Source organism: Brachyhypopomus gauderio, chromosome 5 (genome assembly GCF_052324685.1).
Source record: "Brachyhypopomus gauderio isolate BG-103 chromosome 5, BGAUD_0.2, whole genome shotgun sequence".
NCBI lineage: Eukaryota > Metazoa > Chordata > Actinopteri > Gymnotiformes > Hypopomidae > Brachyhypopomus > Brachyhypopomus gauderio.
Window position 1 is genome coordinate 27,049,986 of NC_135215.1, and position 137,661 is coordinate 27,187,646.

Consider the following 137,661-nt stretch of genomic DNA (forward strand, 5'->3'; position numbering starts at 1 on the left):
TAATTAGACCTGAAATCCCAGTTTTTATCTTAACAGTTTAAGTCAAGGTTCCAAGCAAATATTCACTATAATTACTTTTTGAAAGTAATATACTGTAGCTCCATAATAATATGATTATGTATGAATATTAAAATGAATATAAATAAACCTAACAAACAGATAAACATGTCATAGTGTAAGCATGTGAAATGAATTTGACTTCATGCAGGGGTCTCTAAATAATGACATTAATCAGGATTTTCAGGATGCTATTGATGTAATGCAGCGTCACTCTGAGCACTTGGAGACATTATATTGTGATGCAGGTAAGAAACTTTCTATGTTTTAATCACATATATATGATCTATCTATCTATCTATCTATCTATCTATCTATCTATCTATCTATCTATCTATCTATCTATCTATCTATCTATCTATCTATCTATCTATCTATCTATCTATATTTGTTGTTCCTAGCTAATCGCTGTGCCCTTTCCTCTCCAATAGAGAGTAAGTACTATGAGACTCTCAGGTGTTGTCAGGAATCTTCTGTGCAACACACAACTTCCTGCTACCACCACTACCCCCACAGTGCCGGCCCAGCAGCCATGTATGACTGGAGTGACACAGCAGTAAGTCTGCCGTTGAGATTTCCCCACAGGTTTGCTCTCCCAAACGTGGCCCTATTAGGCCCTTCACTACGTGTGAGTGCTTTGTGACTGAGCTCCCTTTCCTTGTCTCTCTGAGTCATGGCCTCATGTTGTGCCAGAGGCGTCTCCGTGGGCCGTGGCCCAGCCCCCCGTGATTTTCCCGCTCCTCCCGGAGCGTCTCCGGAAAGGTGAGCAGCGCCTACCTCTTTGAGTGTAGACCACAACCGTTCCTCCTGCACGGTGTAGCCAATGGAGTTTCGCAATCCAGAAACCATCCCAAAAAGGATGAGAATGAATACCTGCGAAGAAGCAGGCGGGCACGTGTCTGGTTTGTCGCGGCGGTCACCGGCCCATCCTGTGTCTCGCCCGCTTAGGCCGCAAGAAGCTGCGTCTGTACGAGTACCTACACGAAGCGCTGCACGACGCCAGCATGGCCGACTCTATCCAGTGGACGGACCGCGGGAGCGGCACCTTCCACTTCATCTCCAAAAACAAAGAGAAGCTGGCCGAGTGCTGGGGCCAGCGCAAGGGCAACCGCAAGGCCATGACCTACCAGAAGATGGCGCGCGCCCTACGAAACTACAGCCGCACGGGCGAAATCGTCAAGGTGCGCCGCAAGCTCACGTACCAGTTTAACCCGCTGATCCTACAGAGACTGGAAGCCGTGGTTACGGCCTCCGTGGGGCCCTCGGTCCAGGAGCTGCTCCCTGCCCAGCAGGGCCCCGCCGACCCCGGCTTCTACTGCCCCGCTGCCTCAGACTGGCACGGCTGGTGCGGACAGTACCCTTACCAGGGAGAGTGTGATCTCACTGCTGTGCTCACATCCCTCGGCAGCCTCAAAACACACGTTTCGTCTCAGTGAGAGTTAGAAAAGAAACATGAGCCAATCTTTGCCTGTCCATTCTTCTCTATATATGTGCGTGGACTTTTACAGAGCAATTGGTAAGATAAAATAGACCTCACTGTAAAAATGTGTTATATAGTCCTCTAGAAGTAATGTACATAGTCAGAGCAGTACGTGTTGTGTGGTTTCAATGTGGAATAAAGCAATGCAATTGTTTCTTGTCTTTTCTTGTCTTTTAATGAAAGTACCAATACATATTTCCCATTATGATAAAGCATAAATAAATATGTAAACATAATCTAGCATTTACCATTACTTCAGTTAACATTTTTTCAAATTTCTTTCAAGCTTTTAAAATAAAATTAAAAATAGTTTTATGTGGTTACTTATCAAATGGTAAGATAAATTTGGTCTGTGTTCACTTACGTCAAACCTTCCCTCATTCAAACTTTATTTCTTTTTCAGTTTTTTTCAGTCCCTAACACTCAATAACTGGTACTTATAGCACAATTTTGGAAACCACTATCTCATGTAGCCTATCTATTTACCTCATGAACTAAACCTTAAGCACATTCTCTGCCTTACACTCTGCAATTCTAAAACAGTCTAAAACAGCAAAACAAAACACAATTCTCTACATCAGCTACATCACTCAAAACTGAAAACCATGTTTCCTTTGGAAAACATTGCCACGCAAATGCCACACCCATCTAACAATTATCCAAACCCAGTTCTCAACGGGAAAAACACTTCTAGTTCATTTTGACAAATCATCCCTCCTCCAGGTGATGGATGAAGCGTATGGAGACACTGATGGGGGAGTGAATAGTGTCTGGCCAGAGATGACAGTGTTGATGTAAGATCCAAATATGAGACGATTTGGACCAAGATGGACCATAAATTTGTATGTTGATGTTACAAGCCATTTTTTTGGTTGTATTTATGTATTTATTACAGTATATACAGCATGTGTTACAGAAATGTTAAAAAAAGAAAATAAACAATCCCCTTGTAATTGTGTTTTTCTTTATCATGTATATGTATTGAATATGCATAAATAACCTAAAGCTATTCATCTGATATTTTTGTGTAGAGTTTGAATGCAAAAATTGCTTTTTCTGAAGGTGAGATATTTTGCATGTTGTGTGTGTCGCTTTGGCTGCTGTATGTTACATTTAGACAAAAGGAGACATAGTTCCAGAAATTGGGTCTTAGCGACTGCAAAAATGACTGATATTACTGCCGGCACATGCCGGTGCATGCCGGTTTGAGTGTTACTGCATGTTATTTGTGAAGAATGGCCATTTAGAATCTTTCAGACTGGTGGCTATGTGAAGTGTGTGTGCCACGGGAAATGAGAATGAGGGTGTGTGGTGTGTGTTATTGTGTGGTGTCTGCCACTCTCCTTATCTTACTCAGTTGGAAGAGGATGTGGTCAAAGGACAACATAATGGCCTAGAAAGCCAAAGAGGTGTGTGAGCAGCAGATCAGGAGCTGGTTGTGGTGTGTGTGTGTGTGTGTGTGTGTGTGTGTGTGTGTGTGTGTGTGTGTGTTTACGTGTGTGTGTGTGTGTGTGTGTGTGTGTGTGTGTGTGTGTGTGTGTGTGTGTGTTGCATGTATGCAAGCATTTTGGGATCCCTGAGAGGCCGCTCCTGTCATGCAGGTCGTAGATTATGTGAGGGAGGCCTGTCCACGTCCCGGCAGGGAGGTTCATAAGAATCCGTCAGACTCAGTGCAGGCAAACGCCACACAGCTCTCACAGCCAGCATCCACCTCTGGGCCTTTTTATTAGCAAGCACCTTTTAGGTCTTAAATGATCCTTTCTGGTGATTCAAGGTTGATGGTGATTTTTTTTTCTGATTAGAAGAAAAGTACAAATACGTCACTTGAAGACTAGACCTGCGGCAGAACAAGATGGTAAATGATCTTTTAAAATTCCAAAACATTATAATGCCAGAATTCTGTGCCTAAATGATAAAGGTGTATGTATCTTGAATAGAGTGTCTCACAGTCCCATCAGACTGACCTGGAAGTAATCTTGGAATTTCTTGAAGACCACTGCAGGCAAGAGTCTAGACGAAAGGAATTATGGGAAAACAGTGAGGAACAGCATTTCAAAACGTCTCCACTGTCTCCTCTTCTAAGATTTCTATAATTACATCAAAATGTGATATGTAATTTTAGTTTATCATTGTACCTTATCAACAGATAATTTCCATTTAAATGAGGACATTGTTGGAGAGGGTTGCAGCCATACATCCAACCATTTGGATTCTGTACGACTGTTTTCTGCACCGAAGACTCAACAGGTAAACCAAGTCCAGTCAACCTAAATGTTCATATCTGTTACCTTTTTCCTCAAGTCTTCTTAATTGCTCACTAAACTGTGTTAATTGCGTTGGATTGCTCTGTAAAGCACACAGAACCACAGCTGAAGATGAATGGCTTTGATTCTCCTGTGGCATTTGGAAGAAGGGACTCTGTAATCCAGAGTGTTTACACTGAGCAAGCTATAGACCCCTTCGTTGGCCCGGAGAGCACCTTGATCCAGCATGTGTCACGTGCGAACAGAGCTGAATCATTGCCTAGCTCTACACCTGCAGGCAGAGGTGAGTTCTGCTTTTGTGGTTTGCTAGATAATATCAGTGCAGCTAAGCATTGCCTTAGGGAACAATAGCTGAGGAGTGGCCAGTCCTACCCATAACCGCCACACTAAATCTCTATTCTCTCTTATCTCTCCCACTGCCACAACATAGTCGGGCTGTAATGCGGTTTGCAGGGGATAATCAGCTTAATAATTTCTCCACAATGACCCATCTCACTGCACCTTTTAAGATAAATGCTTTGCCTATTCCAACAAATGTACATCCCCTCGCATGAACAGACACAAGCACACGCACCACGTCGTGGTTTTTTTGCAGGGAAAAAGGTACGCCTCTTCCACTTCCTGTTCGAGATGCTGGAGGACCCCGGCATGGCGCACTGCGTCTCGTGGGTGCCTGCGTCAGCGGGGGTCTTCCGCTTCTCCTCTGCGCACAAGGAGCACGTGGCCGAGCTGTGGGGCAGACGCAAGGGCAACAGGAGGCCCATGACCTACCAGAAGATGTCCCGCGCACTGAGAAACTACACCCGCTCAGGCGAGATCATCAAGGTGAGGAAAAAACTCACCTACCAGTTCAGCGGCACCACCCTGACCTCGCTACGGAGTCAGCAGTGGAGGAACAGCTGCCCACACTGAGAGGAGAGCTGTGTGCCTCTTCTGCTACCATGTAGGACACTGTGTCCATCTCTGGTTGGTCATTGTAACTATAGTCAAGTGAGGACACGGCTGGTCAACAGTTCTGTGTGACGAACATAAAAAAATGCTGCTTCTTCTATTACAGTGAACCCTTATGTTCATTTTTCAAACAAAAATAAACTTGTTTGTACTTTTTGTGTCAGATTAACTCTTTGCTCTTGCTAGTTATTAACATGATATTGTTATATATCATGTTATCGGCAGAAATCATTTAATCAGTTATCAGATTCCATGTTCACACAGCTGACATAAATATGTACGAGTATATAGGCCTATGAGTATATACATGAGTATGTACATGATATACATGAGTGTATGAGTATAAACATGAGTGTGTACATCAGTACATACATAAGTATATGAGTATATACATGAGCATGTACATGAGTATATCCAGAGATGGGCACTCGAGTGAGTGACTCGAGTCGAAGTCGCACTTATATCGCCTACAAAGACACTTTAGACTTGACTTGAAACTCGTCCCCAATGACTCGTCCAAAATAACTCGTGAACAATAAGAGACGCAGCCCCTTTTCTCGTGACGTTTCACAACAAGCTTTATCACGAGCGGGAAATCGGAGATAAAGCGTCAAATGTAAATAAACGAGGTTGCCATGACTATGGCTGAAGTAGCGCACGTGGAGCCTGCAGGGAGTTTAAATCCTTGAACAAAACCGAAGGACGCAACGTGTAAAGAATGTGGAGAACAAATTAAAGACTCTGAAACACCACATCAAACTTCATAAACACCTAAAACACACCCGGATATGTTCGCTTAGTTTACGTTAGTAGCTCCAAATAGCGTAGTGGGCACTTGTGAACAAACATCAAATATCACAATTTTAAGTTAACTGTATATAAATTGAAGTGTTTTACTCGCCATAATAATCGTTCTGGAGAGATAAATTAATGTGTAAATTAATTACGTGTGTAAATTAATGTTCAAGACTCTTTTGACATGATGGGAACCTTTTCCCATAATATTTTTCTTTACTTTGACGCTCTCTAACAGATGTTTGTCCTCCAATATCGCCACCATGTTAAGATCGTTTTACACCGAAAACAAAAAACCGTCGCGGAGCGAAAATGAGTGATGCTTTCTGTACGGGTTTTCAGCACGCAAAATAACACCGTTGTTAGTGATATTTACATATTTTTCATATGGGATTTTTGCTGAAATATAGTTTAAATGTCATTCTAAGACGGGAGCTTACATGTTTTTTGGAAATGCTCTACGGTATTGGCAATAAGAGAAAGTACACAACATGGAAGTGGCCAATAATGGGGGCGGCCGACAGGAGCTGTAATATATAAAATAGGTATTTTCCATCTCCTGTCCCTAAGCTTATTCTGGTGTTGACTTGAAGCTTGACATAGACTCCAGCCTAAAGATTCGTGACTTGACTTGGACTTGTATTTGTTACTGACTTTTGAACATCTCTGGTATTTACATGAGTATATTTACATATGTATGAGTATACATGAGTATATACAATGTATAATACATGAATATGTACATGAGTATATAAATATGTACATGAGTATATACATGAGCGTATCCATGTGTATATGAGTATATGAGTATACACATGTGTACATGAGTATACATGAGTTCTATGAGTATATAGCTTAAATGATATATGAGTGAGTATATGAGTATATACATGAGTATATGAGTACATATAATATAGCGTCTGCAGTGCTGATCATAACAGCTATTGATTTTATTTACTTTTTATTTCTTTCTACAAACATAAATATTATAAAATATATTCATGGATCATATTAGTTAAACACAATGATCCCAAAATAAGTGAGTTTGGATTGCAGTAAGGATTATGTGTAAAAGTATAAAACAAATAATATAGTACATGCATAATATGGTAAAGATCAGATATAGTAAAGAAGTAAAATTTATTTAAGAAAATGTAATAAATAAAATAGAAAACATTATTTATTAATTATATTAATTAAAGCAATAGCAATTACATCTTTTATAATAGGGATTTAATGATCATATATTTTCAGACTGAAACGTTTGTCACAGGTGACATCTTGCCATGACAAAAACCAGATCCAGAAATGGCTTGGTTTTCAGATCATCTAACCTCTGACATCTGGTTACAAAGTAAAGACAATATGTCGGTATACCAAGACTGACACTCAGGTAGGGTGAAGATGAAGCCTAAAGAAACACAGATGAATCTGAAAGAATGTAATCAAGTAAACAGTGATGCCTCTATGTGGAGCTGTCCTACTGAACCTGGAGCCCTCCCTCACGCTCCCTCACGCTCCCTCACACTCCCTCACGTGTCTCCACTTTTGTCTCCACTTTAAAACGCAGAGAACAGAGGTGCTTTGTATTTTCATGTTTTGTTGTCTAATGTTTTACTCTCTGAAATGTATCGAGGCAGTGGTGCTGCTCTCTGGGTGCACTATGGATACGCCCACCTGTTCGTTTTTCCCAGAAGTCCCTTCAGCTCTGGGTGTTTGGGATTCCTCCCCCTCAGGTGTTTTCAATTCAAAGCAGGAAGTAAGGGGACTGGTAGGGGAGTTTCCATCATACGGGGCTGCACAGCTACGCTGCTGGCCGCTCTGCCATTTGCTTTGCCTGCTGAACGGCAAACGAAGTGTGGAGGATGTATGGGGTGTATGGGGATGTGTGGGGGGTATGGGGATGTGTGGGGTATGTGTAGGGGTGGGTTGGGGTATGGGGATGTGTGGGGTGTATGAGGATGTGTGGGGTGTATGGGGGTGTATGGGGATGTGTAGGGGTGGGTTGGGGTATGGGGATGTGTGGGGTGTATGGGGATGTGTGGGGGATGTGTAGGGGTGGGTTGGGGTATGGGGATGTGTGGGGTGTATGGGGATGTGTGGGGGATGTGTAGGGGTGGGTTGGGGTATGTTTGGAGATGTGTGGGGTGTATGGGGATGTGTGGGGTGTATGGGGATGTATGGGGTGTATGGGGATGTGTGGGGTGTATGGGGATGTGTGGTGGATGTGTAGGGGTGGGTTGGGGTATGTTTGGAGATGTGTGGGGGTTGTGTAGGGGATGTGTAGGGAATGCTTGGGGGTTGTGTGTTGGGGTGTGTTGTGATCTTGAATATGAGTGGCAACAAAAGTCTGCAAAAGCAAATCTAATTATGGTCATGTTTTCATTAATAAAATTACAAATGTAAATGTTAATAACTGAAAGGCAAACTGTTCTAACAGAAAATGTTATTTAAAAAATTTTTTTTTTCATTAATATGAAAAAATATTTAAACTTTTGCAGTTTTCACCATTTCCTTGAACAATCTTGAAGAATATAGAAGTGAATGTAAAAGTAAATGTTTTACAGTATGAAAAGCAAATATAATTATTATTTAAATGTAATAATAAGAGTTTCTTGTTTAGATAACATATAGATTCATATTCAATAATTAAAACAGTTTCACTGTATGTTTACAAAGAAACAAAAGCAGAAGTTCTCTGTTGCATAGCTAATTTAATCCCAGCAGGTGGCGACATTTCTAAAGTTATTTTCCCCATCAGATACTTTTCCCATACGCTTTAGTGTGCCTGGGTGTCTGTGCATGTATGAGTCTGAGAGTATGCATGTGGATGGGCTTTCTTTGGGCGTGTGTTGATTAAATGTGTGTGTGTGTGTGTGTGTGTGTGTGTGTGTGTGTGTGTGTGTGTGTGTGTGTGTGTGTGTGTGTGTGTGTGTGTGTGTGTGTGTGTGTGTGCGCATGTGTAATCTGGTTTGTGTGTAATCTTGTTTGTACTTTTCAGTGCTTGGTTCTGTTTTGCTCAGTAATCATTGGTCCATGCTGGTTCAAACATGGCCCTTAGACATTGGTGTTTTATGGAGCAGTAGCCGGTAACTCATGGAGAGACATTCTGTAAATGAACCATTTCATTATCGTTCTTTGCCATATGTCCAACCACTAAGCAGAAACAGACCCAGGTGTAAGCGACTTTTCTAATCCTCTTTGAGTATATACACTCACCGAGTACTTTTTTTAGGAACAACTCCTTGTAGCTAGACTCAAAGTCCATTTCCCACAAACAGACTGTAGTCCATCTGTTTATATGCATAGTTTGTTGGACACCTTTAACCCTGTCCTTCAATGGTGAGGCCACACACAGGACCCCCACAGAGCAGGTTATGGGTGGTGGATCATTCTTAGCACTGCAGTGACACTGATGTACTGATGATGTGTTCCTACAAGTAGATCAGACATAGCAGACCTGCTTGGATTTTTGAACAGCATTGCTACTTCACTGAGAATAGTCCACCACCCAAAAACATCCTTCCTGCAGTGTCCAGCAGGCATCTGACTGCTAATGAGCATGAGCAACATAAAACTGCTCAGCAGTAGATGTTTGTCCATCTACAAGATGGACAAACAAGGAAGGAGTGTCTAATGAGTGGACAGAGAGTGGACAGTATTGAAAGTATTGGAGCAAGGCCCCTAACCCCCAGCTGCTCCCCAGACTCTGCTGCCGGCAGCTGCCCAATGTGTTCACTCCCGATGGGTTAAACACAGAGGAGAATCTTCCTAAGTGGATGAATAAAGGTTCTTCTTCTTTGTCTTCTAAAAGGTCCAGCAGCACTACTGTGTCTGATCTACTTGCACCGGTACAACAAACATTAGCGCACCATTTTCACCATGTCAGTGTCACAGCAGTGCTACTATCCAACACCACCTGCTCTGTGGGCGTCCTGTGGGTGGCCTGACCTTTGAAGCACAGGGTGTCTACCAAAGTATGCAGAGAAACAGCTGGACTAGAAACTGTGTTTGTAGAACTATACAGTGCTTCTTTATGGTAAGTGGGGCTGATAAAGAGCTCAGTGAGTGCAGAGTAAGACTTCACTATCTTTGCTAGGTGCCTTCTAGGGAGCATCATTAGCACGATATGACATTCGTGCCTTGAGGAGCCTTGCATACTGTGGATATAAACACTTCATAAACAGCTGCCCAGTTACCCCAGGGAGCAGCACAGTAATGTGACTTCACTCCTATATCTTAGGACTAGACATCTTCTTCTTGTTCAACTGATTTTGTTGATCATGATAATGGAAGGTTTGTCAATTTATGATAAAGGTTTTGATCCCTTATGGCTTTAGGTGAGGGATTGGGGTCAGTGGGCCATTAAAACCGGCCCCCCTATTCCCTGAGTCACTCAGAAAAGATCTCCACACAGGTGCCCGACAAGGCCCAACCAAGCTGGGGCCGCTCCTTCTGTCCTGCAGGGGGGAGGGGTCTCTATTTATATACGTATTGTCCATACCCTCAACGTTTGGTCACAAAGTTCCAATGTGACCGCTGCTTCCACAAGAGATTCTTTTTGTTATTTCTTTTATAATCAATTTCTGTGCTCTCATTCCTTGTGTGTATGTATACTTCTGTGTACCTGCATGCACATGCTTAAATGCTTGCCAGCAGAGGGCGCCAATGCCACCCATTCCATTCCAAGCAGGTGAGCTCATAGCTAAATCACCAGCGGGACATGGGTGCTCACCAGGCCTCCAGTCATCCCAGTGGTTTTGTTTGCTCTTTGTAGCATAGCCACGTGATACGGGCCCCATGCCCAGCTCCCAGCCTGGAGCCTGCTTTGGGTTATAAATGGTCCAGCTAACAGGAGCGCCTGTCACCAATAAAGGCCACATAGCTTAAAGTTGACCAGTCACCCAACACTGGACTGGTGCGCTGCCAAGATCGGTTCTGTCAGCAGGTCATGTGTCAGCTCAGTAAAAACATCCCTGTCAATGAGGCAATATCTCACGATGCAGCAAACGGAACCATCTGAGATCATCACAGTGCCCCATTTACTGGCTTTGCTGTCCTCTTTACAGTGGGCTTTCCTTTTTATAGCATCCTTTATTGCCAAACACAGATTTGTTGTCCTGGATAGAATGGCATTTACCATTTGGTTTAAATTCCTTTGCACTTCCCATCTGCCTTGAAGAGTCTATTTAAGGAGAAATGTGTGAAAATGTGATACACCAGTTGTCTTCACTGACAGGAGCCTGTACTCTGTTGTTACACCTGAATGTTCAGCAAACAGCCACATGATCAGACATCAGACATTCCAAAGCAACTCACATGAAACTTCCTCAGATGATAATCATGTGGTCATTTTCCTTCTCCAAGAAGATAGGGGGATGAGCACAGCGTAGAGGATCGTTCTTATTGGGCCGCAAAGGAGAAATTGACAAAAGAGATCCTGTAAATATTTTTATTAAATGTACAGTTTAATGGACATTCCCCCTACTAATATTTGAACTGACATTAGCTACACACAATACACGTTTCAAAGATTTTGGCTTTCTGTTTAAGCAACCTTGTCATTGAGTATTTAGTACTGAGTACTGTGGCTGTCATTTTGTATTTAGTACTGAGTACTGCTGTCATTATGTATTTAGGTCTGAGTACTGTGGCTGTCAGTTGACTGTTTCTTGGCCACCTTTAAGTGTTATGGTGGCTTTTGTTCTCAGCACCTCACAGCCTCAAGCTGAGTGAATCTTCACTGCACCTATTAGAAACTGGGAACAATGGTGTTAACAGCATAATTAACACACCCAGAAACAACAGCAAGGTTTCCTTATCATTAACCTCTTTCTGTGAAAGATATGTCAAATGTCAAGGCGTTCTATGTTTAAACTGTGAAAACATTGCACAGGCATTTACTGCCAGAATTGTTTGGTTAACCACACTTGATCTCTATCCAGCTGGGATTACATGGTGATCTTGGCAGATTCTTGGCAGGTCTGTAGAGAGAAGGTTTCCTTTGGTGCACACTGTGTCCTAAAAACACCCCAAAGCGTTTGAGTGAAAGGGCTTAGGCTTAGACTCTGAGAACCCTGGAGATCCGCCATGCCAAATACTGTCCGACGAGTGTCATTCACAGCTCTGTTGTCTTATCACATGTTGATCCCCCCCTAATACAACCCCTCGCATCTGTTCAGGTAAATTATGATGTCTCTTTCGTTAGAAGGTAGACACAGGGCGTTGAAGGTAAATGTGTTCTCAGTCCTCAGACATGTTCACTGATACCCATGAACTTTCTGCCCATGCCTTTACATGTATGATGTTTCCCACGTGTTAGTGAGCCTGGAAACTGGATGTTCATCTCTTCATGTCCCACTCAACCCCCCCCCCCCCCCCCCCCCAAATTCCCTTTTTTGACGAGGCTTGGGACACTTGTACCATCTGCAGAGCTCTCGTGCCTCCTCTGCAAGAGCCCATCTGTCCACCACAGGCCGTAGCACGTCTGAGACAGGAGAGAGCCGCCCCCTAATTCCCTGCACAGTGGGTGGGTGTTGTGAGTGGGGGCTGCTAGGGTGATGAGAGAGAGAAAGATAGAGATAGAGATAGAGAGAGAGGGGGGGGGGGGGTTCATGGATGCTTTCAGCCGCTGCACTCAGAGGGACGTAGGAGTGGCCCCAGCTGAAACTATATAAGCCCTTTTAGTCCATCCACCCTAGTTCTGTCCCTTCTTCACTGCTGTCCCCCTCAACGAGGGACCCTCGCATGCAGGCCGTCTCACCAACGCATCATCAGCTCCACCACCTTCCTCCCTACGCACCCCCGGCCGAAGACCCAGACACAGACCCGCCATCTCACCTCTTACCCCAACGCTGAGGCAGGACAGAGGGCCCCCAACTCCTGTAACCCTCACCTGGAGACCCACACAGAGGAGCACAGCTCGAGATGCCAGAGCCAACTAAGAAAGGTATGCAGCATTCACGCATGCTGTTCCTGCACCAGCTCAGAAACATGATGTCAACGTGTAAAAAAAATGTGTATCGCATGAAGAAATCAATTAATACAGTTACGTCTATATGAAGTGGTGATATAACCTGTCTGCTTTCTGGATTACTAAAATATTTCATCACATTTGATCGGATTTCTAACTTCTCTCCACAAAGAGTTGTGATTAGGTCATTAATAATCAGTGATGCTCAGGACACATAAGTCAGCAGCAGTCCGTTATAGTAAATAGTTATAGTAAAGAAACATTTAGACTTTTTTCAGTTTTGACTATAGACCTCCCTGTGTGTGCAGTCATTTTGCTGCAGTTCTGTGCAACTGGTGCTACTCAGAGGCAGGTGATCAGGTAGAGGGGTGAGAGAAGGGGGAAAAGGTGGTGTTGCTAACCGCACGGGGCAGGCGTGGTGTGGACGGCCTGCGTCTGCAGGTGGGGGCTTGAGGGTGGAGGCTTGCCCCACAAACAGTGCCCTGCACCCCGGATCATCGGGATGACGCAATCCGACAGGGCTGTGCAGGACTGGGCAGCTGCTCGGGAAGACACTCATATGTCAGGGGTGACGCTGCTGTCAGGTGTCATCAGCTGCTGGGGTCTGATGGGTAACCGGACACACCGTCGTGGCATTATGTGGAGCAGTCGGGGGGAGACCCGCCTTTCTCCCCACTGCCTCCTGTGTGACATTCCTGCGGGACCCTGTAACGGGGTACGTGCTATTATCAGTGCACCCTTTCCTCTAGACCTGTCACTCGCTAACCAGTAGGTTGTGTATTTGTCCTTGACGGGTGAGGTCGCTTCACAAAATAACATGAAGTTGTCACCAGTGAGTGACCCAGGAGGAATGAAGCATTTTATTCACCGTCTGGTCGTCTGCTCTTCTGCTGCATATGCTGACATGATCCCCTTCAGCTCGGGATATTTTCACCAAAGACGTCCCCGTGGATCGGGACAATGGGGATTACGTGGTGGAATGGGGGGGATTAGCAGGACCGCCAGTGTGATATCTAGTTATTTTGATGATGCACAAACGCAGCCAAACCCAACGGCATTGTGTGGGGACCAGTTCTGTATATGCAATAGGCATACATGGGTGTAGGAGTGGGTGGTGGAGCAGTGGGTGGGGCGTTGGGTGGAGGAGTGAGTGATGTCCCATGAAGGGTAACTTCATAATGACTAATGATGGGTGATGTGGCTGGGCTGGAAGGAGAGGTCAAGGAAGAGAGGGAGAGAGAGAGAGATGGAGAAAGGGAGCGAGAAATGGAGAGGTAGAAAAGGAGAGGGAGAGAGAGATGAGAGAGGGAGAAAGGGAAAGAGAGAGAGGGAGAGATGCTTTCTGGACACGGCTGTTGGATTTCTCTGTCATTACTTTAGTGTGCGGTTAAAGTGTGGGTGGAGTTTAGGTCGCCCCAAGATGAAGATGCCAGGGTTGATCACAGGCAGGATGAGCAGTGTGTGAAGACTGAGGCCCTGGGGAACTGGACCCCGAGGCCTGGGAATAGTTCAGAATGAGCAGACTTTTAATCCCCATTCCTCTGTCTATCTCTCTTTCACTCTCTCTGTCTCTCTCTCTGTGACACACACATGCATATAATCTGGCTTGCTCTCTCTAGCTCTTTCTCTCTCCTCCAGTTACTCTACATCTCTGACACGTTAGGAATCCTGGGCTCGTTTGTTTGACCTTCTGCTCTTGTGCTATTCGATTCCCTGTCGAAATCAGTGGCGCAGGTCCTAAAAAGATCCAGAAATATAGATCCATGCAGAGAAGCAAACAGAAAACGATACCAAAACATAGGTATCGTTTTCCATAAACGTCATGTGTGAGGACACGCGCCCTGGACATCAGTACGCTCACCAGGGGCATTGTTTCAGCTGCGAGACCCCGGTCTTCCTTTGGGAGGCGCTGATTAGGGAAAGCCCCTGTCAACACTGCCTCTATTTACAGGCATCACTCTCACTCTTTCCGCTGCTACCGACGCCGTCGTCTTCTCAGGCCAAGCTGGCTCTCGTAAATAATTCGCTCCAAACATAATCAACACTTCAACACCCATGACTCCATTGCCGAGCTTCTGCTTGTCCTCTCTGGCTCCACTTATCTTCAGCATTGTCTGCTGTTAGATAAACGTTATCCTTAGACATCTAATCCCTCTTACACTGATCAAGACACAGTGACCAGTCACGGTCCATTGAGCTGTAATGGAATGACATCAGCATGGAGCTGAACACCGTTCATCAGTAAACAGGCTTTGCATTTATAAAAAAAAGTCTATATTAAGCGTTTGGGACATGGACAGCCATGTGGCTCAGGAGACTGAATGAGCTGTCTCTCCTCACAGCGGCAGCAGGGACAGCTGAACATACCTGCAGCCAGCCTGGCTTGGCCCACATGTAAAACAATCCTTTCATCTGCTTGCCACATAGAGACAAAGGGAATTGTGGGTAGCACTCTACAACGGAGCACTCTGGGCTGACATCTTTTTTGGCAAAAGGGTCACAACCAAATGTGAATAAAGTGATTCCAAGCAATGCTACTCACTACTGCCTTCTAAGGGGGTGAAGTGCTGGGGGAGGGGGGGGGGGGGGGGAGTGGAATCCCAAGAAGGCTTGGGCCTGAATGAAGGTCTGAAACTCTTAGCATCAAATATAACATCACTTGAGCAACCATGATTCATCTCATCTTGGTTGGCCAGCATGCCAGCAGTGATTTTGAAAGCAGATTCCACTTTTGTTAAGAAAAAACACACAAAACCACAGAGAAAAGATTAGAGGGAAGACGAGGAAGATAGATGGTGAGGTAGAGAGACAGTGAGCGAGAAAGACAGGGAACAAGAGAGACAGGGAATGAGAGAGACAGAGAATGAGAAAGACAGGGAATGAGAGACACAGGGAACAAGAAAGACAGGGAACGAAAGAGACATGAAGCGAGAGAGACAGGGAACGAGAGAGACAGGGAATGAGAGAGACAGGGAACGAGAGAGACATAGAGCGAGAGAGATGGGAACGAGAGAGATGGGGAAAGAGAGAGACAGGAAGTATATGGCTTGAAATCTGAGAGATGTCAAAAATACCCACTGGCTAAAGGAGGACATATCACAGGTGTTCCTGGCTCTAACTCCACCATGTTCTTTGCCCAGCTGAGGGGCGTGGGAGTGGCACAGCCGTGCTGCATATCTCGCCGGACGCTCAACAAAAGGAACCGGTGTGCTTGGCAATGGCCACGGCTGGCGCCATCCCAGACATCACAGGGGGCCGGGCCAGAGGTGGGGTGGGGGGATGCCTGGTGTTGGTCAATACTGACATCATGTAGCATGTCTTTAATACCATAATGCCGCCTGACCTGTAAGCAAACAACCGCGTCTCTAGGGTGGTGTCGTCACTGCTGGCCTCAAGAGGGTCATGTGGAATGTTTTAGATTGACCGTGCCCCTATTCTACGCCATCATTTACAGCATGATGTAAAATTCTCAGTTTACAAATCTAATGGTTAAGGATGACTAGAACTATCAGAAATGACTTTTAGATAATCTGCAATAATCATTGATAAAACATCATGCTCCAAATCATGAGTAGTTTCAGTTGATGAATGTGATTGGTGATGTGGTTGGCCACCTACTTTATACCTTATTTCCTAATGCAGGCTCACACAATACATAGCTTCATGAGCATACTATGGTACAGTCTAAAATCATGTTTCAAAGCTAAATTATCTAATGGTTACTGGTTATTTTAATATATTTTCTGTGTGTAGGGTAGAACAGTTCACAATCAAGGATTTAAAACAACATAACACAACATTAAAGAGTTAGGTTCTTTCTCAGAACCACACTCTGCTGTCTCTAAATAATGCATCAGGACTCATAATATGACTTCACCATCCTGAGATATGTCTGGGTTCTCTGGTGCAGTACTACCAGTCTCTGTGGGTTCTCTGGTGCAGTACTACCAGTCTCTGTGGGTTCTCTGGTGCAGTACTACCAGTCTCTGTGGGTTCTCTGGTGCAGTACTGCCAGTCTCTGTGGGTTCTCTGGTGCAGTACTATCAGTCTCTGTGGGTTCTCTGGTGCAGTACTGCCAGTCTCTGTGGGTTCTCTGGGTTCTCTGGTGCAATACTGCCAGTCTCTGTGGGTTCTCTGGTGCAATACTGCCAGTCTCTGTGGGTTCTCTGGTGCAATACTGCCAGTCTCTGTGGGTTCTCTGGTGCAATACTGCCAGTCTCTAAGCCCTCACATCGATTGGGGTTCTGCCGACTCTGCTCCCTTCATCGCAACACTTGCGATGACTGTAATGCTGTGTGAATGGTGCCCTCTACAGGCAGCTGAGATATACTGGGAGTCCAGGTCTATGCGGCAGTGCTGGGCTCAGTTAATCACCTTACCTCACGCTGGCAACGAGACTCATGAGACACTCCTGGCCTTACTCGGCATAAAAGCTTTGTCGTGATAACCAACAGAGTCAGGTTTATTGCTTTGACTGTATTTGATTTGTTGCTGTGGTAATAACAACATAAAAGCTTAAATCTAAATAGCTGAGCCCTCCCATGCTATTTTGATAAGCCATTGAGATGCGCTAATAGTTAGATTAGCAACCCTATGAAAAATATTTTAAGGGTGCCCCCCCACCACATCTCATATGTTGGAAATTTCTGACCTTGAATGCCTGAGTGTTTTTTTTAACATGTTGACCTACCGCCTCTTGTTCTAGCATTAGATATTTCTTAGAAATAAGCGGTGTGGTGCCAGACAGTGCTGAGAGAACTGAAAACCTAAACTGACTCCAGCTAAAGGTTAGTTACTGAGAGTGAACTGACAGAAAAGGTGTTGAAAAATGAGCGGTTTGTTGTTTGTCAGCCCATCAACTTCATGGCATTACTAGCTTATGTGTGCTCGTCTGCAGTCTTATGGTATTGATGGTGTTCAGGTGCTGTTTTGTGTACCAGATGTATGGAGTTGAGACTGCTGTAATACTACACTACTACATTTACATTTACATTTATGGCATTTAGCAGACGCTCTTATCCAGAGCGACTTACAAAAGTGCTACGTAGTTGCTTGGAATCTCCAAAGTAGTATAGATTGCACTGAACACAAGGTACTCTAAGCTGGAAAAACCACTAGACGATAGTCATATAATACCTAACAATTATGCCAAGTCATTATTATACCTGAATATACACATCACCTGAGGAAAAAGACAGTAAGCAATTCCTACTACTACAGATGGGAAATATGTCTATACCATATACACTTGTGTGTTTATGTTGACATTATTCCTTACGTTTGTTTCGGTGATTTGGGACCATACTATGGCGTCAAAATGGACCTAAAATTGGTCCGCCCACCCATCAAATCAGGTCCAAAATCAAAAGAGAAAAACTTTCATTTACATTTACATTTACGGAATTTAGCACACGCTCTTATCCAGAGCGACTTACAAAAGTGCTAAGTGTTTAGTCAGAATATGCATCTCTATCTAGTATAAACAGGTTTAAGTCCAAACTACTCGAGCTCAAGCACTGCCATAAACAGTTGCCAGTGCTGATACCTAGAAAGAAGACAACAAAATATAAGATTAGACACAAAGAGCAATACCTAGTAAGACTAAAATACCTACAAGACTACATGCAGTATGAGTGCAATAATTAGCAAGTGTTCCCAGAGATAAAGTGCAATTATGATTTATACCAATGCTTTAGTAGATTAGTGCTTATAAGTGCTTTACAAAGAGATGGGTCTTCAGTCTGCGTTTGAAAACAGAGAGAGAGTTCGCTGTTCGGATAGCCAGTGGAAGTTTGTTCTACCATCTGGGAGCCAGGACAGAGAAGCATCTTGTCGCGTGTCTTCCATGAATTTTGAGGGATGGCGGGTCAAGCCGCGCCGTACTTGAAGCGCGAAGGGCTCGAGGTGCGGATTGACTCTTGATCATTGCCATAAGGTATGAAGGAGCTGGTCCATTTTTGGCTTTGTAGGCAAGCATCAGAATTTTAAACTGCGAGCAGCCACGGGAAGCCAGTGAAGGGAGCGCAGCAGTGGAGTGACATGAGTGAACTTGGGTAGATTGAAGACAAGCCTTGCTGCTGCATTCTGGATCAGTTGCAAGGGCCTGATGGCCTGCAGAGGAAGACCAGCCAGGAGCGAGTTGCAGTAGTCGAGCCTTGAAATGACAAGAGACTGGACAAGAGACTGGACAAGCACCTGGGAGGCCTCCTGAGTGAGGAAGGGTCGGATACGTCGGATGTTGTAGAGAAAGTATCTGCATGACCAAGTCAGGTTTGTAATATGGGCAGAGAACGACAAGATAATGGGTGTGGAGTGAAAAGAGGAGAGGACCTAACACTGAGCCTTGAGGGACACCAATAAGGAGCCTGTAAGGAGCAGATGTAGACCCTCTCCATGTTACCTGGTAAGAACACCTCTCTAGAAAGGACTCAAAGCACTTCCATGCAGAGCCCACGATTCCCAAGTCAGCGAGGACAGATAGGAGGATCTTGTGGTTCACCATGTCGAAAGCTTCTGGAGGCGAGAGTGAGACTGAGAGAAGCGCGAGCGAGAAAAGGTGCAACGAAAACGAAAACGCGTGCCAGTTTGCTCAGCTAGTTGCTCGCTGTGTGCGGGGGGCATTAGGACCTATTTTGACGCCATACGCAGTGACGTATCACACAATATCTGAGCGGGAAATCGGAGAGAAGCGTCAAATGTACACAAACAATGATTCCATGGCTACAACTGGAGTACCGTCCTTTGGAGCTTTTGGCTATATGGAGTTTAAGTCCTTGGACATAACAGAAGGACTGCAATGTGTAAAGAATGTGGGAAACAAATTAACGACACTGGAATACCACATTAAACTTCATAAACACCTAAAACAGGCTCGGATATGTTTGTTTAGTTTACATTAAACACAGCGTCTGTACAGATATATAAAATACAGGTATTTTCCATCTTCTACCCCTAAACGTTAACTTATCCTGTATTAACTTCAGACTTGACTTGAACTTGTATTTTGTGACTTTTGAACATCTCAGGGTTTGTTTCCATTAAAAAACTAATTTAAGCATGCATGAACTTCAAATATAAGTCTACACTTTAAACCTTTCTCTCTCTCTCTCTCTCTCTCTCTCTCTCTCTCTCTCTCTCTCTCTCTCTCTCTCTCTCTCTTCTGCAGATGAGAGTCAACCTGAAGGTGAGTAATAAAATGGTTGCTACACTACCTTTTTCCTGAGGAAGGAAGTTGACATGTGAGTCTGTTAGTTAAAGTAGATTTGTAAATGAGCAAGCAGGTACCATTCAGCTGACCACACCTCAGTTATGATGTCCTCAGTTACGATGTCTCCAGTTATGATGTCTTCAGTATTCTGCTTCCTGGTTAAAAACTGTCTGCTTTGAAAACAGCCAGACAGGTAATTTCTGTCTTCACCAGGATTTTGTTAGTGTGGCAGTTTTTTTATGGAAATATTTTGCATTAATTTTCTAATTGTAAAAAACTGAGAAAACCTGAGAAATCAGAGAAGGGCCAGACTACTATAGACCAAGATACCCACAACAAGATTCTCTAAACTCCTCAAAACAGTTCCAGAACAAGAATAATAGTAACCACTTGGAGTGACTCTATATGCATTTAAATATGATGGTCATAACTGGTTGGTGTAAATGCACAAATATGGCCTTGCAATCCTGCCATTCAAGCCAGCCACGAGTGTAAATGAGTTTGTCTTGTGATGGAGAGACGTAGAGGCGCTGTGATGATGGTCAGGTACCACCAGCTGATTCTGGACTACTCATTCAGCTGATACTTGGAGATCATGTGACCACAGAACTGGTACTCAAGGCCCAATTCCAACACAAGGGCCAGAAGGCAGCAGTACTGGCTCACTGGAGCCACTACTCCCGTAGATGACACTGCCAATAGGACTAGTTCAGATGACACATTGCCCAATCTTTAAAAGGGTCAGTATGAATGAGTACAATTACAAACATGGTCACCAACTTTCAGGTACTCTATATGTCATTTGACCTCACTGACCTTTTCCCACATGCTAAACCCCTTCTTTCTGATTCTGAGATCACACTGTGGTCATCGAGGGTAGACGAAGGTTTTGGTAAAGTTCTTCCCTTGGGCAGAACTTCTAATTCCTCTTGAACTGGTTTAGTGTTTGTGTGTATGTGCGTGTTCACACTGTACCAAATGCAGTCGTGTCTTGTGTACATGTGTAATACGTAAACATATAATATGCATACGTAATACACTAAATCCAGTGTGTAAATGTATTTATGTGAGTATGTCCTTTGTGTGGTCATTGTTGAAAGTGTGTGTGTGTGTGTGTGTGAGAGAGAGAGACAGAGAGAAAGATGTATGTCTGTATGCTGACGCTTCACATGCTGTGAATCCGGCGCTTGCATTCCCGCTGTGTTTGTCACACACTCAGAGAATGTTGCACCAGGCACTGGTGAGGCTCCGCCCCCACCTGAGATTGCCCTTGAGGTGTCTCCAGCAGGTAGGTGTGGCTCCTCCCCTATTCCTCCCTTTCATGGCTCCTCCCTCACTCACCCACAGCACCTCTCCTTCACGTGTGCAAAGGGTGTCCTGGATCTTCACGCTGATGGCCCACCAAACTTGATCACCGTGTGCTCAACATGATCTGACCACAGGCATAGTCTTGCTCTCACTAAACACAATACATGCATAAACTTACAAAGACACACACACATGCATGCACATCAACACACACACACACACACACACATACACACACACACACATGCACGGATGCAGAAGCAAAGCCACGCCCGTTCCACTGGCACTAAACCCCACCTGAGCATTATGATTTCATGCTTTGCTTTATGGATGTGGAATTACACTGAGTTGGAAATGAGAAATCACCTCACACACAAGGTACAGTATAAACCAGTAAGCAGAGCACCTCCAAACTCAGTCCCTGGCCTGCGTGGTTGTCCTTTGAAGATCACATTGGCATATATGTAAAAGTGTCAGTTGTAGTTAAAGCTAAGGTTTCTTTATTTACAATTTCACCCCACCAAGCTTTCTGAGTTTGAGTTATTTTGCTTATTGGGATTTGATGTATCATAGATGTGTAGTACAATGAGTAGATTTGCAGTGATTTGCAGAAATTGTTTCACATTTGAATAAAAACTTCTTATATCTCAAAACTAATCAAATTTCATGTTTTCCTAAAATGGCAAGACATTTTGTCTGCATTTCAAATACAATTTAGAAAATCTAATCTTTTAGAAGTAATCTAAAAACTCTGAATCTAAATCTGCTCTAAATCTGCTCTGGTTCCATCTATGGCACAGAGAGATGTTTGCCTGTATATACAGCTGTACACAGCTGTCTTGTCAGACTGCTGGTGTGCTGGTGTGTGTGTATATACAAGTGTGTGCAGTAGGGCTATAAGCTTTCTGCTCTAGCTGGCTGTGTTTGCTATGCCTGTGCAGAGGCTGCAGCGGAGGTCAAACACCCAGAGCCCATAGTGACTCTACCAGAACAAGAGCCAATAGCACCTGAGGTCCTAGAGCTACAACCAATAGTAACTGAGGTTACTGAACAACAACCAATAGTGGCAGAGATCACTGAGCCACAGCCAATAGTGACAGAGCCAGTAGAACATGGACAGGCGGAGCCCGAGGCCACAGGAGGTGTTAAGGTGTTACAGGTGTGTGAGGTTGAGGACACTGCCCCGAAGCCCTCTGTCCCTGGTGAGTACTGTTAGTCTCTGATCTAACACATTCAAAGCATGATTCATAACATTGCTGTCCCATATATTATTTATATATACATTATATTTATATATATATATATATATATATATATATATATATATATATATATATATAATGCATGTTTATTTATTTATAATATAATACATTTGATTATATATATTTGATATTATATATGAAATTATGTATATGAAATTATATATATATAAATTTTTATCCTCTAGACAGCAATGATAAGTCTTTTTTCATGCACACCTGGAATGTCAGCAGGGCATGGATCAGAGACATATACACTTATAAACCTTTTGTCATTAAAGTAATTTAAACAGCAAAGTAAAGATCACTTGAAGAGAAAAAACCTTTCTAACTTTGCTTTGCTAACCTAATTTGTTATTTACATTTCCAAATACTACTAATTCCAGCAGATACAAAGGTCTGATGTACTGTTGAATATTGGACTATGAAAACCCCCCCATAGACCTCATACTGTATATGTGAACTCAGACTCCAGCAGCACCAATGAGCCCCCCCTGGAATTTCTCTCTTTTCTGGATCCTGGACTTGAAGGACATACTAAGCATCTTATGCTTTGCTTGCAGCTAAGATTGTGGTGTAAAAACAGAATCATGGATTAAACTTGTTTTTAAACCATGTTCATATACATATGTTTTGCATTTTGACTTACCAAAACTGTTCAAATATTTATCTGTATTATCAAGCCATTTTTACATAAACACACAAACACACATGCATGCACACACACGCATTCACACACACACACACACACACACACACACACACACACACACACACACACACACACACACACACACATATATAAGTGGCTATATTTGAAGAAGATCTCAGGGAGTAACTCAGGGAGTGGTGTGCTGGTGTTAAGAATTGCATTGTAGAACACAAGGTCTCTGTCATCCATCCATTTACAGGTCTCAGGTCTGTTAATCATGTCTTGTCACTCCAAATGAGAACACATGAAGTAGTGGGATGTGTAAACTATGATGTTTATATTGACTAATATTGATGTTTAAGTTACATAAAGGTTCAAATCAGCACAAAGGTATTGTATTACAGTATTTTGCATGAGAGATGGAGAGAAAGAGTGATGAGTGATGGAGATGAGGAAAGAGCATGAGAGAGAGAACGAAAGAGTGAGTGAGTGAGAGAGAGAGAGAGAGAGAGAGAGAGAGAGAGAGAGAGAGAGAGAGAGTGCTAACGTCCCCTAGCCTTGTCCCACTCAGCAGCACCTGTGGGTGAAGCAGTGATGTCTGCTGATGCAGTGCCGGTAGTCTTGGTGATTCCCCCTCCTTCCCCTCCCCTCCAAGGTCTGGCACTGCGTGAGACCCCCCCCCCCCCCCCCGTATATGTATGGCCATCCTCCGCCTGCTTGAACGTCTGTGTCCGCGTTTGTCTGGATTTACGCGAATCAGCGTATTCTGCGTTTCTGCGCTTCCATGTTTGGTGTGTGTCCAGCGAAGACCTTTCCACCCTAAAGAGAGCACTGCGCGTTCCCCTCACGCTGCATACATGTTTGTGCATAAGCTGGATTTGTTACGGCCAGTCCTGTGTGTGGCACCACGCGTGGCACAAGGGGCTGTGTGCAGGGCAGCGTTCGGGTTCACATGGTAGTGAAGTCTGCTGTTCTTAACATCGCTTCATCCCGTCTTATATTTGGGCTGTAGTCTGCATTGCTAATGGTTCCCTCTGGCCAGCTACATCTTATTCCCCAGCACTGTCCAAGCCCCCACACGGACTGCCATCTGCTCTGGCATTTGCTCATAGGCAAGCATGTGTTTGTAGACACAGAATCGCTGGCTATGCACACGCTCCCTCTCATTTCATACTGGACGCACACATACGTGTGACTCATATTTCCATTCAGCTCCGTATAAATGTGTCCATAAAAATTTTTTCTTGCTAATTTCACTGCCACTGTGCGACCAGTGTGTGACCTCACCAGCTCTCTCTTCCATCCGAGTGAGGTCACATCTGATGTGGCATCGCCCATTTCATCTGCTTGTGCATGCTGCGCTGGTGTAGTGATGGATATGGAGCTCAGTGACACGTAGATCTCCATTACACCTTTATTGCAGATAAAGATGACGATATCACTGCCAGCACTCCATCACCTCCTCCCCCATCAGGTTGGTAACCATAGAAACCCATCCACATTACCATGGATACAGATAGTGTACCTGTATTATATCTGGTATGACAGAGAGAACCAGTGAAGAGCTTATAAAGAATGAGAGATGGGAATGTTGTGATGGGTGTTAGTGAGGATGTCACCAGCTAGGGAACAGTTTTGGTAGGAGATTCAGAGTTAATCCCCATTAATAACAGTTTGTTTCCTTTCCAGAAGATGGCAAGAAACTTTCTGTTGACCTATCTAGTAAGACAGTCTTGATGGACCTTCTGATCACACTCTTAACTAAATTAATGCCTGGGTCTGGAAACCTACACAAATGATTATGACTGTGTGATTTTACATGTAAATAAAAAGTAGATGCCATCGGCGTGTAATGTAGATTAATACCAAAAGACCTAAATTCACCCACCACCCGCTAATTATAACACGAACACTGTACCTAACACAAGAGCTATTTCATAATATATCTAAATCTTATAGGTACACATCACAGACTATAGCAGCTGTTATCACAGTTTGTTAGCCGCCCTCCGTCTCCCTCATCACTGGTCAGTATCTGACAGCAGATCCAGTGTCAGTGCAGGATTGGACAGATCCACCACCCAAAACCAGGGAGCCAAAACCTGACCACTGATGAAGAACTAAGGATAGACTAACTACACACCTGCAATCTAGTGTTGTTTAAGTGGTGTTTCTAATAAAGTGCTTCTGGGTCGCGTCATTGTCCCACTAGTCTTGCCTGCTCTAGCATGTACGTTCAGGAGCACGTCACTGCACGTCTGCCAAGACCCTTTAGCAGATCCAACCTGTAAGGCCTTCTGCTTGTCTCCAAAGCTCCCTAATACACAGAGTGAGAGGACGGATGAGGACCGCATGTCTTGCATGCGAGTGTGTCCTGTGAGCTTGGCCAATTATGCTGTAAAAATGTCTTTCTGTCTCCATTTAGATGATAGCGTCCCTGAGTCAACCACGGGGAGAAAAGACTCAGGTAATCCCTTAGCCATGACGGGAGATGTGAATTGTTCTTATGAGACCGTTTGCTGTAGTGAGTTTGGGGGCAATGGTCAGAGGTTAAAGCTACATTGATAGGGTCATTTTTCTAGAACAGCTAGTTGAGTGGAATTTGACTAATTTCATTTGGCCTAAAAAAAAGGTTTTGGAGAGCTTCCCCAAGCCTGATCAGAGGAGACCAGAGGTTTCTAAAACCATAGTGCCAATAGTGCCCAACCTCCCCTTTGTTTGTAGGACGCCGTGGCATTTTTGCACACCCTCTGCTTTGCACAAGCTATGTGGAAATGATCTGGATTTACTTGTGTTGTAATTCCAGCATTAAATGTCAAATGCAGCTAAAGAAGCTGGGTTACTATGGCTAAGCTAGTACAATCTTTGCTAAGGATTACCTCAGCGTTACCTCAAGTCTATAAGAAGGTTAACACTTTGTCCTGTGGTCTTTTGCCTCTCTGCAGGGTTCACAGTGCACCATTGCTGACTATGTTAACCATGTCCATCTTCTCTCCGTTTACAGGTTCTTGATTGTTGCTTGGACCTTTGCGCTTTCCATGTTGCTCAATGCTGTGTTCTCAGCTGGCAGCTGTGCGTGTGTGTGCGCGTGTGTATGTGTGTGTGTGTGTGTATGGGAATATATTTGTCTATGCAAGATTGTTTGATGACCTGATGAGTGTTATATATGTATGTGAGTGTGTGTGTGTGTGTTTCCTTTAACCAGCTGTTTACTGGCTAGCATGTTATTCTGCTCTGTGTGTAGTGTGGTCCCTGGGGGACGGTCCAGGTCCTGAAGACATTGACAAGCAGATAGAGAATCCTCCCCTGTCCACTTTACTTATTGAGAGCCCCCAAAGCGGTTCCATTTCTGTAGGTTGGTAAACACATTTTCAGTATTAACCTCACTGCTGCTTGCCATTGTTAAGCAGCCCTTTATTACAGACTACAGACCATATAGTCACATTAGCTTTAAAAATGACTGACAAAGTTCCAAGCTGCCCTAAAAGATCATTCCCAGCTCACCCACAGATACACAAAAGCCTTTTGGAGATTTTATTATAAAGCAGTAGCTGAACCATTACGTGTGTTTCAAAGGCGGAGATATCACCTTCATCGCCAAGGTAGAGGCCAAGGATCTCCTCCGTAAACCCACTATCAAGTGGTTCAAGGGGAAATGGATGGACCTAGCCAGCAAGACAGGGAAGCATCTTCAGCTGAAGGAGAGCTTTGACCGCATCTCGAAGGTGATTACCCAGTGTCCCATCAGTCAGCGTGTCTGCTGTCAAAGACCTCTGGACAGCCCAATTATTTTTTATCTTTGCAGGTTCACACATTCGAGATGCACATAATCAAGGCTAAAGAGAACTATGCTGGAAATTACAGATGTGAGGTCACCTACAAGGATAAATTTGACAGCTGCTCTTTTGACCTGGAGGTCAAAGGTGTGTGTTCTCCTTCACTTTGCTTTGTGTTGCACAGGTTTGTCAGGGGCACATTTTCAAACAAGCATATATTACTGATATATTTACATATATTTACATATATTTACAGATGCTCCAGATGCTTCTCAGAGTATTGACATTCGGTCAGCCTTCAAAAGAAGGTATCGAGAGACCCTTCACCTTACTTTTTAAAGTACCTTCTAATAAAATTAATAAATAAGATAAATCCTGGTGCTTAATCCTATGGCTTGCAATGAATAATATTACTATTTATATAAGTTATAAGTTATTTAGATGCAATTATTTTTGTATCTTTTGCATAATGCATTCATCTGCATACCAGCCATGTCTAAATCAATACTGCTGTGATTGCCATGGCAAAACGTCAAGGTCAACACTTTGAAAACGGTGTGTCAGCAAACCATCCAGACTCATACAATTGTCCATATTGTGGCAGTTGCCTGAGAATGCTGTCATGGTTCTTCTGGGACGCCCTTACCAAAGGCCTGTGCACAAACCAGTTGGCCCAAAGCCATCAACGTTTCTGGCGATGGAGCGAAAGGCTTTACGCGAGCGCCTCAATCGCAGGCCTTTGTTTTTGGTTCTTGCATTTGTGGCCACCCATCTAATGAATTCTCCATTAATGTCTCCTTGTGAACAGCACTGAAGGTCAGGAGGATGCAGGAGAGCTCGACTTTAGTGGGCTTCTAAAGCATAGGTGAGAAACCACAGTGTCGTATTGTCACTTTCTTGCCTTTTTTCAAAGCCATGACTTACAGCTTTGTTCAGCAGTACAGATGCAGTAATCTTTTTTCTGATGAGCAATGTTTATTTTTACATACATTTTTTGATGCACTACAATGATAAATGAAATGAATACTTTAATAAATATAATGTGCAAATTGAGTGATGTATAGCAAACATTTTATTTGATCCAAGGCATATAATAAGGGAAACAAGATCTTTCCCACCAAGATTTAATTTCTTGCAGGTTATGCTTTTATCCTTCTGTTTAATTAATACCACAAAGGTAACTCCATTAGTTAAATTCCACATTTATTTTGGCTTGTCTCTTCTTCTTCCCCTACACATTCAGAAACACCAGGTTAGTGCAGAAAATAGGTCATTAAATTAGAACTTACAGCCGGTAAGTATCGTAATCCTGGAGCTCACCCAGCATGGATTGTAGCTGTCAGAACTGGACAAACGAGAGTGTTGTCCTCTGGTAGTCTGGTAGTAGTCTTCATGAGCAAGAGTGTTGTCCTACAGTAGACTGGTAACACTTTATTTAAAGGCAGCATTCATGGATGTTCCAGAATTACTCAGAAATCATGGAAACTGCCCTTTGTGATTCAGATACGGAGCTTTAAAATTCAAACCAGGACATGCACAGTTCGTCAGACACAACAGGATTTGGACTACCAAGACTTAAAGAATAAATACATACGAGTAAGCAGATTGGTGCTTATAGGATCACAGTAGCAAGAAAAATACTATACACAATCAAAATAAAAGTCCTGTAAAGGAGAAATTAATAGGCCTATTGAAGCCTTGCTTCACCTTGGCAAGCTTAGTAACTGATTGGAGAGCTTACCAAGGAGAATGCTGGCCAGGTTATGTTACTGATACAAAGGGCACACTTTTCCAGTCATTTATGAGTAGCTGGTAGACCACCTGCAAATGAAGCTGCGAAATAGTGTTATCGCTACATTTTAATGTATTACTAGTGTTTAAATTCAGATGCAGCTTCATAAAACAACTGCAAACGTGATATTAATGCCTGCCTCAATATATGCAGATCTGAAAACGCTTTAGAGGAAATGAGAATAATCATTTCAAATGGTTTGACTCAGATCATCCAGACATTCAGGAAAATGTCTGTGAAAGAAAGGTCTGATTGACTGGTTATGACTAACCTCTCACATCCTAACAAAACACTATTAATAACCACGTTTTAACACCTCTAAGCATATTTTACTAAACCATCACCTCAAATTCCAAGAAATCACTTGCTTATGAGAATAAGGACACCTGCAAAGAGATGGGCCTTCATAAACTATATAACACCACAACTACTGATCTTCTCATGCAGCTGTTCAGAAACTGTAGATCCTCATCCTTCCCCATCATCCTGAAATGGCTTCATATCCCCATGGTAATATTTTTCACTACAGAAATGATCCAAATTTCCTTCCAGTGTTTACTCAACATGAGTATTCAGATAATGCTTAACCCTACCAAACTCCCAGTGACCTCATCATTCGGAACTGACTTGCTAAATGAGAAAAAGTCATGTAGAGCCTCATAACAAACCCTGCTCCTTGTCATCTCCACCCCCTCTCCCACCCCCACCCTTCCAGTTCCATACATGATAGAGCTTCCCTCACCAGTAGCTGAAACCAGTGTCACCAGTGTCACTTGTGTCCTTCCCTTAAAACCCCCATTCTCATAACATTTTATCAGCACCGTCTGCAGAACCGAGGGAAAGTAGAGAGACAGGAGGAGCCCATCTCTTTGTGTGACATGTGCAAAGGAATTACAGGTGAAAAAGGTAGTGAAACTAGTATCAGAACCAGAGCCAGCAGACATGCTGACCCTAGCATATGTTCAGCCGTAAGTAAAAGGGGGCTAAAGTCCTGTGTTTAATCCCGGGCTTTGCCATTAGCCTCTACGCTAGCTAGCTAGCCGCCTGGTTCCTCAGCACATGTTGCTCAGGCCCACCACTACGCGCTGTCCTGACACTCTCTTCCTGCTCTGTGGTGCCAGAGAGGTCAAGCAAGAGGAGGCGCCAGAGGTAGACGTGTGGGAGATCCTGAAAAACGCCCGGCCGGACGAGTATGAGAAGATTGCCTTCATGTACGGCATCACTGACCTCCGCGGTCTGCTGAGGAGGCTGAAGAAGACCAAAAAAGAGGAGAAGAAGAGTGAAGGTGCTGTGTGCATGTGTCTCGCCCACCTCACAGCGTTCGGCAGCATTTATGAAGCTCCTTGCTGGACTTTCCTAAAGTAAAACTGTTCATTTTTTTATTATTGAATGTTTCCTGTAGCTTTTGCCAAGAAATTAGAACCTGCGTATCAGGTGGACAAAGGTGGGAAGATACGATTAGTAGTGGAACTCGCTGACCCGACGGTTGAACTTAAATGGTACAAGAATGGGCAGGAAATCCGTCCCACTCCTAAGTAGGTCACTTCCTTCAGCCAACTTCTTTTCCTGTGTTTTACTGCATTCCCTTCATTTTTCACAAATAAAAGGCATTTTTGGGGTATTCTTTCTCTGGATCCTGTGATGGACCCAGGACCCAGACATAATTGTTCATGTCAGTAGGTCACTGTAGCAAAGGCAAGTACTAGCAGTATATGAGAAATCTGTCCAACTATTGTATTTTAAGAAGTTGCATTTGTGATCAATTAAGATATTCAAGATCAATCAAGATCAATTAAAACTCCAGTCCACTTTGACACAGAGTCTCTCCATCAACGTTGTCCTTAAGTAGATGCCACAATATTCATTACCTTCTTATGAATCATTCATTTACAGCCTTGTGTCTGGGTCCTGAGCTACATTTGAAATGAAAATGTGGTGGATCGTGAGATCAACAGTCCTTCATTATTAACTTCATTATTAAGTCCTTCATTGTGCTGGAAAAGGCATCACCTCCTTCACAGGACTTTAATGGAGTCTGGCTTTGTACCAACTACTATTATTGTTTCTGCATTTCTGAAAAGATTTGATTGGTGTTTAGCCTGTATTTTATGTAAATTGTAGCTTCTAGTAAGTTGTAAAATTGTATCTCTCTGTGTCCCTGATCATTTGTAAACTGTTTTAAAATACAGAATCAAATTCTTCCGTTATATTCTTTGAACAGCTATAATAGAGAAGCCCTGTGATGGGCCCCAAACCAGCTTTCAGAAGCAGGTTGCTCAAAGCCATTCTACACTAAAGCCATCTGGGGGGTTACTGCAGTTTTCTGTTCCCTTTATTTCAGATGTCACTTGTCCCAGGATTCCTTGTTTTTCAAGGAGACTCTCTCTCTCTCTCTCTCTCTCTCTCTCTCTCTCTCTTTCTCTCTCTTTCTCTCTCAGCCTTGTTCTTGCTCATCCTGACATTTGTACCTTTATAACAATGGCCTGAGCTGAACCAGGTGTGATGTCTTCTGTCTTCCTGTCCTGTCCTGTCCCGTTGTACCTGTTGTGCTGTGCTGTTTTCTCCCGTGCACCATAACTTCCACCTCAACCATCCTGCTCTTCGGTTCCATTCTGGCTCCTCTTACGGCTTAAGTAATAGGAAGTAAGTCTGCAAGTCTATCAGTCTCTGTTTGAGAAGTCTGACCTCCTGTCTGCATGACAGGGTTGGTCCTGGAATGTGGTGTCCTTGTGGGATCAATGCATGCTGGAATCTGTAGATATTGGTATATATTGGTAGATCTGTGCTGATAGTTAGCCATTTAATTCTAGACAGGTCTAGTTTTTTAAGCACTTCTAAGCAATGTCAGCACTGACACACAATGTATAACAAATAGTTGTGATTTATAAGCTATAATAAACCCTGCTGTTTATTTGTGTGCTGCACAAAATAAAATACACATTTGGGTACATTTGAACAGTACACATTTGGGTACTGTTCTAAATCATAACCCCCTTATTATAGCTTCCAGACTAAAGAGAAAGTTGTAACAGTCTATGTAACATTCTCCCCCTGAATACAAGATGTCAAATGATTTACCAGGTACATATAAATGAAATGATGAATTCATTGTACAGATTTATCTTTGAGCACAAGGGCACCCAGAGGATCATGACCATTAACAACTGTCAGCTGAATGATGACGCTGCCTACTCCGTAGTAGCGGGAGATGAGAAATCTGCCACTGAACTGTTTGTGAAAGGTAATATTTAAAGCTTTAATTACCAATAAACTACACATTCGCATTATTTACACATTCTTTTTGTGGTTTGCAGTGATTGAACATATCTGAATATAAAACTGGATAACTGATAAATAGAGATTTTAAAAAACATTATTTAGTCCTTTAATTTCATCATTTAGGGGAAAATTTCAAATTAGACAGATAGTGTTTTTATTATATTTCTGTACTTAAGTCCTCCTACATCAGCAGTAAGATGGTGTTTATGGCTCTCCTACAGTGCTGCCTGTGAATATTGTCAAAGAGCTGGAGCCAGTGAAGACGACTGTCAATGAAAGGATTGAGCTGGAGTGTGAGGTGTCAGAGGAGGGGGCACAGGTTAAATGGTACGCCTTTGTTTGTGCGGGTATGTGTGTGTTTTGTGTGTATGTGTGAGTGGTGTGTGCATGGTGTGTGTATGTATGTGTGCTGTGAGCATGTGTATGTGGTGTGAGTATGCGAGCAAGGCGTATGTGTGTGTGGTGTGGGTGTGTGCGCATGATGTGGGTATGTGTGTGTGTGTGTGTGTGTGGTCTATGATATGTATTAAAGAGTAAGAGAGAAACAGCAAGGAAAATTATATCTCTCTATTTTTGTTGGATCTTGAGATGTCTGTTTTATGTATTATAATATGTCTCTGGTAACAGGATGAAGAATGGGGTGGAGGTTCCCACTGGGGTGCGTTCAAGATATCGTGTGAAATCTGAGGGCACCAAACACTGGCTGATTATAGATGATGCCACGAAAGAGGATACAGGCACCTATTCCATCATGGCTACTGGAGGCACCTCTGAGGCCCGTGTCCAAGTGGACTGTGAGTACCGTTTGCCTGGTTGTTAATAGAAGACCAAGTTCAGAAAGGAACAATTATTCCTTGAAGATTAATAACCAGTCCATATTTGATAATGTTACAGTTTCAGCAATCATGTTATGCTACAAAGAATTCTATTTAGCTTCCGTTTTTCTTTTATTGCTTTTTCTTACTCTCTCTCTCTCACTCCCTCTCTCTCTCTTTCCCTCTCTTTCTCACTCCCTCTCCCATTTCTTCTGTGTCCCACACTCTTGGCTGGTTCAGTGAAACCTCTGAAGATTCTTCAAGATCTTCAGGACATGAAGGTACTGTTGGGCAAACCCCTGAAGCTGCATTGTGAGATCTTGCCTATAAACGTCCCCGGCCGCTGGTACAGGAACGGACAGCTCATCCAGCCCAACGATCGCATCAGCATTCTACACAGAGCCAAGTAACGTCACGGCAACCCCGCTGTTACCATGCACTACCATACATTCTCACATTTTACAATGTTCCACAAGTAAATACAAACAAATGTTTGTTTACATCTCTTTTACATCTTTTTTACATCTGCACACATGTTGTTGTTGCTGTGTAATCATAAATGGTAACGCTCGCCACGCTCACCACATGTGTCGACCAGACAAATTACTGCACTCTCTTTTTAATCCTTGTCTTCGACAGGACCCACAAGATGGAACTCGAGAGTTCCATTCTCCATGATGGCGGAGACTACACTTTCGTGCCTGAGGGATACTCACAGAGCCTCTGTGCCAAAGTCCAAATCATAGGTACCAACCCTTTTGTCCTCAAGGAAACACATTGTTGTGAACTTGAATGTAGTTTCATATGAAGCGCTGGAACAGACTTAGCCATATTGGGCAACCTCACAAATTTAGCAGAACTGCACTGGTCTCGCTAGCCCACACTGGCACAAACACCGCTACTTCTTGCAAACTTGTTTTTCAGATCCCCCAAAAGTGCACTTGGAGGCCCTGAACGCGCCAGACAATACAGTCACCATTGTGGCGGGAAACAAGCTGCGTGTGGAGGTCCCCATCAGTGGAGAACCTGCACCCAAGGTGTTGTGGATGAAGGGGGAGAGGGTGAGTATGCTGGCCTGGGCAGAAGGGTCTCTGAAGACACACCAGACACCATCTCTGACAGCTGTGAACTCCAGGAAAGACCGAAACAGTTCACTTACATAGGTTCATATATTGTGGCCCCAAATATCTATAAATGTAAGGGTGTAACAGTGTAGCATTTGTAAATAAAAGCTGAGGAGGTTTCCTGCTTTAACTGTGTTTGTGTTGCAACAGGTCGTTCACGACACAGGGAATCGAGTTCATGCTGAAACATTTTCAGACCACACCTGCCTCACCATTGACATTGCAGAGAGAGAAGATAGTGGAAACTACAAGATCGTCCTGCAGAACGAGGCAGGAGAGGACACAGCAAACATAAAGATCAAGGTCGTGGGTAAGCCTGTCACATGCAAACACTATTCCACAGTGCCGAGATGACCTAAGAGACAGGGACAAGCCACGCATATTTGTTATCGGCCTTGAAAGTGAAGATTCTGTTACAGGTAGAAAGAATGTTGTAGCCTGATTTGTGAACGTTTGCCCCTTGCTGTCTAGATATCCCTGATGCTCCTGGGCCTCCCCTGGTTCCTGAGGTTGGTGGTGACTGGTGTTCAATGACCTGGGATCCTCCCCATTATGACGGTAGTTCTCCAATCCTAGGTAAGGACAAGTAAAAGTTCTCATGTGTTTTATGTACAGTGAGGAAAGTAAGTATTTGAACACCCTGCGACTTTGCAAGTTCTCCTACTGAGTAATTATAGAGTCTTACTGAGTGTGTGGGGTGGACTTTATGCAGCTAACCACCTCATACAGGGACCTCAAATTTAGAGTAATAAGTGGAGTGGAGGTCTTTGATCATACATTGTGATTTCTGGATTATGTCTCTCACAGTGGACATGCACCTAAGATGAAAATTTCAGTCCCCCCCCCCCCCCCCCCCATGATTTCTAACTTGCAAAGTCACAGCGTGTTCAAATACTTATTTTCTTCACTGTCTATATATATTTCCACTGTATGACCAGCTGCACTTTAGTGCCTCATTTCCAAATAATAGTGTTAAGCATTAAGACAGAAGAACTGGTGTCTGGTCACCATGTGATAAGCAGCTTTTTCAATGCCAAGTCCTCTACCACCTTTTGGAAGCTTATGCTCTGGTTCTCAGGGTACTTCATTGAGCGGAAGAAGAAGCAGAGCTCCAGGTGGATGAGACTGAACTTTGAGCTCTGCAAAGAAACTGCATTTGAGCCTAAAAAGATGATTGAGGGAGTGCCTTATGAGGTGCGGGTCTTTGCCGTTAATGCCATTGGCGTTTCCAAACCCAGTGAACCCTCCAAACCCTTCATTCCCCTGGGTGAGTACCTCTATCACACCTCTGCCTTGCAATTTTTTGTTATCTGTCCACTCTCCATGCATCAGACTACTCAACACATACTCAATGATTCCCTGCGAATCTCTGCCCATGGGGATCTGCCAGTCCCCCCCGCCCCCCCACCGACCTCATGGTGTTCCCGGAGTACTCTGATGGAGGCGGACTCTCCTCTTCCCCCTTGTAGTACTCCCTGCCCTCCGAGTACTCTGACGGAGGGGAGCTGGCTCCGTAGTTCATTGTGTTCTTTGAGAACTGGGGGGGGGGACTTCCCTCCTCCCCGACTCCTCACATAATATATATATATATATATTACAATAGTGCTGATACATGTGCTGCACCCAGTCTGCACCTAGAAAATATTCATGTAAACACAATTATATCTACCCACTAAATCGGCCAACTCATAAAATACTGACTGTGCACTTCCCCATACTTACTTTTGTGCTTTGTGTCTTCCTTCTGTCCTGGGGCATCTGTCAGTCATGGGTTGTTTATGGCTTATATTTAGAATTTCACTTCTAAAAATAAAAATTAAAGAACTCTTAACAGAACATAAATAGGAAAAAAACCTATAGATTCTCTGACACCTGTTATTTTTCTAAGCTTTGAGAAACACATTAATAATAAAAACATTGCTGATAAATGTATGCATTTTCCTTTCATTTTTTCTTTATTGACACATGAACTATAGAAAACAGCCATTTGTTGCACGCCTAGTTATGTCATAATTGCTCCACCTCACTATGTACAGTAATAGCACACCGTCCCAGCAGGTCACGTGGAGGGAGACAGGGAGACTGTTACCCTTGGATGTCTCCGTTTGCAGCTGTTGCTTTTGCAGACTCCAGCATCCAAAGTATTCTGACTCTGACCTCCATAGTGCAGGCCTGAGATTTAGAGAACATTAAACATGACTTTATAATAGCTGCCAAATCTGGACCAGAGGTGGAAGAGATCAGCTCCTCTCATGGGAGCAGTCCTACGTTTAGCATGAGGAGCAGCGGAAGAACAGAGAAAGCCCACAAAAATAAGATCAAACCGTCTGCTGACAAATGTTGTTTACATTAGCCAACATCAAGCCATCGACAGCGTTAGCCATCCTCAAGCCCTTCATAAATGATCAGTTTATGTTAGCAATCTTCAAGGTCTCGATCAAAGATCAGTTTGTGTTAGCAATCTTCAAGGTCTCGATCAATGATCAGTTTGTGTTAGCCATTCTATAACCCTTCATTGATTAACAGTTTCGAACCACAGAACCACTGCTGGCTGGGTATTTTTGGGTGGCAGTGTCAAAACCACAGTAACAGTGCTGTGACTGACACACTTGCACAGATTCAACACCCACGACCATCACATGATTTGCTCATCTATATGATGTCAATTTTTGTTAGAAATTTCTTGCCTTTTCATGTCTATGGACACTACATAAAGAAAACCATTGTTATAGTTTGTGTATTGTGTAGAGCAATGAAAACCAGGTTTGTGTAGAAACTAAAGAGTTGCATTTGTACTGCTATACTAATGTGGCCTCACTATTTCTCTCTGTCAAGCTGTCACCAGTGAGCCCACGATGCTTGTGGTGGATGATGTAACCGACACAACCGTGACAATAAAGTGGCGGCCACCAGAAACCATTGGCGCCGCTGGGTTAGATGGCTACCGAGTGGAGTACTGCATAGAAGGATGTGAGACAGCTCTATGGATCCGTGTACTTCTTACCCCATAGAACCTGAGAACTGAACTCAGTTTAATAGCCTATAAATAAATGTATATCTGCCTCATTAAATCTCCCACAGAACTGTTACCATCAAACCTGAGCACTTAGGATTAGTGATTCCCATCTCAGCAATATAATGGGAAATGTTGATTTAATTATGTTTAAAGTATTAATGCAACAAAATGTTTTAACAGTTTGGAAATTTTCTAAGCCTACAGTATGTAATCATTAATTTTGTGAAAGCTGAGCATATTTATCTCCTACAGCGGATGAGTGGATAGTTGCCAACAATGAGCTAACAGAGAAAACCAGGTACACCATCACTGGGCTCACTATGGAGAACAAGATACTGGTGCGTGTGAAGGCCATTAACGCAGCTGGAGAAAGCCTACCCCGCGCCACCCAGCACTCTATCCTGGTCAAAGAGGTCATTGGTGAGCCACACTGACTCCTGGATCAGTGATTGGAGCAAAATAATCACATCACCTGCCAAATGAAATATGAAATTCTATTATTTGAAAATAGTTCATCTGAAAAATGAGGTTGATAGAATGATGGCTATGGAGTAAAATAATATTATCATGGCTAGAGTCATTTTAAAATATACAGAAGCACTTGTTGTTAGAGTGGGTTGGAATTTTTGCAATTTTTTTAAGTCCCGGCAAGACACTTTGGTGGACGCCGTTAAATGAGAACTTTGAGGTACAGTCTCACAGATGCAGAGTAATGCAGTTGATGGTGAACTGATGGTTCCTTACAGAGGCTCCTAAGATTCGCATCCCACGTCACTTGAAGCAGACATACGTGCGTAAGGTCGGAGAGGTGGTCAACCTGGTCGTGCCATTTGTGGTAAGACAAAAGTCACTGATCACTTAAATCAGTTTTAGTTTGAGTAAATTGATCACAGTTTCTAATATTTTTCGTTACGGTTTTAACATCGCAAACACACAGCACACGTATGCACACACACTGATGCGTGTCTGGTGCACAGGGCAAGCCCAGGCCGAAGGTCAACTGGCTGAAAGACGGCGAGCCCATTGAAACCTTGCAGGTGAATGTCCGCAACTCTGATTGCGATAGCATCATCTTCATACGCAAGGCCGAGCGCAAGCACTCTGGGAAATACAAACTGACAGTGCAGGTGGAGAACCATGTCGACACTGCAGTCCTGGACATCCAGATAGTGGGTGAGCTACGCAGAATTTTTAAAATGTCCATTTATGACTGGATGAATCTCAGTTTATTCACATATAACAGCTACACACACACAAAAATGATTGCAGTATTTTATATTTAGGAATATGTATTTATATCCAGTTAATGAAAACATCATTAAGTACTGTGTATTGTGAATTTTGTGGATATAATTTTGTAAGCTCCCCAATTATCTCCCCCTGCCATTCTGTCCCCAGACCTGCCTGGTCCTCCCCAGTGTGTGAGAATTGACGAGGTATGGGGAGTGAACGTAGCTCTGGACTGGACACCACCCAAGGACAGCGGCAATGCCCCCATAACAGGGTACACCATCCAGAAGGCAGATAAAAAGACCATGGTAGAAATTCTTCCTACCACACTCACCCCAGAAATGTATTATATTGCATTATATATATATATGTTTTACAGTATGTAACCACATGCACTTTATTTGTGTGTGTGTGTGTGTGTGTGTGTGTGTGTGTGTGTGTGTGTGTGTGTGTGTGTATGCGTGTCATGGCATGGAACAGGAATGGTACACCTGTGTGGAACACTACCACCGTACCTGCATCACCATCAGTGATCTGGTGGTGGGGAATGAATATTTCTTCAGGGTTTTCTCTGAGAATATGGTGGGCCTTAGTGAGAGTGCTACCACCACTAAGGACACCGCAGTTATCATGAAGGAAGGTACATTCTGACTCTGTGGCAGCACGTTGGTGTTGTTGTTTCATTGCTCTATATGTTAAATGTTGGTTTAAACTCTGTCTTGGTTGAATTACGTTTGAGTACAGATTTGTAGAAGCTCTAAAACTCCAAAAGAAAACAAATGTTTAACAGGGAATGCATTTTTCCATCAAGAAATTCTGATTTCCTTCAGGCTTTCTTTCCTTTCTGTCACCTTTCTAGCTGAATATAGTTAACAGATCTCTCACAGTGTAATGACAGCCATTGTTGCTTCAAGGGTGACTGTAAATGAACCCAGCGTTGTCTCTTCCTTATCACATAAGGGAAACACCCCCCCACCCCATAATATAGCGTTCGATCCGTATCATACACAGTCCTGCTCTCCCTTTCCCCTGTCTTCCTCCTCCTCTTCCTCATCCTCCTTCTCCTCTCGCTTAGGCCTGGACCTGAAGATTCCAGAGTACAATGACTATGACTTCACAGAGCCACCCAAGTTCACCCAGCCACTCATCAACATCACTGCTATCGCCGGCTACAACACATCGCTCAACTGCAGTGTCCGCGCCAACCCTCGGGTAGGTGGAGCACAGGCCCCGCCCATTCCTCATGGCTGGTCCTTGTATATAAGCACTCGCTATGGAACAGACACACCTGGGGTAGGAACTGCCAAACAATCTGTTTGAAGTGCATAATGGTTGTACTCTTCTACAGACAGGGCTAGAGCAGCTAAGGAGGGTTAATATAAACCTCTAAAACTGCAGGTCATGAGAATGAGGATCAAATACAGCAGACATACCTCAGCACCTGTTTGATTTGATTTAATTGGTTTAGTGACATTTTGTTTAGCTTTGCTTGTGATCAAGAACACAGAACCTGTGTGGATATGCCAAGTTAATGGAAATTGGTTTACAGTTGGTTGTTAACTGATTTTCTCTTGTTTCACACCAATGTTAAAATACACTTACAATTTGTTAGAATTTATAATACATTATTATAAATACATAAATACACTATCTGGTGTTACAGTATACCTATAGTGTAAATACCTATAGTGTTAAAACACGTCATGTTTTTATAGTTAAAGCCATTTTATATAATGGTACTCAGTACAGTGTATATAATAGCACTCAGTACCGTGTATGTAACGGCACTAATCACATTGAGTGTATTAAGACTAAATAGTGTATATAATAGCACTCAGTACCGTGTATGTAACGGCACTAATCACATTGAGTGTATTAAGACTAAATAGTGTATATAATGGCACTTGGAACAGTGATGCTAACCATTCTGCCCTGAGTGAGTAATCACAGGCCACTCTTTAATGTGCTCTGAGACATCTGTGGTTTGATCATCTTCTGTAATGTCACTGTCATTCAGCCCAAAGTGATCTGGATGAAGAACAAGATCATTATCTTGGATGACCCACGGTACCGCATGTTCAGCAACCAGGGTGTGTGCACACTGGAGATCCGTAAGCCCAGCCCATTCGACGGAGGCGTGTACACTTGTAAGGCCATCAACGACCTGGGTGAGGCACATGTGGAGTGCAAGCTGGAGGTGAAAGGTCAGTCTGGGATATAAGCTGTAAAACTGGGCTGCAGTATGTTTGAGATGACATGCGCCCTGTAGCATGAAAGTTTTGTTTCAAGTGCGGCATTAAGGGCAAATGTATTTAAACATATTCACACAAATGTATACACACATATTCACACAAATGTATTTAAACACATATTCACACAAATGCATACACACATATTCACACAAATGTTTTAAACACATATTCACACAAATGCATACACACATATTCACACAAATGCATACACACATATTCACACAAATGTATGCACACATATTCACACAAATGTATTTAAACTAGGGGTGGGCATAGATTCATTTTTTAATCTAGATTAATCTCACTGAAATCTTGAAATTAATCTAGATTAATCTATATTAAAATGGCTCATATACGTGCTACCCAAGTAATGACTAAAAGTCAGTTTTTGAGATAGGGTTTCTTAATACAGAGGGTGCATTAGACCAGGGGCTCATCTCCTGTTTCCAAAATGCATCAATGACTGCTTGAGAAAGTTGTTCTACTTTGATACTTGAAGAAAAAAAACATGCTCAATAAAATGTAGGCTACTCGTGTTCAATGGTTTATTCAGTTAAACATGAATTTGTAAGCCTACATACTGTACATTAAAAGGGGTTGATAACATGTTTATTCAGCTAAACATGATATTTGAAATGTAAGCCAACATTTAGTATCTAACCTCACGGACGTAATTTGGGGGGGACTTTTTCAAAAGCCGGTTTTGGTCCTCTGCAGTTTTAATGGTTAAAAAGAAATATTTAAATAGCGACGAATCTAGCGCTAGGAACATGCAGAAAACGACCGCTCCGAGCTCCGGTAACACTTTACGTTCCTAAAAATGAATTTTCCATGAAGCAAACCTGGCGACTTCGTGGCTGCATCCATGTAAACACACGTCCGATTTGTAATTCACATGTTTAAAAACTCGTTCTCGCCCATACTGTGCAATTTGGTTAGGAATACAGCCGAGCTAAACTATCAAGTTGAAAGTCATCATAGTTTGCTTACCCATTTTGACCCAGTTCCCAACCCAACTTTAAGAATAGATTAACGGCGATAATTTTTATATCGCCCGATAAGAGTATCAAATTAACGAACGCCGTTAACGGCCCACCACTAATTTAAACACATATTCACACAAATGCATACACACATTTTCACACAAATGTATACACAAATATTCACACAAATGTATACACACATATTCACAAAAATGTATATAAACACATATTCACACAAATGTATACACAAATATTCACACAAATGTATACACACATTCACACAAATGTATACACACATATTCACACACTATCACAACCACATGTCTGGGCAAGTTTCAGTTATGTAACTTTAGATCCAAAAATGTTGCAGCTCAATAGTTCCAACTCACAGGAGCCAAAGCAAATGTTCTCTGACCATCACCAGGGGCGCAGATGGCACTGGGGACGGGGGGGACATGTCCCCCACAGATTTATATTGATCCCATCCGAAATCTAGCATCTAGATTTCTTGTCCCCCCCAGATAAATATTGAGGTCATCAACAGGCGGACCGCGGTCCAGATCCGAACCCGAATGCAGTCCTGTCCGGACCCAATCTCATTCCTGATTAACTGCATACGCCAGGTCGGAGCTATCTGCCAAATTTGGCGTGCGGAAAAATATAGTTGATTACCCCTGATCAGAGGTGGAAAGAGTACTGAAAAATTGTAATTGAGTAAAAGTATCATTACTTTGCCTAAAATCTACTCAGAGTAAAAGTAAAATTACCCATCTCAAAATTTACTCGAGTAAAATTACAAAATTACTTCATTTAAAATGTAATTTGAGTAAAAGTTACTTAGTTACTTTCAGTTATTTAATGCATGGATGAATCATGAACCAAATTCAGCACAAGTTGTTTTAATCGATTTCAAAGTGTATTTAAGTGCACATCCACACTTGCAAAAAGATCAGCTGGGCTCAGGAACATACTTCCTCACAGCACAAAGACAGTCACAAACTGTACCATAAAGTGTAAACAATTTTCAGTCCTATTGTCCAACGGATAACACTATGATAAGAATAAAGAAATGTAAATTACAAATTAATCAAAAAACAAAATGCACACAAAATTAAGTTCCCACAAGATGCCACAAATCAAACTAAAATGCAACAGGATTCCACTACTCACAATAAAATGCCCACAGGATCCCACATCAAAAATTTAAAAATGCTCATAGGATCCCACAATTTAAAAGTAAGTGCTCACAGGATTCAACTATTCAAAATACAGTGCCTACCGGATCCCACTATTCACAATAAAATGCCCACAGGTTGCCACAACTCAAAATAATATATAAAATGACCACAGGATCCCACATCTCAAAATAAAACAAAATGCGCACAGGATTCCACTATTCAAAATACAGTGCCCACACGATTCCACAGAACCTGATAAATAGAAGATTTAAAGATAGAACAATCTAAAAAAAGTGCACCAGATTATGACCTGATTATGAGACAATGGAAAGGGCGCGCGCAAGGCAAGGCCATGCATTTGGCCTTCAGTTCTGGGACTCAGAAGTTTACATTTCTGCCCGCATTTAATTTTTCACCATCAATATTTTTTTACTCAGTAATGTGAGGGCGTTCAAATGTAGTGAAGTAAACCTACTTGGGTCAAAATGTACTCAAGTAAAAATTACATATTTCAAAAACTACTCAGAAAATTACAAATTACTCATAAAAAGTACTCAATTACAGTAATGTGAGTAAATGTAATTAGTTACTTTCCACCCTTGCCCCTGATCTACAAGCATAAACGCATATATTGTACAGCTTGGTCCCCCTCACTTCAGAATTTCCATCTGCGCCCATGACCATCACCATGGTCTTTAGTCACTTTCTAGATTATCTTTTGCTGAGTCTAGTTACTTCTGATTGGCAGTATCATTAACACAACACCTATTACCCATGGTACATAACGCCAGTACATATTGTTTCTTCTTTAAAAATTGACCAAGTCCCCAATCTGCATTCACAAAATGACATAATCATGTTTCAGCACCCACCTTAACTGTACTACAATCCCTTTGTGAAATATGAAGAAAAAAATTTTCTATTATTATTGTCCAACCCACATGAAGTGTTTTTTTTTTTTTTTTTTGCTCTGCCATACATTCTCACCGTACTTTGTTTCCTCTCAGCAGATGGAGATATCCCCGGCAGTCTGTGTTTTAATCCTCCATGTTAAATCTGTAATGACTAAGTCAGCAATGTGGCCTGACACACATATAACTCCCTCATGTAAACACTGAGCTTAACCCCTGATTCTCTTTTTTCCCCCAGTCACCACTCAGGAATAGTGAATGTGTTGTTCTCATCTAAGGTAAGCTTTCATATGGTTTCAGCATATGAAGCTTATTTATGTCATTCATTCTGCACCACTCCAATGTCCTGCCCCGTTTTGTCATGACTTTGAAGCCTAACATGTCGTTAGTGACCTTTGAATGTTGTGTTAGGATCTCTTCCTGTTCGTCTCTGTTGAGTGTATTTGTGGGTTCTGTGCGAGTCAATCAGTGTACTCTAAAATGTTCGGGTGTGCCTCCCCTGCATGTTCACGTAGCAACGCTCGGACAGGTGTAGGTTGCCATGAGTCTGAAGACTCTGTCGCTAACCAACTGGAAACCGTGGTACATCCTCGTTAGTGTCTCTGGGGACCGTGCTGTCTGTGTGATTCCTGTTTCCATAGTAACTGTGCCTTCTGCCTTGGGTAACATGTCCCACACAGTGGGTGGATAACCTCCTCCCGGCAAGACTCTTTAGAGAGTCAGGACTGTCACCAAGAGATCAGACATCTCTTTTGGGATTTTTTTTTTTTTGCCATTTGTTATTAAATGCAAGCTGATAGCGTGGAATGGTATTTAAGCCAAGATTCTCAGAGTTGAAGGTTAGCTGAGGAGAGGATGTTTAACAATGTTCTGGGCAGCTTGAGCCTTTGCAACAAACACAGGTGACTGAATGGCAAAATATGCCAGTCTCGTCTACACTAAACCGAAACACTTCCATGAATGTTGAGCTTTGCTGACGAATGTGCAGGTGTGAGCTGATGTGATAGTGTGACAGTAGATGTGACAGAACTCATGATTTCAGTGCTTGCACAGTCCTCTACTGATGTCTCTCTGTCCCCATCCTGCATCTTCCTCTGTCTATTTCTCTCTCTCTCTCTCTCTTTTATGAAGCAACTTCTCTTCTCTCTGTCTATCATTCATTCTTTCACAAACTTGTGATTTTACATTTTGGACACTGACTGTCTGGCCTGCCAAACACTGCTAAGTGTATTTTCTCTGTCCCAGTCTCTCTTTTCTTCTTACTTTCTTTCCATCCTTTCCTCATGTACCTGGTGATTCCTCCTGTTGACTCTCTTCATCTCTCCCTTAGGTGGCTTTACTTTCTTTGAGCTGATGAAGCGTGGAGTTCCCATGCATCTTATTGAAAAGTACACAAAGGAAACCAAGCCCTCAGAGTCTGAGAAGAACGGCTCTGACTGACGGCCGATTGACCCAGAGCTTCTCCACTGATCACTGTTGCTAAGCCCTATCAGTGACCGTAGCCGCCCATTCTTTAACAATGGCATGCCGCGTTTCTCATTGCGGACCTGTAGTTCCCATTGCAAAACACAGCCAGTTATACCCATCAGTCGAGCTGACGTAAAACACTGCTTTTCCCAAACCCCACTGAAGCTCAGATGCATGTCTTCAGTTGAATTGGACAGTAGCTTTAAAATGTGTAAGACATTGTAGCATAGAAGATAATTAAGACATTCATTGACAAATATGGTGTGGTGTTCAAACTTTCGTTTTGTTCCAAGTTCAGGAGTTATGCCTACAGGTTGCCACATGACTGAATATCTAGTTTGATGGATGAAAGGGATTTTGTTGCTGTTGTTGTTTTATTGATATTTTTTGCTGTTTTATGTTTGTTTTTCCCTTCGTCCTCTAGTAAATTGCTGCAAATGTAATGAAATAATTATCTGTGCAATGTAATAACAGCATAAATTTAAAGTCTGATGGTCAACACATCTCATCAGCCTGTATTTTTAACTAAAGTTGTGCAGAAGATGAAAATATTTGTCTATGTCAAAGAACAATTTTCTTTTAGTGTGGAAAAGTTGAATAAACATCAAAGTATGACATCTACATGTTCGTATTCTTTTTTTTTAAGTATAAATCCACTTCTTGTGTTTGTTAAGGTGTGCAGTAAAAGTCAGTGTGTGACCTTGTTTCAAATCTCTCTCCGTGTAATTTAGCCAGACAACATTCACACCAACAGAAAATGACATCTGAAACAGAAACACGGGTCTAAGTGAGGGGCTTCACGCCAAGATGAGGGAACAGATATAAATATTTACAAACCATTAATGGTTAATATAGTTCAGAACACGCCTATTTGTTCCCAAAAATATACTATATACGTGCTTAAATGATGTACACTGGCCTATACATTTTCATATAAAATCAATGTGCCTTTCAAAGTTGGGAAGGTGGCATCACCTCACACCTCTGGACTGCTGGTCATGTAACGGCATTGCACTGTGTTTAAACTTGCCGCCATGTTGCCTTCCGGCCCGCAGCTTCCTGCTCACTCCGGTCTACGACGGGTCTGGAGTAGCGGGAGGAGGACTGGCGTAAGTGTTGGTTCCGCTATTCAAAATGAATTTCTACACATAGCTAACCCTCACAACGCCTAGGTGGACTCTTCGAATCCGGACAGCTTTAACAGCGAGAACAGCCGGTATTTCGCTGGGGGTCCGTTCCCCGGCCCGACACCGACCACCATGCCGCTCTGCCTGCATTCACAGCCGCTCTCGGCTGCCCAGCTCCGGCGACTCGAAGAGCACAAGTACAGCGCCTCCGGGCGCTCTCTGCTTGAGCCACCGTGCCAGATATTTTGGAACTGGTTAGTAGAGAAGATCCCGACGTGGGTCGCCCCGAACACGTTAACCATCACTGGACTAATAGTGAATGTGTTCACAACTATCGTGCTGGTGTGTTACTGCCCCACGGGCACGGAGGAGGTGAGTCGGGCTTCGTTAAGGGTCGTTAAGCGCTGCGGGTTTGTGATCGCTCCTTTTTGTCTGTAAATCAAGTTAGGATACACGACTACGACAGCTTTGCGCTTTCAGCATCACCGAATGGCCGAAACGCAGACCAACCAGTAAGCCCATTAAGCGGTGACTGGTCTGTGTTTACGCTTCAGATGAACGTGGACACCGTTGTGCACTAAACCCAAACCAGCAGCTTTTAGGTTAAGGAAAAGTGTCTATGGACAGACCACCTAAAACGAAACACGAAAGTTAACACTGCTTAATAATGCTAAATAATCCACATACTGCTGTTTTCAGGTCGTCGCAAATCATTCATGATAAACAGACTTTTATCTGCCCTAAATTTATATAAGTTTTACCTTTGAACCCCTACACCAGCCTAGGTGGACATAACCCTTTGCTTCTTTCGAGATTATCATACTGTAGCCTACCATCAAAGTCCATATTCCACCATTGCATATGTATTGTTACATAGATCAGCAGGTTTCCTATCAGGAGTTAACTCACCTGTCACCTTACTGAAGCTATGGAAGATAAAGCATGACCTTTGCCCCCACTTGGCGAAAAACATGTTGAATAGACTACATGAATGTATAAATGGATAATAATCAGGTTATTGAGTGCTCAGGGTGAAATAAAAATATATTTAATAACTGCATAACAAGCATTATATTAAACAGATTTGTGGGAAAAAAATACACAGATTTGATGATTGCGGGATTGTTTTGTGTAGTGTCTTATAATCTCAGAAATGTAGCATTGTTCTATGCATTGTTTTGTTGTGGGAGTTAACCTTTGATTAGCGTGATAACACACCCTTCATTAAGTTCATACGTATTTCCTGCTTCTGGATATTTTATTTTTTATTTTTATTTTGGAGAGTAAAGTGAAAACGTTTGTCTAGTGAAAATGATTAGGGATCTAGCATTCAGTCTCTCTGGACATAAGACTCTTTCTCCCTCTCTCTCTTTTCAAATAATATTTGTTAGTTACGTTGTTACAGCAGACAGACAAACCTTTAAGGTAGAGCTGGGCGATATGGCCCTCCAAAAAAATCTTCGATTAATTTTTTTTAAATCCGATTTTCGATTTTAATAGATTTATTTTCCTCTACTAAAAAACTACAGATGATAAAGGAATGGTAAAAAAAAGTTTTAATTTATTTTTCACTTAAATTTCCCCTTTGAGGTTAAAGTGCAAGCAGAAACAAATTGTAAACAAGTGAGAACATTCAGTAACTTTTAGAAGGTTTTCTCCAACATACTTTAAGCATTGACACAATGCAACCTCAAACTTAAAATAAATAAATAAAACACACCCTCAAAAAATAAATAGATATAAATAATTTGGTGCCCTTTAATAAAATGGAAAACAAATACAATTGAACAATTCTTGCATGTTGTACTGACAGTCACGCTGTCTACATTCTGATTAAGAACAGGGCTCCCCTCACTTTAGCCTAAATTCCAGCACTTTTCAAACCTGAAACACAATGTAACATTAAAATTCGTCAGGTAAATGTTCCTTCCACTGTTTCTTTATACTACCACAGTTTATACTTTATACTACAATAGTTGCCAGGTTCGCTTTTTCACGCCAAATTGGGCTTGTTTGGAAAATCCAGCCGCGGGTAAAAATTATGGGGTCGCGGGGTGCGGTTTTTTGGTCTACTTTTGAGTTGGGCTACCGCAGGAGTTACAAGTCAACACTAATAATGGATCGCGATATAATACTTAATTTGTCTCCATTTTACACACTCGCGAGGTGCCCGGAGCCGCGCGCTACGGTCACTCGCGAAAGTATAATCCATTGAAGCGGGTTCGGTGACCGAGGCAGAAACTGCTTAATCCAAAATATCCCGCGGAGGGAAACTTTATTGACAGCGCAACTGAATAGCACTCTTCGCTCTCTCCCTCTATCGGTTTCAAACACCTTACAGCGAGGACTTGTTTGGTCTACATCTGACGCCGCAAAACCGAACCAACTCCAGATCACGGAGCTAGTTGCTCTTTTCTTGGACACAAGTTCCGCCGTCATGTTTGTGTGTGTGTGTTTTGAGGGTGGATGGGTGGGAGGTGCTAAACTCACTGAACTACGGGAGCCCACAGTGCAGCGTCGGTGGTGAAAATTAAATCTCAGAAAATCGATTTTCTTAAAAACACATCGTCCTTAACTGTAAATTCGAATTAATAGATAATATCGATTAATCGCCCAGCTCTACTTTAAGGAAATGTAATCTGACCATCTGGGAGGGGCATCAGATAATATCAACATTATATGTGTACAACAAGAGCAGTCATGCGAGTTGTGTGTGTGTGCCTGTATCTGGCTGGAACTGACCCTTGAGCAGCTTGAGAGTGGAGAATCTCCACTGAAGGACCTGGTGAACACATACCAATGTAACACATGGCCCTCCTGCTAAAAGAAAGCCCATTCAGCAGTGGTCCTCTGGTCAGAATGTGGTTCACACACTGCGTATGGCAACAGGTGGGCTGTAGTCAGTAATTGTTCACTTTTAAAGTGCATATAAGATAGCAGCTATCTTACATGTGACCAATGAAAAAATCAAGGTAATAGTTACAAATAAAACCAGTACATTGTATTGTTTTATCTAAGAATTCTTTTAATCTTCCTATTTATGAAAGCTGCCTTAAACACAATATCACAATCACTGTTATTATACAAAAAGAACAAAAGTTAAGAGAAAAGAAAACAGATCAGAAGTAGCTTTTTTGCCTCATGAACTCTGATAATACAGTCCAAGCCACAGAACAACTGACATGTAAACCTACCCACACCCATAACAATAGTTGTAGTCAACATTGTTATCCAACAGAATCATTCCATTACTCCTCATACTTCACCAAATGCATTCATGTAGTCTAATAAGACTCCTTTCTCATCTCTTCATTCCTCTTATTCTCTTTCACTTGATTTCTTGATGATCCTTCTCTTCTCTCACACGCACATTCACCACATGCTAACAATAACCCCTGCAAGCTTAATCACCAATCGCCAGTGGCAAACTCCAGTGAATGGGTTCTGGAAGTGTCCATTTGCCACTGTTGTTATTGTGACATGATAAAAGCCCCTGTGGCGGGTCCCTAGAGAGACTGCACTCTTTGCCCGCTGCATGTTTGATTTGGCTAGGCAGCAGCAACATGGACAGGTAAACAAATCCGCTGTTCATGAATCTGTTTTGTGTTGACGTTGTGCCAGATGATGTTGTGTTCTTCACCGCTCTGGTGGCCCACTGTCTTCTCTGAGTCTGAGTTCCCTGTGTGGACTCACCTCAGCACTGCATTCTCTGCTCTCATTCAGCTTTCTGGTGTTTTCTACTTATAAGGCCTGTCGTGAGCTGCATCACGTGTATGTCTGATCATTTTTCTTCATTAGTAGGTTCCGTTTAAAATTACTTTTCCCAGTTCACTTTTTGACTGTGATCACTCTTTCCGCCTCTTTTATCGGTAAGGTGATCTCTTTTCGTCTCCCTCTCATTCACTCTCTCTGTTGCCTAGGCTCCAGCATGGGCCTTCATTCTCAGTGCCATAGGTCTCTTTATCTACCAATCACTGGATGCCATTGATGGGAAACAGGCCAGGCGGACCAATAGCAGCTCAGCTCTGGGGGAACTCTTCGACCATGGCTGCGATGCGGTTTCTACAGGTAGAACGCTTTTCAGCATTGAAATGTCTCACTTTCTTTCTTCCTCTCTCACGTCCTTCACACATAATTCATTAATTTTATTACACAGGGTACATGGTGATATTGTTGCAAACGCAAATAGTAGGAAATGATGTATGAAACATTCTATATGAAACAAGTTTGATTCACTTAGCACAGTAATGATAGTTTTATTTGGCTATACAAACTACACTACCAGCCTGAGTAGTGGGGTGCCTTGGAATTACTTTAGATGTAATGTTACATCAGGAAAAAACTAACAGCAGTGATGTAAGTCATACGAGGCTATGGCATGACGAACAATAGTTTTTAAGCAATTTTAAACACTTTCAAAAGGCTTGAAAATAGAATAGCTTCAAAGTGCAGCTCCAAAAAAGATTGTAGTGATTATGGAAGAACAAAAGTCAGTGGGATTAGAATGATTATGGGATGGCTGGCATTTAGATGGCAGATGCAGGTGTGTCACTGTCTAGTGGTTGACTGTCAATGCAGCTTTTCTACCCGGAACAGCTAAACGGACTTTGCAAAGACTAGAAATGATTGTCAGTTCCATCATATAATTTGTCAGTTGCAAATACATATCTGTCTAAGCACACGTTCGGCATCTGTTGCTTTGTAGGATAGACTCTCAGTGTTCTTGACCCCTGAACTTTCAAGTTAGGCTCTCAGTGTAATGGAGCCTTGAACTTGTAGGTTTGGCTCTCGGTGTACTTGACCCCTGACCTTTCCTGTTGCCCTATCCTTTTCCTCTTGGATCAGTGTTTGTTGCCGTGGGAACATGCATATGCGCCGGTATGGGCTCGTACCCAAACTGGATGTTCTTCTGTGGGTTCGTGGGCATGGTCATGTTCTTCTGTGCACACTGGCAGACGTACGTTTCTGGAACCCTCCGCTTCGGCATGTGAGTAACGGAGTTCATAAGTCTTCTGTGTTTACTATCGTATGTTATGTTTACTGTGTTTTATTATGACTAACCACACTTATCACCCACTTCATTTAAAACACTTACCTTGCACCTACACCCACTGACCATTTTAATAGAAATGCCGTGCCGATGATTTTTTTTTCTCATGTTTGTTCACGTGAAGATCTACGTAGCTGTTTCGGTTGATTTGAGGTTGGTCTGAGTAGTCAGCAGGCAGCCACTTTGCACGTCTCTGAGTTAGACATTTCACCCTTCACTGTGTAGACTTTTCTAGCCTCCTTTGGGTTTAAGTATTTCTTAGAAGTGATGCTACAATAATGGAAGCTGTTTCCAATCTGTCCTTGTGGAGAGATGTTTTGACTATTATTATCTAGTACAAAGCACATGGTGTCCTGATAAGTCAGTGGAGCCCAGCAATAGGAAAGTAAGTGTTGCTTCAGAGAATAACAGTACACAGGGAAAATCTTATAAAATGAAGTATAACCCAGCAATGCTTTAGCCATCTGTTGGCATACAGAGATTGGCAGCTGGCCTGTACCCCTTCCATCAGAGATCAGGTTCCTACAGTCAGGAACTGACCATTAATTAAACGTTGTCCAGGACCAACTGTGAATGGTAACAGATGGTCTGTAATCTCCAACTTCACAATGACCAGGTATCAGTACAGTGGGTAGGGAGCGTACACCCAAGGCTGGCACATGGTTGTAAAAAAGTCGAATTTGGTTTTTTTTTTATTAAACTATGTTTTGTTGTTTGCTTAGCGTGGATGTGACAGAGGTCCAGATCTCCATCATTATCATGTATTTGATGTCAGCGTTTGGGGGAGTTAGCCTTTGGGAGACTACGGTATGACTACACACACACACAAACACACACACACACACACACACACACACACACATCCACAATTTACAGAAGGTTTACAATACCTTTAGCACACTCATAGCCCTTGGGGGTTGTCAGAAAGCAAGCGTTAGTCAATCATTAACCGCATCACTCTTACTTTGGACATGATGCAAAGATGGTGGACATTTCAGCGGTGCATTTAGGTCTATCCTCAGATATCATGTCCCCCGAGCGGTCTCACCACATAGGTTAAGTAGAACCTCTCTCTCACCTTCACTCTGTGGCTCCTCGGACACTTGACAAGCTGACTCCGCCAAGGGAAACGCGGCCAGGAGTTGTTACCTCATGGCTTTAGACGCCTGAAAGAGGACACAGAGACACGAGCGGCCATTTCACTCAGGGACCGAATGGCAGCACTGCTTTGTCATTTTGCCCTAGTTGCCCGTGATTGGAGTCAAGCTGAAGACCTTGCCGGTCCTGGGCATCATCGGCGGCTTCCTGCTGTCCATGTTCAACTACTTCTCCATTATCCTGAGTGGAGGTGTGGGCAAGAATGGCTCCACTGTGGCTGTAAGCACTTTTGGGTGTTCCTTCTCACTCCTTCTTCACTGTTTAAAAAGTCCACCATGGTAGCCAATCAGCTTTTACCAACTAAAACTTTTTTTGTTTTTGGTGCTGCTCCTGTGATGAACATGTTTATTATACCCTGAGTAATTCTTCCTGTGTGTTGGGATGGTCTTATGCTTATGTGGAGGTGTGCAGGATCGCGAGCACCGGCCCCTCCACTGACAGCAGCAGAGAGTTTTATAACTGCAATGCGCAGATGTCAGCTGTCCTCTCTTGTGTCCTGTAGGACACCAGTGTGCTGTCTCCTGGCCTGCACATCAGTCTCATCCTTGGCCTGGCCTTCATCATCTTTAAGAAGTCCTCCAGCCGACTGTTTGAGCAGCACCCCTGTCTCTATATTCTCGCCTTCGGCATGGTCATCGCCAAGATCTCCAACAAGCTGGTGGTGAGTTCACTGAGGTTCCTCCTTGTTGAGCCCAGGAGTAAAACGTTGCCAGGTTTTATGTTGTGGCGCTTAAGATGGCAAACATCCACTTGAAATCAAAAACTGATTTAACTCCATAGTTATGAATGAGTGTATGTGGGCACTTAAGGGATGCTTGTCTTTCAACTGGGAGCGTTCCCTCTGAATGCTGGTTTCCCCGACCCATTCAGTTTGGTTCAGTTTTATGCATACTGTACTTTTAATTGTAGACTTTACCTTATAGCTGCTTTGATGGAGTTAACTTTACGTCAGTTTTTCATGGGTGACTGTGGCAAAAATTCCCTGCGGTACCAGCAGCTCTAAGATGAGCCAAGCCAAAACAACTGAAAACATCACAATTACTGAGGCAGTAATTGTTTCCTAACTCAACCCTGGGGACCAATCATATTGTAAACATGTTTGCTCCCAGCACGCCCAAGCTGAGCCATGAAGGCAAGATACCTGAGAACTGGGAGAGGAGAACTGTGGGCCGTCTGGTGGGACTGGGAAACACTGCTCTGAACTGGGAGAGGAGAACTGTGGGCCGTCTGGTGGGACTGGGAAACACTGCTCTGAACTGGGAGAGGAGAGCACTGGCCTTTGTGGTTTCACTACCTGACACCTCTGTATGTCCTCTGCAGGTGGCACATATGACAAGGAGTGAGCTCCACCTCCATGACACAGCCTTCATTGGCCCTGGGCTCCTTTTCCTCAACCAGTACTTCAACAGCTTTGTCGATGAATATATTGTCCTCTGGATCGCTTTGGTGAGTGTCTGCTCTTGGTGTGGGTTTATCTCAGCTGTGTGCATTCTCTGCAGTGTGGAGACATTGCTTTCAAGAATCACATCCTCAAAAGATGCCAGTTGTGCAGTTGAGTCATTTTGAAGAAAGCGTTATTTGTCTAAAGTGTCATTTGGTATTTTGGAAAATCACCAGACTGAGGTGCTCTTCATCAGCTGTAGGCCTTCCAACAAATAAAAGGTGCCATGGCATTCAATAACTCAGTATTTTAAAATCTTTCTCTGATGTGTGATCTTTATCAGATATGTGACTTTGGACAGGGCAAATAAATGGTGTTTTACATGTCTGTTCACAACCCTTCAATTAAAGTTGAAACTGTCCCTCTTTTCAATGCTGTATTATGACCCCGTCTTGCTTAAGCAGGAATTACATTTGAAGGAGGTGACATCATAGTCTGAGGTTCATGGTATATCAGGTCCATCTACTCAATGAACTCCTTATTCAAAAACACCAATTAGTTCTCCGTTCTATGGCACGTTTAATTAACAAGAATGCATGGCAGTATTGTTACAGATATGGCAAAAAACAACTGCTAAAAACAGAATTACCATTAATATATATGTAGCTTGCAGGACTTTGAAGATAAAAATAATACATCACGTAATGTTAGGTTATATGAGGATTGTAATAATACTTCCAATATGCTAGAATTAACATTACAATTGACCAGTTATCCCATCAGCCATTAATAGCATGTTAACACCTTCAGCCAAGACGTCCTTGGCTTGACCTCTGTGGGCATGTTGTACTGGTCAAATGTCAGACACTGAGACATTGTTGCAATTGCATTTGATTACCTTATTTCAGTCCATTCTCAATTGCTTGGTTATGTGATATCAACTCAAACCATCTTCAGATTTACATGTTACTGTGCATCACACATCTGCACACAGCTAGCTGCAGTTCCGATTTTAAGTGAACAGTTTGTTTTCTTAGAGAATTCAGCCTTGACCTGTGTATGTGTTTGGTATACAGATCCTGTCCCTGTTGGACTTGGTGCGATACTGCACTGGTGTATGTCTACAGATCGCCGCCCATCTGAAGATCCAGGTCTTCAGTATCACCCAGCAGGGCAACAGCCATAAAGACTGACAATTTGCCCGGCGGGAGGAGGAGGCGGGGCTAGTTGAAGATACTGCCCCACTTCTTGAACCAGAGCAGGAGAATCAAAACCACAGCAGCCTTGACAGTGTGAGAACCGTTGTCTAACACACCTGAACTGAATCCATTACCCTCTTCCAGTTTTGCATGGATAACGTTTTGCTAAACTTCCTGAGTCGATCACAAAACTAAACGCTGGATCCCGTTTACACCTGGTCTTTTCATACGTCTTGAGTATCAGAATCGCATAAAACTGCAGGTGTAAATGCATCCAAGACACTTTTAAAACAAGACATATCTGATCACTCAAACCTGAATGAGGTGCATTTCAGATAGATGTTAAACAGTATAAATGCATCTGTATAAAATGGGTCTTAGACATATAACTGGATAAAATAAAATATCAGATTTTTAAATAGACCGTTTTCCCCATTAAGAAGAATGTACAGATTGATATCTTTAAAGATTCAGACATAACATAACAGTAATAACCTCTTTGTTGTCATGACAGGTTATTCAGCTGTAAATATGTGAAATTTTGTCTAATATCAATAATTTATTGACCAGTTGTAGCAATGAAATCCAACATTTTAAAAGTATTTCTGAGCCCCCAAAACATGTTTTACAAACTAAAAGCTACTCCTGCATGGTGGATTGATTCCATGCAGTGGTGGTAAACTGCCTGCCATTGGTGGCACTCCGTTTCATACATTTTGCGATGTTTCTGTCCCAATATTCTGTGTTGTTTTAATGCCGCGTTTCTGTTTATTTTATACCAAGAGAAGGATCTTCTGACATTCCATAAGAGAGAGGCTGCCCATTTTCTAATCCATATCCTAAACCACACACACCCCAAAAGGCAACAATAGCTTGGTTAAAATTATTATGTGATTGTCCAGTGATTTTAGCATTTGTACTTATTTATTGTAACAATTTGACTGGATTAGGTGTGAAGTCAGGTCTTGGACTTAAGAGACCTGTCTAGTTGTAATTGTCAAGGACTGATGGTACTGGGACGAGGAACGAGTTTGTGCTAAAAAAAAAAAAAAAAAACAGGCTGGACTCTTAGAGAAATCCATCTCACCTCTAGCAAATGGAATGTTTTCATTTCCTGTTTGTATCTCCAATTCATTGCACCTTGGACTGAGCACAGAAGAGCAGAGTTCTCAACGTTGCGGGTCGAGCGTGATGAACTTTGAAGGTGTTCTTGTGCCTGTTTTAGGACACTCTGACTCTCCCAACACTGCCTGCTTTGAATATCTCCTCCCAAAGGGCTATTGATCTAAATAAATTTTATGTAATTTGTGTAATTCAGTTTTTGGTTGTGTAACACTGTTCTTCTTCTGTCAATCAGCATCTTCTCACAGTGGTGTGGTGTGTCTTCTCGCACTGGCCACTTTGGGCTTTTGGGGGCGTGAACTTCCTCTGCTCTTTGCCATGCTCCCTGCCATACTGTTTCATAATGTGTCCTTTTATGATAATGATCTTTTCATCATAAGGGAGCAAAAATGAAATCCACAGTTCAAATTCCCACGCTTAACTGCGGGTAGCATGCTCTGACTGTACTCTGCTACCTACTGTGGGAGCTGAAGAGATATTTCAGATACTAGGCTGTGTAATACAAATCAATATGAAGATCACAAAAGATATGCCAAAATATGTTTACAACCATTCTTGCTTTTCAAAATCAGGTTTTGAAGATTGCCCGTGAAAGAGCAACCGGATAAACATATTCTTAAATTTGCCAATTTTGTTGCAAATTCCATATGCCTTTCAAAAGTAGATGTTACATATTGTACTAGGCTTGGACAGTATTTTTCCATACCTTCCTGACATTTCACCAGGATATGTTTTTAAAAACCGTAAAAGCAGAGTTGCTGGTCACAGTGACTCCAGCTGGATTATATTTCATATATTTAATGCGCATTTACTCCAAAGGACGCATATATGACTATGAGCACGTTAGATACACCACCATAAACCACCATAAACTCTGATTACCCCAACACATGCATTTCAAAGACGAGGCAACAGGTCTGGGGGACAAAATTAGTTACTGATGAATTATTGGCTACAATATACTATTAGGGCCTATATACTGTATTAAATATTGTTCAGAGAAACATGCTGTAAAGGTCCATTCAAACAACAGACTCCATGTAGCATTATCATTCACAAGTTGGCCATAAAGACGAACAATATGCAAAAACAGGAGGCTCAGAAAAGTCAATAAATGGAAGTATTTACGAGAGGATGTTGATGTGCCGGTCTCCTGTGTTCGTGCTGATTTTACTCAGGTTTATTTTACTAAGACTTTCATAATTATCAGTATAGAAGCGAGTGTAACACCATCTCCAAATATCATTTCTGTTTGATACGTTGCCTGCTGTAATAAATTACTTTTGTTTCATATTTTCAATCAACACTACTGCAACTCCGTATGAGTTTAACCGAAATGAGTGTCTATTTGTACTGAAAATCTTACCATCGTGATTTCTAAATATCCAGTAATACAGTAATACCGTGTAATACAGTAATATTACAGTAATACAGTAATACCTATGTGCTGTCTTAAAATACCAAAACTCATATAATGCAAGAAACATTGTAAAACAAAATTTATTTGCAGTCATTTCAGATGTCAGATGCTTAGAATTTTCATAAGTAGAGCTCTGCAGTTTAGTAACGCGGAACTAAAACAGCTCTATGCACTGGGATTTTGAAAGCACATTTTCTACTTACATTTAACAGAAAATTAACTTTTGGTCATAAACTTCTGAATACATTTAATGGATCTTTATATCAGTGAATTTTACTCCAAGAGCCAACAGGAGGAAATAAATAATAAAATCAAACTAAGTTCAAATTCAAAAGTGGCTCACAACTCTGCTGTTTCCTGCAAGATACTCTGTTACGAACAGTTTAAAACCACATCAAAGCCAGAAAAATCTTTATCAATACGGTCCTGTACCAAAAGAAATCAGTGTGTGCTCAGTGAACATTAAAAAATATATAAGATACATGACAATGGCAATTCAGCTGTTTTGACCATCACAGGCAACATTTCCTATTTTGCTTTTTTTTTAAAAAAAAACAAAAAAACCTGTTAGCCTGATTAGCAAGTATGGCCCCTGTGCAGATACTGAGGGAACACATGTATTTTCCCAGTATATTCTGCACATGGCAGATTCCAGATAAGAGGGATCATTGGTTGGTGACCTGGCATTCTTGGCACAAATCTATCAGCAAACCTCTCTTATCAAGGTGGAGCCGACCGACTAAAAGAGCAGTAGAGTAGAGAAGACATGCGTCTGCAGCAGCCTCAGGCCCACGGGTTCCTCAGAGGTGCTCCGGAAACATCCAGTGCTGGTTTTAGACAAAGTACTATCTTGCTCAGATCTGATTTTAAAAGTTTTGTGTGTTCAGACTTCAAGATCAGATACAGGTGTGAATGTGGAAAGACAAGCCAAGATAGAACTGCAGACTGCAGTATGCTATGATGTCTGCATTTCAAAGTTGTCCCAGACAGACACAAACACACATATGGCTTCAAGCAAAATTTTGGATCCATCAACATGCATTAGGAAGAACGGAAGACGAAGAGAAAGGCCCTCGAAATCTGATCAGGGTCCAGACCATCAGCAGTCGTCCCTCACATTTCAACTGTGCTGTTTCTGCATCACTTACATTCAGAGGACAGAAAGTGCACCAACGTACACTGACTTCATTCATACTGGACACAAGGCACAGAGACGCACTGTGGGGGAGGGAAGACCGGACACAGAGAGTGACGGAGACAAAAGACAACGATCATCTAAAGATCAGTTCACAATTATTACCCTCACCCATATTCCCTTCCCCTTTAAAATGCGTATATTGCAGCAGGTTCAGTCTCAACAAAGAACGCAATGTCATATTCAGCAGACGACCGCTTCTGCTCTTCATGAAAATCCAGGTCACAATACTGGACAATAATATATCATACAAATTGGACCCAAGTGGAGTGCGTCTCTTCCTCAGTCTCATTGCTCCAATACTGAGCAGCGTCTCACTGTTGCCCTCTAGTGTGCGAACTATGCAAGGGCTCTGTTCTTGAACTTGTACTCTTGATAATCAACCCAAACAGGAAGCTTCTCCACGCCTCTCTCCTCCTGAGGACCATTATTTATGGCTTCATGCTGTTGTGTGTGTGTGTACGTACGTGTATGTAATTTGAGTTGGGGGGGGGGGGGGGGTGTGTGTTTCTCCGGTCTGGTCTCAATCCTTGAAGACACTGAGTCACCTCATTACTCTTCACCCCCTTGCAAAGAGTGAGATGGAAGGCGAGAAGCAGTCAGGGGTGTGAGCGGGGTTGCGCCTCCCCACGTCCTCACACTCGCACGGGGTTGGCCTCCTTGCTCACCCTGCGACGCGGCAGGAGCCGCCGCTTCAGAGCGATCAGCTGCGGAGAGACCAGCGCAGGACGTGACATCACACCAGTGCACCATTTATTAGGACACAGATAACAACAGAAGGACAATCAGTACGGGTCTGGGCGTTTGTGCTGGTGTCAACGTATACATGTGGTGCTGTCAGTCTTGGTCCAAGAGAAATAACTGAAGCTGCTAATGCCTTCGGTCAGTATGGAAGACCTTTGTAGTCAATCTGTGCTCTGCGGTGGTGTGTGGGAGTGCATGCGTTTGTGTACAAGAATCCTCCAGAGAGGGACTTGTGTTAATGCCCAACCTTCAGCTCTGCATTCAGAGAGAGTGACCTAACTGCTCTCCGGTCCACATACGCAGGGTAAGACATACCACCCTTCTAAAAGTTCACTGGGATAATTGACCTCTTCTAGGATCCGTGAGGAGGGAAACACGACCCCTCAGCCACAGATCCAATCACAACGCAGCTATGCCCCACGTGCCCCTCCCCTCACTAGGCCCGTGTCAGTCAGGGCCACTTAAATCATCATTAACGAAATGGCTCTGAGCACATTATCAGGACATTCTTAGGTGGACACTACGTTGCAAAATGAACGCCTCTGCAGTTTTCTGCCTAATCTGGAGCCTGGATTGGAGCCTTATCAAGGCGAAACACTGACCTGTTCAGCGAAGAAGGAGACGACAGTGAACACCACCAGGGTCACCAGCACACAGTGGGTCCAGAACTTCAGCTTGTCTCTGTAGATTCGCCTGAAAGGCAGGTGAACAATGGAACAAGCTTAGCATACCGTGGGAAGACAGTATGTGCCTGGGGTGGGTGGGACCTTTCTGGCTGGCCTGCCGTGGTGGGCGCTGGTGCACGGGTGTGCTCTTTCCATATGCTCAAAGCATGATGTCATCCCGTCATGTGCCAGAGGTTACAGGCTGACATCACCAGCAAATAAGAGTGGTGTCACCTGATTGTCAGTCCTGTCCCATCTGCACTCCCTGTGTGTGTGTGTGTGTGTGTGTGTGTGTGTGTGTGTGTGTGTGTGTGTGTGTGTGTGTGTGTGTGTGTGTGTGTGTGTGTGTGTGTGTGTGTGTGTGTTTGGAGGAAAGCAGGGTGGAAACTGACTGCTACACATGGCTGCTCATGCTCAGAGAGTCAAGCAGCTCTCCATTACAGCAAGGCCGTGTCAGCACCAGGCACTCTGCCTGGCTACACCCCCCCACCACCACCACTGCGTGGCTATTTCAGGACACCATCCACTCTGCCTGTCTCAACTAACTGCTCCTCTCCCCAAAAACACCCACTGGCGCACAAACAAACATGCACACAGACACATGCGTACTGCTACACTTGTAAGGACCACTGACCCAAGACACTGACCACATGAAGTTCCAACACAACAACTAATTCTACCCATTTGCTTGACTCTAAATCTAATCCTGATCCAATCGCGATTTGCAAGACCTAACAATCGTATTCATAATAATAACTTTAAAAACATTAATGCTTTGGTTTCAGTTTTAAAATAATACAGAAATCCAAACCTTAAGACTTCAAAGTGAAAAATATCTTGCACTGAGGACTGAGTTTGCAGGTCTCTCAAGCAGAATCTCACTATGCTGGCGAGGCAGAAATTTCTAACCCTAAAAATACAAGCATACGGATGGACACAAACACACACCCAGCCTCAATCACCTTCTTATTCCCAGAATTCATCCTCTGTTTGCAGCTATCGGCTATCCATCCCACTGTGATGACAGGAATGACAATCTTCTGCCATTCAAAAAGGCTGAGCAGCAAAGATGCTTTAAACTCACACAAGCATTACTAAACATGACTCTAGGGATCATAGTGTCATAGCATCTGATGCTCACACTTAAGCTTTAAGGTTTAGTGGTGATTACCTGCATATTTGCAAAGTCAGCATTTCCCATTTAAAACTGCTCAGATGCCACATATTTGATTTTAACAATAAAACTAATCTTCCTAACAGTGTTAACTGTCCCCTATTAACGACAAACACCTGCTTCAAACAGAATGGTCCTCTAAGAATTTTCACTATTGCTAGTAACTCTGGAACAGGTCCTGTGCAGGAATATATCTCCCAGCTGTTTGTAACAATGTCAGAGGGGCTTAGTAAAGCAGCTCGAGGCCAAAGAGTTGTTCCAGCCCCAAATGCTTCGCTTCTGGGTAGCAGCATCTGACTTCTCAGTATTCTCGGCCATTGAAAACCATTATCAGGTTAATCTAGGAAGATAGCCTGGCCTCTGTTGAGACACTGTCTCTTTGCAATCAAAAGCCCCTCCCCCAAGCCCCAGCCCTCACCCAAACCCCACCCATTCTCTGGAGAGGGCAGGCGCTAACGCTAACGCTAGGCCTCTCACCACTCGCGCAGCTCGGCCGTGTGCAGGAAGCGGTTGCGGTACTCTCGTGGTAGCTCGAACTGGGAGGGCAGCGGGAACATGGACTCGTAGAAGTCCCTCAGGACAGCCTTCACCATGCTGCCGTCCTTATGGCTGTGGTCGATATTGTCGTTCAGACAGACGAACTTCCTGCGGGGAGAGGAGGGGCGATGAGAAACGGCGCGTATGGTCGTAGCGAGTGACGACGGCGTCGACCGTTCACAGCGAGATTAGCGTGCGGCGTATATGTTCATTTACTTCGGATTCTTCCTGATGTCATCCAGTTGGCCCACCACATGGGACACGTTGGTGCGGACCATTTTGAAGGCGATCTCCTCCTCTCCCATGATCTCGAACCTGATCCAGAGGGCAAAGGAGCGTTGCTCAGCATCAGCCAATATCTCACAGTAATGCACTGTGTGCTGCATTTGACTTACTTGTATTTGTTCTGATCTTTGAAAGCTTTCTGAATTCTCTCCACGATTGGCTTGCAGTGAATCACCAGACCTTTAGTAACAGGAGGCTGCATACAAGGAAGGAGAAGAATCATGTTATGCCCAATTCCTCTTCCATGCCACAGCAGGATACAGGTCCCAGATCAGTGAACACTGTGGCCAGGGCATTAAGAATTAAGACCCTCATAATGAACAGTGGCCAATCATCAGGTCCTATGATCTATGCATCAAGACCAGACTACTGCTGGTTGGACCACAGCCTTGTGTGTGGGAAGGCTCTGATTGGCTCTCACCATGCTGGGGTCGTAGTAGGCCTCCTGGGTGGGGTTGACCATGTGCAGCTGAGTCTGATTGGTGGGGAGAGCCTTGGAGCAGTTTATCAGCATCTGCTCCAGACCCGTCAGGTCCTGGTCACAAAGACAGGAGCTCAGCAGCTCGTTCACACTCACCTGACAACCTCACGGAGCTCATGTGGAGCAGGTTAAAACTGTTCCTGTGTTGTGGGTGGAGTGATGGGTTCTATGTAGCTAGTTATTTCGTCTGCCCAAACAGATTAACACACTCAAGCCAACTGAGAGAGACTGCTGGGGGAATCGAGGAAGTCATGACTGATGTTTTGTGTTTATTGGCATAAAGTCAGACCTCAGTCAAGATTCACCAGTCCTCCCGTACAGCAGGGGGCGCCGTTGAGGTACCTGCAGGCTGAGCGGCAGCTCGTGGATGCGTGTGGCCAGCGTGCGGATCTCCCGGTCGGACAGGATGCCCGAGTGGTCCGTGTCGATCTCGTCGAAGACCTGCGAGACGTTGAACCGCTGCAGGGCACTCATCAGGAAATAGAAATACGAGAAGGCAAACTGCATGTCCTCTGAATGACGAACGCGATGGGCGGAGGTCTTATCGAACTCCTGAGGGAAGCTGAGGAGAAAACAGAGGAGAAGGAGGTGGAGGAGAGGGTGAAAGGCAAAGAGCAGATAGTCAGTTCACAACAGAAAAGCAAATAAGAAATCTCAAAAGCACCTTAATCTCAAAAAGCACAGAGACTGGGCATAAGATCATAAGATCTCATAAGATCACCAGGCTCAGGGAGTTCCACCTGCTCCTGGAGGATCTTCGGTTTCTCCTCACAGTTCATGGTTACTTCGGCCACTCAGCTTTTAACATTCCAGCCCAAGGTATAAAACCTCTCTGAAGATCACATGCCTGCGTGCTGTATCTCTGTCACATGTGACATGTATGCTCGCTGCATCTCTTACGTGTCTTGTAGTTCCTGCATGATGAGCCTGTCAATCATATGCGGCATGTGGGCAGGCACTTTGCGGGATGTGAAGCCAAACTGGCCATTCAGAAGCTTGTTGACATAGCGCAGCGAATCAGCAAAGGTGTCCTGTAGCCTCCGTCCTGTGGCACTCGTGTCTGCTGTATATGACAACTCCCTCTCCAGTCGTTCCGTTTCCTGTGAAGGACAGTCAGCACACTTCAGTGGAAGATCCTTTTACATGGCTAGCTGTGTATATGTATGTATATATATATATATATATATATATATATATATATATGTATGTATATATATATATATATATATATATATATATATATATATATATATATATATCATACACACACACCCCACGATACTATATTAAGTTGTTAATTTTTGTCAATCTAGATTTTCACCCCAATCGAAATTTGTCCTCCACATTTACCCATCTGTGCAGTCAGAACACACACACACACACACACACACACACACACACACACACACACACTAGTGATTACTAAGGGGCTGTGGATCACACACAGGCAGCCGTTTTCCTGGGGTTCTCAGATCACTCACCTCCAGAAGATCCTGGAAATATCTGCTCTTTTCCCACGGCAGGAAGCTCCACTCAGAGCCCATGTAGTACTGGAGCCTGCGGCCCACAGGGGGCGCTACTTTCTCCTGCATGTGGCTGGTCTTGTGATGCAGGGCCCCCCGCGGCGTGCCGAGGAGCCCCGCCGTGGGCAGCAGCCGCCCGGCAGGAAGCCACTCTCTCTGAGAATGACCATCGACCTTGATTGGGACGAGAGCGTCTGGGCCTTTCTGCGCTTCGCCGTCCGCTGCCTCTCCACGTCCCCCGGCCGGTCTGGGCCCTTCTCCCTCTGGGCCGTTTCCAGCTCCCCGGTCCGCTGGAGGTTCTGCCCTGGGCCGGACCAGCCTCAGTAGCATGGCTTTGGTCATGTTGTAGCCCTTCACGGTGATGTCCCCTACGAGCAGCTTCTCCTCCAACTTCTGCAGCTCACGCTTCACGTCGTCAGGCAGGGCGGACACGTTCAGCGGGGGCACGTCCACCACCGGTTCTTCCTCACCGCCAGGCCTCTTCCTCACCCTGGGGCCCTGCTTCTCCACGGGCACGTCAGTGAACCGCACCTCCGGCTCCGGGGTGGACACGGCGACCCCGGGCCGCACGCTGACCCGCTCCCGCTCCGCCTCAGACACGTTAGGCTTGGGCAGCTGCCGGGTGTCCACGGCTACCGTGAAGCTCATGCTGAACTCGTGGCCGGCCTGGTCCTGGACGGTGAGGTTGTACTGGAGCTGGGTGGTGTTGTGGCCCGGCAGCAGCAGCAGGTGGAGAGTCTTCCACTTGTTGGTGATGGAGGTGTGGCGCAGCACGGGGCTGTCGCTGACGTGGGCCTCCGACACGCGCTCCCCAACCCTGGAGAAGCTGAAGTAGGGCCTCAGTTCCCCCTGGGGCAGCGTGTAGTGTGTGTGGTTCCGGAGCAGAGTCACGTGGTGCAGCTCGCCGAAATGGTCTGATCACACACACACACACACGCACACACACACACACGCACGCACGCAACCAAGACACACAGAAATGCACGTTTACACATGTAAATTATCACACACGCACAAACACGCAGACACACAGAGAAACGCATACACACACGTACAGGAACATGTGCTAATTGTTAATACATTTGTTATTCTGTACTAAACAGCTGTACCTACGGCTGACCTGCAGTTGTTTTCTCCCCCTCTCCCTCTCTCCCTCTCTAGTCTCTCCAGTCTCTCTCTCACCTTGTCCACAGTCTCCCACGTCAAAACCGCAGGCCAACACATTGCACGCCTGGTCGCAGAACTTGTCAGCCAACCAGGAGTTGGCACAACCCTGGTTGCAGAAGGACACGCCCCCTAGGCCTCCTAAGCCCGCCCCAAACTGCCAGGGCTGAGCGCCTCCGCCCACCACGCCCCCAGGGGCCCCTCCTCCGAAACGGCTGCCCGCCGCTGTGCCTGCAGGGTCACAAGTGTGACACACAAACATATAAACAAACGTAAATCAAACATCCATTCAAGGTTAGGCCAAATGCCAGGAATAGGCCACATGCTATAGGAAAGGGCGGAAGAGACGGAGAAGATATCAGAAGGGAGGCGAGGAGGTCCCAGCTCACCGAGACAGTCACCCCCATCCCAGTCACAGGCAGAGTTGTTGCAGGCTTTGTCGCAATAGCCGTCTTTGATCCAGGAGCCCGGGCAGCCCTCGGCACAGTTAGGAACAGGCCAGGTGAGGTACACCTACAGGGGAGAAGATCAGGAACTTCTCCAGTCTCTCTGGCTATACGATCACTGAGCACTGGGGGCCGAGAGGAGCACGCCGACAGACGGGAGTCTGAAACAGCTGAAGCCAGAGCTGGGCTGCTGTGTGGGGGGGGGTCAAGCGAGGACAAAGAGGGGCACCCTGACCTTTTGGCCCTTCGAGTGGCTGTAGAAGTCGTCCGGCCACACGTCCTTGCCAAACATGACATCATCGTTGAGGTAGATGAACTTCTGCGAGAGGCCTGGAATCCGGTGGATGTGGGTCTCGATGGCTGGAGAGCTGAACGTTGGGAGGTGGGACACGTTCTGGAAGATTTCCTGAGAAGAACACGAACAAGGACACACACACACAGAAACATGAACAATGGAATCACAAGCCAAGAAGCAACAAGGCTCATGAACATAAACGGTCATACTGAACCTTCAAAAATCGACTGGACTTGGATAAGTGCAGATACTGTGAGCTCACCTCATGGGTCACCACGGTAATGCGGGGGTTGTCCAGGTTAAGCCAGGAAGGGATCTGCCCATTGGTGACAATGAAGATATGCCGCACCCAGGGGGCGTGTCTTTCCACAGATCGCAGCGAATAGCGCAGCTCCTCGTTGTCCTCGAAGCGGCTGGCTGACACGTCCTCGTCCTGCTTGGACTGGAGGCCCACGGCAGCAGCGTTAGCCAGATGCTAGAACCAGCACAGCTCCCACCCCGCCTCTCAGCCCCGCCTCTCAGCCCCGCCTCTCAGCCCCATAATAACTAGCCTCATTTGGAAATGTGATAACCTCCCCATTCTGCTACCCATTCCACAGTGTGACTAGTCATTCAACTAAATCCCTCAACTCTTACACTCTCGTTATGTTGCGCCCTCTCATGGACAAAAGTGCAAACTGCTACCTGTGAGACAGCACTGAGGTCCCAGAACAGGTAGGCAGGGCTGACGGCTAGCTCCTTCCCATCGAGGGTCAGGTTCTTCTTGGCTTGCTGGAGCAGGTCGGTGAAGTCCTGCGGTGTGTTCAGGTGCAGCAGGGCGATGCTCGCCTCAGAGTAGAGCTGTAACTGCAAGACAATTACGGGACAATCATGGGAGCTGCCCTCATAAAGGCCTCCGCTGTTAAAGCTCTTTATACTTCTTGTATTGGTGAACATTTCGGTTTACTCACCCAGCTTATAGAAGTGCTTTGCTGTCTCTATAGAAGTTATTCTAATGCTAGCACAACTAGTCCAGAGTCTAAACACACTATTCATCCTGAACACAGTCAGAGGTGGGACTCAGTGTAGCAACACACGTAGTCACATATCAGACTGTGTAATGTAAAGTGGTTCACAACTATGGACACATATTTATACGAACTAATCCAGACTGTAACACAAACCCAAACTATGCAACAGTTGACATTTCCATTAGAACTCCATAAACTCTAAATGAACTCTCCGTAAACTCTTACAGCTCCTACCAGATTCCCAGGCACAGATGCTGCCTAATCATGGACTCCCATGTGAAGTGTATGCTGTACATGGGTGGAGCAGGGCCAGTCAATGGGGTGTCATGCACCCACCCCAGAGACTCATCGTAAAATTAACAGAGGGCAAACACGAGGCATGTAAACATCACCATAAACCAGCCAGAGAGCATGTATACCTCTGCCCCAATGCAGCTGGACTAAGGGGAGATTTACTGAAGGCAGACAGAGACCAATCACACCGCCCAACACCTTCATCACTTCCGTGCAAACATGCACACGTATGCACGCAAAACATATGCACGCAAACACACGCACGACCACACCAAGTGGCTCTTAACCGATGTGAGTATGGGCAGTTTGTGCACACATGATCTGTGTTTAGTCTGGTGAGTTCGTGCACACATGGTCCGTGTTCAGTCTGGTGAGTTCGTGCACACATGGTCCGTGTTCAGTCTGGTGAGTTCGTGCACACATGGTCCGTGTTCAGTCTGGTGAGTTCGTGCACACATGGTCCGTGATCAGTCTGGTGAGTTCGTGCATACATGGTCAGTGTTCAGTCTGGTGAGTTCGTGCACACATGGTCCGTGTTCAGTCTGGAGAGTTTGTGCACACATGATCCGTGTTCAGTTCCTCCTCCTTCCATCTGTCGCTGTCTTCTTCTTGAACAACGCAGACAGATTACCACGGCGACATCTTCCAGTGAGATGAGCCTTCTTCACAGGATCAGATTCTCCCTCTTAAATACTTTTATCACCACTTATAATGCCATTAATTCAAGCTTACACACACACAGACACACAGACTCTCCTACACGTGCCTTTTTTAATCTCCAAGCCGAGGGCAGTGTGGCAGGCCTCTGATCTCCTCTATCAATAGCTTTTCCCCAGAACTGCAGCTTCCAGGAAGGCCCGCCTGTGCGGCCACTCATCCCACCTGCATATCTAACGTGTGACAGAAACCGCTGTGCAGTGCGGTCAAGGGTGACATGGGTGCGTGGCTACATCTGGGGGAGGTCTGCACAGCCTGTAGTAACACAATGTCTGCAGCAGTTGAAGTTCAAAGGTGTAATGGGCTGGTCTCTGACACAGGGGCCAACACACTAAGACTGACCGGCTTCATCAGGTCTACAGACCGCTCTTAGTCAGGGAGCAGGACGAGACAGGTGTAAGGACACACATGCACAAGCACTCCCCTCAGTCCATTACACACACACACACACACACACACACACACTCACACTCACACACTCAAACTGCGAAGTCTTAGCAACACTGGATGATCTATCACACACTGTAAATTCAAGATGCCTCTTGAACTTGTGACACCTCCCCCCCACTCATCAGACGTTTCTTCACCTCCCGTTGGGGCAGGAAGTATGCTGAAGGGGTCAGACAGCATGGGGAAGGGTCGTGGAGAGGCATCTGCTAAGAACTGCTGCTAAGTGCCGCCACACTCAGCCGTTATAGATAGCCCCGTGCATAAGACCCAGCAATCCCCACGGCATGCACATGCACATGCACACACACACACACACACACACACACACACACACACACACACACACACACACACACACACACACACACACACAAACGAGCCATGGGGCTGCTCAGCACAGATGTCACACGCCTCCTTGTGGGGTACAGAGAAACAGCACCACAAACTGCACCATGAAAGTTGGATGGATGGATTTAAAGCTCACAGAAAATTACCCAGAAAAATTACATTTCCCCATCTATATATTGATACTTCTAAATTATAGAACATATGAGAATGTAATGACTCTGAATAACTCTGCAGACTTACTGACTTTGCTTATAATTAATCATTGCTGAAAATCATACTTGGAGTGCACAAAAGAGCCACCATAAGCAGCAAGGCTCTTGTGCGACACCTTGTGGTCTCTTCTTAAACTGCCACCACAGGCTACCTGCCCACTTGCCTGTTTGGTTCTGCTGGTGAGTGCAGACGGCAGCTTGACCCTCAGCTGCTCGGTCCCTTTGAAGGAGGCAGAGAATCCGCTGAGGAAGGCCAGAGTCTGGATCCGCACCAGGCCCGGAGCCTCCTTATCAGTCGTCTGTGGAGAGGGAACATTCAGACATGGAGAGCTTGTGTTAACCTACAGCACATTTTAGTGCAGGAATGGCGTAGGAATACAGAAGAACACAGTACACCACAGGAATATATTAAAATACAATACAGCGCAGGAATACACAAAAACTGGGCCCAGTTGACTTCTAATCAAAATCAAAATGTCTGTTATTAAAACACCTTCAGAAAGAAACTAGGTCTTCACCCATCACATATAAATAGGTTTCTTTAAGACTTGGTAAAGCTTTTCTTTGACTTAAAGAAAAGTTTTTTTTTTTTTTCCAATCTCCAGCTGAACGGGACACAATGTGCTGACAGATCTGAACAGTTTTGTACTGGTGTGAGAAAACAGATGGGGTGTATGTGTGTGTGTGTGTGTGTGTGTAAGGGGAGGACTGGGTCTGCTCACCAGATAGGCTCTGGAGACTGAGTGTCCTGAAATGTCTTTCAGCACATCGGAGTGAGCTGTATCCGCTGACAAAAGAAAGAAAGAAATAACATTCAGACTGCATTTGTGTGTGTGCGCATGTGAATATGTTTGAGTGTGAGTATGCGTGTGCGTGTGTGTGTGTGTGTGTGTGTGTGTGATTGCATGTGTGTGTGCACGTGCGTGTGTGAGTGCGCGTGTGAGTACGCATATGTGTGTGTGTACGCATATGTATGTGTGTGTGTGTACGCATGTGTGTGTGTGTGTGTGTGTACGCATATGTGTATGTGTGTGTGTGTGTGTGTGTGCGCCCTCACCTTCGCTCTGGGAGTGGAAGAGGAGAACAGAGACGCTGGTGGTGGGCTGCAGGGGTTTGGGCACCTGCAGGAGCTGCTTGGCGGAGGAGAGGGCAGACGAGAGAGAGGGCAGCTCCTTCACCGTGATGTTAGTGGGCACAGCTGGGTCCAGCACCAGGGCAGGAGCCATGATACAGTGTGACAGCAGGCATTCAGGCCTAGCACGCACACACACAAGCGCAAACACACACACACACACACACACACACAAGCGCGCACGCGCACACACAAGCACATACACAGTTTATTGGAAAATAAAAAAATATTCTTGTTGCTGATCTGACTTTTATATTGTGACAGAATTATTACCCAAGGTCTTGAGCACTAAACACTGGAGGCAAAGAGAACCTTCCAGCAACCACAGTGAGACTAGATTTTATTTAGATGCCATTCCTATGGCAGAAAAACTACAACACAAAACTCGTTTTGTCCTGCAACAAAATTAAATTAAAACATAATGAACTCACATTATCACAATTCACACTTATACAACTCACTCAAGCCTTCAAAATGAAACAATCTCTGACTTCCAAAGATAAAAACAGATAAAATGTTCCTCCACTGATAAGAAAAAGGTCAAACTGTAAATGCACTGACACATACCGACACAAAATTAAATAACAGAGCAGCTGTGCTGTTATGTCGATGAGGAGTTAAATTCCTGTCCGGCTGCAGGTGAATGTGTGTTATCAAACAGAACAACAGAGAAAAGTGTGATGACATCACTGCAAACACTATGGCCAATGTGGGGAGGCTGCGTGGAAATCTACAGTCCACATGACATTGGTGCTCGACTAGGCGGTCCTGCCCAATAACACCGCGACACGCCACGTTTGTGCCACAGGGCTCCTCAAAATGCCCAGTGATGAAAAAATCCCATATACAACAATGCAGAGTGTGACAGAGGGGAGATACTGTCTGCCACACACATGGATCCTGATTAGCAGAGCAACCCCTGTGACAAGGCCACCGATTCTCAGACAGCCAATCAACCGCAAAGACACTGAATGACTGATTGATCACTGAAGCAGGAAAGATATGAGCCGCCAGATAAGAAGACAAGCACAACTCGGGCTGTTTTCTGCTGCAGCGTATCAGCAGGTCACGCTGATCAGCAGGTCACATGACCCAACAGTTGCTGCTCTAAACTGGAAGCAAGACCACAGAGCCCTTCACCAGGGGCGGTCTGGGTGGGTTTCAACATGCAGCGTTTCTGAACAGCACAGTCCCCGGAGAAACCAAACACCTCCACCCCCACCCCCACCCTGAGTGTGAAGAGGAAACTTTCGTGCATTAACGGTGAAACCACGGTGGTGCCCTCCACTGGTGACATTTTAGCACAGGCTGAATTCCTCCTCCACGCCCACCTTGCTCTGGGTGCCTCCGTAGTGTCACTCGCGTTCTTGCCCAGCTTCTCCCTAAAAACATACAACACGTGATTTTACATACACACACATACACATGCCTACAAAAAGTAAAATAAATGTTGCTTTTATAAATGTCTTATGTAATCTGACATTCAGGACAGTAGAGTGAAATGAAAGTAATTCATTTACTGTGACATGTAACAGCATTTTACAACAAATCATTATCACAGTGTGATTACAACCAAAAACTGTAAATATTCAACTACCTAGTGAACATCCTTCAGTTGTGTAATGAGTGTGTGTGTACATGTGAACACGCGTGTGTGTGTGTACATGTGAACACGTGTGTGTGTGTGTGTGTGTGTGTGTACATGTGAACACGCGTGTTCACATGTACACACACACACACACACACACACACGTGTTCACATGTACACGTACACACGTGTTCACATGTACACACACACACACACACGTGTTCACATGTACACACACACACACACACACACACGTGTTCACGTACACACACACACACACGTGTTCACATGTACACACACACACACACACACACACACACACACACACACACACACACGTGTTCACATGTACACACACACACACACACACACGTGTTCACATGTACACACACACACACGTGTTCACATGTACACACACACGCGTGTTCACATGTACACACACACGCGTGTTCACATGTACACACACACACACACACACACACGTGTTCACATGTACACGTACACACGTGTTCACATGTACACACACACACACACACGTGTTCACATGTACACACACACACACACACACACACGTGTTCACATGTACACACACACACACACGTGTTCACATGTACACACACACACACACGTGTTCACATGTACACACACACACACACACACACACACACACACACACACACACACACACACACACACGTGTTCACATGTACACACACACACACACACACGTGTTCACATGTACACACACACACACGTGTTCACATGTACACACACACGCGTGTTCACATGTACACACACACGCGTGTTCACATGTACACACACACGCGTGTGTGTGTACATGTGAACACGCGTGTGTGTGTACATGTGAACACGTGTGTGTGTGTACATGTGAACACGTGTGTGTGTGTGTGTGTGTACATGTGAACACGTGTGTGTGTACATGTGAACACGTGTGTGTGTGTGTGTACATGTGAACACGTGTGTGTGTGTGTGTGTACATGTGAACACGTGTGTGTGTGTACATGTGAACACGTGTGTGTGTGTACATGTGAACACGTGTGTGTGTACATGTGAACACGTGTGTGTGTGTGTGTGTGTGTGTACATGTGAACACGTGTGTGTGTGTGTGTGTGTGTGTGTGTGTACATGTGAACACGTGTGTGTGTGTGTGTGTGTGTACATGTGAACACGTGTGTGTGTGTACATGTACATGTGAACACGTGTGTGTGTGTGTGTGTGTGTGTGTGTACATGTGAACACGTGTGTGTGTGTGTGTGTACATGTGAACACGTGTGTATTTGTGCGATACCTCAGTTGTCGCTGCTCCTCCTCCAGCTGTTGTCTCACGTTCCGTAGATCTTTCAGTAGGTCGCCATCGGTGCCGTTGACCCAGGTGTACACCACGTCGATGGGCATAGGGAGACAAAGCCTGCGAGGGAGAGCAGGTCACGTCAGGAGTCAGAACCACAGTGCTGACGGCTTCTCGCTCAACCTCAATCAACCTGGAACGCATTTCTGGAAGTGAAGCACCTCTTACAAAAGACCCTACACAGAAAGGCAAACACTGGTCACGTCACTGTTGCATATTACTTTAACAGAAAATATCAGGAGAGATGTTCTTGACCAAGACACAACTGCACGGTGTAGATTCAGTCAAGATTTCCACACTATTATACAGCTGCATGCAACGTGTGGCCATTCAGTCTGATTAGATGAATCAGTTTGATTTTGATGAGGTGCTCACCTCGTCTGGAAGGACTTCCCAGCCACGTTGTCTCTGTACGAGTCAAAAAGAACATGATACTGATCCCGACTCCACTCAACCACCACCTGCCAGACAGACGACAGAAACTACTCACTCACTCACGTTTAACACCACTGGAACAGAGAAGGGGGCGGCGGTGAGAGAAAGGACTGTTAAGTGTGTTCTCAAAGCCCTGATGAAACCAGTTACACAGTTAGACAGAGTGCAGTGGTGAGATAAAGCCGAGGGACCAGCAGACCGACCTCCCCGAACTGAAAGGCGCTGACGATCATGAGGACGAGGCCCCCGAAGCAGAGATACAGTCCGTAGCGGTGCGACAGACAGGTGTACGTCTGCCTCTGCAGCAGCTTGAACAATGAATTGATCACCATGGTTCTGCTTGACAATCCACATCTCTACCTCCGTTTTCGGTTAACGGCGATTCATGTTTGTTCCAGCGAAGCGAAAGCATGTACGCGGAGATCGCTGCAGTGTATCAGTCATGGGACCGATTCATGTGGGCGCTGCAGGAGCCACCGCGGCACACACACTGCACTTACACACACTGCACTTCCTCATCGGTGCTGACGACGTATCACAGGTCAAAGGCTCCGTCGAAGGAAGGGCACTCTGTCTCCCTCTAGCGACCACAGGTGGGTTGTGTGTGATTGGGTCATTTTGTCAATGGGCGTCGGAAAACTATATAATGTAACTCCAAGTCAGCCACACTTCTGTGATACCAACCTGATTGCAACGCTGATTTTGAATCAATTTCACTTGCTGTTATGCAAATGTACCATCAACAGGTAGAAATGAGAGGCAATTAGCAAGACACCCCTATAAAGGAGTGGTTCTGCAGGTGGGGACCACAGACCTTTTCTCTGTTCTCATCCTTTTTGATGTTTTGGTCACTTTGGCATTTTGCCAGTTCTCTCACCATAGAGGTAGCATGATGCGGTGTCTACAACACATAGAAGTTGCTCAGGTAGTGCAGCTCATCCAGGATGGCACATCAATGCGAGCTGGGGTAAGAAGGTTTACTGTGTCTGTCAGCAGTGTTTAGAACATGGAGCAGTACACCAGGAGACATGTAGGGGGCCGTAGGAGGGCAATCACCCAGCAACAGGACCACTAACTCCTCCTTTGTGCAAGGAGGAACAGGAGGAACAGTGCCAGAAGCCTGCAAAATAACCTCCAGCAGACTGCACCACATACTGTCCAGGAGCTGACTGATGCTTTAATCCAGGTTTGGGAAGAGATTCCGCCACCTCATCAGGAGCACCAGGTGTAGGGAGGTCATACAGACACGTGAAGTCCACAAACACTACAGTACTCAGCCTCATTTCAACTTGTCTTGAGGAATTTCAACTGAAGTTGGATCAGTCATTTGATTTTCCACTTTCATTTTGAGCATGATTCCAAATCTAGACCTCCATGGGATAATAATATTGATTTACACTCATCATTTTTATGTTATTTTATATTACTGGATTTTATTTTATTAATTGAGATCTAGGATGTGTTATTTTAGTGTAAACATTTTTGAGGTATATATATATATAATAAAATGAGAGTCCAATTTCGGGAGATAAAGATAAAGAGCCTTCCGCCATTTCATATGTTAATTAACATTGGGCATTTTCAAAAGGTTTCCTGTGTAAACATACTTTACATTAGCGTAAATATTTGTATATTTCTATGATCTGCATTTTTTTAGATTTAGATGAAAATCCCTTTGAACAAACAGAAACTACATGGAGTAACGGGAGTGTATACAGTCCAATCATGTCAGTGTGTCACCAGTTGTATTTCATCACTGCAGGGTTGCCAACTCTCACGCATTGAGCGTGAGACACACGCATTTGACCGTCTTCACACGCTCTCACGCCACACTTGCGATATCTCACGGCGAAAAAAAAAATCCAGTTTATTTATTTCTGATCTACATCTATGATTCAATTAGTTACTAGTTCGCTCTAGCGCCAACCACCGGCGATCGATATAATACTTAATTTGTGTCCATTTTATCGATAGATCGCGATATAACACTTAATTTGTGTCCATTTTATGTTCACCCCCCGTCGACAACTTACGTTCGCCACCAATTTACACTCGCCACCTCCTCCAGGTTCAAATCTCACTCCAAGCGATCTTCAAAAGTTGGCAACCCTGTCACTGTACTCATGTTAGATGTGAGATTTAACACGTCCCATGAGCTGTAAGTGCAGCCCAACAGGGTTCGTTTTCATTTACTCTGGGCGAACCGTAGACGGACCGAAGCTCTTTTTCTACATTTTCACACTCTATCTGGAGTTGGTTAACTAACGGAACATAATGTAGAACTCGCAGACCCTCGAAGATCCGGAAAACATGAAGAAGGACAGCAAGCCTATGACTGACAGCAGGACACATGCTGGCGCTGATTTGATGTAAGCATAATAAGGAAGAGGCTGCGGTTCCGGCCCAGACCCCGTCACACACGTGACGTCCAAGCGGCTCTTAGATCTCAGGTTATTCTGCAAATTGAGCAATGATCGGTGTGTAGACCAGAACAGCGCATGTGAGATCCCTCATCAGATTCTTCATGCTTATTACATTTGGCTCGATTTTAAGGTGATGCAAATACATCTAAGAGACAATGGTCTGGTTTCTGGAAGGAGTGTGTTTTTTACCCACGTTTCTGGTGATTTGGTCATCAAGCACTTTTATAGTCAATTATCTCATCGCACTGTTCCGCCGAGACATCGACGTGATCTTCCCCTACATAAGGTATGTGACTGGATCCGTTCCTTCACTTTGATTTGCAGATGAATGTCATCCTTTGGGTACTTTATTAAATTCTTTAGTAATAATTTAATGACTTTGCCATAAAACAGTGCTTTAACTAGTGCATTATGTACTCGCACTCATTGTTTATAATAAAGGGAAGTTAGCCGTTTTGTGAAACTTTCTTTAGTTTCGTTTTCAAACGAAGAATCTCTGGCAGCCAGCGCTGTAAGAGCCGAGAACGAACACACACCACAGCCTACACAACGCAGCTGCATACACACATCCTCAGACCAAAGTTCTGTGCTCGTTTTCAAAAGGAGACATATACAAGCATTCAGCATTAAACATCCAGTAGACTCCCCTCATCAGACGCCGAGAAGAAGTCACCAAAGAGCGGACACGGAGGCAGTAACTTCATGCATTACAAAACTTCTTTTAACACACATGTGGTTTGCGTGTTGTTTGGTAGTGATACAGGGGCCAGACCGCCGGAGAGTTGCGTGTTTGGCCTGATGGCAACAATCACATCCTTTGCAGGTGGGTGTTAATGACACTTTTGCAGAATTTACATTGCTCACATCGTGTTGAGCACATATTACAGACCCAACACACGTCTCATTAACACTACACTGAAAAGCTGCCTAGTATGTACATACAGTATAGCCCAGATATTAGTATACCCTTTGATACATTTAGGGCATCTAGCAGACACTCTTATCCAGAGCGACTTTGCATCAAGAATCCTAGAAAAAATTAGGACACTTTGTTAGACACTTTAGAACTCCCCAACGATGCTCAATGGGATTTAAATCAGGCAACATACTTTGCCACTCCAAGATTTTTGTTCGATCTTTCTTTGTTTGATACCTTCTGAACAAAGATTACAATCCCAATGTTGCTTTTCGGCAAAATGCCTTTCAGCAAAAGCCATTCGGTCCTTTTTGCGCTTGGGTTTTAGTAACAATTGTAAGATGTGCATCACGGTACTTTAACCTTGGAGGTGGTTTTTGCTCTTTGGTGTCCTTCCCAAACTCACAGTACATGGTCCTCGAACGGTGAGTTTAGGTCTTCAACCAGGACGCTTCAGCTTATGTATCACATTGTCAGTCTTTTTCTTGAAAGTCTGAATGACCTTGGTCATGGGACGAGTAATGAGGATTTATTCATTTGTAAACAAGGCCACTCCAATGTAGCAATATGACTAATTTTCTCAAATCTAAAGGAAGTTCTTTGTCATGTCATAACATTTTAGAGACTTCAAAGAGTAGATTGGTTTTACATGGATCTTGCTTGCCCTATTGATATTCAATTAGTGATCAGGATCAATTGGCTTCACCTGCAAACACTGATTATGCAATCAGACCTCAATTACAGCTTTTATAATGGAATCTTTAAAGATTTAATTAGATTACTTATAAGGATGTACTCATTTTTCAACTGACAAGGTTTCATATAATTACACGTTGACTTGGAACATAAGGGTTGAAAGTGGATATTGTCTAGGACAAACATTTGGTATTTCTGAATATTAAGACATACAAATCACTTTAGGCTACTTTAGAGATTAGCTGAGCAATTGTGAAATATGTGATCATTTGTTATGGATGTACTCATTCCTGGGCTATATTGTATGGATTTGTTTTATGTTTTATCCAACCACTATTACAAAAGGGAAATATACATTTGAAGCACAAATGTACTAAATAAACAAATCGCATACCCAGAATATTTCATATGAAAAACTGACAGCTTTTATTATTTTTTAAAGAAAGAAATCAGCAGCTTTTTGTCTAACAGAGAAATAACTGCCCAAGATTTCATCACACAGTACAATATTGGAACATTACAGTCAGTCTTCTGATCTCACGAGGGTGCTGGGAAACTTCACTGTACAACCTGGGTTTTTTTCAGCCCATGTGCATTTTAACTGAGGCTATGTGCCGAATGCACTGGTTTAAGTCATCTTGGAATTTCTCATTCTGTAGTGCAACAGTCCCACTTCTGTTTCTCAGAAAATGAAACAGTTTCTCCCACAAAGAACAGCTGGGGTTACAGTTGTCACAAAGTAACTGCAGACTAAGAAGACACAAGGCTACGACGCAAAACCTCAAATACCAGTAAAAGAAATGAAACCAGTAAAGCATGCAGAATAAAGTTCTGTGCCAGGCATTTAGTGTTCCACAGCTGTAGTATTGTTTATACTTACCTCATATGCATGTGAAGCAATTTCTAGATGTTGCACTTGTATATTTAACATACTCAATTATTTTTTTCTAGGGTTTGCCACTATGTTTGTCAGATATAAGTTTGTGCAGAGGCTGGCTGAGAGAATGGGTGGAGTGCCTCCTGCTCTGAACAAGGCTACTCTCATCACTGCCACGCTCTCATGTTTGGGCATGTGCATCGTAGCTACCTTTCAGGTGCGTGTGGTCCCGGTTTCTCAAAAGCTGTGAAGAATTATCTGAAATATTAGGGAACACTTGTGCCAGCCCTTATGCTTCCAAGGTTTTGAGAAATTCAGTCTTGGTTGATTGTTTCATGCGCCAACGCTTGGTGTAAATGCTTCAACTCGCTAGCCGCTAGTTAGGAACGTCTCTTACAGCTGCACGTTGTAGGTGTACACACAAATGTTGCCCTGCATGATTCGTCAGTTTGCCACAGGATCGCTTCTGAGCAGCCCAACGCAACCTTTATATGATGGTGGATATCGTCATGGTTGTGGGTAGCTCAAGTTTACTAGACACTGCAGTTTTGGAGGTTTTCAGACTTTAAAAATGGAGCAGCTGTAGTCAGAAATGGGCGATTGATGAACTAGGGGATGGCTAATGCAAATTTAATATCAACGGTGTATGTGATGTAGCTGGACTTTATCAGACCAAATCTGAGTATGTTGACATCCATCATGTTTCTGTAATGTGCTGTTTTAGGAGACGACAGTGACGGCCGTACATGACCTGGGCGCTTGTTTATTCTTCATCTCCGGAGTGGTTTACATCATTCTTCAGACTGTTATCACATATTTGACTTCTCCTTATGGATCTTCAAAGTGCATGTGTTACATTCGCACTATCTTTGCCATTGTAGCTTTCTTGGGATTATTCCCAAGTATCCTTTCTATTGTGCTCATATCACTGTTCCAAACAAAAATTATTTTAGTTCATGTCAGTATTATGAATGTATTCAAACTGTTTCATTCAGGGTACATGCACTCATTATGCTTTCCTTAATATGCTGCAAGCTATTGTTTGTGCTTTGCTTGTGAAAACAACCAAACTGCACTGGAACACGGACGAAAAGGTAAACTGTAGCACGCTGCACCTAAGAACACTGCAGAGCAGAGATGGGTTTAACTGGAAAGCCTTATTATTAGGAAAGGAGCTGTGTCTGTAGAAATGAGTTAAAATACCAGAACACAGTAGAGTTGTTTCTGAAGGTCTGGGTTAAGGTACCAGAACACGAGAGCTGTGTCCGTAGGTGTGAGTTAAGAGTGTGTCGGTGATCTGTGGTGTTGTGTGTGTGTCCTGCTCAAGGAATACACGCTCCATTTTGTGAGCGCAGTAAGTGAATGGACAGTAGCCTTCACCTTCATCTTCTTCTTCTACACGTACATACGGGAGTTCCAGGTTAGTTCATGAAACCGGTTTATGGTCACTTACACCAGTACATTTTAACACGCTGCAGGAATTGAGTGCCGGAACAAAGAAAATAATTCATACCATTTCTTATTATTTTTAAACCTTGGCTAGACTATTAGGATTGTGCAATTTGGATATAATGATTACATATATAATGATTACATATATTATATTACATATAATGATTACATATAATGTTTCTGAAGCTCCTTCTTTTCACTCCCTACAGAAGTTTTCCTTGAGGCTGAACACTGAATTACTGGAGTTTACTTGATTACACCCTTACACTATAACTGACAATTCATAGGTATCTCTTCAAGATGGTTGTATCCGTGACTATTGACCATTTTAAGTATTATAAAACCCAAACTGTAATGGAATTATTTTAAACTTGTAAATATTTTTTTGTATCTTTTGTATGAGATATTTAATCACATAGACATTCATGCTATTAATGAGATCAGGGCTCATGTGGTGGCTAAAACACTTTAATGTATGCAGTTTTAATGCAGTGTCACTATTACAACGGATCTAGCAATAAAGTCATGTGATCACCCGGTGTTCATGTCTCATTTATGGCGAAATGAAAGCATGTGACATTATTACAGTTAAATAAGGACAGAGGTCACCCTCCAACACATGTTCTTTCATTAATTTTGCCACTTTTACATCATTGCATAAATTAAATAGGCTAAATGTATTTTATTTTGGTTTTCAAAGAAGAAACAAAGAAAACAAGAACATTTATATTTTTATCAGCCTCTCCAAAATACAGTATGATCATATTACTGCTGAAAGAATGTAACAAACATCTCTTTATATCAATAACAAAAAGGTGCATTATAAAGTGCATTGAAAAAGGGACAAAATAGTGGATGAAGCCACAACAAATGAACAGTGGGCCTACAAATGAGAACTTCTTCATGAAAATTAGTTTCTCTGTTTTCTCACAAGAAGGTCTCCTCTCTTCATCAATGACATGCAGCACTAAACAGTCCCTCACTGTCTGTGCTTGAGCATGGAGCAGACACATGGGAATGAAGAATAAACATTATAGAATAATAAACTCTAATTCCTTTCCCATCCCAACATGTAGCCTACCTGTGTGTCATCTGTGCCAGGTCGGGAAAGCGGCCTTGATTGGTTCCCCAATATCCAAGAGCATCGTGGCTCCTTGGGATGAAGACTAACTGTTGAGCAGCCCGTTATATGCCTGTTATTTGGGATATTGGAGAATCTTGTCCAACATGTCAGACAGTGAGGGTGTGTGCAGCTCACCTGTACGAGCCCTTTTTTCTCCACGCTGTCACTCCCTTCTTCTGCGCTGTGTGTCCTGTGAAGCATCTCCACCACCAAGTGGCTTTCCTAAATCCAACTCTGCCTGGATCATTTCTTCTGTGATCAACAGATGAGCTGATCAAAGGGGGCGAGTACAGAGAGATGTTCTCATTCGTACAGTTAAAACTTGTGCTTGCATCTTGTTGAAGATGTTTTGACGGCAGGTCATAGGCACTCATAGGCAAGCGGAGAATACTCAAGTGGCCTACCATTTTCCTGCCTATCGCTTTCATATTTACATTTACATTTATGGCATTTGGCAGACGCCCTTATCCAGAGCGACTTACATTTTTATCTAATTTTTATACAAGTGAGCAATTGAGGGTTAAGGGCCTTGCTCAGGGATACCTCAGTCATGGCCTCAGGTCTGGGAATCGAACCCACAACCCTCTGGTCACAAGACCAGTTCCCTAAACACCAGGCCATGACTCATATCTGCAATACTGCACTGACACAACAGTCCCTCATTGACCGCTAGCCGCAGAACGCGGGCCATACACTGTTTGCTTTTCAGATTACTGTCTTCAAGAGCTTTGGCCATATTTCTTGCATCATCACTGACTTCCAAATGCACTTGAAATCTGTGTCAATCCACTGTACAGCAGTGCAGCACTGTGCAGGGACTTATATCTGAGCTCCACATATCTGTCGTGAAGCTGAAGGCTGCAACATTTATAGCCAAGAGCACTTGGGACACGAGTTGAGACAACATACATCTCAGGTAAGCACACGTCTGAGAAATGGTGTCCTGAACTTCTTCACACCCCCTCCATAATCGATTGGTCAGACAGTGGAGCACATTTAACAACAGACTCATTCAGCTCCGCTGTAAGGAATGGTACAGGAGATCGTACCAACTGCGATCACACTGTATCACTCTTCTCTGTGTCAGGACATTATTCAGTATTAACTAGATAACTGTACCCTGTCCAGTAATATACACTATTATAAAATACCACAGGTGGCATGGTGCTGTGATGGTTAGCACTGTCATCTCGGAATTGTGGGTACTTGGAAAAAAGTCAGAATTGTGAGATTAAAGTCAGAATTGTGAGAAAAAAATGTCAGAATTGTGAGATTAATGTCAGAATTGTGAGAATAAAGTCAGAATTGTGAGATTAAAGTCAGAATTGTCAGAATAAAGTCAGAATTGTGAGATTAATGTCAGAATTGTGAGATTAAAGTCACAATTCTGAGAATAAAGTCAGAATTGTGAGAATAAATTCAGAATTGTGAGATTAAAGTCAAAATTGTGAGAAAAAAGTCAATGTAAGGTGGCTTCTAAAGTAAGAAATGGCCTAAAACAGTATATGAATGCAAAGCCCACCAAATGGGGCTACAACATTTACATTTATGGCATTTGGCAGACGCCCTTATCCAGAGCGACTTACATTTTTTTTATCTCAATTTTTTTTATACAAGTGAGCAATTGAGGGTTAAGGGCCTTGCTCAGGGGCACCTCAGTCATGGCCTCAGGTCTGGGGATCGAACCTGCGACCCTCTGGTCACAAGACCAGTTCCCTAACCGCTAGGCCATGACTGCCCACAAACTCTTTGTTCTCGCTGATTCAGCAAGTGCGTACACTTGGAATTTCTTTGTGTATGAGGGAAAGTCTTCCATCACATCCGGAAAAGGACTTGGTTATGACTCAGTCAAAACATTGCACGAATATTCTTTATTAGGCACCGGATACAAGGTGTACATGGACAATTTCTACACAAGCGGAACCCTTTTTTTTACCTGCTGAAGGAACGAACACTAGCATGTGACACCATCCGTACCAATTCACGAAGCATTCCACTAGTAAAAAGAAACGACTTTACAAAGACAGCCAAGAGAGGAACCATCCGCTGGTACAGAGAGGAACATCTGCTTTTCGTCAAGTGGATGGAGAATGTGTTCCACAATGCACAAGGTCTACACAGGGGACACAGTGAACCAAAGAATTAAAAATGAGCAAGGTGAGTGGGGTACAGCTGCCATTCCATCCTGCTGCAGTCAAAGACTACAATAAAAACATGGGTGGTGTTGATCTTTCAGATGCACTGATAGGATAATACAATGTTCTTCACAAGTCCAAGAAGTGGTTCAAGACATTTTTTTTCCGTTTTATTGATATTGCTATTGTCAACAGCTTCATTTTGCACCAGGAGTTGGCCAAAATAAACAGACACGACTCTATCACACAAAAGATATTCAGAGAAAGACTTTTGATGGAACTTGCAAACATTTGGAGGACATCATCAGATGTGACAGTCTCTTCAGTTCAAGAGCCCTCTGTAGGCCCCTCGGTCCAGAAAGCCCAGAATGTGAAGTGCATGCCTGCATTCTTTTCTACAGACGATTCAACTGGATGGAAGAAGTGTGAGCAATGCAAAAAGGAAGGACGGCAAACGAAGACGCCTGTATACTGCACAAAATGCAATGTGCCATTGTGCCTACGTACAACTGTTTCCAGCAATGGCATACGGACCACTGAATATTATGTAGTGAAGATATTACATTCAAAATTGTAATTTAGCAGCCACTGCTCCTGGTTAACTAGGTATATTGTATATTAACTAAAGTTCTAAAATAAAACTTTGTTGAGGGTGCATTTAAAAATGTGTATTAAAAAATGTGTATTAAAATACCTTCTTTTACTATTAAGAACATGCATTTAGTCAGCAGTGTCCAAACGAGACACACTTTACCTGGAAACTTCTTCACATTATAAATTTTAGCTATATAATATTTATGGTCAAATAGGACACCACACAAATTTTAAATCAATACAATAATACATTTACTCTTTTTTTTCCAACCAATAACACTGATGCATCATCTACAATTATTAAATCAAGTATGTACCAACACTCATAAAAAAAAAAACAACAACTTTGTTTCCATGAAGGTCTTGCAGTGTAAATGTAACGGTCTGCTTCTTTCCACACGTTTCCTCTTCCAGTGATGGTCCACTCTCCAAGCTTGAACATATACCACTGTCAGAGACACAACCTGCCTCAACCACATCCAAGGCACATCTAAGTCACTCCTATGCTATTAGTAGCAACACTCACAGTCCACCTGCCAGTGCCTCACCTCTCCATAGCATGGGCATGTGTACTGCTGGTACATTTACCCTGATTAGTGCTAAGCAGGTCTCATGAATGCATGAGAATGCCTGTTCAATATAAAGTTCCTGGCTGCAGGGGCGGGATCAATCAGTCGCTGAAAGATGATTCGCTGCCCGAGTTGTCATCATCTTGTTCTACTGTTGCCTTCTTGCAGAAGTCTGGAACAGGGGCGTCTGGTGAACTGGGGAGATCATAAAGCAACTGTGTCAACTGGACTCAGGCAAATGTATTTGCACAGATGACAACAAGGGCTGGAAATACTCACTCTAAGAGACTTGGGTCCAAACCCTCAAGGATCATTTTGTTTTTTATTGCCATTATTGGAACGCCCTTAGAATTAAGAGAAAACAGTACTGGCAATTAACTTGAAGCACCTTTTAGCAATATTAAGCCTAAACAGCTAGAATATGATGTGTTGTACGTAGTTATAAAACAACGATAAAAACTATACTGTAACTGAACAGCAAAAAAATTTGAGACCTACCACTTGAACCATTTTGAGATATCTGGCATATCTTGGGTCCTTGGCTACAGTCATTATATTGTCTGCCACAACTCCTGCCTTGTGCTCTAGAGGGCTCTCTTGTTGTTGTCCATGACCACTCTGCAAACAAGGTAATTAAATATGTGCTCATCACTGAAAATAAATAAAAAGAAGAAAAAAAATCAGACTTTAATAATTTACAGAAACTGATTGGTTGATAAATGAATTTAGCTCAGCTGGAATTGCAACAGTTTGCGTGGGTGTTTTTCTCCCTGGTCAGACTTTGAGGAATGTGTCAGTATACATCATAAAGTTTAATTTGACTACTTGTTCAAATATATTCTCACTACCCTGGGCTTATTCTCCTGCTTATACATCACTGCAGCGTTCATGCTTGTGAAATGGGTAAGTGATATCACATTTTCTGGAACACTGACAGCTGTGCTCAGGTACATACAGTTCAGACAGACACTGAGTCACAGAAGAGTTAAATTCAAATTCTCTCAAAGGCATTTTTGGAGGGGGTGTTTTCTACCTCAGCGGGAGCAGAAGGACCAGTAGAGGCTGTGGTGCTGCTGGGTTCCACTGCTAGCCCATTGGTCTCTGTGGGAGGCCTGTGAGCCAGCCCATCTACAGTCACATCCTCCAGCCCCGGGATTGAGGACAGCTTCAAAGTGAGTTAAAAAAGGTTTAATGTCTGTAACATCGAGAGCTACGGCTAACCCACAGATGAAATTCCATGTACCCGGAGTTACTACATTTTCAAGCTAGTTATGTGTAATCGAATTAATACACACAAACAAGTATACTGGAATTAACAACATAGTCTCACAGTCAGCTTTATAGAGAGCAGAAAAAGAAAGAACGGCCCACCGCTAATATTATATATGTATACACACACGCGTATATATATTGATGAAGGAACTCTTTCTGAAATGTAGTTTCTCTGGAAATGTTGTGTACTTCACAAAGATTATTATCTCTACGTATCTTACCCGTGTACCTGCAGATATAGTGTGGTTTATAAGTTTGATCAGCTGCTACAGATTTACCTTTGCTTCTAAGATGCTGAGTGTTGTTTCAATTTGCTGGATCCGTAATGATATTGTTGCAAGTTTCTACAATAGAGCATAAGCAACAAACACAGCAGTAAGTATAATGATCTAATAGTTTCTGAAAATGCCCACAAAAGGCTAGAAAAAGCTTCCTGTTCCTTCAACACATAAAACATTTAGTTTAAAAAAAACTGTTTAAAAAAAGCTGTTTGACATGGTACAAGTACTGTGAACCCCATCGTAAGTTAATAGTATATTCACATATTACAAATGATTACAAGTATCAACAGAACATGCCAACTAACTAGTTAGATAGCTGACTAGATGACCAGATGACTTACCTCCTCACAAACAGTTGAAAACCGGTTGAGAAACCGAACTGTGTGTACAATGAACTGGTTTAGGAAAGCAACTATTCTTCTTTGTTGAATGGCTGGGACCTAACAAACATACACATATAGAAGAAACGCACTGAACAGCTGTGAATGAGCTACAACAGACTAGACTGGATAATGGCTATAAGATGCATGGGCGTTATGAACCTGGATAGTGGTTATGAGCTGCATGGGTGTTATAAGCTGGAGAGTGGTTATAAATTGCACGAGCGTTATAAGCTGGATAGTCATTATAACCTGAGTGATTATGAGCTGAATGGGTGTTATAAGCTGGGTGGTTATAAGCTGGATAGTGGTTGTGAGCTGGGTGGTTATAAGCTGGATAGTGGTTGTGAGCTGGGGTGGTTATAAGCTGGATAGTGGTTATGAGCTGGATAGTGGTTGTGAGCTGGATAGTGGTTGTGAGCTGGATAGTGGTTGTGAGCTGGATAGTGGTTGTGAGTGTGTCGTTTGGCTCCATTTGCTATCAAACTGTAAACAATCCTCGGGAAATCTCACTAGGTACGAATCGTTATGAACTCAAAGCGAATAACTCACTCACCTTTGTAAGATCAACCCCCGAGCCCACAATCGGCAGTCCATCCTCATCCATGCTAAATACTCGTCAGATGTTTTCGACCAACACTAATAATGTTAATAAGGAGAAATCTGATGACTTGAATTGATTTGCTCGCTTTAGCAGTTTAACGTGCAGGAATCGTTCTGCGTTTCTCTTCACGTGACTTTTGATGACACGTGACACTGCTGAAACGTCAATCTCGAACGCCATACTAAAAGTCCTAGGAAATAAATTAACTAGACGTGTATCCCGTAAAATGGAAACGTGTCAAAGATGAAAAATACTAACAAAAACACGTAAATATAAATTTATTTGTGTTTCTTTCCTGCAATACAAATATTTGTGCTTAACGTCAGATGCATTCAAGAATAAATCTAACCCCCCAAACTCCAATTATGCATTAACTTCCAGCCATTTTATTAGAAACACTAGCCTTCTATCTACACTGATTACTTTATTACATAAACGTAATTTGGATTAATTTTTGTGTACAAGTACACACAGCATGACATGCACCCTGTACTGCTTTGTTTCTGACCCCAGGACCACCGATTAGTAGATATTGTTAGCATGGTGGCACACAGCCCTCACTGCAATGAACCTGGGGTGTGTATAACAGACTCGGTTCTATAATGAAAATGGTAGCCTACTACCCTTGAAGAGAAGGACTACTTATAAATAAAGTATTTAATGTATTTGAAAATATTCCAAAAGTATACTTCTTACACAAACATATACAGAGTGCACACAGTTAAAAATAATTTTTATTTGGGACAAGGTAAAAAAGGACAATTCTTAAATATACAATTTTAATGAACTGTTATTTCCCAAACTTTGATTTAAAAACAAGCCAGCAAAGGAAGGTCCACCATCCATTACTGAAACGCTCCAGTCTGTCTCACAGTCACTGAGCAAAGTCGTAAGAGCAAAGGGCTGTGATGACATCACTTAAAAAGTATTAAAAAAGAAAATCTGAAAAATGTGTACTGGTCATGAAAAACAGCTAACGTGTGTGATGCGTGGCCCGTTCCTCAGTCGTCCAGGGCGAAATCAAAAGGCTGGAAATCAGAACGGAACTGTTTGGTCAGAGTCTCCTCCTCATCTCTGCTGTATTTACACTCTCTCCAGTCTGACCGTGTCGGGATATTCAATACTGCTTCGCTCGCCAGAACTTCCCTAAGGGGAACAAACACACAAACACTCACACACAACTCAAAATGTTTGCATAAGACCAGTGTGTGCAACCATGTTCACATATTTCAGTGTATACCTGCCAAACTGCAACGGGAAGTTTTTCTTGATGCGATAAAACAGCTTCTCGCCCGTGTCTAACTCCACGTAGAAGTACGGAGTTCCTGGTGGAGCAATCTTGAAAAGCAGAAGGCAAACAGTCAGTTTAAGCACTTTACTGACACTTCAGTAACGTCAGCCTCCCTGGCAGCACACGTTTCCCTCTCCGTCTGTTGGCCAGTCTACCCGTCACACGCACTGCAACTCCTCCTCATTGTCTGGACAGGTTGGTGGGACAGCACCACCTGCTCCTTCACTGCATGCGTGCACAGCAGGAGGGCCCGGCTCAAGCCCTGGAGGCCCAGAGACCAGCACAGTCTGGGGGTCTCCTGACACAAACACTCCTGTTTACATCCGGTAATACATCTGGTCCAGCTCTTGATTCTGAATAGGGATACCAGCAAACCGTGCTGGACTTCGGGCAGTCAGAACCGGAGCTGGACTCACCTGGGCCAAGGGGTGTACTACCTGCTTGAGGTCTGTGTGCTCTGGGATCTCCATCAGCTCCATCTGCTGCTCCTGAGCCTGCACCATGAAGGCCTCTTTGATGTCCTCTGTACTGCACCGCTCCATGGGCACAGGCACCACCTGCCACCGGTGTGGTGTACACATGACATTGGCAGGCATTACTTTTGACATCATAATCAGCTACATGCAACACATCCTGGTCCTGAAACGAACACGTGCCGATACCAACACAGCAATGGAAAAACACTGTTCTGTCTTCAGATGACGCTGTGAAGACCTTGACCGGAGCTCGGAAATTAGCACCAGGGTTGAAGGATGGGTTCAGAGTGGCATCGCGAGGGTCACCGCTCGCTGAGCTGGTGACGGTCATCATCGGGAGCAGGTCCCTCAGACTGCTGACTCCTCAGGGCAGACGCTGACCGTCCGCTCAGACTTAAACTGATGACTGATGAATGTACTTGAGCCCGGGGGCAGGGAAGGACCGGGGCCTCTCGGCTCTCTACCCTGCTGCATGAGCGTTTTGAGCCCGGCTCAAATGGGTTTGCTTTTTGTGGCGCTGCTGGACTGACCCTGGGTCTCATCGGGTCCGCCTGCTCGTGCAGCAGCCACAGGTAACCTCGTGCTACACCCGCCTGCTGTTTCCTCAGCAAGGTCAAACATGGCGGCTAGCGGAAGGCTTTCTGCTACAATAGACTGACTGATCGTTCCCCTGTTCGAAGCGTTCCACAACAAACAGGATCCACTAAAGTCGTGCACAGAGGAAACGCGGACTAGGTGTAGCACGTGCTTGAGAACAGAATGTACGTGTACAATAAATCAGTGTTTGGCTATCACTGTACTACTCTATAGGGGCTGTAGGGAACAGAAGAACAGGGTCGTGGAGGCACCTGTAGCTGAAGGTGCTGGCTACGGTAGTTCCTCTCGAACAGAATGCAGCGCCAGCCGCGGCTCTTGTGGTACTTCCTGATGGCGCTCTTGTATTTCTCCAGCTCTTCCACCACGTCGGAGGGCAGGTCCACCACCGACTGGTAGTGTCCAATGGGCAGCAGCAACACGTGGTCTGGAGTGAGGCAGCCCTTGGCCACGGCCATGTAACACTGCAAGGCAAGACACTGCTCATGCCAAACCCCTGAAGGATCTGGAACTCTAATGAAGTGGATTAGGTCTTCTGCGAGGTGTCAGAACCAGAGGCCTGACTTCTCAAGCTCTGGAGAGTGTATGCACATCCTCAGAACTCACATGCGTCCCGATACTGATGACCAGGTGCTTCTCCACCTCAGGACTGGCTAAGCAGAACCAGCAGGGTCCAGTAGGTTGAGCTGCTTGGCAAAGGAGAGAGCGTTACTGTGTGCCAAGCCAAGATCTATCCTGAGTCAAGATTCTGTCTCTAGATTCAGGTTCAGGATCTATCTTGATTCAACTTGTCTGGTACTGTCTGGTAATACTAAGCCAGTTTAACTGCAAATAAAGGTGTTTGCATTGGACAGATTTCATCGGTTCAACCAAGTGTTAGTGTGAATGACCACAATTAAATTTCTGTGTATGATTCACTTATTTGTCATGAATCATATCAAGATTATACAAAAGCCATTCGACACACAAGGCCATCTTCACACATCTTCAGCACTAGAGTCTCATTATATATCTAACCAAAGATCACCAACAAGGCTATGAGCGAGCTCATCTCCATTATGGTCAATAGGAACACAACTCACGTGGCCTGCGGGGCTGTTTTGGTAGAGTGGACGCGTCCCCGTCCGACTGCCTCTTCCTCCACGCGCCCTGCTGCTGTTGCTGTGGTTTCTTCTTCTGGCCCAGGTCAAAGAAGAACTGAGATGGAGGTTCTTCCTGCTCCACACAGAGTGCACCGTCAACACCTCCGACCTACGCAGCCGGACCAACGTCCAGGTGCGCCTCAAAAATAAGCCGTGGAAGAAATGTGTGTTGCAGAATGTTCTGGAGATTTCTGGAGAAAAAAAGTGAAAAGCACACAGCACCTGGGCAGCTGCAGAGGGAGGAGGCTTCTCCTTTCTGCCTTTCCTGTAAGGGTTCTCCGTGACATCCTGAGGCTGTTTGATCAACTCTGTAGGGTCCATATTCTTCATTGGGACGATGTTAAATGCATATAAATACTAAGAGAGAACAAACAAACATGATGAATGAAGACCTCCTTATGCTTCACTTATCTCAGCACTATGAAATGGTGCAACCATTTTCTACCTTTTTCTTCCCAGGGTTGTTAACTGCTGCCAGTGCAATGAATCTGCTGACGTGCTGTGCATTCTCTTGTAGAACCACATGGTTTCTGTACAAACAGAAATAAAGCAAAAGGTGTATTGGAGTCTATCTAGTAAGGCTTAAATAAAAGTCTGAAGTGAGGTGCATGGAGGCAGACCTGTACGGCAGGCGCTCATAATAAGCCCCTTCCAAAGCTGCAAAGTGATAGCGAGGTTTCAGCTTTTCTGCTAGATTGGCAACGGAGGAAACTCCACAAAACTTTGTATCAATTTCCTAAACACACACACACACACACACACGTATAAGACATCATTAATAGAATAAGGGTGTTTAACTTCTAAAACATTTTATTTAGCATGGAATAGTTAATAGTTTTAGGTTTTAGGATTTATTTTGTCAAAGGCTTGGTTCAAAAATATAACTAAATATATGTATTTCCCATAGACACAGTATATAATCTTAAGGCATAATTTCTGCATTGTCTGTAACTCTACTCTGTCTGTAATTTAAACATTAAACAAAAAACACCCTAGTCCATTTGGAACTACTCTGAAAAAAATAGATACATTTTAATAGGTTTAATGCCAATGAGCTTTCATTCAGATATTTTGGACAGGAAGTACTTGCCGGGTTATTCCCATACTGCCACACTCCTCGAGGCCACTGAGAGGTCATGAGGATGTCAACCCCTTTAAACTTGGAGTTAGAGGTGAGAGGAGTGACTAAGGCTGTGAGATCCTTTGGGGTAAAACAGTGTGCAGGTGCTGGATCCTGTAGTGCCTCTCTGCCACTGACGTAGGCAATCTGGAGTCCAGAAGCCCCAGTGAAAATACCCCGTCGCCCTAAGCAAAACAAACAAGAATCAGTACAGCCCAACAGCCACCAAAACAGCTATGCAAGTTTAATGTTTATCGGTAAGAAAAACGAACCTAAATATATGATATTTTCGGCCAATTCACAACCATCAGAGCTTGGGAAATATTTCACGGTCTCCTGACGGGCGGCTCCAAGCACGTACGTGTGGATGGGCGCTGAGTGAGTGAAGCACAAGAAACACATTCAGCGGTAAACAGACAATAACGTAATGTGTTAACAGTTAATGTAACGGAAAGACAATAACATAACACGTTACAGTTAATGTAATGGAAAGACAATAATGTAACGTGTTTCAGTTAACGTAACGTGCTTCAGGTAATGTAATGGAAAGACAATAACGTAACGTATTAGAGTTAACGTAACGGAAATGTAACGTAACGGGGTAAATTGTTACCGGGGCGGTGTAAAAATGGACACAAATTAAGTATTATATCGCGATCGATATAACTAGATCTTTTTTTCGGCGTGAGAAATCGCAAGTGTGGCGTGAGAGCGTGTGTAAACGGTCAAATGCGTGTGTCTCACGCTCAATGCGTGAGAGTTGGCAACCCTGGTTAATGTAACGGAAAGCCAATAAGTAACGAGTTTCAGTTAACGTAACGCGTTACAGTTAACGTAACGGAAAGCCAATCACGTAACGAATTACAGTTAACGCGTTACAGTTAACGTAACGGAAAGCCAATAACGTAACGCGTTACAGTTAACGTAACGGAAAGGCAATAACGTAACGGAAAGCCAATAACGTAACGCGTTACAGTTAACGTAACGAGTTTCAGTTAACGTAATGGAAATGAGCATGTGAAACAGTAAGACAGCGACCTTTCTGAGCGCCAGACCTGTACGTCTCCCACTCAGCTTCAGACTCTGGAGACGTCCCAAAGAAATCACCAGCACATAACAATAACTGTAAGAGAAATTATGATAAACACACCTGGTCTTTATTTCCACGTGACTGCACAACACACTCGGTTACCTACACAGTCTCACACACACACACACACACACACACACACACACTTACATCAAACTGCCCGCTCTTCTTTTGTATCGTGTTCACCCGGTTGAACAATGCAGTGATTTTCCCTCCAACGTCCCCACACGCAAGGCTACAGCAGGACGAGGAGTAACACAAACAAGAAAATTAACACGTTTCTACAGAGTGACACGTGGGTTCACTTTAGCACGTAGTCGGGTGGCGAGTTCCAACGTTTCTCGCAAAAGTGGAATAAAACGAAGCAAATGTGATTCACGAATCAAACATAAACTTACACTCTCAAAGGCTTCTCCCCCATTCCGTCAGAATAATGCGGTACGGCTTGCACAGTTGGTGAATAAAGGGAGCTGGCTGCTCGAACCTACTCTAACATGTTTATAAACGCAGCTGCGCGTCCGCGGATTACACGAACCCAGCAGAACAGGAGCACGAACCTGTGAGCCGGGCCGGACCCACACGCTGGGGCATCGGCACCGCCACTTACACCGCCACTCAAGATAAAGTCCGTGTAAAAGTGTTAGAAATGTTCAGATGTCCCTGTAGAGATAATTACAAGTTATTTTGAAATGATTGTGGAAAGCTCTTTTCCACCCGAGATTAATATTTGAACGGACCGACATGGTGAATAAAAGTCCTTTGCAGAACACTAGTTTACTATTTAAATTTTTTTAAGTATACTGAGGGGATACGAAATTTATGCTTTTAATAATTTTAAGATTTTCAATACAAGAAAAATGACCTGTGAATAAATGTAAAATGAATAAATACATAAATAAATAAAAGTCCCGCGCGAAGGAAGGCGTGGTTATTGAGCAGCGTAGTGACGTCAGCAGGAGACCAAACAGGAAGCAGCGCGGACGTAACATGGCGGCCGCTGATCTGAGACCTTCTGGGCCAGACAGACGGTTCCTACAGCCAGTGGGGCAGATAAAACACAAACTACGTTACTTGCTATATGGAAATTAAAATAAATAATTAAAATAAAGGAATATGCTAGCATGCGAACGTACGCACGTTTGTCTAGCTAACCACCATATATAGTTACCATGTTAAAAGTTTTTGTTTCTTCAAGCATGTTTTGCAAAATGCCACACGTCTTTAACCAGTTTGTGATTTAATGTGTGCCTGTACGAGTTCGTGTTCAAAGCGGACTCGACCCTGAATCGATGGGCTAAACATTTCCATATATAGACTACAGAACCGGTGAGGTTCGGCAGGCCAGTGGGAATAGCAGCGCAGACCGTATCTACATCGGACACCAATAACTACGTTTCATGCCAAAACTAGCGCTGTACCAAAGGCAACCATGTCATCGCCGGAACAAACTGTTGAGATTGTTATGGCTGACAAAACGTATAACGTGAGTAAGAGCAAATTAATTGAGAAGAGCGATTACTTCCGCGCCCTTTACAGCTCTGGGATGCGAGAGTCTGGAGAAGATTGTGTTGAGCTGCAGGGTCTGAGTGTTGCAGGGTTGGAGCTGGTCCTCGAGTTCATCAACACCTCCAAAGTTCAGGTTGTTAACGAAACACTGGAGGACCTGATCGAAACAGCATCTTTTTTACAAGTGACATCCATTTTAAAACTTCTCCTTTCAGAAATCAGACTAGACAATTGTGTTGAGCTCTTCAAGCTCTCTGAAATCTATGGGACGCATGATCTGCGGACAGCTTGCCTCAAGTTCATGGCTTGCTACTATCACCCCATGCTGCGCAGGCCAGAGTTTCAGATGTTGCCAGCTTCTTTGAGAGTGCAGGTCCGAGAAATGCGCATGAGAGGAACGGCCACTTTGGTGGCAATCGGAGCCTTCATGGGCACCTGTCTGGATCTAGCCGAGCAGGACGAACCGTGGTCCATGTTACGCTATGGAGAAGTGGAGCAGCGCTGGAAGCCGCTCGCCAACAACTTGCCCCCGGACATGGTCAACGTCAGAGGATACGGCTCTGCAGTGCTGGACAACTACCTTTTCATCGTCGGCGGGTACAGAATGACAAGTCAAGAAATCTCTGCCGGACATTGCTACAATCCCTGTAAGAATGAATGGAACCACATATCATCTCTGAACCAGAAAAGGTATTTATATCAGCCTATATACAACATACAGGCCTGACTGCAGTGTGCTTTAAGCGCTAGCCTGTCTGACCCCTAAGTGCTGTGTTTGTGCCCAGGGCTAACTTTAAGCTGGTGGCAGTGTGTGGGAGGCTGTATGCTGTGGGGGGGCATTGTTTAGGTACTGTGGAGTGCTACAGTCCTGAGCAGGATGGGTGGATCTGTGTTTCTTCCATGCCGGACCCGTTGGCTGAGTTCTCAGCCTGTGAATGCCAAGGCATGATCTATGTCATGGGGGGCTACACAGCCAGAGGTGCGTAGTCTTATCAGAGAGGACACATGCACCACACACACACACACACACACCTACACATATGCTCATGCACATACACGCATGCGCGCACACACGCATACATGCATCCATGAGATGGTGTTGTAATGACACAAAGTAGATGAGATTGTAGTAATCTGAATATTGTAGTTCTTCTCTGCACTTCATCAAAACAATTCTTTTGCAATTCAGTGTCCAACAAGTAAAAGATGCAGAATAAAACGGTGAAAAATAAGCTCCACAAAAGCACAAGCTGCTACATCTCGTGCTAAAGACAAAGTGCACTTCCTGCTACTGGTGCACTTAGTGCGACAGGTGGGACAAGTGAAAACTATCATTTCCTCCAGCAGACAGGAACACTAACGTCTTACGCTACTGCCCCGCCTCCGACACATGGTCCGTGTTCCACACGTGCTCGGCCCACGTGCGCAAGCAGCAGATGCTGTCAGTGGAGGACACCATCTACTTGGTGGGCGGCTACACGCACGAGCTGGAGTGTGCGACGGACGGGCAGCGGCGGGCCGGCCACGCCGAGGACATGCTGACCGTGCAGTCGTATAACGTGCGCACGGGCGAGTGGCTGCAGCTCAAGGAGAACACGTCCAAGTCGGGCCTGAATCTCACGTGCGCGCTCCACAACGACGGCATCTACATCATGAGCCGCGACGTGGGGCTGCCCACCAGCCTGGAGCACCGCGTCTTCCTAAAGTACAACATCTTCACCGACGCCTGGGAGGCTTTCCGTCGCTTCCCAGCCCTGGGCCAGAACATGCTGCTCTGCTCACTCTACCTGCCCGACGTCCTGTGACCCACGACCCGAAGGGCCCGCCACTTAGAGCCATGCCTGTCAGGCGTGGTCATGCTGTAGGGGTCAGAGTGCAGGGGGCCAAGATGGGCCGCACACTGCGGGAGGTGGACGGGTGAAAGTTCGCCCCCTAAACATTTAAAGGCCAATGACGTTGGTTGTTTACATTAGTGACCAATGAACAGTCCATCATACCTCAGTCAGCATCACTATAACAACACGCCGTTGAGGTACACTTGCATACAAGAACAGGGCTTACATGTAGAAATACTTATTGTGAGAGCAAGTGTGTTGCTGAAAACTTGCACAAACACTACTAATGTCAATGCATGTCCTTACTTTCTGTATTATCAATACAGAATATATACATGTACTACTGATGCACTACAAAGATGTTTGACAGCAAAAGGCTTTGGTTTTACACGGCCATAATCGTGACAGAACGATCAGAAAACATTAATAGTCTTAACTGTTGCTTATGCCTACCATTAAACATACACTTTACTGTCTGCACTTTTAGCACCACGACAGTAGGGTTTTGCCGACTTGAGTTCAAATACAAACACGCTTGACCAAAACAGCTGTGATGTCACTTTACGTAAGACTGGGCGAAGGACATGGGTAGGAGGAGAGAAACCACTAACAGAGCACAACTGAAGAGTTAAATGTTCATACCGGAATTAGAAAGATGGTTCCTCTGAATGCGTGTGTGGTTTTGTTTTTTTACACTTAATTTTATGAGCCTGAATAGGTGACAGTATTGAACATTCCCATGAATGCATTTAAAATGAAACCTCTTAAGTTTATTAATATATTCAGGGGAAGCAAGTGACATCTTTGTTTGTTTGTTGTTTATTTTTTAAAGATTAATTTGTTCAATAAAACAGCTGTTACACTGCTAAGACCCTGTTCTTCAATTATTTATATATAATTTATTCCAGGCAATCAAACATGTACATGTATTGTTAAATGTATTTACACAGATTGACTGAATAGATAAATGCAGTTTATAACATTGCAAAGGCAGATTACTGAGGGGAAAACTCATGTATTATAGGTCCACTGTAAGCCTGTTTTACTGCGAAGTCCCACAGACTTTGGTTGGGTGTTACAGAGGATGGAAACATTAAATTATAAAGTAAACTTGAAGGTTTAGTGAAACTCAAAAACAAAAGGGCTCAGAAATATGCCAGTGATCTTTTGGTTCAGCTTGGTGGGGAATTGAATAAACTGTGCCCCTCTTCCTTGTGATGGTTAAGCTAATCACTGGTCTCTACATCCTGGTCTTTAGTAACTTCATCCTGCTTGCTATTAGACTTGAGGTCATTTCCTGTTTGCTTGTCCTCGCATAGAAAGTCCATGTAGACAGAAAAAACCGGCTGACCATATGTAGTGTAATCAGAGACGCTGCAGCAGCCCAGAACATCCACATCATCCCCTGAACAGTAGGTGCTGCAGAAGGACCTAATGTAGTCCCGGTCGTCGTAGGCCACTGTGGTCCACTCATCGGACATCAGCCAATCCCCAGTGTGGCTGCTGTCATGCCGAGCCAGCAGGGGGAGCCGTGCAGGGGGCAGCAGCAGCTTAGCAGCAGTTCCGGTCGATGATGTCTGATTGGCTGACGGTGTCCTGGGCTGAGTGTGTGATGGGGAGGTTAGCTGGGCTCTGGTTCTAAGAGAGGTGCCGCTGTCCCATGGGAGGTCCTCCACCTCTAAATGGACTGGATGAAAAGACATGTGGGCTCGGGGCTTACCCATGGCACGGTGGTTCAGTCCAGGAATGCTTAGAGCCAAAGACTCTAGATTGTTCCGAGACAGTCGTCTGTCTTCTACGTTGGTCACTTGCACCACAGCAGTGTGTGTCTCATAAGGTAGATCTACAACCAGCAACAACAGCACAAGGAAAGCACCCCGTAGTATATATACAACTTAATATTACTGAAACGAATAAAAGGGATAATGGATACACTGCGAGTAGGGCAAAAGGGTATTACACACCTACAGTCTAGTACACACTTCAAAATATCAAACTATTGCAATGACAATGTTTAGCTCCTAAAGCTTTCTGAAAAGTTATCAGCACTTAGCACATATGTTTATTACTGGTACTTAAATTTTTCCAAAAGTGGCAATACTGACCTGATTTTACAGTTGGCTCTGACAGAGTGTAGTATGTAAGCTTCAGTAAATATGTCTCTAAAAATGGAAACGTCTGGTTCATGTTTTATCACAGTAAAGAAGCACTTGGCTTCATTTGAACAGCTAAAAAATGCCCAGGGTTTGTTTTGGGTGTCCCCAAGGTGACAAAATCTACACAAATTCTAAATGTTATATTATGACATATGTATTCTATCTACTACAAGTGTCTGTTCATCTCAACATGCTAGAACTCTTTTACTGTGGTCTAAGTGTTGAGTGTCTGTTGTAGTTCCTGATCTAACTACTGTCAGTCTTAAGATTTTTTATTAGCATTTTCAGTATTCCACAGTGTTTGTCTTAAGGTGATTTGTCCTGTTAAATGCTCCAGCACGTTATTCTAATTCTAAATTATGGGAATATTTTGATTATGAACTCAGGCCATCATCAACTGCCCTCATATAAAACATTGATTCATATGTTTCAGAGTGGGCTTTATTAAGCAACATACCAAAAATCAATACTTCTACCGAACTCTTACTTGAAAAACATTTTATACGAAACAACTATAATTGCATTATTTCTTATCTGAATGTCATAATAAGATTAAATCTAACAAACGTAAAGGTCCTTTACTCAGGTCAAAGTCCACTAGCAAACAGAGAAATGAGTAGATGTATTTAGAATTCACAGCTTGTTAAATATAAAATAGTATAAGAACACTTTCTTCTCTGACCAAAAGCTGTGTATCTTGATAATCAGATGACCTGATTATCTGCTTGCCTTACATGTTAGTGCGTGACGTGGCCACACAGTGGCACTATATCTTCACTACAGAAAACATTTACGTCGTGAACGTAAATATAAATAATTAATAAATTGATAAATTAAATTAGTAGCTATTAGATTCATGGACAAATGTGCTTTCTTTCAACTATTTAGATGGGCTCGAAGTCCTGCAGATTCTAAAATCAAATTTCCAAGAATTCATCAACTCCAGTTCATGAACTTCTCTGGTAAATTTACAGAATAGAAGAAGTTACCCCATCAGTTGCCCCAGCACTGCCGGTCGGTGCAGTTTACACACACTGACCTTGGCTGTCAACAGTCCGGAGCTGTGCTAGCGGAACACGGTGAGGTGTGTGCAGTGCAGCATGTGAACTGTGACGACGAGTGCATGGAGGAGTGTGCAGGTAGCGCAACAGCACCGAGCCCGGCACCCGCGGCCTCTAGGGGGCGCCTCGGAGGACACGAGGGATGGCAGTGACTTGTGTCATACATGCATCGTATGAAGTCAGGCAGAGATGTATTATTCTTTGTATTTGTCTCTGTTCCTCTGCGCACGCACGCTTCCTTGAGATCCTTTCATGAATGTCATTATGTTTTCTGATGACGCTGCGGCTGCTGTGTGTGTGTGTGTGTGTGTGTGTGTGTGTGTGTGTGTGTGTGTGTGTGTGTGTGTGTTGAAAAGGGGACCTGTGCAGAAGGGCATGCGTTTCTCATGAGTGTTCAGCTATTCACTCACTTTGGGAGGGCGGGACACAGACAAAGGGGGAAGGATAGGTGATGGTAAAATCAGGGTATGATGTTAGTGAGAGTGAGTGAGGACGTGAGGTGGGAGGTGGAGAAAAGCAGAGAGAGAGAGAGAGAGAGAGAGAGAGAGAGAGAGAGAGACAGAGAGAGAGAGAGGAGGGAGGGAACGAAATGCTCAGCTTGCTTCTGCACTGCTACAAGGACAGTTTGCATTTCTGAGAAGCGCAGAGAGGAGAGCAGCTGAGGCTCAGCCGGTCTGACCAGCATCAGCATGTCCTGCCCAGCAGCCCCCGCACGCCACTGAGTGCCGCCTGCCCTGCGTGGGAGCCTGACCTCCGCCTGCTCTGGAGGGCGTCTCCTCCGAACCAGCACCTGGCCGGCCCGGGGACCTTAAGGAAAGGCTATTCGTCGTCCCGAAGCTCTTCCTGCTTCCAGGATCCATTTCGTGTTGGGAGAGCGGCTCTCGTGCGCACCCTCGCGCTGTGTCCCGCAGCTGTGTGCCTGAATGCGAGCGTGCGTGAGCGTCACTGAGCTCCAGGGGACACGCCACTGACAGCCGCACCCCCTTCTCTCTTCCCCCGCGAAGGGAAGCTTCGCCGGCCCTCTCCCGGGCTCCGGTCCCGCACCAGAGCCGAACCCCGTGTTCCGGGGTGATCTCGCCATCGGGCCGGGAGCGAGACATGAGTGAGCCCAAGAAGGGCGAGACGGACCTGAGGGACAAAGCCATCATGCATCAGCAGCGACGCTTGAAGCAGGCCACCCAGTTCTCCCACAAGGACTCGGCCGACCTGCTGCCCCTGGACGGCCTGAAGAGGCTGGGGACCTCCAAAGACCTGGTGAGTGGCTCCAGAGTTTGTTGTTCCAGAACAGGATTGGATGGATGAGAGGTAAATAGGACACTCTCACAGGTGAAGTGAGGTGGGTGGAGTTTATTTGTTTGGGGGAATTGCAAAAGGAGATACAATGAAAACTGGAAGGCTTTTGAGTGTCCCGATAGTGTCCTTATAGGGCAGGCCGTGCGTCTTACATGACCTCTGTGCTTCCTGTCATTTTCATCCCATTAAGCAATGCTGGTGACAGGAATTAAAAGGCATGGCACAGGTTAAAGCACAGGATCAGAGGCACAACTGTGGTCCACATCACTGTGACTGAGCTACAGTCCATCACAGTCATACACAAACAACCCCAACATGTCAGACATAAGCTGAGGAACCCTCCGTGTTGGAATCACTCTCACAGTATACTTATTTCCTCATTAGACATCTTACTCTCTCTGTTACACGGCCTTCCTCTCCCTCACTCTCTTGCCGTACCGGGCCTTCATGTTGCAATGCCCTAATAATTACCCTGCTGTCATCTTCTACCACTGTTTTGATTAGATGGCAAACACCCAGGGATGCAGTCCAAGAAAACTCCAGAACGATTGTGTGTGTGTGTGTGTGTGTGTGTGTGTGTGTGTGTGTGTGTGTGTGTGTGTGTGTGTGTGTGTGTGTGTGTGTGTGTGTGTGTGTGTGTGTGTGTGTGTGTGTGTGTGTGTGTGTGTGTATTTAGCAGAATTAGCTGTCAGAGCATCGTGTGTGTGTGTGTGAGATTATAGTGTGTATTTATATCAGTCCCTCTGCACTGCAGGCTTGAGTCTGCTAAGCTTTCAACAAGCTCTTAACACATCTAACACAGACAAGCTTACAGTGAGCCCTCCACACATCCGTCACATGAACATACACCTCTGTTCCTGGCACATATATACTACTACAGTCCTTTTATTGCCCAGATGTGTATCATGTTGATAATTTCTAAAGGCTTTATGGCCATCTCCACACCTACATCGAATTTACATTATGCAATTTCATGTTAAACCATAATGTTGTGATAACTGAACTGACTAGCTAAATTGTTAAAGTGCTTGATTCTACTAGACTGTACACTTCAAGAGGCCTTGCTGGTAGTTTCACAACAAATCATCTTGAGTTTTTAATCGTGGCAGAGTCAGAACAGGCTGCAGTGATTAAAAGCAAAAGCCTTGAAGATGCATTATTACAGGCATTATCTTGCCCACCATCTCTCTCTCACTCTCTCTTTCTCTCTTATAACCCCAACCATAACCATAATGTCATAACCAATTACTCCCAACCTCTGAGACTACACAACGACAACACAAGCACACACCCATAACACAGGCAGTCGATGGGACAGAAGACACTCTGACAGACCCAGAGTCCGTTCTACAGCTGGGATTTCAATTTTCCATGCTTTGATTTAGCACCTGCCATCCAAGTCTCTGACAAACTAGTGCGCGTGTGTGGCGTGCGGGTAGACGCCGGCACAGACAGGGCACGGCGGGTCTTCTGGACAGATGAGAGACACCAGCAACACGGCGGCTGTGGCGGGCTTTCAGAAGCCTTCGCCTTCACTGACAGTGTTAACACTTCAAGTCACGTGAAACAGTGCAGATTATGTAAGGGGCAGATTCGTTATACTGTTCTATATCCCTGGGACACTGCACCTCTGCATCCTGTCGGTCCATCTCTCCATCTTCTTCTTCTTTTTCTTCTCCTCTCTCTTGTCTGGTGCTCAGACACCTGAGCAGTGAGCAAGAACAGGCCGAGTTCAAGCTAGCGTGACACAGTGAAGAGTGTGTGGGAGTGAAATGGGAGTGGGGGAGGGTACATGAGTGTGTTCTGGCACGGCTGAACGAGTCTGCACGTGTCATACGGTAATAGTTAATGTCAGTTGGATTTGTGCACTGTCCTTGAGATCTGAAGAGCAGGAGGGACGATTGCAGATATTAGTTGATCCTGGCTTATGAGCACATGCATAAGACAGATGTTTACCATTGTTTTGCTTTGCAGTGCCTTTTTTAATTGGCTGAGGTTAGTTTTTAGGCCAAGGTGAGGTCAGGGGTCAGTTTAGGCCAGTGGGATTTTGTTTGTGGGTTCTAGTGCTGGGGTCCAGATGAGAGGGGAGAGACTCAATGGTGATGAAGGGTGTACACAGAGGAACTGTACCACTCACACCGCTCATGACTCTAATCATTCTCCAGTGGGGCAGGCCCCTTTACTGCCCAACCATGCACCATCCCCCCGTGGGCAAACCGAGACGATCTTAATGAGGCTTTTCATTTTGCTCATCCAGGCAAAAGGGCGAGTGGGATAACACACAGAGGCTGGGTAACGGTACAGGGCACGGGGGAGCGGCCGCTGAGGTCAGAGTGCAAGCTCCTCATGTGGCTGCATTGACCCTGGCTAGAGGCGGGCTCTGTGAAGTTCACCAGCTCGTTACGCTAATGGCTAATTAGGGCTCAACCTGACGAGCGGATGGCAGCCGCCACCCCCCCCCCCCCCCCACACACACACACACACACACACACACATCCCAGCAGCTACGTGCACCAACCAGAAGACAAGGGGGATAAATATAATACTACCTGAGTGTGGAAAACAAACAGCGGCCCAGCCTGGGAGGGCAGACGGAGACAGAGACGCTTCTCTGCATAGGAGGTGGGACAATACATTCAAAATGGATGCTTTTGCTGTTCCAAGCATCTAAGTAAAGTTCTTGAAATTAAAGACCCATGTGACACCGAACACATTTTAGTTCTGGCTATGTTCTATTGCTTGGGAATTGTGATGTTTTCAGGCCAGTATATGTATATGACCAAAGGACTGTGATGCAAATGCATTAGATGCAGTTGTGTTGACTGATCACAGAAAGCAGATGCCAGTATAGCATTGTGATGACAGTCATGTTGCATAGTTACTATAGATTGAGATCCAAAGTGTCCGTGCATGGTTGGACATCCTATCACTTCCACTATGGTTGTAGATGAGTGAGAACATTTCAAATCCCATACATCAAAATACACATACAAATGTCAATATATACACATGAAAGAGATACTTTTATATTCAACCCAGAGCTTGAACCCATTACAGTTCTAATGATGGGCCATGGTACACACTACAAGGCCCATCATAGATCTAGAGACAGGGCAACACAGAGAATAAGACATTATTACACATAGGATAAGCAAAAGACACAGGAGAGAAAGAGAGCGAGAGAGCGAGAGAACGAGAGGTTAGCATGCTGCATCACAGGAAGTCTGGCACTGTGGTCGGGGGATGGGGAGGGGGAGAAGGAATTATCCAGAGTCACATGGGCTTGAACAACGAGAGAGGAGCCTGCTGCAGCCTGATAATTAGCTTTTAGTCCACAGTGTCATGCAGAGAGAGAGAGAGAGAGAGAGAGAGAGAGAGAGAGAGAGAGAGAGAGAGAGAGAAATAGGCCTTCAACTGATTTGAGCTAGTCATTATAACAGAGGTCCAGGGCACAGTTCATATCAGGTCCTACATTAACAGCGAATGACATGTAATAGGGCACCTGTACCACCTCAAGTACCTTTAGCTTTTTAGAATATATTGACTAACATCATTATAGAGGGAGCTGAACCTGATCCCAGATCAGTGTGGAGACGGCCTTGGTCTACTGCTCTGTAATGACCATTCACTGGAGTACTGCACTGCTATCTCTTCGTCCTGCTGTATAGGCCAAACGTACAGCCTGCCACTCCAATGTGTAGCCATGTCGACCGATAGGTAAGGAGATTTTTTTCAGTCAAAGCAAGCAGGCCAGTTACAGTGCCCTGTGTTCTATCATCAACACGCTTCCTATTCACAGCGAAATGCAAACGAGAGAAGACACACTGATGAATAATTCATCAGACACTTATCTGAGTGGCCAGTACACATTAGGGAAAAAAGAAAAACATACAAATGTGCCCTGTGGGGAGGGAGTGACATGTTTCCATGGACTTACAGACGACTTATGAATATTCATATAAATGTTACATTGTACGGGCCAGACATTCTCTTCTTTAAAATAAAATCACTTTTGTTATCACACTGGAGTGAAGGTGAGTGAAAATCACAGGTGCTTAACCATTTACAGAGATACTGTAAGTTGCAGTTGCAGAGTTGCAACACTGTATACATTGTACACATTATTATTCACATTATCATACTCTACAACACTCATTAAAGCATTCAGACAACCTACATGAATGCTGAATAGATGTTCTAGGTGTGTTGTATGAGATTATCCATGTGTGTGTCAGAGCTTGCTTGTTCTAGATTTTATGCTATGGTTCCATCTGCTAGACGGTTGCAGAGAGAACAGATTGTCTGGGTGGCCGAGACCTCTCGTTGTCCTTTTTGATGTCCTGACTCCAGGCAGAATGAGAGCTCCACCCTGGGGTTGTGATGGTCAGACAGCACCACCCTCTGCTAAGCTTTGTAGTCCAGAGTGGTGCTGTCCATGTTCCAGGCAGTAATGGAGCCAGTCACACCATGTTCTCAACAGAACAGGTGTTAAAATGACTGCAGAGGCAATCATTAATGCTAAACATCTTTAGCTTTCTGAGGTAGAGGAGGTTCTACCATGCTTTCTTCATCACACGCACAGTATGTTCAGTCTATCGGAGGTCCTACATAATGTCTACACTCAGGACCTTGAAGCCACTGATACCTACAGAAACTCCATTGTTGAGAGAATAGAAGAGGACTGAGCATACAACCCTGGGGTACACCTGTATGGAGTGTCATTGAGGAGGAAGCAATCCTGCCCATTCTTACCACCTGGTGTTGGATCAACAGGCTGCACAGAAAACTGATCAGATTCAGAACATACGGCCTTGCTTTGAGGGGATTACAGCGTAGAAGGCAGCGCTGCAATCCACAAACAACTGTCACATGTAAATAAAAGCTACCAGTCCATCTCTGAAATGACATTACTGATTGTATAGAATGTAATCTACACTTCAGCTAACTTGGATTTACAGTTTTAAGATGGTTTTCAGGCTCCCAAGGATGTCTGGATGTTTAGGCTACCTGGATGTTGTTCACCATTAGTATACATACCCATAATACGTACTACAGTCGAACTCTTGTGGAGTAATTGTAACTCTCATTCTCTAAAATTGTAATTTTTTTATTGAGTACATCAACATTGGCAAAGAGAGACTAAGAGAGAGATTGACAGAAAGAGCTAAATTACGACATCATCCCCGCTGTTAGAATCCATCTGTTCTCTTTTTCTGCAGCCAAGTATAACCAACAGAGAGGGGAGATGTGGGTAATTAGGTTTCCATACTGCAGTGGAAACTCTTTGTCTTGCGGACATCATTTGCTTCATTATTTTCCCCCACTGCTCACTGCTTCACTCCCTCCCAGGCAGGTGGAACCTGTAAGTGTTTTATTTTGCAGACAAATTAACTGAAGCTCCTCGGGAGTTTGGCTGAAGAGGGAGACAGGGAGACGATAATCAGCCCTGCCAACCAATGAAATGACCCCATTCTTCCAAATTAATCTTTTACTAACTCACATGGAGACGCTTGTTGGATTTTAATTATCTCAGTGTGTGTATCCACATTTGCTCATATGAACGGACACACACACACACACACACACACACACACACACACACACACACACACACACACACACACACAAAGACACACACAAACAGATCTCCACTGCTTATTCAAACTGAAATGTCCATCATTGATTCATTTGGTGTGATCTGAGAAAGTCAGCCAACTGATAAATGCAAACAAAATTTAACCTTTTCAATATCCACAGCAGGATAAGAGGAGTCAGATTAATTGCCCTGCAAACCAGTAGTAAATGTACAAAGCTCACACTTACACTATGTACAACAGGCTGTGAAAGGGCATGAAATATTTACATGGTGTGTATGATGTCTCAACCTCCCCATGGACACATGCAGATCTACAGCCTCTGTGTGATTTCCTGCTCACCACACACTCCCCCTCATATACGTACCACACACACTCCCCCTCATATACGTACCACACACACTCCCCCTCATATACGTACCACACACACTCTCCAGCTGTTCGGTGGCTCTGCTCTTTGCTACTGTACTCCATGTAACATCTGGCAAGACAGCACAGAGAGCTGCACTGTACACAGTATGCACCTGCAGGATGGGTTATAAATAAAACTAGCATGTACCATAGAAGAGAGATATTGTGCATAGTGGCTTCTCTCAGTGGCCATGGGTCTGACTGTATTTGTTCTGTATTTAGCCACAGATAGAGACTGTCCGTGTCTGTAGTGGAACCATGATGCTTTAGCGAGCCACGGTTGTATAAATGGGGATGACCAGAGATATAAGCAGAACAGACATCAGTCAGTCCAGAAATCATGCTTATGTTCTGTGTGTGTGTGTGTGTGTGTGTGTGTGTGGGGGGGGGGGGGGGGCAGAGCGTGAGATTAAAGTATCAGCTTGAGAATGCTGAACAACGGGAGAATGAAAAAAGCACTATCTCTCTCTGACTGTTTGTATTCAAAGCAGACCTAATTGACAGGGGCTTCCTGCACTGCCCGGGCATTTCAAATGAGCCTGAAGGAGCAGAGAGCAACATGATTGTTCATCACAGGCAGAGAACGCCCAGTGGCATGGCAATGAGTGTTCCCATAGCAATGAGTGTTCCCTGTCTCCATCTCCCCTCCCCTCACCTCTGGGTGTGCTCTCTCTGACACAGAAAGACCAGGTGCACTGCATCAGAACACAGGATGAATCATGACATCACTGTGGAGTAGCTCACAGGAAACAAACAAGACTAAGAGCAAACGTGATGCCCTAATCTAATGCATCAATATCTGATAAATAACTCACTAATACCTGATAATGTCATTTACTAATGCATGATAATCTGATGTTGTAATCACTGATAATGGAATGCTCTAATACCTGATAAACTAATGCTCCAATACCTGATAAACTAATGCACTTATATGCAAATAAACAATGTACTAATAATATACATGTGAATTTATTAATGTTTCAAATCCTGCAGGCAAAATTTTTAAACGATTACTTACCCAAGTATATTATAAAGCACCTCTTTGTCTAAATTATACGGTTAACCTTTATCAGAAAAAGATGAAAAACCCCTGATGAGGTAAAATTAGCCCAGCTTTCTATATCAGTATTAGGTCACTTCTGGGTTGAGTAGTTAACTCGGCCCAGAAAGAAGAAGCGTGTGTTCAGTGCTATACTCTAGAAAACCTACCAAAACTGCTGTGTTAATAATGCATCATACCATCAACACCTATCGCTGCATCGGCCTCCGTACACACCCCAGCAGGAGCTGACAGACCATGCTGAACAGCTCCGAATGTAATATTTACAACCCGACACAGGTGGATGTCACTACTCTCTGCCTGGCGGTATTTGCTGACATTTTTTTGCGAGATGGCCAGACCATATGTTGAAGAGCCTTTGAGGGTTATTCCATTGCTCCAGAAGACGTTTCTCTGACTTTCCAGATATGGAGCAGGTCTCTCATGGTTCAGCGCAAGCTGATTAATACTGATTAATTTTATAAACCGCTTTTTGCAATTATCTACTTGCAAATGAAACTGAATCGGGATGCTAGGGGAGCTCCGTGTCATACTCCCATTTAGTGAGGAAGACACGTTTCAAATACTTGTGTAAATGATACAGATCTGCGATTCTTTAGTTGTATTAGATATGTAGCCAACACACTGTCATATGTAACAAGGGCAGGTCTGTGGTCATTACAGTAGACGACCCCAACCAACCACAATAAGACAACATATATCTCGTAAGATTCCAGTCGAATATTATGTATATGAAACCAAGAAAAGTCAGCACACACTCCAGTTAGACGTGCAGTGCTGTTAACTGTTGTTCTAGGAGTTCTTTATATTTTACCATCATAGACAAACATTCTTAAACGTGCCCATGATTATCCCAAATGTCCATATGTAATGAACTACGGCATTTTGCAAATGTGGTGGATTGAGATTTGGTTCAAAAATTGTTGCAGAAAAGTTTCGAATAACTACAAGCCCACCATAGTACGGATCTAAACACAGCAGCATGAACGAGAACATTAACGATGGGATCGTGGCTGATATTGGTTTCCCACATTTGAGAGCATTGAAAGAAGAAAACACTGTTCAGCCCAAACCGTCAAATGGCTTTTACATTGCAAAAGGAAGTATTGAGCTGCATTCGAAGCCACAGTGTATGTGTACTCAGTCTAACACCTGCTTGCTTGCTGTTAAGAAAATCTCTATTCTTGTTCTAGCAGTCAGAGCTGAACCGTGGAGGTGATCTGACGTTCATCTGTCTGTAGTGCAACACACGTCATCACACGTCATCACACATCATCACGACGGCATGATGCGCATGCGGAGTGGCGAGGTTCCTGAGTGAATCCGTCCGCTCAGCTGGACCTCTTTGTTCTCTTCGCCTTGCTGGTTGGGGTTGGGAACCCCGGTGGATCAGCCGTTAGGCCCATCAAAGCCACATTAACTGGAGTTAGTCAGTGAGAGCAGAGTTAAACGCTTTCACGAGGCCCATGCACCCTGAGCAGGCCTTTAGCGGAGCCTGTGACTGCAGCCCTGGTCTAAGGCCCGGTTAGAAACTCTCTTTGATTGGTGTGGTCTCTCACACTCATCCTCTTGAGAGTCACCGTCGTTCATTCTAACTGCTACACAAACTACAACATGTTAAACAAAATAAAGTTCAATGAATTTATTCTGCCTCTCATTATGCAACTCTTAGCTGATGTTCATGTCTTGTGTTTGGGACATTCTCATTCTTCAAAGCCTTTCACGGCTTCCTGCAAACAGACATGTTTGCTAACTGAAAATGATTGTGGCAACAGAATTTTAACAGATATTTTAACAGTTTAGTTGGTCTAATTTGTTTGCCAGGGGTCTTGGGTCTTACACACCCCTGACTGGGTCAGGCTGTACTACAACACATTCTTATTTCATCTGCATTTTTCAGCACCTTCCATTAAGAACACTGCTAAGATATCTGCCATTCACAGATAACATATAAGTGATGGGTTTTTGATGAAGTGGTTGGTTCGGGCTTGGGTTCTGCTTTGGAGTGACACTGCAAATGTGTGACTGCTATGTGTAACTATACGTCATAGCTAGAGAGAAAAAATGATAAAACAAAGGGTGTCTGGTAAGAGTAGGTTGGGACCAATCTGCTCTAGAATATCTTGTCTATTAGATTCAGCTACAGAGAGACAGTATTTCAATGGAGATGTTTCAATATTTTTCGGTTTTCGGACACTTCGGACAATCACCATGGGCCTAGCAAGAGTTCAGCTCTGGATGACATCACTTCCTCTCCCTGTGTTTCCTGCTTCCTCCTCACAGCAACCCCACAGCATCGTGCAGCGGCGCCTGCTGGAGGGCAACAGGCTGCGCGTGGAGGCACGGGACGCCCTGGCCCTCGTGCGCTCCCCCCTCGTCGACAGCAAGGATGGGGGCGAGACAGAGGAGAGGAGCGAAAGCACAGTGGACGACTCCACGGAGGAGCAGGAGTCTCCCGAGGAGAGCGAGAAGAGCCTGAGGTCGGAGGAGGACGAGGAGGACGAGGAGGAGGAAGACGGCCACGGTGGTGGTGCTGGCGGAAAGACAGAGCTCAAACGGAAGCAAGGAGAGCAGACGGAGAGAGGAGGGGAGAGTGGGAGAGCAGAAACGGTGGAGCAGCAGACAGCCCCCACCCTCTCCACCCTGCTGGTGCAGTGTAAGGTAAGCAGGCCCAAGCTCCACAGACACACCCATGAACTCACAGCGGCTCTTTTAACGGCCCTCTGCTGTTCTGTCTGCGCCGTGCAGGCCTAGAACACTGAAAATGGAGTTGATAACAGTGCTGTGAGGTACACATCACTCAGAGGGACACATCTGCTTACACCCACAGAAGCTACCAAAAGCGTATCCTTGGAAAGATAACATCAAACCTTGTGGACTCGAGTGCATGACGTTTTATTAGCAGGTGTACAAGAATCACTGATCTGCATTTTCAGCCATTGAGTGGTTCATTAGCCAAAATAATACAAGATCCAAAGGGCAAATCCATTTATCTATTAAAGGCTGACCACATAGAGCCCTGTGCCACAGCAGAGGTTGTATAGTCAAGGAACGTCTTAAAAAAACACGAGGTAAAAAGCAAAACATCTTTGGTGGATCTGCATATCAGTTCAAATACGCTGAATAAACAGTATCTCCAGATTCACAGGATGTGTATGGACGCCATGATTGAGCGAGTAAAAATAGAGCCGTAATTAAAGCCGCATGCGCCCGAGGAGTGTGTGCCAGAGCGGAGCTGAGAGAGCTCGGCCTACGGCAAGGAGTCGGCTCCAGCCTATCAGCTTCGAGCACCGCACACATCCAAACACGCACCATTACAGCTCTGTGACGTCACCGCAAGGTTGGAGAGTCTTTTCTGCCTGGTGGTGACTACATTTGGTTGAGTGCGTGCTCCAGAAAACATATGGATTATGTGAGGTTGCCCTGAGAGAGTAGGCGGGTTGTTCATTTGCATTTAAATGGAGATTTGGTAGTGCGATGATGGTGATAGGAGGTTTAAAAAAAAGGTGACCCACAGTGATGCAGCAATGTTTCTTCATCTTGGACAAAGTGTTTTCTGTCCTCTTTGAAGCAGTGAAATCATGCATGTTGGTGCTATAATATATAAAGGTACTATAGAGAGGTAGCTTATCTACAGAACCCGTAGCGAGCACAGAAAACCATGTGTTGTTGCTCTAAAGAGGAGTGCTTTAAAACTAAACTATAGTTAAGCAAATATCATTTGAAATATAGTTTATATTTTTTAATTGTATTTTTAAGGTTTTTAAGGAGATTGAAGGAGAGAGAACTTGAGACTGATATATTCAGTGAAATGAGTATGTGACCAGTTTGTTCCATATACTTTGTGGGCCAAAGCAGAGTTTCGACTTTAGCTCAGATCAGATTACATTCATAGATAAGAGATGGATGATTTGGATGCATGTCAAAAATAATGAAGTCAATATGTTTGAAACTAAAAATGGAAAAATGTAGCCATTGGTTTGAATATGACTCAAGGGGACAAGCAAAAGCTGATCATTCTTAGTGGAAAAATTGAGGTTTGGAAACTTCTTGAGGCAGCAGTGATGAAAGGCAAAGGTCATGGCTTTGAAACCTGTGAGGTTGGAACAGAAGTGGAGTGTATTTCACAATCACAACCCTCACAAATGAGTGTCAGCAATTGCTGAAGACTTGAAACAGTGTTACCCATTGGGGTGGAAAGTACCCTTACTGTGGTAGGAAACGTATGGAGGAGAAGGCTGCTCACTTAAAAGGACAGGAAACTTATGGTGGGGTGCAAAACCTGCTTAGAGACCCTGCAGAGCTAAAGAGACCATGGCCAGAGCAGAAGTGAAAAAATCATTCAGAAGCAAAGCTAGTAATACAGTTCGCTTCAGTGATTAATGGAACAAGATCTGATTGTTTCATTTGTATTGCCCTAATTACGTTTGGGTGAATGTATTGCACTTATTACCCTATTATGGATTATACAACAAAGGCAATTTAGAGTAGCCCAAATTAGCCAAACCATCGTTAACCTAAACCATCTCAGTGAGCCTCTGTGCTTACATGAAGCAACATTCACAGTTAAGGTCCACAAAACACAAACAAAAAACCTGAAGACTGTAATTTGGTGTACCATTTTCATTTTTGTTCCTAATTATTATTTTTTTTATCTGTTTTCACATCGACAGAATACAGTTCAGAAGAATAATTGCTTCCTTATGTCCTTACCCCAACCACACTCTGCCCCATCCCACCTTGAGCTCCAATGTTCTTAGATATACCTCAGTCTGAAAATGATTTAACATGTATTACAGTGTTTTACAACCAAACAAAGAACTCCCCCCTCGGTATAGCCAGCAGAAGGTGCTGCCATGTTGCGTCTTATGACACCTGCATGGTGACCATATGTCACAGGGCCATTGTACTGTCTCCTTTTCACTGTAATTCATGCCACACTGCTGACAGGAACAAAAACTGCCCAGGAAACAAATGGATGAACAATTCGGAGGAGGATAGAGGCGGTCTTGCTGAGTCTATGAATGCCTAACCAGTCTGTCATATATTCACAACCTACAACAGGAAAAAAGTAAAGAAGCATCAGACAGGACGATGTGGCGAGTGTTGAATTCTGTTGGAACATAAGGTCAAAGGGTGAGACTAAGAATAAACTCCCTCAAACGAAACACTAAAGGTCATTAATATCACCTGTGTTAATGGGGCTATTATGACTGGGTGCCATTAGGTGAAGTTTGCCCAGCTCTGACTAACAAGTCCAACCAAGCTTCACATAAAGGCCAGTGCACAAATCTCTGTCCTTTAGTGTGACTTATAATTCAGTATGGCACATTTACACTTAAGCACTTGGCAGGCCTGGTTGTTGGATGAACTGATTCTCGCTGGTGAAACTTTGATCGGTGTGTTAAAGGTTTTTATGATAAATCACTTAATCATAACGATTACATGAAACGACTTGAAGAATATTTTATATACACTTACCCAGTTTAGTTCAAAAGCATTGATTTATTACAAATGTCACATAGGTGTTGAACACTATAGCCCATCTGTTATGCAATATGTGTCTTCCAGATTTTTAATAAATGCTCAGTTTCTGATCCCTGAACCCCTTTGGCTGGACGCTTTTTGAAGACTGCTCACTCCTCACATGGCAATGACCCTGACAGCAGTCCTGCAGTGTCTCGTACACGTGTTCTACTGCAGGACACACTGGCACGACACCATTAGGCCAGTATGGGTGAAGAATGAATGCTACTCGAATCCTCCTCAAATCTCTTCTAGTGCTGTTACAAACAGAGAAAGCTAGACTTCATTTCTGTTAAAAGCAATCTTGCAAACACCTGCAGGCCACTTTATTTCATTTTGTGCCAGGACACAAAGGCCTGAGTCACTAGGACCTCTGAAAAGTAAAATTCATTTAGTGTAAAAGAAGTATTTTTTTAGTGTTTTTTTTGAGAGACATTTTGTGGCAATTGGCATCTGTATTGGTATCATATTGTATTGATATTGGTATCGGCCCTATACAAATTCATCACTCTATTACTATAGCATTACTATATTACTATACTATTTCCAAAAGTGTAAGTGCTATGAGCAACATTCACTCTCTCTAGTACTGATGAGTCTGAAAGCAACTTTGCACCACACAGTGAGCGGTACAGTACTTTTACTCTGATGGCAAATGTCTTCAGCACACGGGTGGAAAGTCCACACCGACAGACTCAGAGTGAGCATCCACCCGCTCCTCCGCCCGCTCCTCCGCCCATGCGATGGTGCTCAGTGAGGCAGCACAATGTGATCAGCGGGGGTCTGTTTCCATTGCAGTGTGGTGATGGTGAGGTGAAAGTGTCAATCAACACAGGCTGCCAACACAATCATATCTCCAGTACATGCAGCAGAAGACTGGGGTGAGTCTGAAAACTATTTTAAAAGGAATTGTGTGTGTTCAGCATAGACACAGAGAGAGCTTAAGGTATTACACTACACTCAAGGCTACTGGGTGATGAAAACACTTTCATTTTTGTTGTGTGTTCTTTGAATGTGTTTGTGTGTTGCAGACTCAAAGCCAGTCCAGACAGGAAGGCACGCTGTGAATCCACAGCTAACACGGTGATGCCTGTACACCTCCAGTTTGGCAAACAGAGAGTACAGTGTACTGCTCAGGTTGTAGGTAAATGTAATTCCCATTTTTCTTTAACATGTTCCCGGGTCAATATATTCAAAAACAAATTTGCATGTGAATCAGAATGAGGAAAAGGTTGCAGGATTACAGGAAAATGCTAAAGATTACCAGTGCTAAAGATTACCAGTGATTTTTGACTTGATTGGCTAAGACTGTGCAGGATGTGCTCACTGTGTGCTATTATACCTTTATGGATGTCCTTTTAGAGGAGAAGCCTGTTATTACATAAGCTCCAGAGAGTGCGGTAGGACACTGCTGCTGACATTTTCCCCGCTACAGCCATGAAAAAGGGCACAGGGTCATGAGCGATTAGCCCCACACATGGAGGGGGGGGTCATGTATAGCTACATGAACTCACCCTGTATGCCATTGTGCTAAAGGCTCCACTCGTGAGGTCATGATGGCCCAGCAAACGAGGATAAGCATGTGTGCCTGTAGGGGTCAAACGTTCTCTCTCAGCTTCTTTCATCCTCTGTTCGCAGAAGATGAGGCGTTTGACCTGTGCCTGGGCTTGCAGACCCTCCTGGATCTTAAAGTAAGTCTTCCATTTGTCCCGGCGTCTCTGCTCTTGGCCGGTATTCAGGCTCTCATGAGCAGCAATGGACCAATGTGCACTCCATCTTAAAAGCTCTGTGTGGTCAATAGCCTTTAAAGTATTTGGTGCTTTGAAGGCAGGACGTAATCAGCAGATAGCATCTACACTGATGAGCTGTTGCTTAACGGAAAACTGGCTTCCACACCCAGTCTCCATCAACCTAAATCCAGCCAATCTGCGATCGAATGAGAGATTATGGATGAGGATAATGGCTCTAAAATCTGATGTTTTTTTTAAAGATCTGGGCCGGTCTAGGATGTAAGATAGGTTAATTTGGTTGAGTTCGTAGCAGAGGCAAACGTCAATGGCAACGTTTTCCCAGGAAGGCTCAGAATAACAGCGTGGAAGAAAATGGTGTGGAGGACTTCACTTTTTAGGTTCTGATCTGAGCACCACTGTGAGTGTAGACACTATAACCACACACTACCTGACACCCACTTCAGGACACCACTATCTTCTTACACTCATTTCAAGATGGCAAAAACAAAAAGCTTATTAGCTACTAGTTCTCCTTCATGTGTCTGTATCTAAATCAGGGTTCTTGCAGGTTTCAGTGAGTTAAATTTAAGACTTTTTAAGACCTTTTAAGACCATTCTCAGTGAAATTTAAGACCAACACAACATATTACCACAAACAATCCAATGATCCCAGAAACTCTTAAAACATTTTATTTTGATTAATTTAGTTACAGGATTACATTAATTCAATATTAAAACATAATCAAAATAGTAACATTCTAAACCCAAGCAACCTTACCAACACAACACTAGCATATCTACATACAACCTCACCCTACATATCTGAGTTCTTCCTTTTCAGTACCAATCTCAGCATTTGACTTGGAAAGGAGCTGAGCCATCTTGGATCCAGCCTTGCCCTCAGCTTCTTCTGCAAGAGAATTTGCCACTCTAGCAAGACAAGTGGATACGTCTTCCAAGCTTTTCTTCCTTTTCTTAAGGTCCTCTAAAGACTGCTCAGTCAGCTTTCTTTTCTGGCTCTGGGATTCCTTTTCTTTCCTGATTCATTCCTGATCCAGAAAGAGTCAGTATTTTGACCGTGCTGCACCCACAGATGCTAAGAGTTCCTTGGTGAGGGGAACCTGTGACACCTCCATGCATTGTGACAGTCACATATGAGTCTGTGTGTGCCAGTTGTGTCCTCTTGCATGTTTTCTGCCTCCACCTCCTTGTTGGAAAATAAGAAATAAAAAGATAGACGTACACCATCAAATTAAATAATCATACACACATACATTTAACAACATGTAGACTCAGCCTATCTTCAAGTATGTCTAAGGCATGGTTTGACCAAAATCCTCACACCCTGCAGCTGATAAAATTTATTAAATGTTACATTTTGGTTAAATTACTGAAATAAATGAAATTATAAAATTAACTAATTAAATAAAGGCTCAGAATTTTATTTCCCCAGGCCATCTGTATCTTAAAACACACAAAACTTTTTTAACCCCCTACCTTCTTTTCTATTTATTATCCCGATGAAACCAACTTACTTTGTCTAGCCATGCTGAATATGAATTTGAATGTTAACATTGAAAACGTTGGGACACACTACCTGTTTTTACCCTATGCCCACTAAAAGGCAATACATCAGTACAATGTAAATAAAACCATGTGCAATCCATGAAACAGAGCATGGGACAGTGGAACATGTTTCAAAACATGACATAACCCATCTACAGGGCATAGTTGTTTTTTTTTACATTTTACATGATTTAACACAGTAAATATATTTTTATTTCCTCTAGCTGGGATTTAGCATGCATTGAAACATTTCTCTAACTCAATGCCATGGACAGTACATGGTTCTGAGATGTTTTTGTATTGTAGCCTAATTGTATAAAATGGTTAACACATTGAAAAGAAGACTGTGGAGCATAAGTAAGGATCACTTACTTTGATAAGTTTTGGTAGATCCTGCGCTGTTTCATGGCCCATGAAATGAGAGCCCATGTACCTCGATTGCACATATCCATTGCTCCAGAACCGAACATGAAGATCCAGCTGTTTGGATTTTGTGGTTGAATTAAAGCTTTCATCGAACATTAACACATACGGCCCGGTAAGAGCGTATCAACTCTCTCTTGATGAAGTCTGCCAAGCCAAATCTAGCTATATATGCGATTTGTTTAGTCCACACGAAAACTTTTTCGCGATATTCGAACCAGGGAACATTGCCGTCACTCTATCCTAATGTAGCCCGAATATCATTAGCCGAAGCACTAGTGATACTGCGGTGGAGTCCGGCGGGACCCGGCACTGACGATAGCGAAAACGGCGGGGATGAGGCACAAAATTGCGTGAAGGCTTTTCGTGACAAGGGCCGTTTCCTGCCTGCGGTTATTATGGGTTTTGTAGTTTAATTAATTAACACGTACCAACACCTGTAGCCCCGCACAAACACAGACAACACAGAACTGACTTCCGGACGTTTCGATTAAACTACACTTTTCTAAAATTAACTAAGGTAAAATTTTAAGACCTGACTAAATTAAATTTAAGACCTTGGATGAAAATCTGGCTGTTTTTTAAGTCTTTTAAGGCCTTAAATTTAAAGTTTTGAATTTCAGACATTTTAAGACTTTTTAAGACCCCGCGGGAACCCTGTAAATGATTCCATTGGGAATTTCATTCCATTACCAACATGGAGTGAAGTGCTCAAAGCAGTCTGAAAATAGAGGTTCCTTAAAAAGTGTGGCGAGGAGGGGAGTGGTGGTATTAGTGCTGTCGTTTATCTCCGAGGAGACAATTCTGTGCATGGTAGAAAAGAGGCTCTGACGTTCGAATGAAGGGTGCCTGTGTGAGGAACAAGGTGGTCCATGATCTAAATCAAAGTGCTAAAACGCTTACAATTCGCTGAAACTAGCTCCTATACACACATTCATATCATCCTCCGTGAAGTCTTCTGTAGCTTCTGTGGTAGAGCGGCGTGTCGTAAGTCCAGTTGTGGAGCACACGGTGTTGAATACAAAAGGCAAATAAATATTATTTACAGTTTACCAATCATTTACAGAGTCCCTTTCAATGCTAAAGAGTTAGCATAACATTTCATTCAGCAACAGTTCATTCAGACGACATAAACTGGATGAGCTGAGGCTAGCGCAAGTCTATCCCAGTGTAGTATGGCATTTGTAAGACTCTGTCCTCCATCTCCCACAGTGCTGTGTTGACCTGAACACCAGAGTGCTCCGGCTTCACAACAGCGGCGAAGAGCTGCCCTTTCTGGAGACACCCGCCTGCAGCCGGTGCCATCGCCATGACAGCAACAAAAACCTGTGACCTTCGACCTCACCCTTTGAATCCAATGATGTGGACAAGGGGAGGAAGGGTTTGTGGGAGGGAGTGTGTGTTTGGACAACTGCCATCATTCTGTGTCCTCACACAGCCAGAAAAGCAGAGGCAGGCAACTATAGCCCTGTTCATCCTGTCCTCCTGTCTCTCAGCCCCTCGCCTCTTCTTGTGTTGTTTCCTGAGCGTTTACAGAATCATGCAAATCGTTTCGATCCTACTTTTCAAATAAGTGTTCATTTTATAGAATACATTTATTTTTTAATCAGAAATTACAAAAAAAAAAATCACGTATAGTCACGAAAGCAAATTAATGCATTACAAATGCTGATAACCTGGAGATAAAAGATAAAATTTGGTGATTGTTACAGCTAAATTCTGTTAATTGTTCATCTCTCGCATCTCTTTTGCAGCTGTCTTTCCCCTTATTATTACTGTTACTTTTAAAATCATCGTTGGGTGTGACACTTGTGAGAGTGGCGGTGTGTTTGATTTGTGTTTAGCATCTTCTGGAGACTTTTATGGTTTTTAATGGTTTGTGTCTCGCACATAATGCAGGTGTGCAGCTAAAACCTGGCTACCTTTTAAGTTGAGTTCTTGCTAAAAGCTTCCACGGTCACAGGAGGCTCTCCCTGGTTTCTCCTTTGCTCCTCAGAGTCTGCTCTGTCTTAGCCAGAAACCTGAACTTCATGAGTTCTTCTGACCTTCCCGCGGGACTCAACTCCTGTGATTCACGTTGAGGTTTCACATTTTTGGGGGGTGTAGCAGCAGTACAAGTGAGAAGTGTGTCAAAGCTACGTGGCGTGTCCCTTGTGCCCCGCCCACTCCGCCTCAGAGCTGCGGTAGCTTTCTCGTCTGCGGTCATCCGCGCTAACGTTCACTCTGCTTTTGTTCCTCTGATGTGCTACAGCTCTTTGTGTTCTACAGATGAAGGAAAACTGATGTACGAGAGTTTATTTTGGGTGGTTTTTTTTCCCTATTTTCTCTGAACTGTATTTTCTCTGCATAATAAAAAATATGTATTCTGGCTATGAAGGTGTCCATTGATTGGTGTCCTTTAAGAGGCTGTGAAAATGTGAGTCAAGCTTCAGCTGAATCATTAAAAAGAAACTGCCAAATAATAACAGGGCTGAATCTACAGCTGGTGCAGGTACACAGTACTGATGTGGTCTTAGTGAGGATACAGCACTGATGTGGTATTAGTGAAGACTTTCAGTTATACAGCACTGATGTGGTATTAGTGAGGACTCTCAGTTACACAGCACTGATGTGGTATTAGTGAGGACTCTCAGTTACAGTACTGATGTGATCTTCGTGAAGACTCTCAGTTACACAGTACTGATGTGGTCTTCGTGAAGACTCTCAGTTACACAGTACTGATGTGGTATTAGTGAGGACTCTCAGTTACACAGCACTGATGTGGTATTAGTGAGGACTCTCAGTTACACAGTACTGATGTGGTATTAGTGAAGACTCTCAGTTACACACTACTGATGTGGTCTCAATTAGTGAGGACTCTCAGTTACACAGCACTGATGTGGTATTAGTGAGGACTCTCAGTTACACAGCACTGATGTGGTCTTAATTAGTGAGGACTCTCAGTTACACAGCACTGATGTGGTCTTAATTAGTGAGGACTCTCAGTTACACAGCCCTGATGTGGTCTTAATTAGTGAGGACTCTCAGTTACACAGCACTGATGTGGTCTTAATTAGTGAGGACTCTCAGTTACACAGCACTGATGTGGTCTTAATTAGTGAGGACTCTCAGTTACACAGCCCTGATGTGGTCTTAATTAGTGAGGACTCTCAGTTACACAGCACTGATGTGGTCTTAATTAGTGAGGACTCTCAGTTACACAGCACTGATGTGGTCTTAATTAGTGAGGACTCTCAGTTACACAGCACTGATGTGATCTTAGTGAGGGCCAAGCTGTTATTTCAAGTCTTGTAGGGGAGTGCAGGCAGATTTTCCCATAGCTTGCTGAAGCTGAAGGCCTTCCTGACCTGACCTTGTCTCCACTACGACCATCTCATCATGGGCAGAGCCAAGAATTCCAAAGACTTTAGAACGTGGATGAATGCAAATTGCTCAACAGAGCAAAATAACTGGTGTTTTTCTGAGATATTCATCCCAATGAAGATGTGTCTCATCAACAAAAGTCAGATTACACTTGGTCACTCAGCCCACACTGGGACATCACTGACATTTCACAAACTCTTCATCATCATTCTAAGAGGCTAGTGTAGACTGCTTCAAACCCTTATTCATTTGAAATTCAAAAATGTAGTGTAATTCTGTCTTCATGAAGTGGCCTTTTCTTATGGATAAGGGAGATTCCACAGCCAAAAAGTGTTTTTGTTTATGTTTGTTTGTTGCTTGTTTACACCATTGTGTTTTCATGCTTAAAGAGTCAAGTAGCAGGGCCATTTAAATGTCCCAGTCCAGTTTAGGGAGATATATCTGTGTCCTGCATGCTCCCCACACGGGACTCGTTTCTTACTGAGGGACTTTCTTCCAGTAACATCCTGGCCTACACAGTGCTGCCTCTCCTCCTCACAGCACAGAACAAATCATTCCACCCCCCCCACGCAGAGAACAAGTGGCACTGCTTTGGGTACCACACTGCTATTTGTCATCCCATAATGCACTGTGAGGCCTGCGGTGCTTTTTTCCAACTCAGTGCACATGTCATATCCTGTAACAGCCAGATCTGGGAGACATTCTCTAGTAGTAATGGAATGGAAGAGCTAGCACTGCTGGCATAGCTCACACACACACACGCTTCACGGCCAACATGTATGTTTAAATTTATCGCAAATGTGCAGTTAATAGAATAAATAACACTGGGCCATTTATGAACATCCATGGAGACAGAGCAAACCGATTCAGAATCTCTGCATTCCTAAATCTGACAAATACTACAACCTTCATTTTAATCATTGATGAAATTCCAGGTGATGAATAATGAGTCATTCAGGGAGAGTGATGATTCAGGCCCTGGGGTGGCTCTGTGGTTTCATGCGTCAACACAGAGTCTTGAGAGGACTAGGCCAGGTGGGAGAGAGCGTCACTATCTGAGCGTCGCCGAGGAGGGCAATCTGACTGTCTGATGACTGTCTGAGCGTCGCCAGGAGGGCAATCTGACTGTCTGATGACTGTCTGAGCGTCGCCAGGAGGGCAATCTGACTGTCTGATGACTGTCTGAGCGTCACCAGGAGGGCAATCTGACTGTCTGATGACTGTCTGAGCGTCGCCAGGAGGGCAATCTGACGGTCTGATTGCTGGCATGCTGCTTTGGATCCTGATGGAAAAAGAACATGGAAAATACACAAGACCCCGTTGGCCCAAACGAGAACACGCTTGGCTCGGTCCACACGGTAGCAGCAGTGGCGCTGTGCCCCCCTCTCTCCCTAGAGATGATATTTCTGTCCATCTTGCTGAGGTCTCACCCAGAAACCCAGCTCTGCAACCAAGGAGAATAAGAATAAAGAGAGGATTACTGATCAGAAATATCTGTCTACACATCCACGCACGCACACAGCATGCTGAATGGCAGAGTGGAAAATCCCAGCAGAGGACCGCTGGGAGAGGGAGAGGAAGTGAAGGAGAAGCTCCAGGGTCTCTTCCTGCCTCTAATGAGGTCTGTGATGAGCAGCAGGGTTCGGGCTTTCAGAGCTCCGCCGCGTCTCGTCCAGCATGGCGCCGATATTACGCTCTAACGAGCCATCCGCGCACGCCGGCACGAGGAACGCGGAGCCCGCTGGCGTCCGGCTGGACCAGAGGGGCGGCCCTGGGAGAGGATCATGAGCAGGCAGAACACTGGGGCATCAAGGCTCGCGTCAGAGCAATCGGTCACGTTCATTAGAGCCGGGAGCACCTGAGCAAACAGCGGAAGAAAAGGGCAGATGCAGCGTCTGCGTGTGCACTCGGCCGTATGCAGGTAAACCTGCCAAGGCACGACAGCAGTGCGATCTGAGCAGATGTTCTGCAAGTGGACGAAAAGAGAACTGAGAACCGTGCAATATCCTGTAGAGGTGAAGAGATGAAAGAGAAATGAGCAGGAGAGAAAAGGCGAGAGCAGCACTCCCAAGACGCAAGAGCAGCAGTTTCAGACGCAAGAGCTCCGTCACAGGCAGAGAGGCCGACCACACACAAAGCGGCCAGGCGCAGGAGTGATGTGGGTTTTCTATAGAGTCTTTGAGCGGAAGAACACGGGCAGATGTTCTCCACCCTGGTGGAGACGAGGAGTGGTAGGACCCGGTGAGGAGCGGTAGGACCCGGTGAGGAGCGGTAGGACCCGGTGAGGGGCAGTAGGACCCGGTGAGGGGCAGTAGGACCCGTTGAGGGGCAGTAGGACCCGGTGAGGAGCGGTAGGACCCGGTGAGGAGCGGTAGGACCCGGTGAGGGGCAGTAGGGCCCGGTGAGGAGCGGTTGGATCCGGTGCCAACAGCTGCCGTAGATACAGACTGGAGGAGGGACCACCATGGTCAGTAGGGTCTAAAGAAGGGCAGGACGTTTGGGTCAGACTGCGGACAGAATGTGGATAGGCAGCGGCCCACTGTGCCATATCTAGGTGCGATGCGGAAGCCAGTAAAGCAGAGCTGCTGTCTGTCTGTCCTGGGCAGTGGACGTGTCCCCAGAGGCCCGTCTCTGTCCCCAGAGGCCCGTCCCTGTCCCCAGAGGCCCGTCTCTGTCCCTGCTAACAGCACAACTGGTGTAGAATGAGTGCAGAGAGTTATTTTATCATTTCCAATTAAACCCAAACATGCAGTTTTATTGAAAATGGAGCTGATGCACAGAACACTGCACTCTCCACACACTAATGTTGGCGCTACAGTACTTCAGAATACATGACAGATATTCAGTAACGGATGCTGAGTCAGTGTCAGTGTAGTGTAGACACTAAAGGGATTAACCGTGATTTATTGGAATGAGTCCATGTGCTTGAGACCATCTCGAACACACACACACACACACACACTCAATAGACTCTATGGAAAGCTTGGCACAGTGCTGCCAGTTGCCATAGCCTGGTGGACTCGTCCCTCTGGCTTACACACAGGCCGTCACTGCACATTAGAGGAATGTGGAGCGGGTCAGAAGCGCTTCGAGGAATACCCACCCTCTCATAACACACCATCTACGCCCTGGGCAAGCGCTACTGCTACTGCTCAGTACAAACCTCCTTCACTCCCATAGCCAAAGTGTTTTGCAAACATACAGAGTGCACTAAACCTTGGGCAATCCCCTGGGGTGGCAGTTTCCCAGGGCCAGACGCTGCCCTGTTCTATATCGGACGTGCAGACGGCCCAGTGCGGGGAAAACACAGGCACAGAGTTTGGTTGAGGAGTCACTGAACCGACACCGCAGGCATGTGCCCCGGGGGTCGCACCACTTGGTGGGAGCAGGAGCAGCCCTAGGGACCCGGGAGGGGCTCTCACACACATCTTACATTGAAGCACATTCAATCTATGCAGGCTACCTTTCGTGCGGGCTTACACCCTCCAAACGGGACAAGGGCAACAGCTAGACGAGCTCATACACCCATTACCTACAGGCTACAGGCAGGCTTTAGGACCGTGGGAGCAACCGTCCTCATCTTCTACAGCGGCCACGGTAGACAGGGAGCTCCAGGGCTCCGGATCTTCTGCTCAGCATGAGTGAACTAGGACCAGTCAGTGGGACCCGGGAGCCAGACGTGACCAACATGAGCCCTGACCATTCACGGTCAAACAGGAGTCAGCAGACGGCCTTGCCCAAATAAGGACAAACTACGTTAAACCTTCTACTGAGGGGTTTTTTTATTTTTTTTTGCCCTAGCAAATTTTTGCCATAAATGTCAGCTCAACGTGGAGCGTTTGTAAAGGTCACAGAAAGAACCATGAAGACGACCGATGCTGTGAACACAGTCGCTTCCATTACAGAAGCACAAATGAATGACGAGGGGCTTAACCTAATGTCCTAATGGGTTAATCACCAAGCTTGAATGTCAGCGATTGAATGGTTTCACCAAGAAAACAGGACAAAGTAGTTAAACATCGTAACCGTCAGCAGTCCTTGATCTCAGAAACACACATTGCATGTGGAACACACAGCGGTCAGGAGGTTCTCACCAGGTCTCCGTCCACATGTAGTGATGCATTCAAGTGTAGTTTACGGTTTTCCTCAGCCTGTGACGAGCACCTTTAAACCCTGATGACACTTGACCCCAAAACTCGTGCTTCCTCTCTCGTGATACCAGTAGAAATCAGTGTCTTCTTCCAGTCTGACCAGCAGGGGTGTCCCTGGTGTGTAATACACACAGCTGCTTGCAATTCATACCAGGGCCTAAGATACCAAATTCTACTATTGGACACCTTTGCGTTATTGTAGCGACATGATCCTCGGTGGACAGCTCACCTGTGGCTACACAGCTCATAACTGGAGCCGTTTTGATTTTGTGATCCGTATTCGGACTCCATGGTTGCCAACGTTATGTAAAGAGAGAAGAGAACGTGTTTACTATAACCCCCAGCGCAGAGGTAAAGAACTTGGGCGTCACAATAGACCCAGATCTCTCGTTCGATACACATATTAATAATATAACTAGGGTAGCGTTCTTTCACTTGCGCAACATTGCCAAAATTAGAAACATATTAAATATTAGTGATGCAGAAAAACTAATCCATGCATTCATATCCTCTCGTTTAGATTATTGCAACAGTCTCCTAGCTGGATGTTCTGGTAAATCGATAAACAAACTCCAGCTGGTTCAGAACGCAGCAGCACGAGTTTTAACAAAAACTAAAAAGTTTGATCACATTAGTCCCGTACTATCGTCATTACACTGGCTGCCAATTAGATTCCGTATTGACTATAAAATACTTTTATTAACATATAAAACGCTGCATGGCTTAGCTCCAGACTATCTTAGTGAACTTATTGAACAATATAACCCAGCGCGTTCACTTCGCTCGCAGGACGCAGGGTTATTAACTGTTCCTAGGATCAAAAACATCACAGCAGGTGGAAGAGCCTTTTCTTTTAAAGCTCCACAATTGTGGAATAATCTTCCTGCCTCTATTCGGGACTCAGACACAGTCTCAATGTTTAAAACTCGATTAAAGACTCATCTGTTTAGTTTGGCCTTTGATTAATCTGTTACATATTTACTACATCTCGTATCTTTTCTCCGAGGTTCACCTGGAGAGTAACATTGCAGTCGGAGCCTACAATACCAGCATCGCTGCTCCGACACGGAATGAAAGCCTGGCGTTCATCAACAGACATTTACAGTGACAATATCATAACCCAGAACTTTCATTTTTACCTTTACTTAGTCTGATTGTGTGATTTGTGTGTGACTTGTGTATTTGTCTGTATTTTGTGTAATCTGTGTGTTAACGGGCCGCCCAATGGAGGATGGGTTCCCTTTTGAGTCTTGGTTCTCCCGAGGTTTCTTCCTATTCCCCACTATCTTAGGGAGTTTTTCCTCGCCACTGTCGCCCTTGGCTTGCTCATTAGGGTTCTGGACCCGTAGTATTGTTAACCTTTTAAATCCTGTAAGGCGCTTTGTGACAACATGTGTTGTGAAAAGCGCTATACAAATAAACTTTGATTGATTGATTGATTGATCGACCAAGAGCAAAGCAGGACTGGGGCGTCTTTATTTGTGGGGTATTTACATGGAGCAGAAAGCCACAGGGAGTTAAACAGTGCGTGTGGTTATTCTGTCTGGTCGCCTCCTGAATCTCTGTACAGCAGATCTCCAATGAGCTTGCGAACCGCACCAGCGTCGGCGGGATCTGTCAAACAGAGACAGACACACGGATTATGCAAACACACACCAACAGACACAACAGATCAGCATTTCAGCTGCCATTTAAACCTCTCCGGCTGCATGTTTGGACAAGTGGAGGAATGTTTATTCGAGTTGAGTGTTGATTTTGTTTTGTCAGCCCGGCGTCTACTCCCCAACGGCTGAGGCTTTGAGGCTCGGAGGGCCAATAGCTGCTTTCTCCAATGGTGAAGTTGTAGAGGACCTCGACAGAAGGCAAGATACAGCCGAGAACGTTTCCGAGGTCTGAGCGATGAGTTGGACCGTCGCCTCTTTTGTGCGACAGTTAAGCTGGTCACCCGAGCTGTCCGCGTGAAGATTTGATAATGACTGGGTGGGAATGTGCCGTTGAGGCTTAAATAGGATTAAAGAGCAGCAGACACTTCTTAGAAGTTCATGCTCCACCACACTTACACCAGTGGATTTTGTGTTGTTACTTGGAATTCCAGGACTATGTTATTCCAAGATATTTGAAAGACGGCGATAATTTCTGCTTTTCCAAAATAATCCCACTGACACTACGCACTACAGGTGTGCTCACCCAGTGCCCCACACTGCTGCCTGCTGTGTCGGTGACCTATGAACCAGACATAGTCGGGCAGAGAGTGGAGACGGCCTAGCAGACTCTCGTTTGCAACATCTGTAGACTTGCCGACTCTAAAAGCAGCTGGAGGCCCAGACTTCAGGACGGGGCAGGTGCTTTTCTGCCATTCACTCTCCTGAAGGGCCCTTTTACACTCTTGTTGGCAGATTTTCAGTACTGGGGTGAAACAGGCAGGGTAGGTGTGTAGGGGTGAAAGAGGCAGGGTAGGTGTGTAGGGGTGAAAGAGGCAGGGTAGGTGTGTAGGGGTGAAAGAGGCAGGGTAGGTGTGGAGGGGTGAAAGAGGCAGGGTAGGTGTGGAGGGGTGAAACAGGCAGGGTAGGTGTGGAGGGGTGAAACAGGCAGGGTAGGTGTGGAGGGGTGAAACAGGCAGGGTAGGTGTGGAGGGGTGAAACAGGCAGGGTAGGTGTGGAGGGGTGAAACAGGCAGGGTAGGTGTGGAGGGGTGAAACAGGCAGGGTAGGTGTGGAGGGGTGAAACAGGCAGGGTAGGTGTGGAGGGGTGGCTGATGTGGGTGAAGTGTTAATGGCAACTAGGTGGGATATGGGGAACATGAAACACATCGACAATAAAGATGTGAAGAGAAATCAGGCCATGGACTTCATGAGATAAACCAGGGTTTAAGATGCGCTGATCGCCATCAGCCCTGAGAGAGCTGGTCTAATACCTTCACAGCACAATCACAGAACGTGAGGCTGTAATTAATGTAAATATTAACACGTAAACGTTGATGCTTGGAGCTATTCCTGTTACTTCCAGTGCACGTGATGGGGTCTGGCACACAGAGATACGAAAGGTCTCTCACTGTCTCCCCCAGAGACCCTCAGCATGAAGCTAAAGCTGCTGTGTGTGTGTGTGTGTGTGTGTGTGTATGTGTGTGTGTGTGATGGAGATGAAGCAGGCGGCAGGTCTGGTTCCACTCCTTATGGGTCATGGGGAGAGGAGGAACATACTAATAAATGTCAGTGGGGAAGCCCTCCAACTACCAACATCACACTCACCCACAATCTTACTCAACTGTTTTAATCTCTCTCACACACACACACACCCAGGTACCACCGGCTGCAGGCCACAGAACGCCCATTAAGAAAATGTACACATGCCAGGGAGCAGAGAGTAACTAGCTCTCCTCTGCCTCAGCCATGGCAGAGCCGCATATTAATAAAGGAGCTCATTGGGCTTCGTCTCAAATCGTGTTCGCACACTTGCGTAAGTGGTGAAGTGCAGAACACGAGGCAGCATGGCCCTCCTGCTGCAGAACACAACTCCTCAGTTCACACACCGCCCCCTTCACAGGTGGAGACCGTCTGGCACAAATTGAGGTGAAGGGGTTTTGCAATATGCTGGCACACAGAATCGATAATATATGATAAATTCACACTCGGCTCGGAGCTACAAACACCGGAACTGTTGGTAATCCATTAAAATGTCATTGTATGCTTCTTTAACGTTAAATACACATTAAAGAGACTGACTGGTTCACATTAAGGACCACGTTTTCTCTGCAATCTCTAAACTAACCTTTCCCAGAGAAACACATCACTGGCCTAACAACACCAGGCTCCCACATCCTGACGCGTCTCATCTCACATGTTTCCCCCCACGTGTCTCTCCTCACGGCCTCTATTGGCAGTGCGGCTCAGCACAAGGTTATTCATTTACTCAATTCACCAACACACTGATCTGCTCCACTAGCCCTCTATACCTAGACACGCAGTGCGTGTACATGAAAGAAAAACACACACACACACACACACACCCCAAGCCCTGTTTACTCACCGATTCCCAGCTTGTGAAGCAGGGTCGTGTACTCTGGCTTCTCCTCCAGGACCCTCTGAAGGCTGCTGGGCTCCATCCTCTCCAGCACCACCTGCCAGTAGATGTAGATCTTGTGGTTGAAGCTGAGGTAGACCAGGCAGGGGTTGTTCCTCCCGCCCTTACAGGCGTACTGCCCTGCAACACCGACGCACAGCACAGCTCATGAGGACGGGCGCTCACGACGCGAGGCATTGCCAAGGATCAGCCATAAACACTTACCACAGGTTACACAGAACTACATGGGCAGGACAGTGTGTTTTAGGTCACAACTCCCTAACCTTGATTTTATTGATACATAATGGCATCAAAGTTTAATAATTGTAGGATGAATACAAATATGTAATGAGATAGAAATGTCATTTGGTTTAACAAAATTGAATCTGAACGTTTGACTCCATTGAGTCTGTGGCGACTCGGTTCTGACTCTGTGGTCACTCGGTTCTGACCCGGTCTGGAGGAGTTCTGGGTAAAGGCTTTGTTTTAGGATGAACTCCTGACCTGTAGCACCGTGGAAACCATCGGCCTTTGTTAACTGAGATTTTATACACGTCAATATTGTCAATAATGCAATTCTGATTAACAAATGACTATACTTTAGCTGAGATGACAGACCTCCAGAACTTTCTTCAGCTGAAGTAAGGTGCACACAAACTCTATCCCAGCTACATTACTAATGCTATGCAAAGGCCTAAGTGACCAATTCATAACCCTCTCCATTTGGAGAGAGGGACTCTGCGTATTTGATTATTGAAATAAGCTAGAATTATTTCTGAGAAGCACAGAATCCTGTGGAGTTCTTCTTTTGTTGGTTACAGAGAGCAAGTCTGGACTTTAATGAGTGCAATGAAACCGTATGACTAGGTAATTTCAGCGTTATTGGCCTAGAATTACCAATGAGCATTAAAGCCACATACTGAGGACAGCCTGCCGTGGAAACGTGCTGATTTTACATCTAAGGTGGAGTTCCTGTTTATATTCTTGGTTCCTCTGTGAACAAAGACATTTATTGAACCCATAATAGAATAATTATTTAATCTCTCAGAGGTGCTTTCATCTTTGTGTAACAAAATACTTGAGTGATTGGATGAGAGAGAAAGAGACTGAGACTTTTTTATCTCCAAAAATAGAGATAAGGGACAAAGGAACACTTCTAGTTCCTATCCTGACATCTAGTGGTGACCCACAGGATCTCAACCACCGCACTACAATTTTCCCTTATGGTAAACAACCATAAAGCCATTGAGTGCCAGAGCAAAGCTTACCTGCACAGAAGGCGTTCACATTTTCATCAAACTGAAAGCGAACCACATTGCGGTTATGGTCAATGATGTAGGTCTGGCCGTCCCAGGCACAGGCAACGACCTCTTCTCTTCCGTCACCCTATACACACACCACATACACCCAGATTACTTCAGCGACCAAAATACATGCTTTTTGGTTTTGCCCTTTCAGTTTAAAAAATAAAATAGTACAGCTCTTCAAAAAAATACATCTATTTAGCTTTTCAATATTTTTAGGGTGCTGACAAAGTACATTTTGTTTTGAAATATACATGTGCACTGTAGTACAAAGAACTCGAGTGTACTGCGGTTTGCTGCATTTGTTCAGTCTGTTAAACTATGCAAAGCAGGAGCCTTTGATATTGGACAGCCTTCGCTCACTAATACAGGGATGGACTGTTAGCATAACCCTGTATGAACCTCCACAACACTCTGTGCTAGTCTGCTTACAGTGACATCCAGTTTCTGTAGAGCAAAGAGCTGATGATCCACCTGCACAGACCAAAGCAGCTGCTCAGAACTGTCCATTAGCTTCAGGGTACCTGCAACGACATTGATGCACATGACCTCGGTGAGAAAAACCCACACAACACCTCGACATTTAGCTTCCTTGTGCCACTCTTAACAGGCACACAGGCGGTGACCCCGGAAGTAAAAGGAGAGGGAGTGAAGGATGCGTTCTAGTTTGCCTCCTTCCACTGGATGACCCAATCTTATTGCTCGTGTGTAGTTATCAGAACATACTGTACTAGGATGTGTTCATTAGGGACATGTTGGTCACTATCCTGTGAAGAGCATTGAATACACAATTCTTTCACTGTTGTTAAGGTGAGATCAACTTCAAACATTAAAGCAGAGTCCATTCAATTATTCATTAGATATGATTGCTATAAATGTCTGTTTTTGGGGTGGGAGCAGAGTGGGCATGCAGTGAAGTGACAAAAAAAACAAACAAATGTTTAAATATTTGTAAACAAACAAACAAGCCCTCGTTGTGTTTTAATGTTGGTGTTCATATGCGAAATCGGATCAGCAGACTGGCGATGTGCATAATCGGGGACTTGCCAGGTGCTGGAGGAGTTCATGTTTACCGTGACTCACCGTCCAAGGTGCAGAGAGCAAATAATCCCCCGTTTGTGTCGTCGACCTTTGACCCTGCAGAATCGAGCAACATGTGCAAGAGCCCTTGTCAAATTCAACAGCGCCTCCCGTTAGATGTTAGTTCTGTAGAAGGACGCGTGCGTGTTCAGTACCCCTGCTCACGCTGCCTATCAGGTGGGTGGACACGTTCTTGTTGTGAATGCGGCCGGTGGTGAGGTGCAGGAGGACATCTCTGGAGGGCCCTTCTCTGAAGCAGGAACAGGGCACACTCATCACACACTGTGAAAAAACACGGCATCGAAAAACACACACCAAAGTCTCCACAACAAATTCCTGTCACGCCTGAAAAGTATCCATTAACACGGGTCCAAAGTGCCATCGTTATCTTAAGTCACTAACGAGGCCGTTACTGCTTCCTAATCAAGAAAACAGGCTTCAGATCCCCAAATGACTCGGCACCAGTCCCATATTTCCCCCGCTCTCACGATACATTTGATTATGGTTTATTTATCATGTCATATGTAAGGGCAGCAATTTGGGACTGTGGCCCTGACCCTTCAGGTAAATCATACAGAAATGTCAAATCACAGATCACAAGGAGTTGTGCCTGAAATGACATTTGGTGCATCTCACCCGGTAGACGCAGTTGAGATGTCCTCCCCATGTTCTGCAGCGTCCTCTTGTGTCCAAGAGCAGAGGAGGATAGCGTAGCCACAACCAGGCTGTGAGACCATTAGCTCAGGTAGGCCCTCTGGTCCTGGATTCACTGATAAACTGTCCACCTGGAGGGTGAAGCAAGAACAAACAGAAGCAGATTACAATTTCACTCCTGTACTAAGCTTAATTCTGATAACAGCATCCCCTCGAGTGTATACATTTATATTTTGCTGCCATATAAAATGAATATACATTATTGCCAAAGGTATTCTCTCACCAATCCAAATTATCGAAATCAGGTGTTCCAATCACTTCCATGACCGCAGGTGTATAAAATTAAGCACCTGGGCATGCAAACATTTGTGAAAGAATGGATCGCTCTCAGAAGCTCAGTGAATTCCATCGTGGAACTGTGATAGGAGGCCACCTGTGCAACAAATCCAGTCATGAAATCATTCCTAAATACTCCATAGACCACTGTCAGCTGTATTATAAGAAAATAGAAATGTTTGGGAATGACAGCAGCTCAGCCATGAAGTGGTAGGTCACGTAAACTGATGTAGTGGGGTCAGCAAATGCTGAAGCGCATAGTGCGAAGAGGTCGTCAACTTTCTGCAGAGTCAGTCACTACAGACATCCAAACTTCACATGGCCTTCAGATTAGCTCAAGAACAGTGTGCAGAGAGCTTCATGTAATGGGCTTCCATGGTCGAGCAGCTGCATCCAAACCATACATCACCAAGTGCAATGCAAAGTGTCAGATGCAGTGGTGTAAAGCACACCACCACTGGCCTCTAGATCAGTGGAGGCGCGTTCTCTGGAGTGACGAATCGCACTTCTCCATCTGGCAATCTGATGGATGAGTCTGGGTTTGGTGGTTGCCAGGAGAACGGTACTTGTCTGACTGCATTGTGCCAAGTGTAAAGTTTAGTGGAGGGGGGATTATGGTGTGGGGTTGTTTTTCCAGGAATTGGGCTTGGCCCCTGTGTACCAGTGCACAAAGCAAGGTCCATAAAGACATGGATGGCAGAGTCTGGTGTGGATGAACTTAACTGGCCTGCACAGAGTCCTGACCTCAACCCGATAGAACACCTTTGGGATAAATTAGAGCAGAGACTGAGAGCCAGGCCTTTTCATCCAACATCAGTATGTGACCTCACAAATGTGCTTCTGGAAGAATGGTCAAAATCCCCATAAACTCCTAAACCTTGAGGACAGCCTTCTCAGAAGAGTTGAAGCTGTTCTAGCTGCAAATGGTGGACCAACATCATATTGAACCCAATGGATTAGGAATGGCATGTCACTTATCATATGTGTATCAAGGAAGGTGAGCGAATATTTTTGGCAATATAGTGTAGATAAACATAAAATATAAAAAATGTGAAATTTTATATATATTTAAACATTTTTCCTCAAAGAGATCTATTCTTTTTTCCACCCATAACACAGCGGGGAGCCCTTTTCTCTGGAGGCCACATCTTTACTATACTATAATTAATGGGGTGGCAGCATTTCTTCAGCAGGTGAAAATCCATCTCGTCCGTTTCATTAGTAGGGAAGCGAGTTGCAGTCTCAGTACCTGTCCCTCCAGGAGCCATTTCTTCAGCAAGACCAGCTGACCTCCACTCAGGTCACTGAGATCAGGTGGCTCCTCCCAGCGAAACGCTCTCACCACACGGTCAGTGTAGCCCACCACGAGTTCACTCCGACCATCGCCATCTACCAGCCCAGCCACACACACACACACACACACACACACACACAGCTAACTCAACAAACCACACATCCATCTGGATTGAAGTCATTTAGTGATTTAGTGAAACTCTACTCACCAATATCACTGATAAGCATGACCTTGGTGTTGGCAGGGATGTGTTGGGTAAAGCAAGGCCTCTGCTCATCCCAGAACAGCACCTCTGACTGGCTGGAGGACTCTGCTTTGGCCACAGCAGCAGAAATGTCGAACAGGTGGAGCCAACCTTCTGCTCCTACCGCAACCACAAGGTTCTACCACATAAAGGCACCAGTCAACAAGTACTAAGTCCGAGAGAAAGTGCATTTTAAATTTTTTTGTTTGCTTTTATTTTTACATTTTGGGACATGTATCCAGATCGACTTAGAAAGTGCTTTGCCATCTGTTCACAGAATGAATCCTAGACAGTAAGGTAGACAAATCAGAATTCAAGATACCCTTGAACCAGACTACTACTAAACTACTGGAATCAACTGCAAATAAACACAGGCTCAAAACTTAAAACAACAGGAATTAAAAAAAAACTATACCTATACCAATGAACATAGACAAACATACATACAATGTAAAGGGTGAGTGTTGGTACTCATTTAAGATAGTAAAAGTTATTTTAATAAACTATTTAACTCACTTTGCCTTTGTTGCAGAGGTCTCCTACTCCCACACAAGTTAACTAGAAACAAACCAGTTTTAAAATGTTGTAAGCATTATTTAATCTAGAGGTCACACATTTTGTGAAATCACACTTATTCATTGTAGACAAGTAAACGTATTGTTAAACATTGTTAAGAGTTGTTAAACATTCCATTTTTTGCACTGTGCACAGGAAAACAAGACATACCATCCCCATACATACATACACACACATACCATCCCCATACATACACACACATACCATCCCCACACCCACACACACATACCATCCCCACCCACACACACACACCATCCCCATCCATACATGCATACACATACCATCCCCACACATGATCTGGTCATCCAGGGTTTGGACTCGTCGTTCTTATAGATGTACAGCTTTCCACTCGTGTCACCAACCACAAGTTCATTCAGCTACAAAAAAATTTAAATTATGTGTGCATGTATCATTAAAAATGTAAATGATGTGTACATGCATCATTAAATTGTCCTCGTCAACGCACTGACCATCAAATCAAATAATTTGTCATATCTGGAATAAGGAGCATAATAAATCTGCGCTCTGCATCTGCGTTGCTGTGTTCAGGTGTGCTGAGATGGGAGGTGAGTTTGCAGAAACAGAGACAACAAACTCTCAAAGACTCACGGCCTGCCTCCCTTACGTGCACACCTATGACAACTAGTACACCAACTTACCGAGTCGTTATCAGCATCTCCGAGGCAAATGGCGTGTGGGAACACCGTGCCCGTGAAGTCCAGGCTCACGCGCTGCACGAAGCTGAGCGAGCGCATGCTGCTGCCACTCACCGGGCGCGAGCGGAGCTGGGCGGCTGCCGGATGCGGAACTTCTACATTGGAAAAGCTAATGGCTACTGACACATAATTCTTCGGTTAAATAGTTAACTACAAAAGGCGAAAAGCATATGACATATTCTAGCATCAATTTAAACGTTTATACATAAGTAGTACAGGACATTTGGCAATGCAACAACCCGCTAACTAGAGACAAGCGAGAGATAAGTGCAAGCAGTGTGAACACAGCTACGATGTCGTTTTATTGGAAACCTCATCTTTTTCAAAATAAAGGCCCATACGTCATGCAATAAAACTTACAATTACAAAAACGCACAAACATAATATTAAGAATTTGTTACACATCCATTTTCAACTTAAAAACTAATGAAATGTTTAAGTAAATAAACGCAGAGGATCTGTGTGCTGATTTAACCATACGAAGATCTACATGAAAGCATGATATTCTGCGGTTCACAAACCACCTCCGGGTGGCAGTATATACCCATTTAAATGTAATTAATGTAAGTCTGAGGAGTGCTGCATTACGAATTACTAAAGTAAACTTACCCCAATAACCCAATAATAAATAAGAATAACGCATGAAAATCTTTTTTTTTTCATCCACACATTGTGTGCTTTGGGAAATCGCTTGCTGTATATGAGCCATGAGCCAGGAAAAAAAAGAACACACACACACACACACACACACACACACACACACACACACACACACACACACACACACACACACACACACACACACAATGCATGACATGAGTCGCCATAGAAACCGCACTTTAAATGATTGTGTACGCAAGTAGTGCATCTATGAAAAAAAATGAATAGCGACGGCTAATGCAGCTGAGTGGAGAAAACTATAACACTATATAAAATTATAATACTGTAGAAAACTATAACACTATATAAAATTATAATACTGTAGAAAACTATTCCTAGAAAAGCTGTAGCACCTTGTCCCAGATGGAAAAGTGACAATAAACTGTATAGCTTGTACAGAAAATGACAGTATGGTAGCACTGAGGGGTTTGTGCAAATGTCTGCACATATTTGCATGTGTGTACATAAGAAGCGCAGTGCAACATGCATGCAAGCTGCTGTGGACCTTTTAAGACTGAAAAACGTCATGTAAGACCTATGATAAAATATTCAGATTTCTGCGAATCATTTACATGTTCAGAAACATGAAACACATGAGTACCTGGAACCTAAGTTAAAGGAATAATTTATTCGGGAGTGTTATGGGAAAGTGGGTTGTGTGTGACTGTATTGCTGAGTTGTGTTTTTTAGCCTCACTCCCCAGTTGTCACTTCCGTGTCATAGTTGTTGCGCATGTGCAGTTACAGGGCATTTATCAGCCTGATAGGCGGGCCTATAAGGTCATAGTGTGGGGCCTATAAGGTCATAAAGGTCATAAGGTGGGGCCTATATGGTCGTAAGGTCACAAGGTAGGGTCCATAAAGTCATGAGATGGGGCCCATAAGCAGGTGAATGAAGGTACAGTCTTGAAATTGTACCACAAAATCAATCAGCTGTCACTTGGCATGGCATGGGATTGCTTATGTTATAAATTCATCAAAGACTGTCTCAGGATGTGTGTGTGTGTGTGTGTGTGTGTGTGTGTGTGTGTGTGTGTGTGTGTGTGTGTGTGTGTGTGTGTGTGTGTGTGTGTGTGTGTGTGTGTGTGTGCATACATGCGTGTAAACACAAGTTATCCAAGAACATGAGTGACAGTAAAGAGAACACCCTACAAAGGCATCCATTGGGTGAACACCTCAGAGATAAATCCTGCCCCAGTGAATCAAAGCTTTGCTTCAACAGACTTGTGAACCATTTCCTTAACCAAACACGTAAACACGTCGTAGAGCTTCTACAGTATATTGATCTATAAGGGTTTTCTGGGGCAAGTTTGATCATAATTCTTAATCCATAATCAATAATCCTCACCTTAATGGCAAAATAAATATTGACATGTTATCATATGATTAATGTTTATCACTACATGTGTCCTTGTAGTTCATATAGTTCATAAATGGAATGATATCAAACACATTTTGTTTGCTACCGTTTGGCATCTGCTGGTCATTTGAAGTTATTTCCTAAAGGCATGAGTAGATGTTTACCTTATATGTTTTTACACGATTCCTTTAGCTTATGTCCTGATGTATGTATGTGTTATTTTTGTGATGCTTAGAAAATGAGCCAAAAAGTGTTGGAAAGGCTTAAAAAATAAATAAAATGTATTGTTTGAAATGAGGAACAGCTTTTGAATTTTGTAGCAAGTAATCATTAACTAACATATCTCTCATGCATATGTATCAGTGCAGGGATTCGGTTCAAAGGAACTGTGTATAGTGTCATATTGAAAAAGAAAGTACCTCAGGATAAGAGTGTTGGTCAAATGACAAAAGTGTAGTTGAAGAATTGTCTGATATTTTACTTTTTGCGATAAATTTAATGATCATGTTTTGCATACCCTTTATCCAGAAATCAACAGAATCAGACTGTTCCAACAGAAATTGAAGAGCAAATGTTACAGTTATGCAAATGAGAGGAAGCTCCTCCCCCAGGCGTCTTGTCTGCCTCCGTCTGTGTGTTGGGGGATGGGGGGGAGGTCAGAGTGTAACAGGTCAGAGATCGCAGACAGTGATCAATTTATTGATGAAGTATGCCTGCCATGCAGCAGCACCATCACTGCAGATCAGCGTGTGTGTGTGTGTGTGTGTGTGTGTGTGTGTGTGTGTGTGTGTGTTTACATTAATGCTCAGGCAAAGACAGCATCAGGCAACAGAAAGCCATGCCTCACTTATCATTGCCTTAACAAGAAGCTGTCTAAACCTCCCACACCCCCACCCCAGCTCCATTTTGTTAATGTGCAGTACAGTGACACTCAGCCCTGATGTGACTAATCCTTCCAGCTGTCTCTCTGCTACAAACGGCAGGCTAATGCTTAATCCTAGTAACGCCTGCCTCGGCCTGTGCTGCAGCCCCCAGGACACACTAGTCTGAAGGCTCCAGTCTTCTGAGGAAGAAGCCCTCTCTCGGAGCGTCACGGGACCGCGAGTAGGTTGAAGAGCTCTCCTCTGAGACGTCTCAGACGTCTGAGGGACTGTTTCAGCTCTCCTACTGCTTCTGCTCCAAAGAGCTTTGAGATTCGGGAGGACCAGTAAGCCTGGTTTGTATTCAGAGTCTCCTGCAGGTAGTTTAATGCCTATGACTCCCTCTGGTAAAGGAGATCACAGAACGGTGTTAGAGAGAAACTCAGTCCAAACTACTTCTGTTTTACTCACTTGACAGTTGTCTAGTGTCTGTTTTAATTAGACCCTCATGTAGTGT

At 44.2% G+C, this 137,661-nt stretch overlaps 11 protein-coding genes across 17 annotated transcripts in view; 7 read left to right on the top strand and 4 right to left on the bottom strand.

The window, feature by feature from the left end:
* spic (Spi-C transcription factor (Spi-1/PU.1 related)) overlaps positions 1 to 1,677 on the top strand; it is a 1,901-nt gene extending 224 nt beyond the window's left edge. The window contains exons 2-5 of one of the 4 annotated variants that reach the window (XM_077004585.1): positions 209 to 305; positions 489 to 613; positions 729 to 819; positions 1,006 to 1,677. In XM_077004585.1, the coding sequence (XP_076860700.1) occupies positions 209 to 305; positions 489 to 613; positions 729 to 819; positions 1,006 to 1,493 (801 nt within the window). In that variant the 3' untranslated portion in view covers positions 1,494 to 1,677. Of the gene's footprint in view, positions 306 to 488; positions 614 to 728; positions 820 to 1,005 lie in introns of all 4 variants that reach the window. The other 3 variants (XM_077004586.1, XM_077004587.1, XM_077004584.1) reach the window with 3 other exon arrangements.
* Positions 1,678 to 4,400: 2,723 nt separating this feature from the next.
* Positions 4,401 to 4,845, top strand: spi2 (Spi-2 proto-oncogene). Its single transcript, XM_077004588.1, has one exon. The coding sequence runs from the start codon at positions 4,432 to 4,434 to the stop codon at positions 4,711 to 4,713; it is 282 nt and encodes a 93-aa protein (XP_076860703.1). The 5' UTR covers positions 4,401 to 4,431; the 3' UTR covers positions 4,714 to 4,845.
* Positions 4,846 to 12,235: 7,390 nt separating this feature from the next.
* On the top strand, positions 12,236 to 45,390 carry mybpc1 (myosin binding protein C1). Its single transcript, XM_077006795.1, has 34 exons — positions 12,236 to 12,496; positions 19,686 to 19,703; positions 20,947 to 21,015; positions 21,977 to 22,237; positions 23,518 to 23,601; positions 24,370 to 24,420; positions 24,636 to 24,668; positions 25,372 to 25,413; positions 26,191 to 26,301; positions 26,523 to 26,671; positions 26,752 to 26,869; positions 26,979 to 27,030; positions 27,531 to 27,587; positions 29,636 to 29,799; positions 29,917 to 30,049; positions 31,149 to 31,157; positions 31,631 to 31,755; positions 32,015 to 32,120; positions 32,421 to 32,587; positions 32,849 to 33,014; positions 33,248 to 33,354; positions 33,533 to 33,669; positions 33,883 to 34,042; positions 34,204 to 34,308; positions 34,811 to 34,999; positions 36,568 to 36,702; positions 37,001 to 37,168; positions 37,495 to 37,583; positions 37,726 to 37,921; positions 38,147 to 38,286; positions 38,459 to 38,618; positions 39,054 to 39,190; positions 39,996 to 40,182; positions 44,633 to 45,390. Exons 1-34 carry the CDS (start codon positions 12,475 to 12,477, stop codon positions 44,740 to 44,742), a joined length of 3,957 nt encoding a protein of 1,318 aa, XP_076862910.1. The 5' UTR covers positions 12,236 to 12,474; the 3' UTR covers positions 44,743 to 45,390.
* A 406-nt stretch (positions 45,391 to 45,796) lies between these two features.
* Positions 45,797 to 55,781, top strand: chpt1 (choline phosphotransferase 1). The gene is made up of 8 exons (XM_077006794.1): positions 45,797 to 46,268; positions 49,817 to 49,964; positions 50,742 to 50,883; positions 51,669 to 51,753; positions 52,192 to 52,323; positions 52,607 to 52,765; positions 53,425 to 53,550; positions 54,562 to 55,781. Exons 1-8 carry the CDS (start codon positions 46,029 to 46,031, stop codon positions 54,676 to 54,678), a joined length of 1,149 nt encoding a protein of 382 aa, XP_076862909.1. The 5' UTR covers positions 45,797 to 46,028; the 3' UTR covers positions 54,679 to 55,781.
* Positions 55,782 to 57,290: 1,509 nt separating this feature from the next.
* On the bottom strand, positions 57,291 to 73,819 carry gnptab (N-acetylglucosamine-1-phosphate transferase subunits alpha and beta). Of its 2 annotated transcripts, none has more exons than XM_077006792.1 (21): positions 73,494 to 73,819; positions 73,231 to 73,316; positions 72,796 to 72,915; positions 71,230 to 71,280; positions 69,824 to 70,020; positions 69,489 to 69,553; positions 68,931 to 69,065; positions 66,420 to 66,581; positions 65,998 to 66,177; positions 65,676 to 65,846; positions 65,384 to 65,507; positions 65,013 to 65,225; positions 63,789 to 64,744; positions 63,208 to 63,407; positions 62,650 to 62,869; positions 62,248 to 62,361; positions 61,937 to 62,022; positions 61,758 to 61,856; positions 61,482 to 61,649; positions 59,768 to 59,858; positions 57,291 to 59,128 (listed from the first exon to the last, which is right to left on the bottom strand). In XM_077006792.1, the coding sequence occupies exons 1-21, from the start codon at positions 73,620 to 73,622 to the stop codon at positions 59,057 to 59,059; spliced, it is 3,639 nt and encodes a 1,212-aa protein (XP_076862907.1). In that variant the 5' UTR covers positions 73,623 to 73,819; the 3' UTR covers positions 57,291 to 59,056. The 2 variants fall into 2 exon arrangements, with proteins under 2 accessions (XP_076862907.1, XP_076862908.1); XM_077006793.1 differs by having other exon boundaries at positions 73,231 to 73,364; positions 73,494 to 73,630.
* A 1,592-nt stretch (positions 73,820 to 75,411) lies between these two features.
* Positions 75,412 to 80,193, top strand: dram1 (DNA-damage regulated autophagy modulator 1). The gene is made up of 7 exons (XM_077006797.1): positions 75,412 to 75,999; positions 76,469 to 76,536; positions 78,277 to 78,419; positions 78,927 to 79,104; positions 79,238 to 79,296; positions 79,530 to 79,622; positions 79,864 to 80,193. The coding sequence occupies exons 1-7, from the start codon at positions 75,869 to 75,871 to the stop codon at positions 79,906 to 79,908; spliced, it is 717 nt and encodes a 238-aa protein (XP_076862912.1). The 5' UTR covers positions 75,412 to 75,868; the 3' UTR covers positions 79,909 to 80,193.
* Positions 80,194 to 83,734: 3,541 nt separating this feature from the next.
* Positions 83,735 to 86,757, bottom strand: washc3 (WASH complex subunit 3). The gene is made up of 7 exons (XM_077006798.1): positions 86,565 to 86,757; positions 85,970 to 86,068; positions 85,626 to 85,691; positions 85,109 to 85,240; positions 84,574 to 84,693; positions 84,355 to 84,419; positions 83,735 to 84,270 (listed from the first exon to the last, which is right to left on the bottom strand). Exons 1-7 carry the CDS (start codon positions 86,613 to 86,615, stop codon positions 84,177 to 84,179), a joined length of 627 nt encoding a protein of 208 aa, XP_076862913.1. The 5' UTR covers positions 86,616 to 86,757; the 3' UTR covers positions 83,735 to 84,176.
* Positions 86,758 to 87,328: 571 nt separating this feature from the next.
* On the bottom strand, positions 87,329 to 93,056 carry cwf19l1 (CWF19 like cell cycle control factor 1). Its single transcript, XM_077006799.1, has 14 exons — positions 92,724 to 93,056; positions 92,476 to 92,560; positions 92,274 to 92,358; positions 91,508 to 91,609; positions 91,206 to 91,420; positions 90,736 to 90,851; positions 90,561 to 90,645; positions 90,338 to 90,472; positions 90,056 to 90,188; positions 89,580 to 89,659; positions 89,228 to 89,437; positions 88,341 to 88,460; positions 87,853 to 87,950; positions 87,329 to 87,758 (listed from the first exon to the last, which is right to left on the bottom strand). Exons 1-14 carry the CDS (start codon positions 92,744 to 92,746, stop codon positions 87,614 to 87,616), a joined length of 1,632 nt encoding a protein of 543 aa, XP_076862914.1. The 5' UTR covers positions 92,747 to 93,056; the 3' UTR covers positions 87,329 to 87,613.
* Positions 93,057 to 93,291: 235 nt separating this feature from the next.
* Positions 93,292 to 96,535, top strand: klhl42 (kelch-like family, member 42). Of its 2 annotated transcripts, none has more exons than XM_077006800.1 (3): positions 93,292 to 94,521; positions 94,617 to 94,810; positions 95,176 to 96,535. In XM_077006800.1, exons 1-3 carry the CDS (start codon positions 93,755 to 93,757, stop codon positions 95,634 to 95,636), a joined length of 1,422 nt encoding a protein of 473 aa, XP_076862915.1. In that variant the 5' UTR covers positions 93,292 to 93,754; the 3' UTR covers positions 95,637 to 96,535. The 2 variants fall into 2 exon arrangements, with proteins under 2 accessions (XP_076862915.1, XP_076862916.1); XM_077006801.1 differs by having other exon boundaries at positions 95,179 to 96,535.
* A 2,876-nt stretch (positions 96,536 to 99,411) lies between these two features.
* Positions 99,412 to 118,861, top strand: nrip2 (nuclear receptor interacting protein 2). Of its 2 annotated transcripts, none has more exons than XM_077006803.1 (6): positions 99,412 to 100,137; positions 109,528 to 109,905; positions 113,569 to 113,651; positions 113,802 to 113,914; positions 114,412 to 114,461; positions 117,702 to 118,861. In XM_077006803.1, exons 1-6 carry the CDS (start codon positions 99,982 to 99,984, stop codon positions 117,819 to 117,821), a joined length of 900 nt encoding a protein of 299 aa, XP_076862918.1. In that variant the 5' UTR covers positions 99,412 to 99,981; the 3' UTR covers positions 117,822 to 118,861. The 2 variants fall into 2 exon arrangements, with proteins under 2 accessions (XP_076862918.1, XP_076862917.1); XM_077006802.1 differs by having other exon boundaries at positions 99,421 to 100,137; positions 114,409 to 114,461.
* Positions 118,862 to 125,458: 6,597 nt separating this feature from the next.
* Positions 125,459 to 134,568, bottom strand: itfg2 (integrin alpha FG-GAP repeat containing 2). The gene is made up of 12 exons (XM_077006804.1): positions 134,209 to 134,568; positions 133,831 to 133,926; positions 133,490 to 133,531; positions 132,938 to 133,112; positions 132,685 to 132,824; positions 131,082 to 131,230; positions 130,601 to 130,695; positions 130,449 to 130,502; positions 129,798 to 129,889; positions 129,330 to 129,447; positions 128,029 to 128,202; positions 125,459 to 125,617 (listed from the first exon to the last, which is right to left on the bottom strand). The coding sequence occupies exons 1-12, from the start codon at positions 134,302 to 134,304 to the stop codon at positions 125,538 to 125,540; spliced, it is 1,311 nt and encodes a 436-aa protein (XP_076862919.1). The 5' UTR covers positions 134,305 to 134,568; the 3' UTR covers positions 125,459 to 125,537.
* Between the last annotated feature and the right edge of the window lie 3,093 nt (positions 134,569 to 137,661).

Coding starts and splice junctions, on each gene's coding strand:
- mybpc1 (XM_077006795.1), top strand. CDS start 12,475: ATGCCAGAGCCAACTAAGAAAG. Junction 32,121..32,420: donor GAGGGGGCACAGGTTAAATG/GTACGCCTTTGT, acceptor CTCTGGTAACAG/GATGAAGAATGGGGTGGAGG. Junction 38,619..39,053: donor CGCAGTTATCATGAAGGAAG/GTACATTCTGAC, acceptor CCTCTCGCTTAG/GCCTGGACCTGAAGATTCCA.
- gnptab (XM_077006792.1), bottom strand. CDS start 73,622: ATGGTGATCAATTCATTGTTCAAGCTGCTGCAGAGGCAGACGTACACC. Junction 70,021..71,229: donor ACGGAGGCACCCAGAGCAAG/GTGGGCGTGGAG, acceptor TGTGCGTGCTAG/GCCTGAATGCCTGCTGTCAC. Junction 62,870..63,207: donor ATGCAGGAACTACAAGACAC/GTAAGAGATGCA, acceptor TTTTCTCCTCAG/CTTCCCTCAGGAGTTCGATA.
- nrip2 (XM_077006802.1), top strand. CDS start 99,982: ATGAGTGAGCCCAAGAAGGGCGAGACGGACCTGAGGGACAAAGCCATC. Junction 109,906..113,568: donor CCCTGCTGGTGCAGTGTAAG/GTAAGCAGGCCC, acceptor TTTCCATTGCAG/TGTGGTGATGGTGAGGTGAA. Junction 113,652..113,801: donor ACATGCAGCAGAAGACTGGG/GTGAGTCTGAAA, acceptor TGTGTGTTGCAG/ACTCAAAGCCAGTCCAGACA.
- washc3 (XM_077006798.1), bottom strand. CDS start 86,615: ATGGATGAGGATGGACTGCCGATTGTGGGCTCGGGGGTTGATCTTACA. Junction 85,692..85,969: donor TTTCAACTGTTTGTGAGGAG/GTAAGTCATCTG, acceptor GCTCTATTGTAG/AAACTTGCAACAATATCATT. Junction 85,241..85,625: donor TCAGCATCTTAGAAGCAAAG/GTAAATCTGTAG, acceptor CTCACTTTGAAG/CTGTCCTCAATCCCGGGGCT.
- cwf19l1 (XM_077006799.1), bottom strand. CDS start 92,746: ATGGGGGAGAAGCCTTTGAGAGT. Junction 90,852..91,205: donor GGCAGTATGGGAATAACCCG/GCAAGTACTTCC, acceptor GTGTGTGTTTAG/GAAATTGATACAAAGTTTTG. Junction 87,951..88,340: donor AGCACACAGACCTCAAGCAG/GTAGTACACCCC, acceptor CTGCTTTTCAAG/ATTGCTCCACCAGGAACTCC.
- itfg2 (XM_077006804.1), bottom strand. CDS start 134,304: ATGCGCTCGCTCAGCTTCGTGCAGCGCGTGAGCCTGGACTTCACGGGC. Junction 133,113..133,489: donor ACCTCTGCAACAAAGGCAAA/GTGAGTTAAATA, acceptor TTTATGTGGTAG/AACCTTGTGGTTGCGGTAGG. Junction 130,696..131,081: donor ATCTCAACTGCGTCTACCGG/GTGAGATGCACC, acceptor TTCCTGCTTCAG/AGAAGGGCCCTCCAGAGATG.
- chpt1 (XM_077006794.1), top strand. CDS start 46,029: ATGCCGCTCTGCCTGCATTCACAGCCGCTCTCGGCTGCCCAGCTCCGG. Junction 49,965..50,741: donor CTGCGATGCGGTTTCTACAG/GTAGAACGCTTT, acceptor CTCTTGGATCAG/TGTTTGTTGCCGTGGGAACA. Junction 50,884..51,668: donor GGAACCCTCCGCTTCGGCAT/GTGAGTAACGGA, acceptor TTGTTTGCTTAG/CGTGGATGTGACAGAGGTCC.
- spi2 (XM_077004588.1), top strand. CDS start 4,432: ATGCTGGAGGACCCCGGCATGGCGCACTGCGTCTCGTGGGTGCCTGCG.
- klhl42 (XM_077006800.1), top strand. CDS start 93,755: ATGTCATCGCCGGAACAAACTGTTGAGATTGTTATGGCTGACAAAACG. Junction 94,522..94,616: donor TCATCTCTGAACCAGAAAAG/GTATTTATATCA, acceptor GTTTGTGCCCAG/GGCTAACTTTAAGCTGGTGG. Junction 94,811..95,175: donor GGGGGGCTACACAGCCAGAG/GTGCGTAGTCTT, acceptor CATTTCCTCCAG/CAGACAGGAACACTAACGTC.
- dram1 (XM_077006797.1), top strand. CDS start 75,869: ATGGTCTGGTTTCTGGAAGGAGTGTGTTTTTTACCCACGTTTCTGGTG. Junction 76,000..76,468: donor GTGATCTTCCCCTACATAAG/GTATGTGACTGG, acceptor GTTGTTTGGTAG/TGATACAGGGGCCAGACCGC. Junction 79,297..79,529: donor ACTGGAACACGGACGAAAAG/GTAAACTGTAGC, acceptor GTCCTGCTCAAG/GAATACACGCTCCATTTTGT.